The sequence below is a fragment of the Ricinus communis genome, chromosome 8 (genome assembly GCF_019578655.1).
Source record: "Ricinus communis isolate WT05 ecotype wild-type chromosome 8, ASM1957865v1, whole genome shotgun sequence".
In the NCBI taxonomy this organism is placed as follows: Eukaryota; Viridiplantae; Streptophyta; class Magnoliopsida; order Malpighiales; family Euphorbiaceae; genus Ricinus; species Ricinus communis.
The window spans coordinates 15,337,877-15,467,341 of NC_063263.1; the positions used below are offsets into that span (position 1 = coordinate 15,337,877).

The 129,465-nt window shown below is 30.8% G+C and overlaps 15 protein-coding genes and 2 non-coding genes across 26 annotated transcripts; 8 read left to right on the forward strand and 9 right to left on the reverse strand.

Annotated features, from left to right (window-relative positions):
* Positions 1 to 1,439: 1,439 nt before the first annotated feature.
* LOC8275242 (transcription factor FER-LIKE IRON DEFICIENCY-INDUCED TRANSCRIPTION FACTOR) lies at positions 1,440 to 3,062 on the reverse strand. The gene is made up of 4 exons (XM_048377683.1): positions 2,546 to 3,062; positions 2,239 to 2,436; positions 1,929 to 2,102; positions 1,440 to 1,822 (listed from the first exon to the last, which is right to left on the reverse strand). Exons 1-4 carry the CDS (start codon positions 3,029 to 3,031, stop codon positions 1,724 to 1,726), a joined length of 957 nt encoding a protein of 318 aa, XP_048233640.1. The 5' UTR covers positions 3,032 to 3,062; the 3' UTR covers positions 1,440 to 1,723.
* Positions 3,063 to 10,876: 7,814 nt separating this feature from the next.
* On the forward strand, positions 10,877 to 20,396 carry LOC8275239. 3 transcript variants are annotated; one of them, XM_015722118.3, is made up of 9 exons: positions 10,877 to 11,209; positions 11,602 to 11,915; positions 17,406 to 17,496; positions 17,574 to 17,836; positions 17,968 to 18,055; positions 18,172 to 18,545; positions 18,659 to 19,056; positions 19,139 to 19,348; positions 20,261 to 20,396. In XM_015722118.3, the coding sequence occupies exons 1-9, from the start codon at positions 11,104 to 11,106 to the stop codon at positions 20,262 to 20,264; spliced, it is 1,848 nt and encodes a 615-aa protein (XP_015577604.2). In that variant the 5' UTR covers positions 10,877 to 11,103; the 3' UTR covers positions 20,265 to 20,396. The 3 variants fall into 3 exon arrangements, with proteins under 3 accessions (XP_015577604.2, XP_048233925.1, XP_015577601.2); XM_048377968.1 differs by lacking the exon at positions 20,261 to 20,396 and adding an exon at positions 19,460 to 19,997 and having other exon boundaries at positions 10,878 to 11,209; positions 17,703 to 17,836; XM_015722115.3 differs by lacking the exon at positions 20,261 to 20,396 and adding an exon at positions 19,460 to 19,997 and having other exon boundaries at positions 10,879 to 11,209.
* Positions 20,039 to 21,966, forward strand: LOC8275238. Its single transcript, XM_015722119.3, has 3 exons — positions 20,039 to 20,473; positions 20,803 to 21,030; positions 21,185 to 21,966. Exons 1-3 carry the CDS (start codon positions 20,197 to 20,199, stop codon positions 21,646 to 21,648), a joined length of 969 nt encoding a protein of 322 aa, XP_015577605.2. The 5' UTR covers positions 20,039 to 20,196; the 3' UTR covers positions 21,649 to 21,966.
* Positions 21,967 to 28,414: 6,448 nt separating this feature from the next.
* On the forward strand, positions 28,415 to 31,415 carry LOC8275237 (E3 ubiquitin-protein ligase RZFP34). Its single transcript, XM_048377969.1, has 12 exons — positions 28,415 to 28,858; positions 28,950 to 29,037; positions 29,157 to 29,216; positions 29,614 to 29,646; positions 29,738 to 29,815; positions 29,920 to 29,963; positions 30,107 to 30,147; positions 30,258 to 30,340; positions 30,432 to 30,523; positions 30,616 to 30,685; positions 30,776 to 30,817; positions 30,905 to 31,415. Exons 1-12 carry the CDS (start codon positions 28,758 to 28,760, stop codon positions 31,058 to 31,060), a joined length of 888 nt encoding a protein of 295 aa, XP_048233926.1. The 5' UTR covers positions 28,415 to 28,757; the 3' UTR covers positions 31,061 to 31,415.
* Positions 31,416 to 35,571: 4,156 nt separating this feature from the next.
* Positions 35,572 to 40,375, reverse strand: LOC8275236 (protein SOSEKI 3). 3 transcript variants are annotated; one of them, XM_015722120.3, is made up of 8 exons: positions 40,070 to 40,375; positions 39,438 to 39,706; positions 39,276 to 39,345; positions 39,067 to 39,182; positions 38,092 to 38,977; positions 36,877 to 37,179; positions 36,678 to 36,768; positions 35,572 to 36,249 (listed from the first exon to the last, which is right to left on the reverse strand). In XM_015722120.3, exons 2-7 carry the CDS (start codon positions 39,634 to 39,636, stop codon positions 36,699 to 36,701), a joined length of 1,644 nt encoding a protein of 547 aa, XP_015577606.1. In that variant the 5' UTR covers positions 39,637 to 39,706; positions 40,070 to 40,375; the 3' UTR covers positions 35,572 to 36,249; positions 36,678 to 36,698. The 3 variants fall into 3 exon arrangements, with proteins under 3 accessions (XP_015577606.1, XP_002523717.2, XP_015577607.1); XM_002523671.4 differs by lacking the exon at positions 35,572 to 36,249 and having other exon boundaries at positions 36,575 to 36,768; XM_015722121.3 differs by lacking the exons at positions 35,572 to 36,249; positions 40,070 to 40,375 and adding an exon at positions 39,799 to 40,058 and having other exon boundaries at positions 36,575 to 36,768.
* A 5,745-nt stretch (positions 40,376 to 46,120) lies between these two features.
* LOC8275235 (DNA ligase 1) lies at positions 46,121 to 57,792 on the forward strand. Of its 2 annotated transcripts, none has more exons than XR_007216963.1 (17): positions 46,121 to 47,175; positions 47,421 to 47,537; positions 48,598 to 48,699; positions 48,816 to 48,932; positions 50,135 to 50,362; positions 50,478 to 50,572; positions 51,286 to 51,373; positions 52,336 to 52,467; positions 53,696 to 53,808; positions 54,520 to 54,621; positions 54,707 to 54,768; positions 54,958 to 55,029; positions 55,138 to 55,211; positions 55,292 to 55,348; positions 56,179 to 56,263; positions 57,017 to 57,094; positions 57,287 to 57,313. XR_007216963.1 is itself a non-coding variant. In XM_002523670.4 (17 exons), exons 1-17 carry the CDS (start codon positions 46,375 to 46,377, stop codon positions 57,359 to 57,361), a joined length of 2,391 nt encoding a protein of 796 aa, XP_002523716.2. In that variant the 5' UTR covers positions 46,124 to 46,374; the 3' UTR covers positions 57,362 to 57,792. The 2 variants fall into 2 exon arrangements, 1 of the variants encoding a protein (XP_002523716.2); XM_002523670.4 differs by having other exon boundaries at positions 46,124 to 47,175; positions 56,186 to 56,263; positions 57,287 to 57,792.
* A 1,877-nt stretch (positions 57,793 to 59,669) lies between these two features.
* LOC8275234 (protein enabled homolog) lies at positions 59,670 to 61,509 on the reverse strand. Its single transcript, XM_002523669.4, has 2 exons — positions 61,221 to 61,509; positions 59,670 to 61,056 (listed from the first exon to the last, which is right to left on the reverse strand). Exons 1-2 carry the CDS (start codon positions 61,272 to 61,274, stop codon positions 60,331 to 60,333), a joined length of 780 nt encoding a protein of 259 aa, XP_002523715.1. The 5' UTR covers positions 61,275 to 61,509; the 3' UTR covers positions 59,670 to 60,330.
* A 12,414-nt stretch (positions 61,510 to 73,923) lies between these two features.
* On the reverse strand, positions 73,924 to 76,576 carry LOC8275233 (SHUGOSHIN 1). The gene is made up of 9 exons (XM_002523668.4): positions 76,016 to 76,576; positions 75,847 to 75,884; positions 75,599 to 75,707; positions 75,473 to 75,496; positions 75,299 to 75,367; positions 75,036 to 75,074; positions 74,854 to 74,953; positions 74,709 to 74,772; positions 73,924 to 74,624 (listed from the first exon to the last, which is right to left on the reverse strand). The coding sequence occupies exons 1-9, from the start codon at positions 76,178 to 76,180 to the stop codon at positions 74,324 to 74,326; spliced, it is 909 nt and encodes a 302-aa protein (XP_002523714.2). The 5' UTR covers positions 76,181 to 76,576; the 3' UTR covers positions 73,924 to 74,323.
* Positions 76,577 to 77,531: 955 nt separating this feature from the next.
* Positions 77,532 to 83,043, reverse strand: LOC8275232. Of its 5 annotated transcripts, none has more exons than XM_015722112.3 (13): positions 82,883 to 83,043; positions 82,069 to 82,243; positions 81,905 to 81,967; positions 81,669 to 81,774; positions 81,296 to 81,400; positions 81,143 to 81,219; positions 80,899 to 81,016; positions 79,986 to 80,058; positions 79,647 to 79,838; positions 79,075 to 79,195; positions 78,535 to 78,759; positions 78,408 to 78,463; positions 77,532 to 77,847 (listed from the first exon to the last, which is right to left on the reverse strand). In XM_015722112.3, exons 1-12 carry the CDS (start codon positions 82,957 to 82,959, stop codon positions 78,416 to 78,418), a joined length of 1,380 nt encoding a protein of 459 aa, XP_015577598.2. In that variant the 5' UTR covers positions 82,960 to 83,043; the 3' UTR covers positions 77,532 to 77,847; positions 78,408 to 78,415. The 5 variants fall into 5 exon arrangements, with proteins under 5 accessions (XP_015577598.2, XP_015577597.2, XP_048234017.1 ...); XM_015722111.3 differs by having other exon boundaries at positions 77,532 to 77,852; XM_048378060.1 differs by having other exon boundaries at positions 77,532 to 78,235.
* On the reverse strand, positions 82,882 to 86,964 carry LOC8275231 (protein NUCLEAR FUSION DEFECTIVE 4). Its single transcript, XM_025158178.2, has one exon. It carries the CDS (start codon positions 85,954 to 85,956, stop codon positions 84,280 to 84,282), a length of 1,677 nt encoding a protein of 558 aa, XP_025013946.1. The 5' UTR covers positions 85,957 to 86,964; the 3' UTR covers positions 82,882 to 84,279.
* A 2,473-nt stretch (positions 86,965 to 89,437) lies between these two features.
* LOC112535559 lies at positions 89,438 to 89,540 on the forward strand. The gene has a single exon (XR_003079664.2). It is a non-coding gene; the product is annotated as a U6 spliceosomal RNA (small nuclear RNA).
* Positions 89,541 to 99,024: 9,484 nt separating this feature from the next.
* LOC8275278 (probable glucuronoxylan glucuronosyltransferase IRX7) lies at positions 99,025 to 101,461 on the forward strand. The gene is made up of 4 exons (XM_002523664.4): positions 99,025 to 99,727; positions 99,815 to 100,179; positions 100,284 to 100,534; positions 100,633 to 101,461. Exons 1-4 carry the CDS (start codon positions 99,424 to 99,426, stop codon positions 101,096 to 101,098), a joined length of 1,386 nt encoding a protein of 461 aa, XP_002523710.2. The 5' UTR covers positions 99,025 to 99,423; the 3' UTR covers positions 101,099 to 101,461.
* A 1,510-nt stretch (positions 101,462 to 102,971) lies between these two features.
* TRNAY-GUA lies at positions 102,972 to 103,061 on the reverse strand. Its single transcript is given in 2 exon segments — positions 102,972 to 103,007; positions 103,025 to 103,061. It is a non-coding gene; the product is annotated as a tRNA-Tyr (tRNA).
* Positions 103,062 to 105,882: 2,821 nt separating this feature from the next.
* On the reverse strand, positions 105,883 to 107,989 carry LOC8275228 (probable xyloglucan endotransglucosylase/hydrolase protein 32). The gene is made up of 4 exons (XM_002523663.4): positions 107,698 to 107,989; positions 107,419 to 107,519; positions 107,079 to 107,296; positions 105,883 to 106,570 (listed from the first exon to the last, which is right to left on the reverse strand). The coding sequence occupies exons 1-4, from the start codon at positions 107,900 to 107,902 to the stop codon at positions 106,213 to 106,215; spliced, it is 882 nt and encodes a 293-aa protein (XP_002523709.1). The 5' UTR covers positions 107,903 to 107,989; the 3' UTR covers positions 105,883 to 106,212.
* A 9,590-nt stretch (positions 107,990 to 117,579) lies between these two features.
* Positions 117,580 to 120,955, forward strand: LOC8275227 (vacuolar protein sorting-associated protein 24 homolog 1). Its single transcript, XM_048378663.1, has 6 exons — positions 117,580 to 117,872; positions 118,038 to 118,114; positions 118,939 to 119,041; positions 119,851 to 119,972; positions 120,325 to 120,519; positions 120,609 to 120,955. The coding sequence occupies exons 1-6, from the start codon at positions 117,761 to 117,763 to the stop codon at positions 120,687 to 120,689; spliced, it is 690 nt and encodes a 229-aa protein (XP_048234620.1). The 5' UTR covers positions 117,580 to 117,760; the 3' UTR covers positions 120,690 to 120,955.
* Positions 120,956 to 124,596: 3,641 nt separating this feature from the next.
* Positions 124,597 to 127,580, forward strand: LOC8275226 (serine carboxypeptidase-like). Its single transcript, XM_002523661.4, has 9 exons — positions 124,597 to 125,201; positions 125,310 to 125,478; positions 125,623 to 125,742; positions 125,858 to 126,001; positions 126,102 to 126,252; positions 126,394 to 126,482; positions 126,699 to 126,957; positions 127,044 to 127,177; positions 127,276 to 127,580. The coding sequence occupies exons 1-9, from the start codon at positions 124,867 to 124,869 to the stop codon at positions 127,393 to 127,395; spliced, it is 1,521 nt and encodes a 506-aa protein (XP_002523707.2). The 5' UTR covers positions 124,597 to 124,866; the 3' UTR covers positions 127,396 to 127,580.
* Positions 127,581 to 127,651: 71 nt separating this feature from the next.
* On the reverse strand, positions 127,652 to 128,907 carry LOC8275225. The gene is made up of 3 exons (XM_002523660.4): positions 128,505 to 128,907; positions 128,233 to 128,353; positions 127,652 to 128,039 (listed from the first exon to the last, which is right to left on the reverse strand). Exons 1-3 carry the CDS (start codon positions 128,682 to 128,684, stop codon positions 127,867 to 127,869), a joined length of 474 nt encoding a protein of 157 aa, XP_002523706.2. The 5' UTR covers positions 128,685 to 128,907; the 3' UTR covers positions 127,652 to 127,866.
* Positions 128,908 to 129,465: the final 558 nt, after the last annotated feature.

The window sequence follows — 129,465 nt, forward strand, 5'->3', positions numbered from 1 at the left end:
GATGTAGGCAGAAATCCTTTATGCCTTTTGATTGCAGATAAATCGGCCTTGTCTATTTCTTTCTCTTCTACTGTGTTCTGCTATGTTCCTAGATTAGCCAATAAGGTGGTCTATAAACTTGCTAGGGTTGCCTTCGAAACTACTATGAAGGATATAATCCTCATTGAGTACGTCCCTTATGCGGTAAGGAAGTCTGTTTCTCTTGATGTTTTATCTGCTTCTTAGTAACGCAAACTTTTCATTTTCTCAAGAAAAGAAAAAAAAAAAAGAATTACAGAAATGTGGTATATCATTTCATCACCTCTCTTTCTAAACATATAATCTTTATTAACTTATAATGTTCAATTTGGTAGGCTTACAAAGCCAGAAAAATAAGATCAATTGCCCTCTTAAACAAGTTAGCAATGTATATGGGTAAATAGCTCCGTTGGTACTAAAGTCACGATCTATGTTTTTAATTGGTATTAATATTTTAATATTTTTTTAGTACAAAAACTTTAATTTTCATTATAGACAATTGCACTCGTTAGGAGTCCGTTTAATTTTTTATGACATGGAGGGTCGAGCTCCACATCAATATTCTATTAACTGTCCACATCATACTTAACTTTGGATAAATTGCCTTGTTGGTACCGAATTTTTTTCCACTTGTATCCAAATAATACTAATTCTTCAATTTATTTCTTTTTAATATCACATACATTATTTATGTTTCATTTAATAGTACCTATGGGAATTTCAGTAATTTTTTATTGATGTGTTATTTAGCGTCATGCTTAAATAAACTTTTGGCTGCCACGTCAACAATAAATTATCAAAATTTTAATAGGTACTAGTGTCACCAAAAGTGTAAGGTAGTAACAATGTAATTCATTTACGGGTTTAGGGAATAGTGTCGGAGGGTTGTATTAGCATTAGTCTTTCATTAATATTTTAGATGAGTATTTATAAAAGAAGTATTAGTTATTTTCATGTTTGATCTGGTCCTAAAGATCAGAATGAACGTGGGTTCCAGTTATTCAGAAGTAGTGCTTTGTGGGTGTGTGGAATGATGGTTCGCCTATTGAGCATGTTAGTAGTTTAGGCAAACTGTCAAGTATTGACGAGTTCTTAACTCACATGGTGATTTGCCTTTAAGCGAGTCTCCATTAGCCATCGTAGAATGAAATAAAAATAATGAATATGATATTAAAAAAAAATTAAAGAATTGGTACTATTTAGATAGAAGTAGCAAAATTTGGGTACCAATATGACAATTTGACATGGACAATTAGTGAAATGCTTATATGGAGCTCGCTCTCCACACCATAAAAAATTGAACGAATTTTTAATAGTTATTGTGGTCTGTAATAGAAATTAAAGTTTCGGTACTAAAAGGAAAAAAATTAAAGCATTGGTATCAATTGAAAACATAGGCCAAAATTTTGGAATCAACAATGTGTATTCTAAGATTTGTTCATGATTTGCATTATGAAAAATCACTGATCGGACAAAGGAATTTAAGCTCCAAATTAAAGTTACAAATAAAGTTCTTGCACATATAATAGCAGTGCATCCATTCCATACATAGCAATTCATTAAAGAATTGCGTATGCAGGTAATTGTACGTGGAGCCATGAGCTCAACATTTAAACAATGACAGGAAAAGGGGAAAAAAAAAAGAAGGAAAGATGTTAAACACTCGCATACTTGTTTCCAAGACTACCATACTTTGTTAGCATAGCTAGGTAGATGTTAAGAATTCAAATCCTTGGTTCAACAGAGCCCCAGTAATCCACAGCTTCAAATTTGGCAAGTTCATGTCTTTCTCATTTTCTTTCACCTGATTTTTAACAATAATATATGATTAATTTAACAGTTAACTAAACAGCATGCATAAAGTAAATGCTGATTCATGAAAGGGTAGGAAAAAGAAAAAGAAATCTCACATTTATAGTGAATGTCAATATAAATCTCTCAGAAGCTGTTGTCAAGTTTGAGCTTTGAATGTTGAAGCTTGTAAGGGACTCAATAGTTCTGTAAAGGGAGACAGCAACACCTTCTGCTTTGTTGCACACCAACCTCACGTAAAACCCTCTTTCTTCTACTTGAAACACATCCATCTGTAAATCCACATGGATAATTTCAGTCAATCAACTGATTAATTAATGTCTCCAAATATATAGCATTTTAAAGTGAATGTTGTGTTGGCCTAAAAATGGAAGAGCAATATTTATCAAGAATCTTCATGAAATAAACCTGTACGATCTTCTTGCAGATTGGGTTATTGTCATATGCAATTCGAGTCTTTCTAGGATTTTTGTTCGATCCTTGATATCTTTCTGTTCTTACTAAGGATGCTTCGAGTCCAGCAATCTCAGTTTTCAGCTTCTTGGCCTGCATTTGCATCTCTTGGACATATAATACAGCGTCTCCGATAATAGAGGCCTTGTCCATCTATACAATGGAATAAAAGAAACATAAAAATTAATTAATGGGTTTCACTCGTTGCATTAGAGTCGTCGTCGTCTCCAGAACTGTGAAGTTCAACAAAAATTAGACCTACCTTAGTTATATTAGGAACCAACGATCGCAGTGCATAAAGCTTCTCCTTCATCCTGCCCCTCCTCTTTCGTTCCGAAATCAAAGTTCTTGACCGATCAGTCTTCGTCTTCCTCCTCGTGGCGGTAGGGGTAGTTGTGGTAGTTCCTGAAGAATGATCTTCTTCCTCGTCAAAATCTTCTTCTAGTTCCTTCATGTCCCCATCAAAACTTGGCAACGAGTAATTTTGATCTGGCACCATTGCACTAGTGTAGATAGGAGTAGTAGCCGTACTAAAATCAAACAATTCCTCCTGATGAGTGGGATTGCCAATTTGGTTATCTACCAACAAGCCATTGATAAGATCGCAATCGAAACGACTAATCTGATCCTCATTTTCTCCTCGGATTAAATCGATGAACTGATCAAAATTAGCTTCCGCAGTGAAATCGTATAGCTCAAAATTATTAGTGTGCACCATTTGGAGGTTTGCATCATTCACCATATCCATTGCTGGAATGACTTAGTGAAGTCTTTTTCGGGGTAACAATCAAGAGGGTAATCTAGATATAAATAATGGTGTGAACGGAATCAAATTGGAAGCTTCTGACGTTAGAATAATTATTTTATTATTGCTATATGTTGGTTGACAAAACTCAAAAATAATAACAATAAATAATGTCTTTGTGTCTCAAAGTGACTGTTGGTTATGTGTTTTCATGTATTTAACGTTTCTAAACATCTGGTGGGTTCTTTCTTGAGTTCCAACAACTTTGCCATCTTAGATTCTTTGAAAGAAAATAAATTACAAGAAAAAAAATTATATAAAAAGAAGTTAATTTTTAGATACAACATTTTGTTTTGATGCTAATTAAATACTAATTATGAAAATTAATGTGCTTATAACTTATTGAAATGCAATGTGGAAGGAATCAGATCCTAGAGTTTCTGACGCATGGACACTCGTCATTTGAAATACTATTGGCTTCTACTTATTAAGCAAATCCAGCTACAGAGGATTTGAGTTTTATATATATAATTGCAGTAATTAACTGGTGTAGCTGAAAGAAATGTAATTTGATAACAATGGCAACAGGGTGTTTTAGAATACCAAATTTGATCTGACTCTGTTAAAAATTAAGTACGTAGCTGTAAGATTTTAATATATCAGTTCAGGATGAGTAGCAGTGATAAACATAATGAGTGGCATTTTGATATATGTGATATGGGTACCACTAATATAATTAATCCATTTATAAAAGTAAATTTATATCAATGATTTTAAAGTAAATTTGTATATTCTAATTTATTTTAGTTATAATATTTGTTTGAAATAAATTGATTTTTGAGTTATTTGTATAATTTATTTAATGTGTTACGTATTTTTGTTAATATTTTCTTATGCTTTATCTTTCTTTTCCAAACAAAAGTATTCATTGATATAAATCAGCTTCTTACAGATAATTGAAGCTGGAACAAAGAGCTGCTTATATATATATTAAATTTTCTATTAATTATATTATTATTTAAAAAATAAATAACATTCTGAACCAAGCTATCAGGCTGTCTTAAATATATCTGGAAGGAGCCTATGCTAGCACAATGCCATGTAAAAATAAAGATACAGGGCTTGCTTTGCCAAATTATTAGCAGCCCAATTACACAACCTGGGAGGATAACTAAACTCCTAAACTCAAAGCTATTGCTTTTATGGTTTTACGGTAAATTCTAAAGTGCTGTAGTTTATAATGATTTAATTTTTTTAATGTGTTTATGTATTTATTTAATAAAAATTTATAAAATTTTAGTCAAGTTTCACATAAAAAGATTTAATATGTAACTTTTTACATACTAAAATTATTATTTTTTTGTATATAAATTGCATTTTGAAACTTTTTTATATAAATTTGATCTAAGTTTTTATTGAATAAATATATAAAAATATTAAAAAAAAAAAGTCGAAATGCCTTAATTAATTGGTTAGAATAATTAAGCTTCAAGGTTTCTAACCGTGTTGGGAAGTTTCAACTCAAAAACCAGGATTCAGAACTCAGCTTTACATTTTAAATTGCCTTCCAGAATCTTAAAGAAAGTCAAATGTTTGATGTCTATGCCACAAATAGTGAAAAGCCGAGGGCAAATAATATCATCATCAGAAACGGAAACTATTGAGTAGAACATCTAAGGCATCATCACATATCCATTTAGATTCTTCTTATACATAATCAATATCTCACTCATAATAAATAGAGTCTGGTTACTTTGAATGAGAGCAAATAATAAGGTTCCGGAATCAATTCCATCATCAAAAATGGAAACCATTGACTAAGGCACATTACATCTTCTAGATTCTTCTTAAATCATAGTTTAATAATTAATAACTTATTGAGAAAAAAAATTATAAGTTTTTATTAATTTTAATAAAAATTGTATACAATTTTTTATTATATAGAATATTAAATTAGCTTTCACTCTATTTAAAATATATAAATTTTAAATTTCGTAAATGAATTCTATAAACCAAATCATATGTAAGTGATTTAATGTAAAATTCTTTTTTTTTTTTTAGAACATTCCGAATTCTTAGAGAAAAATTATATTAAATATATATGAGAAAACTTACATGTTAAACAATATTATTTTATATTAATTAATTTCTTGATGATTCCGAAATATTGATCAAAATGGCTTCTTCAGCCACAATGACAACTTGCAAAAATAATTAAACAAATTGAATTTGACGGTAGACAATTTTCATCAGTAAATAGGAAATTCCATCACTAAAGCAATACATCAAGAAAAAATGTTAAAATATTCGTTGCTGAAAAATTAATTAAATTACCATTTTAAAAAATTTAAAAGTACATATATAAATTAAATAATTAACCAAGTCAGATAATATAAAGATACTTATTTTTTAAAATTTTCTATAATCAAATATTTCATTGTATTATATGCTTGACTTATACATATTCCCAACACACACACAAAAAAAGAATATATATAAAAAGGAAAGTAAAATATTGCAATAATTCATTCATACGTGGAGATTGGGAAGTCCAATGTGTAATTGAGTGAGACCAATCTAATTTTGGCTAAACTAATTTCTTAAATAATCACATACTCTAATAATAAAATGTTTAATCTAAACATTATAATAAATCTTAAATGAACGTGTGTCACACAAATTAAGTACGCCAAGCAGTCAATTAATGGACGCCCAGCACATGTCCTTATCCAATCAATTACCTCCATCTTGCTTAAACTATAATTAACAAATTGCCAAAGCCTTCTCAGCAAGGATTTGCCACGAGTCCACCATGTGTTCTAACCATTATCTCATGTCTCAACACTTTAGGCTCCTTTGAGAAAGAAAAAAATAAATTATTATGGTATTTTTAAATATTTGAGAAAGAAAAGGGCTAAAAATAATTTATAATTCTATTTTGTTCTGGTTTGAAAGTTAAGCCACATCAACATAGGAACTCTCCCCCAGGGTCCTAGCAGGTTTCATCTGACACTTCTTATTCCTGGGATAGACTTGCTTTCATGTGTCTAGATTGGAGGAAAATAGCCACAGGGCTCTCCCTGCTCTATTATTTTCAACTTAAAAAATTATTGTCAAATAACATTTTCTAATAGAATAAGTTATTTCCCACGAAACAAACAGAACCTTAATCTTGTCACCAGATTAATTTTAACAAAAACAATTAGTAGAAACTAACTGCTTCCCTTCTTGCTTCTCAAATGCTAGGGATGATGTACATTGCAGCCTGGAAAATGACTTATTTTACATATTTAATAAAGGAAAAAAGTCTTCTTATACAAACATATCTTAAATACTGTATCCCCTGAATTAATGACTAGGTTAGGTCATATATCCCCATGTTGTGATTTTCTTTTTTCCTCTCATTTTCTCCACATTTTCTATACAAATCCAAAACTTAGTCAATCTCTGAATTTAATTTAATCCTTTTCAAATATGTCTAAAGTATGGCATAATTGTCATAATTTATAAACTTCAACTCCTTCAAATAAGTTATTCTCATTGGCACTGTGGGCTTACTGTTAATCAAAAAAAAAAAAAAAAAAAGAAGCTAACTAAATGACACTATTCCTAGATATTGGTATCAGAATTTGATTTTTGATGCCTACTTTTAAAGTGGTATCATCAGACAAAAATATTAGATATTTAAATTTACATATTGAATAATATAAATTATATTTTCTAAGAGAAAAAGAAATAATATTGATTAAAAACTATGTTAAACAATATTAAGATTTATATATTCATTCCTCACACCCTTAAAATTTGTATTGGAAATTAAATTGGGTAGCAGTAACATTCCTCAGTTAACTAGTTGGGTTTCACATACATATTAATATGTTATTTTAATATATTTCGGTGCCTATTGCTTAATGAAAATAATAAATATATTATAATTTCGCTGTGATATTCGAATGTATCTATAGATTTTTCGGACTCTAATTTTTTTTAAATTTTTTTTTTTATCATCGAAAATAAAATTATTTTAACTTCCTGCCTATTTATCTAAGACATTTAATGCCCAAATTCTCTCTCTTTTTTTTTTTTTTTTTTTTGGTTTCAGATATTTATGTCTTACTTAATCTTAATAACATCGTCTGACTTGGATGAATTTTGATTGTGTGGATGCTCTTAATTTCCTTCAGTTTTGGCGGGTCATTCTCCGACTCTGTCTCTGCTGCTTTTTCCTGAACCGACTATCTTGACTTTCACAAGTAGCAATTGCTTCTCAAATGTCGGTAATATTCGAAAGATTCTTTAATTTTTTTAAAAAAATTCAATTATTTTTCGATTATTCTATTCAGAAATAATTAAAAATTAATTTAACAAATTATATTCTTAATATTTTAATAGAGTAAAAATAAAAAAAAATTATAAATTTGATAAAAATTTAAAAAGTGAGTAATTTGTTATTTTTCTAACTGAGGGAATATGGTCAAATAAGCCCAAAAGTTGAAATAAACATCAGCATCTGAACACAAGCTCTATTTTTAGGGCGTCACTTGAATTCTTTTCGGATTTTTTTTTTCTTTTTCTTCTCTATATATAATCTCTTAATTTTAAAATAAAGAAGATTATTTTATATAAAAATACAAACTAATATTTAATGATACATTAGCAAAATCGTCGCATATCAACATAATATATGTCAAAATTTAGCTCAACTTTTTCTTTTGTATTTATATTATATATAAATTGAGAGGGAGTAGGCAAATTTACTTGAGAATATTTCATTATGCTCTTACTAATTATTGATTTAAAATAGGGTAAACATTAATTTGATTAGAATTGAGAAATAGATAAAAAAAAGATTAAATGATTTAGTTATTTAATGCAGTCTTTTACTTTCTAATGGAAATAAAATATGCTATTTTATATAACAAAAATTATTTATTAAACGGAGAATAAGTTATTTACTTTATATTATAATAAACAGACAAAATCAAATTTATTTAAAAGGTACAATTCTTTTGAGGATAAGAATCATAATAATCTAACTATGAAATTAATAATTAAATTTAATATAAACTAATAAAAAAATTCTTAGTCGTTTAATTAAAAATATTTATAAGATTAGATTAAAATTATATAACATACATTTAATTAAATTTATAAATTTAAAATATAAATCACTTCCAAAGTACATATTTAAAAGAAAATGAAGTAATACATGTTGGGAGTGATGACCACCTCTCAATCTTTCAATATTTATCCAACAATTAGAAAGAAAGAGAGAATCTTTCAATATTTATCCAACAATTAGAAAGAAAGAGAGAAATATTACCGACATAGTGAAGTCAGAATTAGGGCTGAGCATAGATCTCGGTGATTCTCGCCCGAACCGAAAGATATCAGAATAGAAAAAACCGAAAATTTTTATAACCGAATTGAACCGATCCGAATTTGTTTACTATTACGGTATGGTACTGGTTCTTTAGTAAAACTGCATCAGAACTGCAGAACCGATCCGTCTTGTACTAATCCTGGACCAAATCAGAACCGAATTTTTTACATATATTTATAAATAATTATTTATATTATATAAAAAATACATATATTAAAAAAAATAATACATATACTCTATAAAAAATTATTTTATATTTATCATTCATATAATTCAAGCAAATGTTATCGGAAATATAAAAAATAATACATATTAAAAATAATTATAATATTATAATATATTTTATACTCTATAAAAAATATAAGTTATATATATTAATATGTCACATAGTATATTGATACTAGTAATCTAGTATACATATGATAATACTAGATTTAAAATTTATTTACTATCTAGAAATTTTTGACAAGTTAATTAAGAAATTACTTAATTTAATAAAAAGTTATATAAATTAGTAAAAATTATAAAAGATAATATTATATAAATATAATATTATTTACACTATATTTATTAATAAATTAATTTTAATTATATAATATTTTTATTTTAAATAATAATATTAATTATACTAAAAGTATTAATTTGTATAAATATTAAAATTAAGAAATAAATATTTTAAAAATAATTTTTATATTATTATACTAATAAAACTTAAAAAACTAAATATTTAGAAATAATTAATTTATTAACTTTTAAAATATTATAATTTAATATTAAAACATTTAAAAAAATATATTAAATTATATTTATAAATTTAATTTTTTTTTTAAAAAGGATCAAACAAAAATTGAGAAAAAATTATCAAAACATCTTTTAATAATATAGAAGTTCTTTACTTCCTACAACAACGGATGTCCTTATTTGTTGTCAAGATTGGCTTAGAAGTTCAAATAAACCTATCAAACTAGAAGAATCAATAGAGGATCTTGAAAGTATAGAGTCAGGTAAAATTTCTTTACTTCTTACATATGTTTGTTTATTGTTGATGCTGTTAAGTCTTATTGACGTAATTTTTTACTTTTATTGTAGGAATTATTCAAGATCCTGAAATTGATGAGTCACTTATGCCAAAATTAAATATGGAGTGCTAATTTTGAGGGGAGGTAATAACATTCCTTTACTAATTTTGGACATGTATTTTAGTGCTACATAAAGTTTGTAAATTTATTTATTTTAGTGATTGCCATCTGTAAAATATTTTTATGCTTGTAGTAATATATATTTTAATGGTTTATATTTGAATATTAAATAAATTATTGTATTTGCAAGTGACTGAATTGTGAAACAGGTTGTTCAAGAATGTGATTGCAATTTTAATTCAGATTTTCATGCTACTTTTTTTAGGTTAATAATCATATTTTGTCTAATTGTATTTGATTAAAGATGAGATTAAAGTTATATTTTTAAAATTTTTTAGAACCGAAAATAGCACCGAACCAAACTGTATTGAACCGTAAAATTGGTACAATACGGTATTGGATCTTTTTATGTTTGGTACGGTACTGGTACCTTCAATTTTAAAATAACCGAGGTTTGGTATGGTACTGGTGATTTATAAATAACCAAATTGGACCGATCTGTGCTCAGCCCTAGTCAGAATAATAAGAGTTTTTTTGTATGCAATCAAGTCCTTCTCCATATAAATTCAACAATACATATAGATTTATGAGATATTTACTATTTATTTCCTAAAAATTTAAATATTCTATTATTAATATCTTACTGACATTTTAAAAATATTTAAAAATCTTTAGCTATTTTACAATATTATAACTAAAATTTCCTTATCTTAATTTATGTCTATTACTTAAGTGTTATTTTAAAATAAAAATACAATCTTTTTACGTTGAAAACAATCATGTATTTTAATGATATTTTAGATAAAAAATATAATAATTAATTAAAAAATTTTAAATATTATTATACAATTGGTTTAGTCTACGAATAATATCATCGACAAAATACCTAATAATTTTTTGAGATCTTAATCTTTAGTAACAGTGGAGGCAGACGAATATTGGTTTTTATTAGAATTGTAAGGTAAAATATTTTTTCCCAATGAAAGTTGAAGAGGAAAAGAAATGGACCCATCCATTTATGTCGGTTGGATACGATTCAATTTGGACGGCCATTAGAATGCAGTTGCATTAATTAAAAAAAAAAAAAGCAAAAAGAAAAAAGGCAGTGATTCAATATGTACGTGTTCATGTGAAATTACACATTTCAACAATTAGATTGAAATTTCCAAAAATCTGACAATGGAAAATTTGTGTAAAAAGATTGCTTACAGTCATTTCCGTTGCTACAATGATTGCATCCTCTTCACAAGAGTATGCACATGCTTAATTAGAAAGCAAACAAAAGAACACAAAATAAATATTATAAGAAAATATTCAAATTATTATTATGTGCTTTGACTTGTGAAGTCAAGCAGTGGTATGCTATGCTACTTGCTCAAGAAGAACGAAATTGAAGTTTTGTTCTCATAAGATTGATGGACATACCAAATTATCAATCTTTCTTCTCGTTCAATAGAAAATAAAGAAAACCCAGTTCAAGTTTCTTTTAAACTCATTCTTGCTTGATCTGGATCAGTTTTAACATTCAATTTCTAGCATCTGAGATTGTGGTGATGGAGGAGGCAGCCAGGAATCCCATAATCACTGTCGTTTTAGAGGTTGGAATGCATTGTGAAGGCTGTGCTTCTGAAATTGTCCACTCTGCTCGCGGCCTCAAAGGTACTCTGTCCTGTCATCCACAGATGACATATGCGTAGCTTTCATGCATACTTTCTACTCTTCAGAAGTACTGATAGAGTACATTATGCGTGTATCTTTAACTTATTCTGTACATTAATGTTTTTATTCTTATAATGAACATGTTGCATCTTCTATTGGCAGATTATAGTGAGATAACGCAGTTTCATTCAATTTAGCTTTACTTCGTTCTTTTTTTCTCTTATCTGTTTTTAATTTGGTTTGGTGCTAGACTGCTATAGTAGACTAGATGTTACAAGGTTGAGGCAATGCAATTGAGCTAAATTATGATATAGAGAAAACAAGTGTATTATGCTGATCTTTTTTTTGTGTGATTTGTTTGTTAATTTATTTAATATGCTTATTCAAACCAGGTGTAGAAAGAGTGAAAGTAAACATAGATTCAAACGAGTTGATTGTAGTTGGTCAAGTGGATCCATTACAGATTCAAGAAGATCTTAGCCGCAAGATCAAGAAGAAGGTAGAGCTTGTCTCTCCTCAGCCCAAGAATGGTGAGACCATCACCACCCTAACTGATAAAAATGGCAAGCAGTCAAATGAAGAAAGGTTGTGTATTGACAAGGCATCTTCTCATCCCAAGAATGAAGATACAACCACTGGCAACAAAGATTACGATAAGAAATCTAATGATAAAAACCCAGATATTATTCATGACAAACCAAAAGAGGTACACTGTTAGATTTTAATGATTGAGAATCAAAATTGAGTGTTCCTTTTTGCTTATTTTAGTGGTCAGCTATATAGTAGAATTAGAGATTACTAACCAATGCATTTTGTTCTCTTTCCTTTGTTTAAGTGATAACTCAATATAGTGTCTCTTGCGTTGCAGTACATATGTATATATATAATTGCAAATAAATAGAAAAAATAGGTTGTATTGCTACTTAATTTACATGTATTACATTGTACATATATATAGGTACAAACATCACCTAAATAAAGAAAGAACATAATCACAGCAATTTACAGCTATATAAGAAATCTGCCTAATGATTTGTCTAATCTCCTTTAATGTAGCCTAGAATTCCTATATTTACAGCTAGTTCAATTTTTCCTATTCCAACACTCCCCCTCAAGCTGGCTGGAAAATATCTTCCATTGACAGCTTGCTTACTAGAAAACCAAATTGTCTTTTCAGTAGTCCTTTGGTAAAAATATCAGCTATTTGTTGAGATGTAGGAATATAAGGAATACAAATCAGTTCACTTTCAATCTTCCCTTTGATAAAGTGCTTGTCAACTTCAACATGCTTAGTCCGATCATGATGAACTGGAATATGTGCAATGGAACAAGCAGCTTTGTTGTCACAATAGACTTTCATGGTGAGGCCAATAGGTAGTTCCAAATCTTCTAGTAACCTTTTAATCCACATTGCTTCACAAATTCCATGTGCAAGAGATATAAATTCAGCTTCAGCACTACTACGTGCTACAACATTTTATTTTTTACTCCTCCAGGAAACAAGATTTCCTCCAATAAAAGTGCAGTACCTTGATGTTGACCTTCTATCTGCTGTGCTACCTGCCCAATCAGCATCGGTATAGACTTCCACTTGCAAATGACCAGATTTTTTAAATATCAGTCCTTTTCCAGGTGTTCCCTTTAGATATCTAAGTATCCTATAGGCAGCTTCAAAGTGTTCTTGGCCTGGTGAGTGTATAAATTGGCTAATCATGCTTACTGCAAATGCTATATCAGGACGAGTATGTGACAGATATATAAGTCTCCCCACTAAACGCTGAAACCTCTCCTTCTCAATTGTGTCCTCTGGTTTTGCAGGATTTAATTTGAGATTCACCTCCTTTGGAGTTTTAGCTGCTTTGCAACCTAGAAGACCTCTTTCATTTAGTAGATCAAGGATATATTTCCTTTGATTCACAAAATTTCCTTCTCGTGATCTTGCAAACTCCATGCCTAGAAAATACTTTAATGCCCCTAGGTCTTTGATCTCAAAATCCTGACTTAGCTTTTTCTTTAAACTAGCTAGTTCATCCTCATCATCACCAGTTAAAATCATATCATCAACATACACAACCAACACTGACGTTTTTACCTTCCTTAGAACGTTTATAAAATATGGTGTGGTTTGCTTGACTTTGATTGTATCCATATTTTTTCATTGTTTTCCCGAATCGTTCAAACCATGCTCTTGGGGATTGCTTGAGGCCATATAAAGATTTCTTAAGTTTGCAAACTTTATTTTTGCCAACAGATTTTTCAAATCCAGGAGGTGGACTCATGAACACTTCCTCTTCTAAATCACCATTGAGAAAAGCATTTTTCACATCTAGTTGGTGTAGTGGCCAACTGAAATTAACTGCAAGAGACAATAAAACATGTATAGAGTTAATTTTGGCTACTGGAGCAAAGGTTTCTTGGTAATCGATACCATAAGTTTGAGTAGACCCCTTAGCCACCAGCCTAGCCTTGTATCTCTCCATATTGCCATCTGCTTTACATTTTACAGTAAAAACCCATTTGCAACCAACAAATTTTTTATCTTTGGGGAGTTCTACCACCTCCCATGTCCCATTCCTTTTCAACGCACCCATTTCTTCCATTACTGCCATCCTCTAATTTGGATCATCAAGTGCTTCCTGAATATTTCTTGGAATAAACAGATTTGAGATTTTTGACATAAATGCCATATGACTCTTGGAGAGTTTATTATAAGATAAATAATTTGCAATTGGATGATTAGTACAAGACTCTCCTTTTCTAAGTGCAATAAGGACATCAAGATCACAATATTCATGTGATTTTTGAGGATTATCAAAAGAATCATTATTTTGAGGAGAATCTTGAGTACCTGAATTCAGAGTGGATTGACTAGGTGCTGAGGAGATGATGAGTTCTCTACCTTTTTTGTGATCCTTTCTCCTTATATAAACAAGAACCTCACGCTCATTATTTGGAAGTGTTTTTTTCTCTATTATAGATTCAATATTGCTTGACAAAATAGAAGTTTTATCTTCAAAAATATTTAGCGTAGAAGCCACAATTTTGGGTAAAACAATGCTATCCCATTTATTTTCTTCCTCTAATTGCTCCCCCTGAAGAAAATTCCTTTTGAAATAAGGCTGATTTTCAAGAAAGATAATATCCATAGAAATTATGACCTTTTTATTGTGGGGATTAAAAAACTTATACCCTTTCTTTTTAATGTATAACCAACAAAAATATATTTCTCAGCCCTTGGATCTAGTTTGGATTGATCCTTGTTTCTAGATAAATGGACATAGGCTGTGCAACCAAAAATTTTAAGAGGTAAATTGGATGAAAGACGATGTTGTGGGAAGTAACATTGAAAACATTCAAGGGGAGTAGTGAAATCAAGAACACGGGTAGGAATTCTATTAATCAAATATGATGCAGTTAAAATAGCTTCTCCCCATAAATATTTAGGTATATACATAGAGAACATAATAGCACGAGCCACTTCCAATAAGTGTCTATTTTTGCGTTCGGCTATACCATTTTATTGGGGCGCTATCAACACAAGTAGATTTATGTTGAATACCTTTATCTTTTAAAAACTTTCCAAGCATTTCATTGAAATATTTTGTACCATTATCAGTATGTAGGGTACTGATTTTAGTTTGAAATTGATTTTTAATCATATAGCGTAAAAATTTTGAAAGATCGTCTTAATATTAGACTTGTTAGTCATTAAAAAAACCCAACCCAATCGAGTATGATCATCGATAAATGTGAGGGACCCCACATTTATCTATGAATTAAATAAAAAGGCCTTAAGGGTTGATAAGGCTTTGAATGATAAATGTGCTTATGACTTTTTGATAAAATGCAATGTTTACAATAAAAACAAGAACAATCTATTCTTTTAAATAAAGTAGGAAACAACCTTTTAAGGTAGAAAAAACTAGGATGCCCTAATCTATAATGCCAAAGCATGATTTTATCTTTAACAGAAATAGAACTAGCACTACTTAGTCCATGAGGTTTTTTATCTTTGGAGGCTTCACTTTCAAAATGGTAGAGTCCATCTATCATCCTAGCACTGCCAATTCTCCTCCCCGAATTCTGGTCCTGAAGCACACAATAGGAGTCACAAAAAATGACGCGGCAATTGGAATCTTTAGACAGCTTATTGACAGATAATAGATTACATGCAAGTTTAGGTACATGGAGGACAGATTTAAGGATCAAGGTTTTTGACAAACTGATTGTACCTTTACCAGCAATTGGTGTGTAAGAACCATCTGCTATACGAATTTTTTCATGACCATAACAAGAAACATAAGTATGAAATAAACTTGAGACACTTGTCATATGGTTAGATGCTCCAGAATCTATGATCCATGGAGCAGTTAGACTCACACTGGATAAGGCATTTAAATTTCTACCTGTTTGTGCCAAGGAAGCATTAGGAGTACCAGATGATCCAGAATTAGATTTCAGCAGTTTTAGTATTTGATCAACTTGTTGTGGAGTGAAGGGGACAGCTTCAGCTTCATTCACAAAGGGAGTCCGATTGAACTTGCCTTCATGTTTTCCCTTCCAGTTAGCTGGTTTTCCATGAAGTCTCCAGCAGTTTTCACGTGTATGCTTTGGTTTGTTGCACGTGAAGGGGACAGCTTCAGCTTCATTCACAAAGGGAGTCCGATTGAACTTGCCTTCATGTTTTCCCTTCCAGTTAGCTGGTTTTCCATGAAGTCTCCAGCAGTTTTCACGTGTATGCTTTGGTTTGTTGCAGTGGTCACACCAAACACGGGGCTTTTCATCAAATTTCTTCACTTTTCTTGCATAGAATTCAGTTGCTGCTAATGTAGAATTTTCAATGCTGCTGTTTGAGCCTTTTTTCCCCAACATAACTAGCCTGCAACTTTCCTCACGTCGAACCTCAGTAAATACCTTGCCAATAGATGGAAGGGGCTGTCTCCCAATGATTCGCCCTTTCACTTCATCAAACTCCACATTAATTCCCATGAGGAATTTGAAAATGCGATCATCTTCTACCTTTTTTTGTAATGATTGCAATCATCGGTGGATTTCCATTCATAAAAGTTAAACAAGTCCAAGTCTTGCTATAGACGTTTCAGAGAATTAAAATATTTGATGACACTATCCTCACCTTGATGGATTTCCCTTAGTTTCAGCATGATTTCATATATCTGATACTGATTTCCCATATTTGAATATATTAAATTGACATTATCCAAAGTTCCTTTGCTGTATGATAACATATGTAATTGGAACTTATGTCTTCCTCCATGGAGTTCACTAGCCATGTCATAACCATGGAGTTTTCTGCATCCCAAGAAGAATAGGATGGGTCATCCATGTCTGGTTCCTTCTTCTCACCAGTTAAGTATCCACTCTTCCCTCTACCTCGAATATACATATACACAGACTGAGACCAGCGTAGAAAATTCTCTCCATTCAACTTAATAGTAGTTTTTGGACTGAATGAGAACTAGATGTGGCTAAGATTTTTTGTTGATTGGATGAAGTAGGTATTTCAGAAGTAGGAATAGTGACTAACCCATCAGATGGAGTTGCAGGCATGGTGGAATTGCAGTGGCTAGATTTTTCTTTGAGGAGGCTAGGGTTTTTTTTTTTTTTTTGATGGCTCTTATACTATGCAAATAAATAGAAAAGATAGGTTGTATTGCTCCTTAATTTACATGTATTACATTGTACATATATATAGGTATAAACATCACCTAAATAAAGAAAGAACATAATCACAGCAATTTACAGCTATATAAGAAATCTGCCTAATGATTTGCCTAATCTCCTTTCATGTAGCCTAGAATTCCTATATTTACAGCTAGGTCAATATTTTCTATTCCAACAATAATCATTCTGTTTGATAAGTTATATACATGTACCAAAAACATGAAGTAAGAAGAGGGAAAAGGGAGATAGTTGCAAGTAAATTTAGCTTCCATCATTAAAAATCAGCACCACTGTATATAGAACTTGCAGTGATATTTTTGCATTAGTGTCCAAGTATAAAATTACAAACAAGATTTCCTAGATTAGTCAGTCTCTTTATAAATTTATTGCTCATGAGGTTTCACAGGTCAAGTTGTTTCTGTTGTTTTTGATTTGACTAATGTGCAGTGTGGATGGTGTAGTTAGTAAACTGGTATTGCTTGTTAATCAGTGTGTTTCCTATTCTTAATGACAGGCTGTGGTGACAACAACATTAGTACTCAAGTTAGGACACTACTGCCAGGGATGTAGCTCGAAGATTCGTAAGACTGTCTTAAACACAAAAGGTAATAATCTTGCATCTCACCACATCCATTATGCAGATGGTCCATGGAAGTGTAACTCTTGATAGCATTCGAAATAGGCGTGCTAGATATGGCAGTGGATGAAGCGAATGAAATTGTTACAATCAAAGGAAGCATGGACGCAAAGTTGTTGGTGAATATAGTTTCACAGAGACTTAATATGCCTCTTAATATAGTTTCACTTACAGAAGAGGAATATAGTACTAGCAATGGTGAAGACAGTGAGAAAGTAAGCGACCATGAGAAGAAAGGTAGCGAGCAGGAGAATGGGAGCGATGATACTGAAATGAAAGGGAGCATAATGGAGTTGGAACCACAAACGGTACTCTCTTTTTTGGTGACCCTTTATCATATCCATTTTACCTGGAATACAGGTTGCTTCATTCCTATCAGGAAGGCATATTTTTCAATCAAATACGAATTCTGATTAATGTTCTCCATTACGTGGTATAGGCTTCGGCAACAATGGCAGTATTCAAGGTGCCACTTCATTGCGATGGATGCACCAAGAAAATTCGTAAAATTATCAGTAGAATCAGAGGTAACACTGTCATCTTTCAACATCTCTGCCTCAGTGGTGCAATGTCCATTTTGCAAATAGACTTTCAAATTTCTTTCTTTGACAATTGGCCTAGTGAACAATATGTCACATTGCAGGAGTACTTGAGGTGAGAATTAACAGGGAGGAGGAAACTGTAACAGTCATATCAACCATTGATGGGAAGGCATTGACCGAGACCATGAAGAAGAGATTGAAGAAACTTGTAGATGAGAAGAAGATAGAAATAAGAAAAGATGCAGAAGTGATAAAAGCTACAAGCCAATATACATTTGACAATAAAGCTCCCAAACAACAAAGCAGTCTACAGCCAGCTCTTCAACTTTCAGAGCAGCAATCAGAAATTATTGAAATTATTTCCGTTCATGATTTAAATGATGAAGACATGAAACGGCACGAAAGCCCGGTTAGCTCATCAGGAAGTGCTCTCACTAAACTTGATTTGGAAATTGGAGAGAGCTTATCTACAAGCGTAAGGACTGGATCAATAAATCAAATATGAACCATCTTTATAATTTATTAGGACTAAGATTCATGTTGTCATAATTGTTTTGCAGTATCTTGTTTGTATTGTCTTTTGTACAGGAAACAGCAGAATGGGCTTTTCTAATCATGAGCTTACTTTTAGAGGGTGTCTCAGCTGTTCTTGATCAACTAGGTCGTCTATTAGGAAGCATGCTGCTGGCATTTGCGGCTTTACTTCTCTCTACTGTTGAATTAATTTATATGGCTCGACGGGAAGGACAGATTGCATTTGATAGGAGGAGCGAATTGCCATGCTATTTCTGTCACTTAAAAGATAAAACTCCAACTAGTGAACTTTTCTCAGTTATTCATTGTTTTGCATTAACATGTGCTGTCTGGCAGTGCCTTTTCTCAACGGTTCAGTATATATATGCTCTCCGCCATTTAGATAATCCCATCAAAATGAGTCTTCTACCTTTCATCTTCCTCGTGTGTGTGCTTATTTCCAAATCAATCAGGTATATATTCATGACTCAATTAAATGAAAGGGGCAAATTGTCTATTTATTTTGATTTGTGTTTATCTGTTCTAATTGAGAAGGAAGATGGAGAAGATCAATTGTCAAAATCTGAATACAGCTAGGACTAAAGTCAAGCCCGAATCAGATGTTAGTCAATGTGGAGATGTACGTTTATCACCTGGACTCAAGAGGATGGAGCAGAATGGTCAAGCTTTGAAGATCGTGGAGACTAAAACTCAGGTTCCATCAAATGCTAGTGAACCTGTAGATATAGAAGTCCTTCATTTTGGGTATGTCTTATTCTCCTTCTGGAACTTGGATGTTAATTACATTGCTTTGTTGATATTATTTGACATTCGATTGAAACTGTGCCCTTGTCTTACTGATAAAATTGTTAATAGGGGTAGTGAGGGAGGTGAGACAGAAATTGAAGTGGAGGTAGCTGATGAAAATGAGAGTGATAGTGAAGAGAAAGATGGAGTATGAAGAAGAGAAAGATGACAAAACTGATGAAAATGACAACGATGAGGATTCTGATCCAGAATATGAAACTGAGATGATTATGGAAAGTAGAAAGAAAGTGAACCATGATGTGGATATGGAAATGACTTTACATGGACAAGTTTTTGATGGAATTAATTGCCGGAGGAACTAATATATGGACTTTTATGGTCAATTATGTTACTGAGGAGTAAATTGCCTGATTAGGGATTATTTTTTATGTAAATCAAGTTAAATAGATTTTTCTTTTTTATGTTGAAACGTAATATATTCTATACTTCCAAACCTGTTAAGCAATATGTATATGCTTAATGACTACTAGCTGACGTAGTCCTGTGGCCTTTATTATATGTCCTCTAGATCTGTGTATTTCATATATTTTTCTTGATCTTCTAAGAAAACAAAAAGACAATGAAGTTATGTGGAAATTTCTTTGCTTCCTCATTTCCCTTCTTTTTATGCAGCGTTTCCACAACTTTTCATTAGACTTAATCAGCGTTGTCGATACCATTTCAAGAAACCTCTCAAAATTTTGATCTTAATTTTCTTAAATCACCATTTCAAGAAACCATCCCTCATTTTATCTTTCTAAAGCAAAAATAAATATAAAAATAGAATAAGGTGTCAAAGTTTCTAAATGGATTTTAGGGAGGTGGGATCAGATAACACTAGCATTAGTATTGATTCTCTTGCTGGTTCAGATAAGCAGGATGGGTACATTTCTGGGTTTGTTAAGCAAGAAAGATCTGGTATCAGTGAAGAAATTGACCTGAGCAGCTTTAAACTGCCAAAATTGCTTCCACAAAGAGACACTTTACTCAAATCAGAAGATCTCACATCAGTGGTGGAGAGAAGCTCTCAGAATGCTTCATCGTCTGCCTTTCATCTCACTTCTGCTTACCACAGAAGTACAGGTACCATACTATTGTACTTGGCAATAAATAGGTTTTTTCTTTTTCTTTTATATGTTGGGAGTGTACATGGGATCATGGATAATAATGTTATCGGTAGATAGCATTGTTTTTGAAAGATAGGCATTATATGCTGTTATTGGCCATTGGGACTCTGTTCCCTGCTGGTAATCATTTAAGGGTTTATCTGCCGAACTTATGATTTTGGGTTATCTGCCAAAATTAGAATAATCATGTTGCAGATAAAGCTACGATTTTTGGGTTATCAGCTACACCCTTTTCCGTTATTTTTTTTCACTTTTTAGCTGACATCGTCTTGATTTATCTTTCAGGGCACAATTATGGAAACTTTAATAATACGAACAGGAATGGGGTTTTCGGAGAGACTAGAGGGCCATTTAGTTTAGCTCAATGGCAGGAGGTTGAACTCCAGGCGTTGATCTACAGGTACATTATTTCTGGTGTTCGAGTACCACCTGAATTGCTGCATCCCATAAGAAAAGGTCTTAATTCTGCTGGCTTCTCTAGCTTTTCACGTGGACTCCTGAAAACCAAAACAAGTGAGTTTTGTCTCCTTTGATAATATCTAAATGCTCCTGTGCTATATTTGCGATTTTAAAACTGCAATTGAGTAGGAATGCTTCTTGCTCATTAACTCGTGTTTATATTATAGAATGCTTGTTTGAAGAGCTTCTCACTCCTTACTTGTTTCAGGCAAAGCAATTGCCTGGGAATTTGACAACAATATTCAAGAGTGGCTTCTTATGTTCACCAGCTTAGTCCTAGAGGGTTTGTCCTCAATTTTTGAGCAGCTAGACTATCCCCTAATGGGTATGGTGATGGCCATTACCGGCTTCTTTGTTTGCATAGTTGAGATTGTCCTTAAAGCACGAACTGAACGAGTCACTGTGGAATGGAAAAGCTCTTTCCCATGGTTTTACAGTCATTATCCAAATTATAAGCTTTTCGGAAGCACAATTCTTTATTTTGGGTTGGTTGCTGCAATCTGGCAATGTTTTCACTCTTCTTTAGGGTATTATTATGCTTGTAAGAAAATGGAGAATCCCATTAGAATGACCATCACTATGTTCCTCTTCTGTATATGTCTGATTATTTCTAGGATTATGAAAAAGTACTCGAATGTGCCTCCTTCGTGGACAGAGGATTCCTGTACTTAATACTAGTAAGCATGGATTGGTTGCTGCAATCTGTAGAACTTTATACTGGTTGGTCTTGATTACCAAGTCAGTTAGATTGTGAATTGTATTAGACTATACATTATTTTACCAGTATAAAAATGAAGAAATAGGAGGAGCTGTTTGTTTGTCATGTCAAATTATCAGAACACTGCCAAGAATCAGTCAGGCATATGTAGAAAATGACACCAGTGTAACAGTGTTTCTCTCTTAGAATGATACATGCATTATGCTTTGTGCTACTACTAGAGTTAGAGTGGAAGTTGTTCCAACTTTCTGCAATCAAAGTATCTTTATTTATGACTCTGAGTTAGAAACCCTTATAAATCATAATATTTTCATTTCTGTTCTGCCATTGGAAACCACTGATAATCTTCTCTTTGTCATCTGAGAACGAGACGGAAACAAGTAATTAACTTCATACTCAAGTTCAATCAGTGCTGCTATTGATGTTCCCTCTCTAAGCAATTTACTATTTTCCAAACCCACCATTGTAAGAAACCTTTAATTGATAAATTCAGTCTTTCTCTGTGTAATACAAGATGATGCTAGGAAATGCTAGGAAACTATAATGTTTCAGGAAAATGATGAGTACAGGAATTACTGGGAAACTAGAAGGTTTCTGGAAAATGATGAGTTTGACAAGTAGCCCATTAAAGTAAGCATCACCATGCTCCTGTTTTGTGTATGTCTCCCTGTTTCTAAAGTCATCAAGAGGTACTCAACTGAGCAGCCTTCATGGGGACGGGACCTTTGATCTATTTATTTTAACATATTCCCATTGCTAATTTGCTATTAATGAACTTTGTGTGTTAGAGAAACGCAGCATTATCATAGACATTCAATTCATTGTTAAGTTAAAAAGTTTCACAGGTAAATATTTCATTTTGGATTCACTACATGATGCTAGAAACAAAAAGAAAAGAAAGATTGTGGAACTGTTGGATTCAGAAATTTATAAAGCCATTTATAAAAATGAAATACTCAGAACAAATCCGATGAACTTATGAGTATGATTGATTCAACTTTATAAATGACTGTCAAATATATATGGTAGTGTAATAATTGAAATTTTTTATCTCATAACATTTATACAAACATTAATGTTTAGTTGTAGAAAATCTTTTTCATTTTTATTTTCTAGCTTTTAAGAAAAATAAAAACGTTTCATTTTAATAAAAAAACTTATAAAATTTGTAAAATATGTTTATTTTATAAAAAAATATTTATTTAGATGATATTTTAAGTATAAATGGTAGACTTGGAATAAATGGAGTGAACATTCATTGTTTTCATTTGAAAATAAGTGATTTTTTACATAAAAAAAAATATAAAACATGTTAAACTTGCTTTTAAAAGTTTTTAAAAGTTTAGTTATAATTTTAAAAATGTAAAAAACTGTTTTCTATTTATATTTTAAAAATTAGCACAAATAAACATAAAGTTCTATTTTCTATTTTTATTTGTAAATATAGTTTTTTATACGTAAATAGACCCTAACACTTTCTGTTCAAAATGAACATATATCAATAATTTATAAAAGATGTTAGATAGATCTACCACGTCATTTATCTATTAGTTACTGTATTTGCAATGGTTGGTTTATTGATTACTATTGATCACTTATAATTTAAAACCATTAAATATAAATACAACAATTGATAAATATGCATGTTAACATTTAATTTAATTTATCTACAGATGGCATGGTAGACTGAATAAGATTATTAATTCCATTTTATTCTGCCTAAAACAGCTCGAATATATCTTTCCATTAAGAAAAATAGAAAAAACGCATATGATTTTATATCGGAAAAAATCTCAGGTATCTCGAGTTGAAATAGGTGAAATAGTGTCAAAATGGTCGTTTTGGCAGAAATGAACAAGACAAATTGAAATACGAAGGTCAATCTTGAAAAAAAAATTTAGTATCTTTTAATAAGACTTGTTACTCGACCTCATACTAGCCTCAAAAAAAACATCATTGTTAATATAATAAATTAATTTTTTTATTTGTAAATAGATAAAATTGAATTTTTCATTCCTAACCGTAATTATTTACAATAAAAAGCCTCTATAAATTAAGTCTTATTTCAAAAAACTTTATTATTAATGAATTAAAAATATACTTTTAAACTTAATATAATTTTTAAAATTATATTTCAAATTAGAAATTTATATTTAACAAAATTTCATTTATTAAAATAGTTTATAAATATCATAAGATTTTACATATTAAAATAGTTTATAACATAATCTTTTATATTTGAGATGGAATATCAAAATATTTCATATTAATATATTTTGTTCCAAAGCCCTAGAATGACCATCGAAATGGAATTAATAAGCTTGAGATTGAGTCAATGGTTGCACCTAAGGTTAAGCTATAATGAATCAAATGTCTCATGAGCTACTTATAGCTCGATTTAATAAAAATCTTATTTGGTAAGTTAATCGAGCTGAGCTCGAGCTTAATTTTGAGCTTGATAACTTTATGGGAGGTTTGCTTGTGAGCTTGAGCTCGAGTGCAGTTCGTTTAGGAAGCTTGCAGTCCGGCTTAACAATTGGCTCGTTTGTGAGCTCATATATAAGCTTGTTTAAAAACTCGAGCTCGAATTTGATTAATTTTATTTTTAAATTTAAAATAATATATATAATATATTATTTATATAATATACAATAATAATAATTAAAATATTTATTTGATAATTATAATAATAATTAATATAAAAAAAGACTTAATTAGCTCGAACCCGAGCTTTGTTTATTATATAATTATCTAACGAGTGAAACTCAAATTTAACTTGTTTAGTATAATAAATAAATAATTTATTAACCAAGCTCGAACTACTTATAAATTTAATAATTTTGAAATAAATTAAACTCAAACTTAATATAAGAATTTGAATAAAATTCGGGTCAGCTCAATTGATTTACAGCCTAAGTAAATCATTCAAAATGTGTTGAGCCTGCAAAAGACAATTATTTGTGGTCTCCCATTTCTCTTTTTTTCTTTTTTTTTTCTCCTTTTCCTTTTTATTATTAGAGAGTGAAGGGAAGAAGAGAAAAAAGAGGATAGATGGGTTCTCTTATCCATCCAGTTCAACCACTAAATAGAAATGAATAATAAAGATCGGAGCTGACTAGGCAAAGATTCCAACTTTAGCCTCACCACAATGATACTAATCCTATCCATTCAAAGACTGCCACCTTCCAAAGCTGCATATGCTCAATAGACCGTACACATAAAGTGGATGAAGTGTTGTGGGCCCCTGTATGAGTCAGCAATTACTCAGATCCTGATCCAAAAGTTCTTTTCAGAGAGGTTCTAAGATGACAGCCGCCGTCGCCCGTTGTTTATCAAAACCCAAATGTCACCGCTTCCAGCATGATGCACTTAATCACCACATGCCGTTCCCTGCATGTGATTCCTACGCTCCAAAAGTTTCCAAAGAATTTCAAATATGTTTTTTTTTTAATAAAATTTAGTTAATGAGATCATTTGTTAGAAAGTTTATAAATTTATTAACATACTTGTAAGCGAATATATTCATAACTTATATTTGAATATAAAATTTATATATTATTATTTATAATAATTATAAATATATATACTTTAATTTTATTTGGAATTACAAAATTAAAGAATTATAAATATATGTTATATTTTTATAATAAATATTTTATTTGTTTAGTGGATTGGTGATAGATTTAATTTTTAATTTATGACCATTCAATTTATTTTAATTCGATTAAGCTCATTTAACATTATTAGATATAAACAAATTAATAGACTTAACTTGAGTTTGAATCAAAATAAATGAGTAAAATTTAAATTAGTCAAAATTGAGCAAAATTCAAATTATCTAAAATTTGACTATAATTGAATGTTCAGTGTAGAATTGACAGGTAAAATTTAATTGAAGGGGTAATATATCAATTATTAGAAGATTTATTATGAAAGCGTAAATTTATTTGGATCAAAAAGGTAAAAATGTAAAATTTTTGATTCTTTATTAATTTATATGTAATAGTGTAATGTTTTCATTGGCCCTTAATGAATTTTAAATCTAGAGTTAGAATTTGAAATATATATATATATATATATATATATATATATATATATATATATATATATATATATATATGTTAATTCCTGAGATTTAAATTTTTTTTGATATGTGTGTTTAATTTTTGAGGCATAGAATTTTTATTCCATATCTGTACTTATTTATTTTAACATATGTACTTATTTTTGACATATGAGATTCCAATTTATATGTAATTTTATAATTTTTTTACTAATTTGTTGATTGACAAGTTATATTTCTAATTAAATAATAACTTTAATACTAAAAAATAACATATTAATTATATTTTAATATTATATTACTAATAAATTATTTTCTAATCAAATAATTATACTAATTCTATTCTAAAAAAATAGCATATCAATTGTATTTTAATATTATATTAATTATTTATTTATTTTTTAATTAGATAATAATTCTATTTTTAAAAATAACACCTTAAATTATATTTTTATATTATATTCAATAATTAATTAATTTTTTAACTATATAATAGATTTTTAATCATAAAAATAACAATATCAATTATATTCATAGTATATAATTAATTAATATTTTTAAATAATTTTATATTATTGTAATGATATTAAAAATAATATTTAAAAATAGTTAGTTTGCTATTATTGTTTAAAATATTATATTAATATAATAAAAATAATAATAATTATCGTGCAACGCAGTAAACGACTAGTATACATATATATATATATATAATAGACCAAGTTCTCCCATAAGGTTCCACTCAGCAACGTTTTATAAAGTCACATCATGTAGAGTTTCAATAAAAAAAATATAGATGGCTTTTATGTTGTTATATAATAATTTATTATGACTTAAATACTAATTAAATAAAATAATAATACTAAATGCATTCTAATATTAAATACTAATTAATAAAATGATATAATTAAGTGCTTATTAAAATAAAATGATAGCTAAATATAATAAAGATTAGTGATTATATAATACTACTAATTATTATATATTTTTTATTTTTTATAACCATTAAATTTTAAAGTTATTAAATTAAAATGATAATATTAAGTATTTATTAGAGTAAAATAATAGTTAAGTACAATTATCTTTTTATAATATAACATATTTATAATTGAAAAAAATTAATTAAAAATTTAAATTATAAAATTATAAATACTTGTATATTAGCACAAGTAAATCGCTAGTTCATTCAATAAATTAAATCTATCTCTTCTTTATATCTCTCTATTCTCTTTCTCTTTTACTCTCTTCCTCTCTTTCAATTTTTCTCTTTTTCTTGATGTTTCTCTCTTCTTTTTGCCTCTATTTATTTTAGGAGCATAGTATCAAAATCAACAAATAAAAACAAGTCAAAGAATATTTGTATTGTTTTTAGAGGTGTAGTAATTCATTAACTACATTAGCATTTTCATGGTTCAAAGAGTCATTTGAATCTTCAATGAAATCATTTTCTAATTCATCTTTTTCATAATCGGGAATATGTATATCTTTTCTTACATCGCTATTACTTTCATCTTTTTCTTCTTCATTGTTCATCACATCTGGATTACCGTGACTTCTATATCACTACCTTCCATCAAACTATCGGCTTTACTAAATCCAAATATCTCTTCCGATAATTAATTTTTGTGTCGGTTATTATACAGATCATCCATTAAAGAAGCAAGTGCAAGAGAGGGAGATATTAGAAAAGAAACTAAAATTCTTTTACAGATTTTAGTTTTATTTGGCATATCCAAAATCTTTCACCTTATATTAGTTTTACAGTAACTCATTCATTAAATTGGATTAATTATCTAGCTGTTAAAATTAAATTGCTCTAATTTTTTATGATCTTTTTATTAATTAAACCTAGATCAATATGAAAAGAAAGAGAGAGATTTTAGTATTGATAGTTGAATATTAGAGTGAAAAAAGAAAGGAAATTTTTGATAAAATTTTTGGCGACAATTTATGCATCTTTTATGGCGGTAATGCACTATCTTATAATGGAACCAAAAAGAATTAAAAATATTTTGGTGATTTAACCTCTCATTTTACTAACTGATCCGGATCAAACTAATGCATTTAGCAGCCCCCATTATGAAATAACATTTTTGGGTACATAAATGGAGTAATTAATTAATAATATAAAATTTTCTTCCCAATTTCAGAAAGATTAATCACTTATAAGGATCAAGGCCATGAATTTTGATTTGACTTGTTATGTGCTTCCTATTTCAAGGAAACTCAAAACTAAATCATAAGGTCTTTATTTAATTTTCCTTTTCAATTTTAAGTTTGAAAAAAAATATATAAGAAAGAAGATTGTACATATACACATCAATTAATAATTTGCATGTTTATTGTGCTATATATACTCCCAAAGACAAAAGACAATTAATATGTAAATACCAACCCCAAATAATATATATTAAGCAAGAAAGCTACCTAAGCCCAATTATAGAATGTTTATAAAAAATGTAAGCTAAAAAATTGGTTCTAATTTAGAGCATAATAAGACATAACTAGTTTAAGGAGCGCGTGACCTTCAATGATCCTGTATGTTATCCAAAACCTTATCTTTTTCAAAGTACCCTTTACAGTTAAAACAGTTGCATCCCAGATAAATATCTGTGTCCTACCATACTCTCTTTGGCCCGTTGTTTCCCGCCATTAGACTTTATTAGTAACAATAAACCAACTCAGTCTTACCCTCTCACTTGATCATTCACAGCTGTTCAAAAGATTTAATCTTTTCCACCTCCAAATACAAATTTTTACTCTTGTTATTTTTATTGATTCCAAGAATAAAGCTTTCCTTATCCGTATCCATTCAAAAGGGCACGTTCCTGATTAATTCTCGGGGAAAGACAACCCCTTTTTTAAACATTTATAAATACTTCTTTTCTTGTTCTCTTTTCTCGGGTATGTGCTTCAGTCTTTGATCGTCTCTCTCCTTTTTATAATTTGGTGAAGTTATATATAGTTTGAAAAGGAAATTGTTGTTGGAATTTGAAGATAATGGGGACTGAATTCGAGGAGGCACGATCAAATTTCATTGAATTTGAAGATGCTATTACTGATAAATCATCTCTGATGAAGGTTGAATCTGGGAATTACGGGTATGTCTTATTTTATTTGAGTTTTATCTATTTGGTTGTTGGTTCGCACAGATTGTTGAATATGACTTCTTGGTTTTTTGGTGGGTATTAGGTGTTCGCATTATAGGAGAAGATGCAGTATCAGAGCACCTTGCTGTAATGAGATCTTTGATTGTAGGCATTGCCATAATGAAGCAAAGGTACACCAATATCTAGTTATTACATTTTCTTCTATTTTTGGAGGTTGTTCTGTAACGAAAACGACATAGCCACTTAGCTAATACATGTGTTGTCTTGAATTGATTGTTTGCACTTTCAGAACTCATTGGAAACTAATCCTCTCGATCGACATGATATTCCACGCCATGAAGTTACAAAGGTGTGCCTTCTCTCTATCTATCTATCTATATATATATATGTATATATGATTATGCGAATGATTAGTCATTTTTCACTTTGCTGTAATTTATAATATTAGATACTTCCAAAAAATTTATCTAGTTGAATCTTCCACTTTCTGTGCTTTTTCCTCTCTACGAATCTTGAAAGGTACCGAGGGTCTCGAGAATCTCATATGTGTAAAGTGAAGAGGATAATGTTTGGACCAATTTGGAAAGAATGAGAATAAAAAAGCATCACATTTCCCTATTAGAAAGATGGCCACTGAATGGTGTTTGAGTTTTTAGAGACAATCTCTGATTTAATGGCCATATTGTTGCCTCTTTTGGACATATAATTTTGTTCTCTAATTGTATCCCATTTTATTTGATTTTCAGGTCATCTGCTCCCTCTGTAGCACAGAACAAGATGTAAGTATTTTCCTTACAAAAATTGATCAGTACAGGTCTAAGACATGCATTTGGATCAGGTTCTTAATGTTCTTGTGCTGTATTTTATCAGGTTCAGCAGAATTGTGTAAACTGTGGGGTTTGCATGGGGAAGTACTTCTGTGCAAAGTGCAAATTCTTCGACGATGATGTAATTTTCTTCTTTACTTCTCAATGGTTGTCTTCTTTTGCTTTTTAAGCTAAGTTTCTAATTTGAACATTTTTTCTGATAATCAATCTGATTGATGCCGTCAGGTTGCAAAAAACCAATACCACTGTGATGAATGTGGAATATGCAGGCAAGATACTCAAGACTTATGCTCTCTATTTCACTATTTCCCTCCATTTCTTCTGTCAAGCATTATGATTGTCCTTTTGTCCAGTTCTCTTATGTGAATTACTTCTCTGAACTTCTCCATTGTCTCTGTCTTTGCTATTACAGAACTGGTGGCAAGGAAAATTTCTTCCATTGTAAGAAATGCGGTAAGTGAAAGATAAGCCAATTAGCTGCTTTGAAAGTAAAGATTCCAATTCACTTGTTCGTCTCTCTTGATAATTCAAACCCATATTCAAGACTTGTGCACCTTTTCCAGGATGTTGCTATTCAAAATTAATGAAAGATGCCCACCGTTGTGTGGAAAGAGCAATGCACCATAATTGCCCCGTTTGCTTTGAGGTAAGCAAAAGGATCAACAAAATGCACTTTCAATGTCCTGAAGATTCTGTGAAGTTTGCATAATTCTTATGAGATCTTTTCCAATTTGCAGTTTCTGTTTGACACTATGAAAGATATAACTGTGCTACCTTGTGGGCATACGATACATTTGGAATGTGTGAGGGAGATGGAGCAACATTATCGGTGAGGACTATGATCATCTGCAATCATTCCCATACTCATTGTTGCTTGCACAAGTAATTTCAGGTTTATTGATTTTAATCACATCTTGGCAGGTATTCATGCCCAGTCTGCTCTAAGTCTATATGTGACATGTCCAAATTGTGGAGAAAGCTTGACCAAGAGGTATTTGTACATTTCTTGTTGCATTTCCTGACCTGCTATGCCTCCCCAAGGGAGCATGCTAACTTTCTGTTGTTCAAAACTCTATTGCAGATTGCTGCAACACCAATGCCAGAAATTTACCAAAACAAGATGGTAAGTGTTTAATATATGATCCCTTTAGTGATTAAAAGCTACACAAGGCATGGAAATTTCTGGCTGACTTTCGAGGGTAATAAACAGGTTTGGATTCTGTGCAATGATTGTGGTGCAAATTCCCATGTTCAATTCCATATTGTTGCACACAAATGCCTAAACTGCAAGTCCTACAATACTAGACAGACGCGAGGAGACTCGACTGCCTCATGCTCATCAGAGATGGCTGAAATGGTGAGGTGACTAGTGATATCACAAGAATGCCAGCTCAAATCCTGTTTCTTGGATTCAATCCTGATCAGCCCTTGACCAAGGGATTAACAGAAGCTATGGATTTGCAAGAGGCCAAAACTATGTGACCCTCCAACATGAAGCTCTCATTAATTGCCAGTATGAAACTACTGTCCAAGCATTTTTTGCTGGATGATATAAGCAGGAAATCTCCAATGTTGTAGATATGTTTTCTTCTGACTTATGGGCTTTGGCCTCATGTAATATGAAGAAAACAGAAGTATAAAAGAAAGAAACCTCAAAATTAACCAACCATGAGAAACTGTTCTTCAGTTTTAACATGATAATCAATTTTTATTGGATGCAATTCATCTGCTTTTGTAAAATTAATTAATTAAGCTTATTTCTTTTAAGGGATTTAAGGTGAAGGGTTTTGTAAATTTCATGGATTTACAGTAAAATTATAATTTGGTTTTAAAAACTGATATTGATTGTATTAATGTTACAAATTAATTTGCCTATTTAAATTAATTTGTTTATTTGTGGACATTATCTACAGTTTGAAGGAAAATGATATAGATATATAAATTTCTAATAATTGTCTGCCTATTTAAATTAATAAATTTGTTTATGAAAATTATCTACAAATTGAAAGAAAATGTATAAATAAATAAAAAAAGTCATGCAAAAACAATTTGAATGAAACAACATATATAAACATTCATGCAATTAACGTATCTCAACAACCACATATATTCATCACAATTTTCACTACATGCTATTTGGCAGTAATAAGTCCATATTACCGATAGTGTAAAAATGTAGAAAATAAATAGTATTAGAGAGTAAAAGAAATGATAATTAAATATTATGCATGAACTGATTATTAAAAAAAATCAAGTCCTTTTGCAAGTTTCAATCAGAAATATATAAACAATGTAATTAAGCGGTATAATCATATATACAAATTAATTTATAATATATATATATATATATTAATTTTTGAGACTTAAAATTTTTTAAGATGTATACTTACTTTTGACATATGGAATTCAAATTTATTTGTAATTTTGTGATTTTTTCTATTAATTTATTAATAAATAGGTACATTTTTAATTAAACGTTCATTCTAATTCTAAGAAATAACATAATAATAATAAATTAGTTTTCTAATTAGATAATAATTATTTTATAAAAATTATATTTTAATATTATATTTAAGTAATAAATTATTTTTCTAATTAAATAATTTTAATTATAAAAATAATATTTTTAAATATTACTTTCACTAAATAAATTAATTTTAATTATTATAATAATTTCTGATTTTTTAAAAAAATAATATCAATGATAGTTTTAATTTATATAATATTAGAATTAATAAATAGATATTTTAAAAATAATATATATATTATTGTACTAATAAAATTTAAAAAAATAAGAATATTTAAAAATAGTTTGTTTGCTATTATTTTTTAAAATATTATAAATTAATATTAAAAATTAAAAATTTTATTAAATTATATATATAAACTTGATTTTATAATTAAAATAATAATAACGGTTGTATAACGCACGAATAAACGATTAGTTAGTTAATAATTTTAAATAATAAATATAATAAATAAAGACTGGGAGTCTATCAATATAATTAATTTATAATAAAAAAGGGTTGGATAATTTTTCAAACAATACTAGATAATTTTGAGATATTTATGTAGTTGAATCTTCTACCTTTTTGTAAAAGTATTAATGGTCTCAAGAATCTCATTTTGAAAGTGCAGAGGATCATATGTTTGGACCAATTTGGAACGAGTGAGAAAAACTGGAGATGAAATAGGAATATTCTAATATAATGGATAAAAGTTCTTTTCTTTTTTATATATATGATATATTCCTGTCAGAAAAATATCTATTAAAGGTTCTACGAATATTAATGTTGGATTTGGTGGTCAATGGAACAAATCCTTAAAATGATTTTCAAAATTTAAAAAATAATATAAAACAAAATTAAGGTTTAAATGAAAAGCGTACAAAGTGTTATGTATAAATATTTTATTTATATAAGTAAATTAGTCGGAAACCAATTCAACTGTATTTGACTAGTCTACTCTATGGGGACGGTCCAATTCTATTCAATAAACTTGTATAAATTTTAATCCAATTCATAACTTACTAAATACACTGTTTTGATGAAACTCATTCTGAAACTACTCAACACTATGAAGAAGAAAAACAATCGTTAATTTTTTTTTTTCTTTTCATTTATATTTTATATTTTATATTTTATATTTTTTTAGAATGAACTAATTATGTTCGGATCAGAAAGCTATAATAATAATAATAATAATAATAATAATAATAATAAACTTTAAAATTATTCTCAAACATTGGCTTAGAGTGTTTAGATTTATTTTTAGTATTTTTGTGTGATAATTGATCTTTATAGTATATGTTCTACAGTTCCTTGTGAGATCTATCTCGTAGTTAACTTGCCCATACTAACATTCTGTTCGTACACTAGCAAGTACTAAGTTTAACACATTAATATAATATATAATTTATCAATTTACGGTAGATTTTAAATCTATATATTATAAGAAACACAGCCTTAAATTCAAAATAAATATAAAATAGATAATATTTAATTTTAAAATATTAGTGCAACTAGGACTAGAAAACTTTTTCGAGTAACAAAATAATTATATTTGCAATAATCAATAAGATAAATGGACTATATTAATCTAGTCAATGTATTTTTTATATTAATCAAAAACATGAAAAACACCTTACATCAATATACTAAAACACAGTTTAATTTTGAAAAGCTATTAAGATTTTAACATATAATAGATATGTCATAACACATGTAAAAGTGTAAAAGTAATTATATATATATATATATATATATATATATATATATATATATATATATATATATATATATATATATATATATATATATATATAAGAATTTATAAAACTTATGTTAATCCTCACTAATTGTTATTATAAAATAAAGTTATTTTTAATAATTATTAATTAATATATTTATTATATTTACAATACGATATTTTATATAATATGAATTATTCGAATTACATCAAAATCGGGCATAAACTCTGGTCAGTGAAACGTTAATTATTGATTATGGTATTAAAATTAATATTTTAGAATTTACTTAATTAATATAATGTCTGAATCAAATTATAGATTGTTTGCTAATTGGATTGATTGAATTCGGAATAGAAGTCATCGCTATATGATACAGCAATAAATTGAAATTTGGAAAATAGGAATCATTAATTGTAAACCATAATTGGCTCAGCATTTTCTATTCAATACGGATAAGTTCTCTTATTTGACTTGAGGCAGCCGAATTGCAGTTTCAATGTACTGAAAATGAAAAGTTGCTTGATTTGCTTTGTAATTGGGCCCAATGGCCCATTACCTGCAGCTGGTGTTTTTCTTTCTTTAGAAATTCTTTTTTCAAAAAATCCTAAAATCAATAAAAGATATTTTTCTTTTATTGTGTAAATTAAAAGTATTTTTCATTTTTTAATATTTTACACAGTAAAAATAAAAATAAAAATAAAAATTTACACCTTATTTTTATAAAAAATTAGAAGATATCATTATACAATTAATTATTCACTAATTAATAACTAATTCATTATTTTATCATTAGAAACATATTAATTACTAATTAATTCTATTAAAATAAATTAAATATAAAATTAATAAAAGTATTTTAGTCTATTCAAAAAATTTGTGCTTTAATATATATGATAGATTATTGGCTTTCTTTGTTTTCCTTAACAACGTATGTCAAGCAATTATGTACATATCTAAAGGCAAGATACAAGTTTCTAGGCACAAAAAAATCATAAACAATAACAATAGGACAAGAGAATAGACTGTTGTGACCAGAGTTCTGCATACCCATAAAACAAGTGTTATTAATGTGATCGACATACTATACAATTGATAATGTTCTCTATTCTAGAACCAATCCATTTTGGGATTATAATTTTTGAGATCATTCTTTATTTTTTCTATTAAATCTCTTTTTCCCATCTCAATTACTATTTATTTGTTTATTTTACTTTGCTATATATATATTAACAAATCAATTCTTATTTCATTAGTTTTACATTATTATTTACCTCTTCTTTCATTTTATATATATATAAATAAAAAATTTATATTGTTAGAACTTGCATAAATAAGTACAAAAGAATTCTTTTAATTTTAGCTTTTATATTAAATCTGGTCCGCATTATGGTTGTTATGTGTACTATAATTTGAAACCGATTATCTCTTTAAAGTGGGTTGGTTTTTTAATTTTGAGATTTTACGAACTGACAATATCGGGTTGGAGGTGAAAACACCTTCAACCTACTCAATCCAACCCGACCCAAGAAACACCCCTGCCCGATGTAATGTGATGAATTAAAAGGATAGACAAGAGATTTCATTATAAGATAACAAAATAATAAAAATAATGATAATTGACAGTGGCCTGCCTTTTGCATTGAAACTTACCCTAGTGGTCAATGTCTCAGAAAACAACATGACAATGGGGTTGCAGTTTGCTATTCAGAGATTGTCCTGTACTTCAGAACTGGCCAACGCATATTGATAAAAATAATCTTTTCTCCGTCACTTTCTTTCCGATTCACACATTTTCCAGTCTGATCTATACATAATTTCCAAACCATTATTACAGTATCTTTCCAAGCCAACATCAATCTAAAACCAAACCCGAAAATCTTTGACTCCATTGATTCAGACAAATTAACTATATATCCAAAGACCTGGCAACTTCTTCACCTCCCCAAAATGACTAAAAGGGAAAATGCCCCGTCCATGTCCTATTGACTTTCTAGCAGCTTAAAGAAGCCCAGGTAAAAAATAATAGCATCTTTTGAAAAAGTGGAGAACTTGAAAGTAAGTAGCAATTTACTTACTGCACCACTCTTATGTATAATCTAATGATTCTAGATTGACTTTGGAGCTTCCTTCAAGCTGTTGCTTTGATTTTCTAGACGACACTCACAAGTCAAACCCTTTTTGCGCTGACGAGTCAACCAATGAGGCTTTAATTGACCCACTTAAAGTAGTAATAATCTTCGACATTGTTGTCTCAGAAAATGATAGCATTGCCTAGGATGCTTGTCCGACATCCAAGAAACAAAACGCTGTATAGGCAAATACCTAACCATCAGCAAAGGTTTTTAAAAACAGGAAAATTTACTTTGGGTTCCTATGTCAGCTTAACTTTAACCATCATTACACTCGATCTAATATTCTACACTGTAATTGCAGACCGTAACATTAATGAAGAAAAAGAAACATTACTGAAAAAGGACTATACTGTGAACTGTAGCTACATGAAAAAGTATTATCCCATTCATGAAAGCTGACTCTCCAGTGGACCACTCCTGATCGTACCCTCTGTAAAAATGAGTAATTTTCCTCTTTTCTAAAACTTTTTAGATTTAAAGAATCATCACAAAGGACCCGCCAAGAAATCACCATCATTTGAAATTCAAATAAAGTTTTCATATCACTAGTTTTACATAATAAACATGGATTTTTCTTTATCTAAATAGAACAAATTTGTTACCATTGCCAGACAAAATGTGCTCTATGAGCTGCAAACAGCTGCCTCACAAGGCGCTTTGGATTGAATTATAACCCGAGCTCCTGAAGCAAGCCTGTTGGAAGAAAGTTGCAAAATTTGTCAATTGATTTTGCACAGAAGTATTCGTAATGACAGGGATAAATTGAATGCCTATTTTTGGAAATAAGGAGTCGACACTTAACTTTCTTCAATTTTTATCACCTTCTCTTTCTCTTCTCTGAAGGAATCAAGCTTCTTTGATTGCTTTTTACCTGAGAGAGGGTCCGTGATCCGTCTACTGCTGCCATTGGATGTGCTACTGTGTATGGTTTCTGAGCCATCAACCCCATCTGAAGAGTTTCTTGGTCTATCTGAAACAGGCGATCTCATAGACTCACTTCTTGGTTGCTTGCTTATTGAAGCTTTTATTGCTAGGGGAATGCATTTTGAATGTCCTGAGGCTGACTCATCATTGTTCTCCGCTGAATCCAGTTGCTTACAGCTCCTGAGATTCAATTTAGTTTCATAAATCAGCTGACAATCACAAAATATAGGCAGGAAAGACTTCAAGATCATCCTATTTGATTACCATAATTCATACCATAAGTATTCCTATTAAAAGAAGCCAATACATCTAATTTTATAAATTATAGCACATTTACTAAAAACAAATACAGTGTTTTGGAACTCTGAATACACAGTTTGCATTAAAGAGGTTGCACTTCATGGAAAAGCTCTAGCCTTCATAGCAACTGGAACATCAAGACCATTATTTCATGAGAAGTCACATTTTAGTCAAGTGCAAAGATAAATCAATTTTCAAAATAAGTTCCTAAGAAGGATTTCATAAAGTGACATCAATAGCAATATTACACCATCACCTGCATGATGATTCAAATTGTTGGATGATCCTTCAATCGTGCATAATAACTCTTTTCTAGAAGCCTTGTGTTTTTAAATACCAGGTGGACGCAATTGAAGGGATACCATGTAGTGCGACATGTTCCATGTGATCTAATAATTTGATTGCAAAGATACAGGATTCAATTTAAAGAGCAAAAGTAATAAGGACTTCATTACAGAAGGTGGTCAAAAGACGTTTAGCTCCTTTAAGCAACTAACATAATTTAGTTTTACATCTACATGTTCTCAAGCCTAATTGATAAAAAAAAAAAAAAAAAAGTTAACCTAACTGCAAATTTATCAACACAGCAACTCTACTTTGTAGAAACTAGTGTTTGCAAAATGTTCTAAAAATGTTGGTTTTAGGATATGAAACTAATAACTTGCAGCATCATAATCCTTACTATTGAAGAGGCCTAGTGCAACATTAAAAATATTGGACTAAGATCTTGACTGGTGTACGAAAAGAACAAAACAATCAACTTATTAATAAGGAATTGGAAACAAATTTAACCTGTCTGCATTGTAGGAAGAAGAACGTTTAAGAGTATTATGTCCACCTCCTTCTTGCTTGAGCATTTTTGTCTCGACCAAGCTCCCACTGAAATATTCCTTGTCTTCCAATCTCAGACCCATCAACCTCGGATTCTCTGATAGGCAATCAAGCTCCCCTAACATTAATGAAGTAGAAAACAATGGAGAAGCAAATTTTGAATGGGAAAATCTGGGCCTGTAGGTTGGAATGAGTCCAAAACTGTGATCTTTCACCGAAATTGACCCACAGGAGATCAATTGCATCAACATATTGCTTGCTTTGAGTCTTGCATTGCCTGGCATTCGAATTTCCTCCTCCTCAAGGATCCTAAAACTGTTGATTTTATTAACATCAGCTCTAATCAGGGACTCCAAAGTTTCAGTCTTTCCACCTGATGAAGAAGCACTCGAAGATGATGGAGGAGGGGAAACAGAATTCTCACTTATCTCAGAACTCTCCTTAACACGTGGAACACGGTTTTGATAATTATTATTGCATTCATGGTCTAGTGAACCATCATCAGTTGAAACACCCCTTGTACAAGTTTCTCGAGATTTAGGTCTTCTAACATTTTCCTCAGTCTGAGTCGAAGCATCAGCTAATCCATCACTCTTATAAACCTTGTACTCTGTCAAGCTCAAAGAACCATTCCAAGATGAATTTTTGCCATCTCTGGACTCTGGTGAAACACCAGATGATCCAGGACGTTGAAGCGGAGGGGAGAGCTCATCTTCCTGAGAATGCTTTGTTTCTTTCCCATTCATACTTGAAGATGACGAGGAATCATCTCGACATCTAGAAGATGCCGGTTCTGGCAATTGTTTCAGATTCTGCATTTTAATGGTTCCGACAGGACCAAAACGATCTGCAAAATGAGAATTCATCTTATTTAAGTAACTACTTTATAAAACCTCAATGATTATGCAATAAAATGGATTGAAATACACATTCTACCTGAATTTGATTCGTCAAAAAGTTCAGAACCTTTAAGAACATATTCATTTCCATGAGCTGGAAGGATTAAATCATCCTCGCTAAGATCATGCCAAACAAATCCATTCTTGTAGCTTCTGGAACAATTTACACTAGTAATTAAACATAAACAAAAACGATAGAAAAAAAAAAAAACATAAGTGAAAAAAAAATTAGGTAAGTGAATTGACCTTTTGCAAGACCAGGAGTACATAGAAGCCATTCCTCTGCCTCTCAGCACATTAAGCCTCTCGATAACATCTGCACATACAACACAATAAAAATCGGGAAAAAGAAATTTCAGAAAGAAAATAAAAGGATAAAGTCAAAGATGATTATAGAAATAGCGAAACCTTTTAAGTAAAGGCCGTCTTGTTGAGAAGAGAGAGGGACTTCAATGAAATGAGGATGTTCAAGCTGACGATTTCTACAGAGATAATAAACAACTGCCACTTTCCGATTTTTCTGTTGATATTTCGGCGATCTTTCGGTCCATACTTTCGCTCTCTCTGGACTCACTTGTTGCCTGTACTTTTTCATTCTCGCTTCCATTCTCACATCAAAAACCCTAACTATGGCACCCTTTTACTACCTTCAAGCCTATCTCACTCTCACGGGAACCCTAATTCACACAAGCAAGCACATTGTCAATCCAAAATCTTGGAATTTCCAAGAATTGTTAGCAAATTCAAACGTTTTTCTTTTTGTAATTACCAAATCTAACAATGCAGAAAACACTTAGAAAAAGAAACAGCCGGACACGAATCTAACCAATCTGATCAAATACATATTTTTAAGAAAACAAAAAAGAGTTCAGATCACAAAAGAGAGAGAAATGAACTCACAGCAAAAATAAAAAATAAAAAAACACAATGAAAGTGAAAAGAAGTTAAAGTGGATAGTGAAAGAAGCAAGGAAAGAGGAGCCCGCATTTACTGCTTGCGCCTTGCAGTAGAGTAGAGTAGAGAGACACACACACACTTACTTAAGCTAATAGCTTGAAAAAGATGAAGGAGATGGCTGAGTTTGAAGTGATAGTGATAGGAGAAGAAAGAAACTGCCGAAGATTTGTATATAATTGTATAAGAAAACGGGGGTCTTCCTTATTTTCTGATTTGCCTTGCTTTTTCTTTTGGCTGATTCGATGGGACAGAGAGAGAGAGTGAAGAAGGTGCCGTGGATTTGTTCTGGTGTGGATTTTGGCAATGGCTTTTGCTTGTTCTCTTTCTTTTTCTTTTTTTCCTTTGGCCTTTTTACTGCTTTGTGTGTTTTTGTTGGAATTTCGTAGTTTGTGTCCAATTTGCCCCTCGTGGAAGCAGCGAATCAGAGATGCTGATTTTTTTTTTTCAAAAAAGAAAAAAAAAAACATTTTGACTGTAAAGAAAGAAAGTGGAAGAAGTGGACCTGGCTGGCTACCCGCCGGGGTTAAACCAGAAACCGGTTAGGACTTGTCATTTGAATTCCCATCTCGTGTTTATTCTAAGGTTTCGCATAAAAATCACAAATTCTATATTTTAAAATTCGAACACACTTGTTAAATATATGATTTATAATGAATTATTTAATTTCTTTAAATATATTAATTAAAATAAATATTTACATGATATAATATGAGCTTGATTAAATAAAATATAATATATATAAGTAATAAAATGTGTTTAATTTTATACAACTAATATGTTTAAATTATAAATTATCTTATTTAAAATATTATATAAAAAATTAATTGTCATTGATAGAATTTCTTTTTTATAATGCAAAAATTCTATCACTAAAACTCTCCGAAGGAAAATTGTTATTGATGTATTTGAACGGATTGTATCTTATATATTAATATAAAATCTAACTAAATGAGTTATTGTCATAATATTTTACATAAGTTAACATGCTTATTTTAAATTTAATACTTTTATTATATATTAAATTTGAATTTATTTGTTATATTATATAAATAAAATTATATAAAAATATTATTAATTTTAAAATCAATTAAGATTAGATCAAATATAATTATTTATAAATTAATTTAAAATTGTAAAAGCAATAATGGACTAAGTAATCGTGAATTAGCTTGAGTTAATAAGTAATGGTTTGTGCCAGGTCAAACTAAAAAATATTAGTTATTTAATTTTGGTACTCATTTTATTTTATTTATTTATAAAAAATATATATATTGCACTTAATTGTTTAATTGAACGGACCTTAAAAAAAATAGAACCAAACATGGGAAAAAAAAAAAAGGACCAACCCAGAGATGACGTTTAATGATGAAACTTTGTTTGTTAAGCATATTAGAAAAGAATAATGATGTGATTAAGTGACTTCCATTGTTCACAGGAATTATTATGAAACTCTTAATTTGGATTATTATTATTCAACACGACATATTAAGACCTTACCACCCAATTGGTCAATTGATCGTGTGCTTACGTGTCCCGATTACATTGTCGTTGACTGTTTTACCCTCGGCAATATATAATGTTTAAATTAAACTTTAATTCATCCTAATTTAAATATTTGCAAATAGGAAAAGTGCTATTAGTCTACACCTATTCAAAGGTTGTTGATCATATAATACATTAAGAATTTATATTTATATTTAATTGGGTCTAATAATTTAATAATATAAAAAAGTTAGGTCCATTTGGGTCAGAAGTTACAAAAAAAAATATTCTTCTTTTTTATTTTAAGAAAACTCGAATTTCCAGTTTTGATATTTTAACAAGTTTAGGGGGTAAAATGACTATTTTATCCATAATTGAATCCTTATTAATGCAGAAGTACCATAGAGGAAAGGGCAGTACAACATGCCCCATTCCTTTTTTTCACTTCACTTCATATCATATTTAATTAATGAGCTCTTAAATGTAGGAATGAAAGCATGCAACTCTACAAGCATTCAACATGTCAATGTCGATTGGTCATTGTTTACATAAACAAGATCCATTTCTCTCGTGACCGCTAAATTCTTTTATGCTCGAAACTTTGCAACTTTTAATCTTTATATTTATATGGTGTTTGATTGAATTGGGTCATTTATAAATCTATAGTGTGAACACTATAAATAAAGTAAAATTAATTTTAAATTTTTATATAATTAATTTTATATGAAATTATTTATTATTAAATTATATTTTAATAAAATAAGTAAAATTTTTATATTAGTAAGTCAATATGTTCAATAAGAATAAAATGTCAAAGACTCCCTGAATTTATAGCTCATAGTCAAATAAGTATAATGTCAACTATTTTAATGAATAGATTCATAACTTCTATTTAAGAACCAAATCGATCCATATCTTAAAATAGTTGAAATTGAACTTATTTAGCTCTGAGCTATAATTTGGGGGAGTATTTAATTTTTTGTCTTGCTCAATAACATCAAAATATCTCTTTTAATTTTATCATTTTTTTTTCTATTTCTTTTATATATTTTAATAAATTTTAACTAAATATTATGTGAAATCATTTATAAATTAACACATATCGATGCAGTTTTCATCATTTATAAACTCTCGTTGATTATTCATATTCTGTTTATTTTTTACGATCAGCCTTAAATGATGGTTTATTTTTATATCTTTCTTAAAATAACTAACTAGATTTGAATCAAAATTCGGATTTGAGATTACATAATTTTACTGATGATTATAGTATCATGAAACCAAAGTTTATTGACAAACAAAATATTTTGGTTTATGAAATGTTGAGATTAATAAAATATAATTTAAATTTTTAATTTATCTGTTTTAATGGTTAATTAAATTTATGGTGAGTACTTTATAAAGAAATAATACTTTTCCAATTGTGTACTTTATTATTGCACGACTAAAGTTGGAATTCCGAAATCTCATTTTTATTAAGAATCAACACTCAATTGGAGCTGGTTTATCAGGCCAAAAAGGTATTTTCACAAAAATTAGCATGTAAATATTAAAAAGAAAAAAGGAAAAAATAAAGAATTTGGATACTTAAAGAAAGAGAGACATGAAGTTATTAAGCAAAAGAAGTATCATAAGTAATTTAACTAGATCGTCCTTATCTTTAGTCAGAAACAGTGGTCCTGTAACAAAAACATCCCAATGATATATTCCTGGTTTGTTTTCTCTATTAACAACAAGCAACCAAGAGTTGTTCAACAATGGGAAATTTCCTTATCCATATAAACAAAATTTCCTTATTACAGTTTCTTCGTTTCGAGAAATATCGAGTTTGAATTTTTTTATTTTTTACAGTGAATATAAATAAAGGATTATCGCATTGCGTAGTTAATCTATTATATTAATTTACAGTTGCATTCAGTTGAGGGAAGGGAATGAGAACTGAATTCTCTAGATCATTATTTTGGAAGGGGAGTGAATGATCTGGAATTCACATTTAAGACACCCGTATCTATTAGGTGAGGTTCTTTAAAATTGAAAGGCCCTCTTTCAGTCACCTTTCTCCCATGACCACTTGCTGATCAATGCTGGATGAGGCAATGGGTTAGCTGTATCAAGTTAATTACAGGCACATGCGATGCAAGTATCCAACATATGTTAAATTGTGACTCCAATATTTATCTAATTTAAATAATATACAATGGGATTAGCTATCATAATTTTTTTGAACCCTTTCGATAAAGCATGTTCCTATTAAGAAATGAACTCTTTTTAAAACTGTATGTACTTCTGTTTGGTCATTTATCGAGTAAATTAGAACACATATACATTAACTGATGTGTCATTCATATCGAATTTGACAAAGCTACTTGATGGTTCCGTTCAGAGTTGAGTCTATCATGTGTCTGTTGACAATGTCGATCACGAAAGGACAGGGTCAGGAGAGTCAATGAAGTACTGTGCAGTTGCTTCTTCAATGGTTAAGTTAGTAGACCAAGGGAATTTTACATAGTAATAGTTACCTAAAGACAGTAAAATTTGGTTTAAACCCACGATGATGGATGCTTATGTTTATTTATTAATTGTAGTATTTTTATAAAATATTATAATTAATAAATAAAATTACACGTCAATATATAATTAATTTAGTTTACAGATGACTTGACAGATAAAGTCTATATAATTTTTTTTTACTTATTTATCGGAGTAGCTTCTATATAATATTCATATTTTCTTTTAAATTGGATCAATTTATTTATCGAAAGTTATACAAATCTAATAGAGTACGGTCTGTGTGGCTAGTCTAAATTATACTGATATGAAAGTAGAATTTTATGTTATTTTATAGTTTTTTTGTAGACTTAAATGTCCGGTCTCCACTTAAAGATCGAGCCTTATGTTTTAATTGATAATGCATTTTTTAATAATTTGACTTATTTTTAGGTCAGCGGTCATAATTGATTTCTTTTATAATCCTTTCTTATTACTACAAAGTACTCAGGTTACTCAATATATAAAAATAACTTGGTTTTTTCACTGATTTACATTAGTAATTAAAAGTTGATTAAATCACAATTCTTGCTATTTTTAAATATGATATTAATTCTTAAACTTCTTTATACTAAAGCATTTAAATAATTTTAAACAGTAGTGTATTAAACACAATTGATTAAATAATTATTTTATGCATTATGCGAGTTTTATTTGTACGACATTTATATATATATATATAAAAGCAATAGTTTATAAGACAACTTTGATAAAGTTGTCGTAGAGATTAATGTGCAAAAGGTATATATATATATATATATATAAAAGCATGCATCTGACGACCCATTTGTTGTCAGAAACAGCAATATTTCCAAGTATCCATTCTTCAAGACAAGAATATATGCAATCCGCCCGCTACTATAGTTTTCTATATGAAACTTTATTGTAAAACTGCTAAAGGCGATTAGACAGGCTGGTTTCAGGTGTAGGGAACAAATCTAAAAATAAAAAGATACAATCTTATTTGTTCTTAATTTGGAGATTTGCCCTAATATTATATACTGTGGTGCCCTACATGTATCTCCTGTGACGGTGCCTCTGTGTTCATGTGTTCCATGCTAACGTGTAGGGTGAATAATGGATATTATGGTGGGCCATTTTGTTTTCATATATTCTTGATAATCTTGGATTCATTTACTAAGTTTCTTATTTGGTTTTCTCATAAAAATAATAAATGATAACACTACGTCTCACATATAATTAAAAGAATTAAAAGATTTCATAAAGTTCAATATTATTTCTGATTTTTAAAATTTTATTTTTTTGTAATGTGTAAATCTGCGAGTTCATAAATTGGAAAAATAAATAATACCTCAAAAGTGAATCACAGCCGAGTCCATTGTCAATAAATATTGGGTTAATTTGTAAAAAAGAAAAAAAGGAAGAACACAAATGGTTTGTGTTTTTTTCTTTTATAAATATATTTTGTTCAATTAGTGGGCCAGGATGGATCCAGCATGAATTAACATGGGTATACAGTCAAGCCTTGAAAATGCTCCCTGTGTTAGATTATTCAATTTGCATGCAGTTGGCCCAAACAAACAATGGGCCACACTGACTTGGGGTCTCACTAAAATTCCTAGTAACTCTAGTTTATCGTCATTTTCTTTAGTAATCCAAACATCTAGTTTTATTTTTCAAAAATATTGCAAGTATTTTTCAAAAAGAAATGTTCACATTATTAAAAAAGGCTGAAATCGACGGTCTTTTTTCTTTGCCGGGGATATTTTTTGGAAATTGAATATATATCCTTTGGTTAAATATTTGACACGTTTAGAATTTCGAATTGTTTTATATTAAATTAGTATTTATAAAAGTGGTGAAATTAGTAAAATTACTGTAAAAAATGCTATTAAATTTCTATTTAATTTTTGATAGTTATAACTGTATTTTAAATAAATAATTATATTATAATAATTCTTGCAAGTTTTTGCAATAAGAATTTAATATTTATTAAAGTATTTAATTGTCCGTGTTAAAGAAAAGAAAATATTAAACTATGGAGAGTATGTTTTTTTTCAAAAAAATATAATTAATAATGAATTTTACTATAAAAAAAAGATGATTTTGTTAGATTATTATAACTGAATATTTAAAAAAAATTTAAGCCAGTATTTTTTTTTAAAATACTGAAACTATCAAACCTTTTTAATTTTACATTTTACTAATGTGAGCTTTTCTATTAAAAAAGAAGTTATTATCCATATTTTACAAGTTTGATAATAAAAATTAAATAAATAAAATAAAAAACACACTCCCGCCATTTTCTTCTACTAGCGAGCATCGGCAGCAGCGCTGTGGCAGTTTTTCTCAGCACTCTTGAAAGAAAACCCAGACAATCCAAAGTCTTGTCAATTTGATGCTCACCCTTCGTTCGTGTAATTGTTTGCGCTTCATTTCCTTTCCTTATCATCATCATCATCGTCATCATCACCATTCCAAATCTCTGTCTTCCTCGTTTCTCATATTCTGCAATAAATCCTCCTATTTTCATTCTACACTTCCTCTCTTTATCAAATCCAGTTTCAAATCCACTATGTCTACTCCTCGCTCCGCATTCGACGTTCTCATGAAAAAATCCGCCGCAAATAAAAAATCCCAGTCTTCTTCTCCCAAGAAACGCAAATCCCCTGATTCCCAAATTGCCCCCAAAACCCTAATTAATTCCACGCAATCTTTACAACAACAGCCGCCCAATACAATTCAGCATAAGGAGACCCCCCAAAAGCCCCAGGACTCTAGCTTATCGCTCGGTGAAGAGAAAAAAGTTGATACTGCCAAGAAACAGCGTTTGGCAATTGCAGAAATGAAGGGAAAGATTAAATCTTTGATGAAAAATCCTAAAGATTTTGACCCAAATGAAGTGGTTTATTGGGAGAAAGGTGAAAATGTCCCTTTTATATTTGTTTGTTCAGCTTTTGAATATTTGGAAGATGAGAAAGAGAAGGGCAGGGGTAATATTACAAATGTTGCTTGTAACATGTTGAGGAGTGTTATGAGTACCACTCCTGATGATTTGTTGGCTCTAGTTTATCTTTTGGCCAATCGGGTTGCGCCCGCTCATGAGGGCGTTGAGTTGGGTATTGGTGAAGCTATGATTATTAAGGCACTTGCTGAGGCCTTTGGGAGGACCGAGAAACAAGTTAAGAAGGAATATGAGGTGAATCTACTTTTACATGTTGTTGACTTTTTGTGCTGGTTATATTTCTTTTATTGATTATTTCACTCCTGATTGTGCTATTGCTAAGTGTATGTGGAACAAACAATTACATGCTGCCTAATAATTGTAATAAGAGTTGCAGGTGATTAGTAAGATATAGTTCAGTTACTTTTTTTATTTAGTTTGTGGCCTTTATACAAACTTGTTTTGGTACTTTGCCTCTCATGTGTGTTATTAATTGACAGGGAACAGGAGATTTAGGACGGGTTGCTCAAGCAAGTCGCTCATCACAATCTATGATGCGAAGGCCTGAGCCTTTAACAGTTTCAAAAGTTTTCAACACATTTCAGCTGATTGCAAAGGTATTGTCAGTCCAGATTATTTATTGATATTGAGAAAATTCGATTTATGCTTCTTTTCTAGCATGGCGAATTTTTGGTGAATTGTATTAGAACTCAATTTTTCTTGTATAGGAGTTTCTATTGTTGTATAATTTAGGCAACTCCTGCTCAAACATATTTTTCTCATTTTCTTATCTATGGTTAAGGTTGTGCTTACAAAGGATCGTTTCAATGGTGATCAAATAACTATTAGAGCTGCTTTTCGGATTTCCCGAACCAGCTTTTCCACTCCTTATAATTGTGTGTTTCATACCTAAAGTTTTGTAAATACATAATAATTTGAAACAGGTAATTACGTGGTTATCTTTTTGTAGATGCCGTTGATGTATGAAGTGCCATGTAATGATTGTGATGTATCCATATATTCATAGATACTCAAGTCAGGTGACTGATACGGGCATTATTATTATGGCTATGAGGATGATATTTGTTTAAGATATCACTACTTCTGGTGGAGGTAATTGGAATATTACCACTAGCAATGTAAAATAGAGAAGAAAGTAGTTGATCTCTCAGTTATGTTTCTTTTTTCCATTTTTCCCCTTAATTATAGAACAACAAATGCTATATGTTCCCTCTCTAAACTGTTTGTGTGTGAAACATCATAAGGTTTTCTGTTAGGTTTGGCTTAATTTATGACCTACGTAGTCTCTTTTCGAATTTCTTCTCTATTATTTATAGGATGCTCAGGAAAGAAAAGAATGGCTTCCTACTTTTCTTTTCTTTTTTTTTTTTTTTGCTTTTTTTCCCTCTTCTCCTCTCTCTCTCTCCCCCTCCCTCCCTCTCTCTCTTTTTTGGTCCCATGAAATATGACATGAAAATACACGTTTTCTCTTATTGGTCATAAAGGAGTGCAATTTATCTTTCCACCAGATACTCATACATACAAAATGAGAAGTACAGTTGGAGATCCATTTGCAGAAAAATAGTAGATGAGGATTTTTCTTTGAACAGCGTAGATGAGGAAGTTGTTATTTAAGCTTAATACAATTTCTTAATTTTATTTTTGTTGAATTAATAGGATTCTGGGAAGGACAGTCAAGATAAGAAAAAGAATCGTATCAAGGCACTTCTGGTTGCAGCCACCGACTGTGAACCTCAATATCTCATTCGTCTACTTCAGGTTGTATTTTTAAACATTTTTTAGATACTATTTCTTTGTTTTGTTTTTTTCTCTTCTTCTTCTTCTTCTTCTTCTTCTTCTTCTTTCTCAGATTATTTTTCTTATACATTCAACAGGGAAAGTTGCGAATCAATTTGGCAGGACAGACACTTTTGGCTGCATTGGGACAAGCTGCTGTGTTTTCTGAAAACCATTGCACTGTGCCTTCAAATATTCAGTCTCCTTTAGATGAGGTGAGTAGATTTCCTGTATAGAAGTATGGAAGAAAATACTGCTGTATTTCCTGTTACAGAATAACCCATGGCCCATGGGTATGGCATGCACAATGACAGAATGGAAGTCAATTAATTGCATTTCTGTAATTGGTTCCTAATTACGTAATTTTGCTGGATTCATTAGGCAACATTTACTTAGTGGATACCTACCAATATCACAATAATCCTTAATATTAATTAATTGGATGGGAGCTTATTTTCTCAGGGGTGTTGGAGGCAACCATTTGACCTCTGTATAGAACCCTGGTTTAGGGGATTCAATTTCAAGTTTTTGAAGATGGTAAATTAAGAATATTTAGCACCCCTTTTTCTTCTTGACCTATTTACATAATCCAAATGTAGAAAAGCAATTATAGTGTTCATTTATTGGCAAGTAAAACACAAAGGACATTATCAATTCTATCCATATGGAGCTCCATGTTAATTTGGACATTCTAGAAAGTCAAATGGAGCAAAGCATGTAAATACTTGAACATGATGGAAAGAGTGGAGGCCTGATCTTTTATTGGAACTTATGATAGGTTGGCAATCCTTTGAGTTTGAGGAGGTTCCACTAAAATACTTGCTAGCATATTTTTGAATAATGTAAATAAGACCGCCATCTTTTGAAGGCTTAAAAGTTTCCACAATAACATCTTACATGTGCTATGCTTGAAGTCTGCTTAATGATTCATGGGGACAGTGAGGTTAGCATCACATGTTGCTAACAATTGCGGAGGATTTAGGAAAATTGAGCATTTTCTTAAAAAGTTTGGTAAAAGATTACATGCATATTAACAGTTTTTATTCTGAGCAATGAGTTATTGACTATTGCTATGTATCGAATCTCTTATTAGCATGTGGGAACTGGGCTTATAGACCTCATCTACTTTCTTTCTTTCTTTTCTTTTTCCTCTTAATTTTGCAAAGGATTGGATTTACAAGTCTGGCAGAGTGATGCGTGATCAAACGTATTGCAGCTTTGCATCTTTAGGCTTTTGAGCACATGAGATACAGAAGCTCTTACTCTTTTGTGTATAGGTAGTTATGACTGTGAAACAGCTTCCATGATTAAGTACTGTGATGTAACTTGAAAGGCCATCTGATCCATAGTTGAAAAGTCATCAGTCTTTATAAATTTCATTTTGATTGGTGTTGTATCATTCTTTTTCTTGCATCAGGCTGCAAAGATTGTTAAACAAGTGTACTCTGTACTCCCTGTCTATGATAGAATAGTCCCTGCTCTTCTAAATGATGGTGTATGGAATCTCCCCAAGACATGTAGCTTTACACCTGGTGTCCCAGTTGGACCCATGCTTGCAAAGCCAGCCAAAAGTGTTACTGAAATAGTAGAAAAGTTCCAGGGTAAATTCACCTGTGAATACAAGTATGATGGTGAACGTGCCCAGGTGATACTAACTAGTCACAGTTCTTTGGGTTGCTTATTTTGCTTCCAGTTATTTTCTTCTGTCAATATTGTTTTTATTCTTATCATTTTGGTTAAAATTCTTTTAAATGATGCAGATACATTTTCTGGAGAATGGTTCAGTTGAGATATACAGTCGAAATGCTGAGCGGAATACTGGAAAATATCCTGATGTTGTTGTTGCAATTTCAAGGTATACTTCACTTATATTTATTTATGAACTTGTGACGCATAAAAGCTAGTCTAAACTGTAAGTCCCAAAAGAATAGAAAATTAAAGACTGAATCTTGCAGCTTCATAACCCAAGGTAGAATCTATTAAAGAGAAGTGATCCACCACTATATGAATACCAAACTAGCTTCACTTATCTCCCACTCATATGCCCCTTTATTCTTTGCACCCATATTTACCGCATGATATCCTTGATTTTGGACTTTTTTGGATTCTTCTTACTTTACTTTTGGAGGTAAGCATTAATTATATTATTGAGTCGCAATCAGATCCATTTCTTGTTATCTTTTATATGAGTAAGTGTTTATTCCTCATCAAATCATGTATAAAAAATTGACGATGAAATGCTGGCCTTAAAATTGTTGTTGAGATATTTTACTTGCAAATACACAATAAAACTCAATAAAGCCTTAAATCTCAAAACATTTTATTCACTCTGATCCAGAATATTGAATGCAATCTGGTCTGGGGAATGTAACTCGAGGATGTAGTTTTATGTGTTTGATCATATAATCATTTCAAATATTCAAGAGCTGCTGTATATTTAAACTGCTGGTTTATTTTAAGTTGATTGCTATAAAGAGTTTTACTTGTAATATTTGGCTGGTTGGTATTCCATAGTTGCTAATAATTGCTTCTACTTTTTAGTTGCTAATTCTTATTTCCTGTGTGCAGATCAAAGAAATCCTCTGTGAAATCTTTCGTTTTGGATTGTGAAATAGTTGCCTATAATCGTGGGGAAAAGAAAATTCTGCCCTTTCAGGTAATTTAAACTGTATTTATGATAGTTGTTTTGCCATCTTTAGATCATAATTATTTTTTTATTGCTATCCAATTATAAGTTTTCAAATAGCAACTGATCAATTCTTTGACAATCTTCTTAAATTGTATGCCTGATGTAAGAGAAACAATAATATGCAAAATTAACTGTCCAATTTGCTTAATGTGGACAAGCATTTAGCATAATATAACGTGATGGACTTATAAAATCAGCCATGGGATAAGTAAAAATTCTAAAAAATTCTGTGATGAAGAAAAGATTTTAGAAATATAATAATGGAGAAAATCAAAAAGGTTTTGAAGATGAGATTTAACCTAAACAAGAATAAGGATAACTGTGATCAAAATCAAATTAATGAAAAGATATACTTAAAGTTCGGGCTGGTCTTATTATACAACCTAACATGATTATATTTGCAGTATGTAACACTGATTGCTGAGATTGCAAATCAAGTAGAGGCTAAGTTAAACTTAAGTTTGGTCTGTTTAGGATTGCTTCAGCAAAGTTTTATCTTCCTTAAGCTTGAACACAGCTCAGATCAATCTTCTAACGGGGCACATGGTTCGGTCTGCAACAAAATCACAACTTGTCTGAAATGAGCTCAAGTTTGTTAGCTTAGTCATATGACATAGAAATCAATCAAATTTACATCAAGATAGATGTTACTCCTTGCTCACTGGTTTGCATTTTCTTTCCATTTTTCAAGCATAGCTGTTAGCCTGTTTTAAGGTGGACTTCTAATGTGTCTTATTGTATAGTGTTAGCAACTTGTACTGTATGCTAGCAATAGGCCCACTCTCCCACCTATATTTGCTTTATTTTTGTCCTTTTGCTGTGCAATGTTGTAGAATATAATCTTGAAATTTTAATGGCCAATCATGCAGTTGGGACCCCAGCTCTCTTTACTTGAGATAATGTATTTTTTTCATGATACATTGTTGCAGATCCTTAGCACCCGGCCCCGGAAAAATGTGGTAATGAGTGACATCAAGGTCGATGTTTGCATATATGCCTTTGATATGTTGTACCTTAATGGCAAACCACTTATTGAAGAACAACTAGAAGATCGTAGAAAGGTATGCCCTTTTCATATTCACTTGCTTTATTCAAGCATTTACTGCAGCGTTCTGTCTTTTGTCAACAAATTTATTGAATGCTGGTGCTTTGAAAGTGGTTCTATGAAGTAATACTGATCGAAGTGTGAAAGGCCAATAATCTACTATGAAAATTCCTTATTAAATAAAATGTTGAATTGTCTATTGGGTCGGACTGCAAGGTCCACTTGAATGCCCATATGTTTCAAGGTTGTTGATGTTTTGAGTTTATTTTATGCTGTCAATGTTCTTAAATTGCAGTGGTTGCCTCTGAAATTCCTTCAATTTATCTCTTCAGTGCAAATCTTGGACTAAATTCTTTCTCTCTTAGTAAGGAGTTTTACTTATGAAATAGTGGTGCACCTTCTTAGTCTTACCTGCATGTTTACTGTGTAAAATTTGATGCTTTTACCCATTTTCTTACTGTACTTAATTATTGAAGCCTATTTCAAGAAGGCATCATTGCTGGCATGCTATTGTGGAAAAGGATGCTCAATGATTAGTCATAGAGTCTTATGCTTTTATTCCATTAGGGATATATTAGGGGTTTATTCTCTTTTCATCTCTTAATGCTATGCGTGGGACCAGTTTAAATCTACGTATTTGATTTACCTTGTGTTTTTCTGTTTAAAGTTATGATAAGACTTGGTATGAATATGCAGTAAGCCATATGCTTGTTTTATGCACATTGAGACTTGAATTCTGGTTCATGTGGACCGAACACCTTGTTTCATACTTTTGGCTTTAGACAAACATACTTTAAGACATGCAAACATGTGCATTTAATTGTTAAAAGCATTAACTAGACTTCGAAACTTATAATAATATCAACGCTACTGTGCCGTCAGCCCTTTAGGGAATTAGGAGCAGTATGGATACATGACTGGAGACTGGAGAAGGGAAAAGCATATCGAGTGGTTTTCAGGAGTCTAAAATATGCTGCCATTATTCATTGGATCATGATTTTTTATATGATCTTTTATATGGAGTAATCTAACTGAGAAAAGGGCAGCCTCTTGACTAGATTTATTAATTAATGCTGGTGATATTTTGTGATTACTGAAGCCTAGTAATATGAGCTGTACTTTGATATCTTTGAGAATTGCACATTATGCTGATAAATTTAATTAGCTTGAATGTAGCTGTTCTGCTTGTACCCGAAAATACTAATGAATTCATATCCTTGGATCTATATTTTTGTCCTGTGCAGCTGCTTTATGATTCATTTGAGGAAGACCCTGAACATTTTCAGTTTGCAACAGCAATAACATCAAATGATCTCGAGGAAATTCAAAAGTTCCTCGATGCTGCTGTTGATGCAAGGTTACTATCTCATGCATTTGGCATTTTTCAGTGGCGACTGGGCATAAGTCAGATGCATTTTAATATATACGAGTCATAGCATGTAGATGATTTGCATATACTAATTAGGTAGAAAGTTTTATATCACCTTTTCTATTATCGGGTACTCCACCTTCTATTTAAGTTTCTAGAAATGAAGGTCCATCACATTTAGATTCATTGACTGATTGAATATCTCTGTGGTTTATTTCGTATGTCTAATGTTATATAGTACTCTGTCTTTGCTTAATCATATTTTCTTCAGGTTACAACTGCTAGATGAACACAAAAACACATTATAAAATGTTCCTTATATGTTTGTCTTCGAAGGTGTCTTGATGTGACAACATAACATTGCTATGTCTTTCATTATTACAAGCTTGCTCTGTTTATTCGTTTTTACTTGTAATATGGAACTTCTATCATTTAAGGGTGCACAAATTGGCATATGGTGGGTTCTGAGTTAGAGAACATGCTCACTTCACTGTATAATAGAAACTGCAATTCTAGTATGCTTTTTAAATTTTAAGTGTTTTGACGAATTGTTCCAATTTTTATGTAATTTGGAAGAAGTATGCCTAATCTCCAAATAAATTTTGCAACTTGATTTATTCTTTTCATGTGAATAATCATATGACATATCTTTAAGTTATTATTGGTTTTATCTGGTCATTGATTCATCTGAGCTTGCAGTTGCGAGGGTTTAATCATCAAAACATTGGACAAGGATGCTACATACGAGCCTTCGAAGAGGTCGAATAACTGGGTAAAATTGAAGAAAGATTACATAGAAAGGCAAGTGGGATGAATATGGGCTTTATGCACATTGTTTTATAATAGGATATATGATTACTATTGCTAAAGATACTATTGTCTGCAGTATTGGCGACTCGCTGGATCTTGTACCTATTGCTGCTTACCATGGTCGTGGAAAGCGTACAGGTAGGTGCTGTTTTAGTTGAAGCAAACATGCAATTGTATATCATATGCATTACCAATTTCATACTGCAGTAAGTTTCATGTCAATTATGTTGATATCACGGATCAGATTTCTGGAGTTTATGGGGACAAGCATTCTACCCTCTGGTCAAAACCAATTTCTGCTCATGTTGTTCTGATACTTGTTCTTAGGTGTCTATGGTGCTTTTCTTCTTGCTTGTTACAACAGCAGTACTGAGGAGTTTGAGAGCATATGTAAAATAGGTGAGTGAAAATTTTGGTTTTGCAGCTGTTTCATGGCTATTGAGTTATTTCAAGTTGATGCCATATTCTATTTTACTATTTTTCTTTTTAACTCGCATCGATGGATAGGCACTGGGTTTTCTGAACAAGTGCTTGAAGAACGTTCCAATAGTCTGCGCGCTAAAGTAGTTCCTCAACCAAAGGTCTGTTTCTTATGTTTTTTTCATGGTAGCTTTGGAATTATTTTTTACTTTTCCAATGCTAACTTTCTAGTTGGTTCCAGTCGTACTACAGGTATGAAGAAAAAATTAAACCAGATGTGTGGTTTGAGCCCACTGAGGTAATCTTATCATCCGTAAGGAAATTCATCTGTATCCTATCCTTAATGGTTTTTCCAGCTTTTTTTAACAATCTAACCTTTGGTTCTAGTGTCTTGTTGCATATATTGTATCACTTTGTAATTTGTTTAGATTTCTAATTTTTGGGTTCATATCTCGTACTCTTTCTTGAATATATTTGCTCAAACTTCACCTAAACAAGCATACAAGTGTCAAAGCGCAAACAATTGACCTTATAACTTCATAACGGTTATTCTTAGTTGGTCATAGTTTGGAGTTTGGACTACATGTATATGGAAGGATCTCTTTCTCATACTGTCATACACAATAAAGTTACTTTTTGTTACATGTAAGCCTGTAGAGCAAAAATTTGTTGTATGCTCATGCAATTTTTTTTTTCCTTTATATTTTTCTTTACCATTTGTCTTCTATTTATGCGATAGCTTGAAAGAATTATCAGGCTCTTCTTTTATGGCAATTTCTCATTAAACTGAAAAGCATGAACTGTATACAAGCTCATGCAGACACGGTTTACAATTTAATCATAGAATAGTTTTACCTTTGAGGAAGCAAGATGCTTTACAAGCTGACTAAATGTCTTTGCCTAAACATCACCACTGTTGATACTCAATTTCAAATAATTTAGTTTTCTATGGACGTTCTCTAAAATCTAAGAAATTTAAAACATTGAAGAAGCTTAATTCGTTGCTTGCTGGTCATTTCAAAGGACATTTTTCAATAATTGCTATGCTTAATAGGTATCTTTTCTTATTTGTTAGTTATTTTCGTTGTTCTTATTTTTTATTGTTATGTCATCATTTATATTTACTAGAATGCAGGTATGGGAGGTGAAAGCTGCAGATTTAACTATTAGTCCTGTTCATCGTGCGGCAGTTGGTATAGTGAATTCTGATAAGGTTGAGTTCAGTTTCTCAGGCACTTAATGTTTTACTTGATAAAAAAATGCTATCCAAATGGACTGAAGCTGGTTACTTCAACCACCGATGTTGTGTACTTGCATTGAAACATTATTTGACAAATGACCTATCACACGTATTTTCTTTGACCTTTTTCTTATGGTAATTCAACAAACTATAGTCTTAATAGTGCATCTAGAGTGGAAACTGAACCCACTAACTACAGAGTTGACAGTCTGACTACTAGCATTGATAACAAACTATAGTCTTAATCGTGCATCTTGAGTGGAAATTGAACCCGCTAACTACAGAGTTGACAGTCTGACTACTAGCATTGATAGCATTGAAACTATGTAACATTGAAGGAATTTGAGATCTCGCATGCACTTGCACTCTGTAATGTGGTTGCTTATGGATAGAGATGTATCTTTTGATATTTTGCTTTCCAAATTTGGGGGTGGCAAATGCTGGAATTTACTGAATACCTCCAAATAATAAGGTTGGCAGATATCATTACATATTCTACTGATTCTGGGGTTCAGCTGTTGATGTTGACCTTGGTAATGCCCACAGTTTAAATTTATTTGTATTTATTCTGAGTTGCTCCTTGGAGTTGTATAACATTTTGGCTTTTCTAATGTTCTCATTAAATTGAAGTTGCTTTAAGATTGTGTTTTCTTCTGATTCTCCTTGCAGTTCTTTATTTCTTGAGCCAAATGATTAACTTCATGCTGCTTCCTATTCCTGCTTTAGGGAATTTCTCTGCGGTTTCCACGTCTAATGCGTGTCCGGGAGGACAAGTCTCCCGAAGAAGCCACATCATCTGACCAGGTAGTGTACAATCCTTGTTGCTTGACAATTTGAAATAAGACTAGCTATGTCAGCTGAGCATGTAATAAGCAGTCTTAGGACTCCTAATTGCTTGATAATTTAACCAGACCAACAAACAAAAGGAATATTTTCCCCCCTCTCCCCCCTCTACACATACATACAACACTCAATATCTTCTCCCGTGCATTTCAGGTTGCAGATATGTATAATGCTCAGAAACAAAATCAGCCTAAGGTTACTCAAGCTGACAGTGATGATGACCAGTAGTTGAAGACTTGATGATGGTGCAGTCAATTCCCAGATGATTTTCCCTGTAAAGATCAGCAGCTTTGTGGATACTTGCGAGTAGAAATCCCATTGAACACTGAAATCAGCCTTTGGACCTAATATTGAAAACAGGACTGCACGCGGCTTTGCCTGGTGAGGATGGCACCAGACTGAATTTTCTTCTTGATTCCAATTGTATTTGTTATGTAAAGGCTTTACACAGTCTGAAAAGTAAAGGGGCTTCAAAATTATTCTTTCATCTGTATTTGTTTCAGTGAGTTTTTCTAGATGGTAGGGGTTAAATCTCCTAACCTTTGGATCAGGCCTGGAAATCATGTTAAATCCCAAATTAATGTTGCTGTTACCATATTTAAACTTTGAACACAATTGGCAACTGAAGTTCTCTAATGGCTCAAGTCTTTGTATGTGTATTTTGTTCAACTGTCAATTGTACAAGGCTTGGACGACAGGATTCTTTCATCTGAAGTTCTCTAAAGAAACGAAACCAAAAATTGTAAGCTTTATAACTTTAAATTATTGGAAAACATTGATGGATTTATGAAATTTTTTTAGGTAAATCCTGTTATAATTATAGACTTTCCATAACAATGGTATAATATATATGACATATGTATGATGTGTTTTATTTACATTAGTAGGCTTGTGCTTTGAATGAATTAGTGATATGACTTTATCGGTGTTTTCAATCTATGAAATGGATAACAATTAAAAGATTTATACAGAAGAAAATTGAACAAATGAGAAAAAATATGTTCATCTCCACCCACTGGTAGCAGTGCTTACGACTTTTTTCTCCAGTTTTCCTTTTTTTTTGTTTTTTTTGTTTTAATTTATTTCATAATCAACACTTAATATATATCTATAAGACAAAAAATGAACGTTTAAACAGAGAATGTTCATTGAACCTTTCTGATGATGTTGATAAGGTTGTACTTGTGTTTGGGCGTAGCATTTTTGCGTATTGTATTTCTCCATCTACAGACCCCCTTTTTTTTTTTCCTTTTTGGTGATCAAGTTGGACATTTTCTATTGGGTTTATAACTTAATTGAATGAGCTATTATTATTATTATTATTATTATTATGATTATGAATATGATTTGTGACCTTTCCCTTATGAAGAGACGTTTGAATAAAATCAAGTCTTTTAGTCGAGTTTTCTTATTCCTAAGCTCCTGCCGTGTGGACCAGACAAACCCCCCAGCCAGCTCTTTTGCTTTCTGGCTTTTTATTTTTTGCAGCCTAACATTCCTAACCTTAGCCTTGGAGTTCATTGATTCAATATCAAGACCAGCTTGTCCAATTTTCTTTCTTTTTGTGCTCTCTTATGATGTAAAGTTTTGAACTTGCCCCTTCAATTGATTTGTGAGGCTTGCCTCTTTTTCCTTTCTCCTGTTAACATCAATCTCCCTTCAGTTTCTCCTGTGCTTTGGATCTGCATTTCATTTTCCTACCTTAGAGTCGTATATTGAGAGCAAAAGAAAGCTAATTCCAACTTAATAGGATTATCTACAGCCAATGAGGCTTTGATCTGGTAGTCAAAGCTGAGGCCCTGAGGCTAAACGGTTTCAGGTTTCATTCTCATTTGGGATGTATGTAATTGGCTATTTACTTGTAAGTTAGAATCTGATGATGTCTGAACACTATGTATTAGCAAAAGGAAGATTTAAGGTTCAACTACTATTAGGCTAGTAGGCCAGTGGCTTTAGTGCCTTGTCGGAGGTTAACTCTTGGTAATCTCATTTACTTTGTAAGAATTTTCCTATTCTCCAAACTAAAGATTAAGGGGTCAGTTGAGTTCTGTTATGTTTAGACTTTCAATTAGTTTACACTTGCCAGCTTACTTGCCTATAAAAACCCATAAGTGATCGTGACCAAAGAGTTAATAGTATTGTTCTAACAGAAGATTTAACCAGAAAAAACAAGTTGGTAGGAGAAAGCAATTTGCTTTTGCTCAGATGGTTGGTAGAAGGTTTAAAGATGGGCGGTAAATGGCATGAACATGCATAACACTAGAGGAAAAACATGATATCTCCTACTGATCTATGTTTTCATTTGTTTAGACTTCACTAGTAATTTAAATGCTAATCATTATTCAGCTGAAGACCAGTGTGTCCCCTCATATATATGTAATGATATGTTGCATGTGAAGAGCAACTCGAACATTATTGGGCTTACTTTTAAGGAGATGAATGGAAGTTTATGCTAAAACATGAAACATTGCTACAAGAGTAGTAAAAATTAGAGCAGAGGGAAAATGACTGAGAAAAAAAAAAAAAAGAAACACAGTAAGATTAAGACTTTAAATATAATCATATTCATCACCTCCAAAAAAAAGTAATATAATCATACATCACACCAGTAGCAGATCCTGATTCTGATTTGTGGGATCCACTAAACCCGACAAGCAGGTCTCTGAGACCTATTGGTTGTTGGCCTTACCCCATCTTCCAATCCTAACAACTTCACACCCATCATTTTGTTTTTCCTGATCTTGATCAACCTGTCTTTTTCTCTCAAGATTACACACTTAACTTACTATCAGTAAACTAGCTCAGCACCTAAAGTTACATTTTACATGCCAATGCAAGCAAGCAATTCTGGAGAAACCAATTCCCCTTTCACATCATGAAGAAGCCAAAAAGACTAACATGTGCAGAAGATGGAAAACCAAAAAAGAGACAAAAAATCTCCAGTCCAAGAAGACACTGGCACAAAAAAAGCCAAGGACAAGCCCAACATCTTCTACTACTCTTCTCTTCTCTCCACCTTTTAGTCAACTTGGAATAGTTTCTTCTCTAAAACAAAAATAAAAATACCAAACTTCCTGTACAAAATGCTAATCAGTCACATACCCAACATTTCAAATTCCATCCCTCACTAATCTTCAGTAGAATTAAAATGATATATAAAGATGTTTATATATAAATTATAGAAATTTTAGTAATGGTCAGTGGAGAAGTATTCTTTGATGTTTGGTCTCTGTAGGTGAGTCAGAGCCATCACAAAGTAGAACCCTTTTCCTATTGCAACCATTAATGTTAATTAAAGAGTCTTGGTGGAGGAGTTGTGGTTGCGGTGGCGGTGGCGGTGGCGCTGGCGGTGAAGGGATAGTAACAGGTGGGATTTCAAATGACTCAAGTGGTGGTGGTGGGTGTCTCCATTGAGGAAGTGGTCCAGCAAGAAGTAGTGTTTGTAAAAGAGGACCAGCTTTCATTACTGCTTGTAATAGCTTTCCCTTTTCAGGTAAAGGTTTCTGAGGTACCATTTCTAATGTTGTTCCTTGAGGAGCTACTACTGATGATGATGGAGCTGTTGGTGGCAATTGTGGTGGAATTTGATCAATAACTGGTGATGAAACAATGCTTTCTTCACAATCTGATGATGAAAAACCATTGTTTGAATCAATTGCTCTTCTGGGTTCATCTTCTATGCTTGAAATTCCTGATAAAGGAGCATTTTGTTGTTGCTGTTGCTGCTGAAGTAAGAGCTTTTCAAGGAGTAGTCTTTGGCATTTTTCAATTGCCTCATCCCTCTCTCTTATCATTTTGCTAAGAAGATCTTTAAGCTGGATCAACTGATCATCTCTTTTTCTCAACTCATCCTGAGCTGCTAATCTTGTTTGTTCAAGCTCCAAACTTGTGTACAAAAGTGAATGCCTTAGCTCTTCCATGCTCTGCATTTTTCATAACAAAGGCACAATGTACCCATCAATAAACTTGCACTCAAAATGCCAAAAAGAATACCTCATTATGTACCATTAACCCAAAAAGAAGAAAGAGAAAACAACTATAAAAGACCAGAACAAGAATCAGCACCAAAATTGAACTAATGTATTACCTTCACTTGGCGGTAGTAAGCCCAATTAAGATTAGAGTTTCTTTGGCTATCCATATATACTAAGCACTATACTAACACTTGACCAATGGACTATACCAAAGATCTTTCCAAGAAAGAAAGAAAAAGAAAAACCCAAAAAAGAAATCTAAAGAGGGAGATGGGGGGAGGTGTTTTGAGTGGTTTAGGTAGGTCTTTATAAGAACTAGTTTGCTTCTACTATTTTGATCCTGTTGCTTTTCTTTTCTTTCTCACTTGCTCTATAGACAAAAAACACATAAAGCCAAAAGCCTATACCCAATACCCCCAATTTTCTATACAATCCTATTTTTCTAATTTTGTATGATTATATGTGTATTAAGAGTCAGTATTTTGTAACTCAGTCTACATGTCTCTATCCATATAACTAGAAATAGAAATAGAGAGCAATACAAAGAAGAATCACAAATAAGCGGTAAAAGCGGGCAAATGACCATATTATTCTCCCCCTCCTTCCCTCCCTTATGGGTTATCATCATTAATTTTACAAGTCATACAAAGTCCACAAAAGCATTTCTTGCTTTCCATGTATAAGGGGTCTTTACTTTTCTATCCACTTGTTATAGCTGTTTGTGTTATAGGAATAATCAAGAAAGTGGTGAATGAATTTTGGTTACCTTAAACTATGCAAAAGCTCCCTCTCCCTCTCTCTACATTCATCTTTTTCTTGTAACAAATTAATTAGTTTGAAGAACAGAAAATAAAAGTGTGAGAGAGAGAGATTAATTTTAGGAAATAAAAGAAATTCATAAATTGATGATGATGGGTTTTATTTTTGTTTGGATTGTTAAGTAGAATTTAGAAAATTCTTCTCTTAAAGTACTTTTGCATGTGAAGTCACTATATATATCCATGTGGCGTTTCCCATGATTTTTCAAACTTCCATGAATTCATCTGTTTTATTTGTTAAACTCCAACATTTTGCTATAGTTTGTGGGGCATTTCTTCTTGCAAAATGCATTAATAAATTATACTCATTTCATTGCTCTATTTTCTGTTTCATAATGTAATTTTACTTTATTAAAAATTAACTACATTCAAGACTGAAGAACAAATCCTTTTTACTACTTTAATAACATGAAAAAAATAATAATAATTTAATTTTAAACTCCTCACTCTCAATGCTACAAATGAAATATGCAATTTGCTAACTTTCTAATAAATATTAATATATGCAAATTTTCATTTATTAGAAAGCTCAATGTTAAAGTAATTATCGTCTTACAAATATTGCTGAATATAGGGTCGAAATTCAGAATCATTTCAACCCTGTAAAAAGTCATCAATGAAGACATTTCTTAATTAAAGATATTAACACATTGTTTGGAATCTGTGAATTTTTCTTACTTATGGGAAAATAAACTTCAAAATTTAGGTCACAAAAAACCATACCTTAACATGGAAAACTCTATTTTAAATGAAAACAAAACAATCTTCTCGCACGTGGGCTGCCTCTACTGTCAATTACGAGTCTATGATTATCTTTGATTTTCCCTCACCATAGTCTAATTAAGTTTTCCTCCCAATTTGAATTTCTTTTGGGAGAGTTATTATTATTTTAATTTATTTATCACCCATTTAATCCTTTCCAAAAATCCCATTTGACATTAAATCTCCGCGATTAAGCCTGAGATGAGAATGCAATAGGATTTGTTGTGCTAGTTTAATTCCTATCAGAGTTTTTATAGTACAAATATAAAAAGAAATCTAACCACTTAGGCACTAATCATATTTAATTTAATTAGAACTAGTGAAAGTAAATTATGTCTGGATGGTTTTGTCTAAGAATCTCGAAGTTGACTGCTTTTGTAAATGTTAAACATCTATTAGGAAAATGTTAAAAAGATTAGATTAGGTAAGATTCTTTTAACTTTTTCACTTGGAAATTCGAGAGAATTTTTGTAATCGCAGGTTTTAAAGAATTAGTAACAAAGAAATGATTAATCTCTATATTTATATACACACACCTTTACGGGTATTACTCTTTTGGACTTCTCTTGTTTCGTATCTTTCTGCCGGTTTGTGGAATAATTCCTTGTACCCATCTCTACGCACACATTGTGTCCAACAATAATATTCACTGCCAGGGACACAAAATTCTGAAAAATCTAACTCGGCCAATTCTTATTCGGTTTAGGCTTCTTAAGAATCAAAATTATATTGGTCTTATATTAAGAAATTAATTAATTTAACCGAGATAATTAATTTTCTAATTATTTACTAAGACTTATTTTTATTTTTAATATAAAATTAAAATTTTAAAGTGATTTTAGGTTCGATTCGGTTTGGTTTATTTAATTTGGTTATTATGATTTACATTCTCATTCGTTCAGTTTGGTTCATAGTCATATACTATTTGGTTTGTTTAGAATCTGGTTTGGTTTATTTTCATAATTAGTTTGATTTGTTCGATAGAGCTAGTTCGGTTCGTTTTAAATCGAACTGACTGAGTGCTTACTCTTTATTCGCTAGAAATTAAATATAGCTTAATTTGTATTGAGTTTATTTTTAGAATTATTAAATTTTAAATTCGAATTTAACTAAAACTAATTAATAATAAAAAAGACAAAAAATTTATATCATTGTATATGAGAGTGAGAGGTTTTGTTTTGTTTTTTATTTTTTGAAAAGAGAAGGATAAAATCAATCAAATTGTTAACCCTTAGATGTAAAGCCATTAACCTATATATGGTGAAGTTTAAATAGATGGAAATTAGTAGAACATTATCAGTCCATGTAAATTATTTAAGGCCATTGCAGAAATAGATACCTTGTGTTTTTCTTATATAACTTCATAATCTAAACTAAAATTGGAGGACATGAATTTTCAGATTTAGTAAACATCAAATACCCTCTAAAGTCATCCTGTTATGCATTCAAAAATAGCATCTTGCATTAAAATTGGAGCACGTGAATTTTCAAATTTTGGTTAACATCAAATACCCTCTAAAGATCGTCATTTTATGCATTCAAAAATGGCATTTTCTTCTTTTCACGTTGATATATTGCTTAGTTGAATATGAAATGACTAATAAATAAACATATTATCTTACAATTTTATATTTATTTTCTTAGATTTACTATTTATATTATAAGACCTTTTGTACATACTTTAAACTAATGAAAAATTTATTCTGTAAAATGACATACAAATATTTAAGAAATTAAAACAAAAATTATATAACAAAACAAACTTCAAGAAAGTATTTGTAATTATTTCGCTTAAATTTCTAAATTAAAATAGTGGATACCTTGAAGCAAGAAATTCTACACTATATAATATTTATATATCTTTTTTTTTTCAAAGTTTTAGAAACTTTTTTTGTCATATTAAGAGAACAATATATGGGCATGTCATTTTTGACGAAAACACATAAAATATACTCAGGAGAAAATATAAAAAGAAAAAAAGAAAAAAAAGAAACTCATGTCTCTCATATTTTTGACTTGAGGACTACCATGCATGTGCCATTCTTGCTCACCATAAACTTAAATTCATTTAATTTCAATTTTCTAGATACCCTTTCTATAGAAAACTCTTATCCCAATCCCTATCCCTGTCACTCTTTTTTTTTTAATATCATGCTTATAAGTATATGTGGAAATTGAGAGTCAATGTGACATAGTTTGATTGGTCAGAAAAAGGAGCTGGTAGCCAAACTTTCCCACCAGTGTTTTGCACAAAGAAATTTAATGGACCCATTTTGAACAATAAAGTCATCCTTTGTAGGAAAGGAAGGAGGCTTCTCTTTGACTAATTCAAGACTCCCAAATTATGTTCTAATTAAAAACATTAACTGAATAACCAAATAAAATTAACCCTTTGAATGTGTCATCCATTCATTGATTGGTTTATTGTATTTCTATTAGACCATTCAAGGCCTAAATATAGATGCTTAATTTGGCATGGGTTTTTTTGGACAACTAAGAGTACTCAAGGGTTAGGGTTAGGGTTAGGGTTAGTAGTATTTATTGTTTTATTTCTTACTTTGGGTTTCTACAAAAGAAAGGTAAAATCCAAACTAATCGTCCAAATTTTTTTTCAAAAGGAATAAAATGGGCGCCGTGCCTTTATGTCCTATCCGAGGTTTGGTTATCTTTGGCATTATTATTCTCTCACTTTTCGTCAAATTTACCTGCATTTATATGCTTATCCTTTCTTCCATGAAATGAAACACCCACCATTCTCTTTCTTTCTAATAATAATAATAATAATAATAACCATTACACACCAACTTAACTAAAATTTCCCAACCTCTTCTTACTTTTCACTATCTAATACAGTTAAAATTTGTCTTTCTAATTGATGAAACCACCTTCTATATTGACCAGAAAACTTAAATTTTGTAAGAATCAATTACATTTTTACGTAAGGCCGTGAACCGAAAAAGCGTAAAAATCTATGGTTAGTCTATCATTATTAACGCTTCTATGAAAGGTTTGCATGGAACCCAAATTAAGAAGACGTGAATTTTACAGTTTTATTTTTTTATTAATTTTTTTTACAATTTAGAGTTTATAGCTTTGTCGCTATTTTAAAACTCAAATTTTAATTCCACTCTAGAATTAACTCGTCGTTGGCTAATAAAAAGTTAAAGACAGTATTAAAATCAACTTTCTGCTAAATTCTTTGCAATTTAGAGTTCATAATTTCATTGGTCAATTGGGTATTATGGTAGGATACTCTATTTAAAAACTAAAATTTAAATTCTATTCTAGAACTAATTCATTTCTGGGCACAAAACTATTATGAAAAAGTATGGATTTTTATAAATCACCTGTCTAAATCAGCTACACAGTCAAGATTTTCTATCTCTACATGGAGATATCAAGGCATATAAGAGTGTTGGTGGAGCGAATTAAATCTTGGTATCGACATATTAAGCATGGTGCTTAATTCTTTCTAATTACTTAAGTGGCTATATTTAGTGATGGCTAAACAATATTTTGGTCGGTCAAAAAATGGAGCTGAAAATGGAATTTTATGCTTTTGATGATTTTGGTAGCCTATCAGATGGAAAATAAATAATAATTCAGGGTAACCGTTCTTTCTGTCCAATAGAAATCACAATTAACATTGGCAGTGTGAGGCATGTTGAGATTGTATACTAACTAATCATGATAGTCATAATATATGATAGACATATGTAATGATACTAATTAATTATGATAATCATTATTTTAATTAAATTAATAATATAAAGACATTCTAAGCTTCACACTACACGAAACCCATCTAATTGCTCTTTTCTTTTTGTTGAGTGTACAAAATCTTTAACAAAGTCATCTTCACGTACAAAAAGAGGGGACAGGACATATAATTACAGGATCATCTTTACCAAACATGCCCATATCCACAATACAATAATACTTGACGGATTTCTTAGTTTTTTTATTTAAAAAAATCTCTAAATTGCAGAATTACGATTACAGAATTAATTAATTAGCATTTATTCTTTGGACCCACCTTCCAATTGTTTAATTATACAGAAATATTAAACACCCACTAAACGATTTTTAAAGGCTATGTATGATATGGTTGGCAACAAGGACAACAAAATTCTATGGCAAGCAATACTACTATAATTAATTTGGACCCAAAATAAGCCTACAAAGGCAACCGCCATGTTGCCTATTACATAAACCAACAAGATAAATTTCTATGATCTTCCATTAAGGTTGGAAAATTTCTTGCACTCTTTGCAAAATTTGGTCGGCCAAATTTAGGTTTAACATTATTGAGGGTTTTTTTTTTGCCTTTTTTTTTTTTTTTTAATAATCATATGGATAATTTCTTTATTTAAAAGAACTAGGACACATGATCCCTCAGACATAATTAAGAGAAACTAAAGCTTATTGGTTCACTAAATATATTGTATCAAGTGTATAACAGAAAAACTTTATGCTATGAGAAAAATAAGGTGATAAAGGCTTTACTCTATGCTTAGAATCTAGGGCACAATAAATTTAAGAAGTAAAAAAAGAAATTAATGGGAAGAGTCAATTAAATAAGTGTTGCATTCATTAAAGTGTCATTAAATGTTTAGAGGAATATATATTTGCATCCTTTGATCATGTCTAAAGTTATAACGAACTCAGTAAAGATACGATGGCAGTTAACCAATTTCTTTTTTGACAGTTAAAGCCTTAATGGGAATTGATTCTTTCAAAAAGCCTTGGGAGATTGCTAATCTACAAGTTCATTTATCCTTTGTGCTTGCACTTTTGGGTTCGTAGATGCTCGTAAGTTATTGTTCTTTGTATGATGGCCGAGGCCAAATACAAAATTTATCCTGTATTTGCATAATAATTACATATCATTTAGCCTCCTCAGAGATTTGAGTTCAACCTTATATAACCCATTAGCTCATCGAACCGTTAATTGTCTGGATGGCGATTAAATTTTTATTTTATTTCATTTCTAGTACTAAAATTTATTTTGTAGTATTTTGGTACCTAAATTATGATCTAGTATCACTAAATGCTAAATTTAAGTAATTTATTGATTATGCGGCAATTAAAAGACTTTATAGCAGCTGTTTAATATCCAACTTGGTTTAAATCATAAATCGCTTTAATTCTAGGCATTTGCACTCAAAATTTTACTTCTAATAACCTTAAAAATTATTAAAATTAAGATTAAATATAAAATTCTGAGTGAGAAATTATTAAAATTAGTAAAACTCAAAAATTAAAATGAATTGGATATTAAGCGGCTAAATGTAGGTTTTAGATTGCTACATAGGTAATAAATGTTCTGAATTTATCTCTTAGTAATATTATAGTCGAAGTGTATATATATATATATATCAAAATGATATAAATTAATATTTGACATTAAAAAATAAAATAAAATAGAATAATTCAGTCATCATCTAGACAATTAGCCCGCTGATGGAGAATTTCAGTAGGCATATCAGGCGTAATGCAAGAGCATGTGCCAAGCCAATATGATTAATCTCTGCGGGAATTTCTTTGAGGCAAAAGACATGGGCGTCTGAAAATGCAAAACTGAATGTTTATTTTTCTGTTTCCTTACTGTCTTGCCTTTCGTTATTAGACACATATAAATACTTATCTTTAGTTTCTTCTTTTTTCTCATTAATTTTATTATCAGTGTAGCCATTACTCAAATCCTAAATGCTTAGTTACTGTTATGAAGGGGCTTCGATTCAAGCAGGATCATCAAAGCAATCTCTCTTCTGTTCCGCCAATTTCTGGAGTATTTATATAACTTGAAAAAATTGTTTCCATGTTTTGAACTCTCTTCAGGTCTGAAAGTAAACTTCCTTGAAAAGGGTTTTTGATTGAATTAATACTGATTGACTCTCTCAGTATGAAACTACTGCTGGAGCTTTATCTAACAAATTAAATTCTTAAATTAAATGGTTGATTGTCCTTTTTAAAATTATAAATTATTAAATGTTTTAATTAAATTAATTATTGGTCTAGGACTAAAAATATATACGTTAGTGCGGTCTATATATCATAGTAAAATATAGGTTGCATATGAAAGAGAGTGTCCAAGAAAATATATAAAATTAGAAAATAATTAATGAACTGTTAATTAAGTTTAAATCATATTAATTATTCAATCATATTTAATTCTGGGTATTAAAATTGCTCCAAGAAAAGGCAAGAAGCAACAAGAACAAACAATTGGAAGTTAAATTAGGAAACTTGTGACAATTCTTTATTAGCATTGGTCTAGATTATAGATTTTCTTTCACATGTCACAATTATTTCAAGCGTGGAAGACAGGAACACATCAAAGACATAAGCAATACAAAACCCTAAATCCTAAATCATAAACAAAATATTTCATACTTCATCTCACTAACTAAATACAAAGCTATCAGTCTTTGCTGTAGGACATGTGAGTGATTGATTCTGTACTCACCAAAAACAAAGTTACATAACATAAAGATTTAGGAAATCTGACAACTAATTAGAAGGATTTAACACACTAACTATAAAACTAAATGCAAATCAAATCAACAGAGTTATATATATGTAGATACATGCATGCACAGATAATAAATTAGACTTTGGAATGAAATCACAATTAGCATATAATTGGAAGGTAAGGTTAACATCAAAAGGGTTATTAAGAATATACCTATAGATTTAGATTTAGATTTAGATTTAGATTAAGATTAAGATTAGATTAATTAGATGACACATATAAAGTCTTGATAATAATTGCAATTGCAAAATGCTTGAGAGGGTCTACACAAGGTGGGGTCCTAACGGCTAATACCTGTCGGATGCAAACCTAAAAAAAATAAATCAAAGATGCCAACTTTTGTTTAAGCGTGTGGGCTCCATTTTGATGAACAAAAAAGAAACAAGAAAAAAGAACATAAAAAAAAAATTAAAAAGAAATTGATGAGAGAATCAAAATATATTTTGAGGGCAAGGAAGGCTCTTTAGTCTTTAGGTGGGTCGTCAATTCTCAGTTAGAAAAAAAAAAAAAAAAAAAAAAAAGAAGTGGGTCGTCAATTCCATCTCAAATCATATCATGTTTTGAGATCTTTTGGAATCCCAAGTGCCAATTGGTTGCTCCATACATATATATGCATATTGAATTATGCTTTCTTTCTATTTAATAAAATTTAATACAACATGGACTATAAAATAAAATTTTATTATAAACATAATAAAACTCCTTTATTTTGAGTTTGAAAGTGATAAATTCTCACAAATATTTACAAACAATAGGCTGAATAATTGATAGAAAAAATCAATTTCAAAACCTTTATTGTTTTCATGAATTAAAATACCAATTAAATACTCTATAATTACAATTTTTTGTTTCAGATAAGATTAGAGGTAATTTTTATCTACACTAAATAAATATGGCGCAACGAGTTTGAAAGTAACACATATATATGATATACACATTTATTATTTAAAATTAATAATACGTGTCAATTAGAGTTAATTGTCTGAATAATGACTAAATTTTAATTTTATTTAATTTTCGGTACTAAATCTTAATTTGTATTATTTTAGTACCTAAACTTTTATTATTGTATATTGAGTCTTATATGGCAATTAATAAACTAAATAGTAGTCATTTAATATCTAACTTATTTTAAATCATAAATTTCACCGATTCTAGTCATTTTCACTCAATATTTGACTTCTAAAAATTACATTTCACTAATGCCACGTAGCTTTCACATTAGCGCATAAACAATAAATTGTTTGAATTCATCTATAATAATATTATAATCAAAATTTGAATACCAAAATAATATAAAGTTTAGCATTCAAAATGAAATAAAAATAAAAATTTGGTCACCATTAAAACAATTAACTCATGAATCATCTACTAGTTTAGTATATATATAATGACATACTCATAAATTAAATAAGAAATTTTTTCATTTAAAATATATTAATATTTTGCTCGTATAAATAGAAATTATATTCTAATTATATTCCAAGAAATGAACTAAAAAATAAATCAAAATTTACTCAAAACTAACCACCATTGTTTGAGTCTAATCCTTTTAAAATAGTATTAATTAGTGTGAAATTTGATGATAGTTAGCTATAATTATCTAATTAATAATCCCTTCTAAAAAGGATAACTCATGATGCCATTGCAACATGGTAGAATACTAATTGGATGTCCACTTACTAATTTATCTAAATTATCTTTAACATAATTTTGTTTTTTTTAAAACTACAAATTGCAACTAAATCCATCATCCACTCCACTCACCTCTATAGATTCCATTAAAAATGACATTTAATTCATAAAAGAAGAAAGAACACTAAAATTTTGGGCGTTATATAGTGATTGGCACGCCTACGAGACAAGTGTTATCATTTAGAGTTCTTTGCATTGAAAATCTTTGTATCCTTAAAAGAAGAGTTTAAGGGATTGAATTCCTAATGTATTATTATTCTTATATTATTTGCGCAAATATATTTTACCTATTTATATTCAACTATTGAGTCATCATTATAAAAAAAATTAAACACCTAAAATCCAATTTTTTATTGTATATAAATAGATTTTCTTGCATACTATTATTTTTTATATAATTTAATTGTAGCAGCTTTTGGAATTACGTTTCTTTCAAAAAAAAAATGAATTGAGTTTTGGAATCTATTTTTGAAAAGCATAGGTAAATTGTTATTTTTAAAAGAACATTTATAAAAAAAATTATAAAATTAAAAATAATTAATTAAATTTAAATTTCTAAAGTTATACTATTGAACACCCATCAATAATTTCAAGTTTAGGTTCATTTTTATGGTCCAAAACAAGAATAAATAAAATAAAATGACTATTTTCTTACAGAATTTTCTTTTTTTTTCTTTTTAATTTAAAAAAAATTAAGAGAATGTTAATCTTCAAAGTGAATAGATAATAATTTGTCATTCTTAAAAAAGATAATAGTCCGTGATTAGTGAACGCGGTTTCGGCCTTTAGGTATAGAAGTCCGGTTAAAACGACGGCCCATTTTGTCATTTTGTATTCCAAGCATGTGAGGTCTAGTTGATTAGTAGTTAACGTTAGTTGGCTTTTGCCACGTGGCCCAGTCTGATTTCACTTGTTCTTCATGAAAATGATTTTTTTTTTTTGGTTTTGGTTTTATTAGAATTTGTTTTATAGAGAGCATCTAAGGTAAAATCGCATGAAACTGACTAATTTCTTCCATATTTTTCTTTTTCTTTTCTATATCCAATAGTAAAATTCACCCAACAAAAAATGTTATGAGATATGCTCACTTTTAATTAAATAAACAATATATTTCTGTCATTTAAGTTTCTAAAAATAACAATCAAATAATAATCTAATGAATTTTTTATTTATAAACTTATAAAAATTTTAACTTTGAGTATTTTTATTATTATTTATTAATATTAATACTTTTATAGTGTGCAATTACGACTATTAAATTTTTACAAGAAAATAGTACTATTATGGAATTAGAGGTATATTTTAAAAATTTTACTCATCTTTTAAATGATATGAACTTAAATTCTTCAATTTTTTTTATAATAATTAATTTCTACTATTCGAATAGTTAAATCTAATTTTTTCTCAGAAAGAATACAAAATCTCTGCTCTTGTTCTTCTTTTTTTATAATAAAAAAGCCTAATGTCATAATTTATTTCAAAGTTTCTAATTTATTTATTTTTCATAATCAAGGTCGTTTTCTCACAAATGTTCATTAACCTTTCTACAAATTCTTAATAAATCATGTTAGGAATCTAGACTTTAACTAAAAGTGAAGTATAAGTTGGTGAATTCTTTAGCTGGAATCTTTGTCCACCCTATCATTATAGCTACAACACATTTATATTCTCTGAAAATTAGATTTTGGAGAACAGAAAAATTTCATATAATAATGTTAAATTCTCAAAAAATTCAAACTCTTCCTTTTCTTTTTTTTTTTTTTCAAATTATGTGATTAGCACTTTTTTTTTTTTTTTTAATTTGTTTGAATCACAAGTAACAATGGATGTTGTCTAGAACATTTCTAGATTTAACTACTTAAGGTGAAAAAAGAAGAAACATGTTGGCTATGTTGGTGGCAATAGCATTACATGTCAAACATAGAAAAAGACTAATATTATATAAAAGATAAAATTAAAAAATTAAATTAAAAGGACCCACACGGTTTTTTTTTTTTTTTTAAATATGAAGATGAAATTGATATTATAATGTGCATAATAATTTAAAGAATTTTGAGTGATCTGGAGACCATTTGAGACTTGGGTTATTGACTATTAGTAATAAGTTTGAGTGTAGCTTTACTTGTTTTAACAATTTTGGTCACTACCCACTAAATGATGAGACATTCATGGTGTTCTAGAACTTGGAACTACTGGAATTTGATGCATTCTTCTAATATTATCTACAAATATTCAGCAGTTAAGTGGATCTTTTCTTAAAATTTTCAAGAAAAATGTGCCAATTTGATTCCTGTCTATTATTGCTACTTTGAAGTTAAGTTAGAAGCATATAAACTAAAGAGGGAGGTTGAAAATGTGATTGCTAATTGTAGAACATGGGAGATGATAAACTGCCAGCTTATTATTAACCAAAACATGGGTTACATTTTTTGCCATTTATTCTATTAGTTAAGGTAGAGGAAACCATCAAATGAAATAAAATAATCTGATTCCTTGTTTCTTTTTCAGAATGAAGCAATGAAAAGAATAACAAGAGAATCAATTTGGCTTTACCATTTTCATATTACACCAATAGTAATTAATTATTGCTTGGGATTCTTTTATTTTGGTGACATTATCTTTTTATCCCTTTGTGGTTGCATCTACTACTTGACAACTAATAATAATTGATGCCTCAAACATTAGCTAAAACGCTGCTCCAATTATCAGGTTCAGGAGTTGAAAACGTGGGCAGGATTTGCATATTCTTATGTCCTCTAGTATAAGCAATTTTACAGTGAAAAAATCCGTATGAATAATGTTTGCCGTTGATTAGAGGAACATTTTCCTTATATCCATTGGATCATTCATCCGATATGAAGCACATGCGTTTTAGATTTTTTTAAAATCTTAATTTAGTTTTTTCATAAATTTTTTCTTATTTTATTACAGGACACGTCACATTCTTTTATCATATTTATTTAATAATTCAAAATCATAAATAAATATTAAAATATTAAGTTTAAATTAGGCATTTTAAATGTCCTTTAATATTTTCAATAAGAAAGGATCAACAATTAGTACTCAAAAGGAGATGAGGAACAAAAGCAATCTTCCTAAGGAGGGTTAACACTTCTGTCAATCACATAAGAAAGAAGGGCAGAGCTCCAGATTTGGGCTTTGATGTGCAAGCCCAAGCTCCCTATAAATGAAGCATTTACAAATGAAAGTGACTGGATCAAGCAATTGCTCATCCCAAGGCTTGTCAACAAGCAATAACAGTTGTTAAACTTACAACATAACAAGAACAAGAACAAAAACAACAACAGCAACAACCGGTAATGAACTTACAATGACAAGATGTAGGAACACATTGTAATGACAATTCTTCCAACTTAATGTTTATGAATAGAGTGTAGATTTATGTTCAATCCTTCCTGCGCAATTTGACATTGATAGGAGCTTCTTTGTATGATTGCACCTTCCCAGCGGCTCGACGTACTGGTCTTCCTAGTGAAGATCTTTGTGGTACTTGTGCTTCAGTTCTTGAGTCACATGTTTCTTCTTCCTTGATAACAGATGACTCTGGCAGAGTTTGAGCATCTTCTTCAACTGGATTATCAAGTTGCTGAGTGATTGATAATGTGACATCTTCAATCTCAAACAAGTTCTCACTAGGCTCTCTTTCCTGTGATTTGAACCTAGCAGACTGCCTTCTCAGACACCGTCTGCACACACATCATTTCACCAATAATTTCTTCTCATCATAATAATAACAGAAGCAGTCATTGTTGCTCAATCTTAACGCTTACCTTTTGTTTTCAAGCTTCTCTTTTTCTGCATCTTGTCTACTAGATGTAGTAGAAGGGCCCATAGCTGCAAGGGAAGTGAAAATACCTCAATTCAGTACCCAATACCAAGAAACAAACAATTATGAGTAGTTACAAGAAAAATTACATTGGCTTCTTGCTACACGCCTTCTGATGCGATGATTGCCAGGTTTGCTGCCATTACTAGCTTTATATAAGCATTCTCCTACAGCATTCTTCTCCGCTTCCTTGAAAAGATAATGAGACCAATTGGTAGAAAAGCACAAAACTGTGGAAGGGTTCTAATAAACTATGTAATTAGAGACTCACCTGCGAGCCATTGTTTTGACTGGTGATATCTGTTTTTCCCTGCATGGTAAGGATAATTGTTTATAGCACATCTACTATCATATTATCTAACTAATAACTCTCTTCTTTAACTTAAATTTTGGATTAATCTTCTAAACCACATAGTGCTTCCAGCTCTACTTATGGGATAATAAACATGTTTAGAAAAGCACCACACAAGGCTGAATGTCAAGTTTAGGTCTTAAATTGTAGTTATGAATGAGATAATCAGAAACTGAACCAACCTCTAATTCCAAATTCTTTGCTTTGAGCAAGGCATCTTTGCATATAAGTTCATGTTGTAGTGATTTCAACTGAAATGACAAACAATTTATTCAGTTAGACATGAAAATAATGAAGGGAACCAATTGTTAAGTACCCAAGCAAACAGTTTAAATTTTGGAATGAACTCCTTTTACCTTTTCTCTTCCTAAATTAATCTCCTGTAACAAAGAAACGTAATACAATCAATAACATTGAGAATCAAATAGTTGTCAAAATAATGAGATTATCTTTATAGTATCAATGCATAAGGAGAAACTGACTGCTAACATCTGGCTGTTTGATTGAGCAAGATTCCAGTTCTGCATCTGCAGCTTCTGATAATGCAACCGCAGACTCCTCATTTGATTATTACTCAATGCTATAATTTTACTGTGCAATCAAAATTAAGAAAATCCAAACCACCAAAAAATGCAGAAGATTTTTTTATTTTATGATCTTCTATTTGCTTCATTGATTTATTTAGTTCAACAAAAAGAAATGAACATGTATTAAGAAATGGAAAAGATACTCTTTCTCCTCAACAAGTTTCATTAATGTCGCCTTTTCCTGTTCCAACCAAAGAGTCCACAATTTGAAAATACATCAGACAAAAGAGGAAAAAAAAGGAGAAGTCTAACAAGATTAAGAAATCCAAAAAAACAAAGCAAAATCTAAGAAAACCCAAATAGATTTAACACCTTGAGCAGCTGATTAATCAAGCCTTCTGTAGGATCAGAAATTGGAGGCTGCTTTTCCTCAATGTTAACTAATTTTGTTTGTGACTGAGAATTAGTAATATCAGAAAGTCTTTTCCTTACAATGCTTCCAAATGATGATCTTTTTGCTACTCTTTCACCTTTCATGATTGTGGAAGATTTTGTTGAACAGAAAAAATTAATATACTACAGTTCAAGAATGAGTAGTTCTTGAAAGCTAAAGGCTACCCAGAGATCAAATTGTCAATTGCAACTAATAAAGATTGAATCTTTGGTCTCGAAAGATAGTACTTTTCTCTTAATTAATGGGTTTGCACAAACTCAAGAAATCAAAAGGTGTTTGTACAAGCAAGAAAATGGATCTATCTGACTGCTTATACTTTGAAACCAAGAAAGAGAGGAATTGATAAATGGAGAAATCTTTTGCCGAATTTGAATATGAAATGCAGATTTTGATTCAAAGAAAATGAAAGAGAGAGAGGGAAGTGAAGGAATCACAAAAAATGAAAAAGGAAAAGAGAGAAAGCAAAGGCAAAAGAGAGAATAACGATTTTTCGAGGTTTGGAATTCTTAACGGCTTTCCGAAGCTAAAGTGCCAATATGCTACCGAACCTCATTTTTGAATTCCCAAACCTAACTTCGAACCTCTTTTTATATTTCAATCTTTTTTTTAACTCTCTTTGGTCACTCCACTTTGCCAATATTAATTCCCATATTTGCTTTTAAATATCTTATATATAAAACATTTCTTTTTTCTTTCAGAGAGAAAATATTTTATATAGATAATGAAGTATCCTGAATTTAAAATTGACTGGACTGCCAATAAGCCAAAAATTATTAAGTAAAGAGATTTAAGTTCAGTACTGAATACTAATTAATTGTAATTAAAACCACATTAGCAATTAACAAACCAACCAAATGATAAATAAATGTTGTTTGATGTAAAATTTGCTTGTTTTGACTCTTTTGAACCACTTTCACTTGCCAAGTAGTAATTCTATTATTAGTGTTGGAATAGCTGAGAAAGATTTCAAACTCAAATCCCAAAATTAGTAAGAGACTGATTAGCAACTAATCATTGTTAGACACCTTCTCATACCTTACTAATAATATGAGTTAAATAGTTTCAGATTGTTAACTTTGTTCTAAGAATGCATCAAATTATTAAATTAAAATAAAATCATTAATTGTTAATTTGTTCCAAATTTTATTTGCCACATGGAAAATTCTAATAATTTAGAAAATAACTTTTAAATGTCAATAATTAATTAATTTTTTTATATTATTTTAACTTTTAAATTTGATAGTTATAGTTTATTTTTATTTGTGGCGCAATATTGTGTTCATAATTTAACATTAGTAAACTTTTAACAATCTAATCACTATGAATAGATTCTGAATATAAAAAATTTGCCACCCACAGGCTTGAAGCTCAGCTTCATGAATGGCTAAGAAGAAGCAATCGCAAGCTTCTCTTGTCCTTAATGGCAGACAAAACTTTGAGCACAAACATTTAGATTCCATATTCTCAATTCACATTTGTTAATCATGGGAGCATAGCTAGCACCTAACAGAATATCTATATCCCTTCCTATAAATTTGAAAAAGGCAGTCGATAGCTTAGCTTTTCATCCTGTCTATCACCATTAAAAATTAATAGGAGAAACAAAGACATTCTGAAAGCTTGTCTGTACAAGATTAGAATCACAATATTTACTATCTTGAGCACTTTCTTTCAACTTGGCAAATTTGAATGGCTGCATTCTGCATTTGGCATCTCCACCGTTTTGTAGCTTCAAATTAATAGATACCCGCTTCCCTTGCAAACAAAGAAAAAAAAAAAGCAATGCTTTAGACCCGAATTTAAAGTGCTGGTCCACCTCAACATTTATTTAGCAAAAAGCAGTTAAAATTGTGCAAGACCTAAAATAAGATCATAAATATCCGCTAGGTATCTAAGTTGCTACAGATGCCTCCTAGTATGGTATTTCTTACTTTGCATTGTTCTTCTTTAACGATGGATGGGGGCTTCTTCAACAGATCAAGACTGGTTACGAACAAAATATACTCAACTTTGTTGACACCAAGTCACTCTAGCATGTTCTCTCATGGTAATACTACAAAAAAAGCTTTTTCTTTTGAGGAATTTGAGGTGGTGGGTGGAGGGAAGGCACTATACTGATCCTCAATTGACTTGCCTAACTGGTGAATCCATAATTCACTCTAATCAGTAGCCATTCATTTCCGATACAGTTCAGAGTCCATTGGCCGTTATAAACTTGATATAGAAATGTGCATTGCATAGATATTAATGAAGAATCTAACATATCACATGTGAACGCACTATATTTGGTAGGTGCTTTAGTATACATACTCTAATAATTATCTCCTGGTGGAACTATGTAGAAGATATGAAGCCTTGGTCCGAACCTGAAATGTATAAAGAGCTTTGTTACTGAATCATCTCAATGGGAACAGAATAAGAGCATTTCCCTGCATACCTTCGACGCATAAGGCCTCAAATCTGTGCTGGTAATTTGGCTAGAACAGTTTCGTAGATATACACCCCACATTTCATAGATCACTGGCTTATATTCCAAAATTGGATTGGATAAGAGCCAATTCTCTGTTAAAACCAGGTAAATGTACATCTTGAAAAAGTCGCAGATTTTGTCTTTCACATTAATTGACATGAGCAAGTTCAGGATCCCTTCTTCATCAGCAGCCTGTGGAGAAAGACAAGTGAAACTGTAAGATTAACTTACAGCTGTTAAATGGATGATAATCAAACAATTGAAACACCAGAATTTCCAACCAATGGAACTATGCAGTGGTGGTGCTGATGACTATGCTAAAGAGTTAAACATAGTCAATGTTGTAATATATGATTATATAATAAGATTAAACTGAGGCTGGATATCCAAAGAAGAAAGAACTTGCAGACAAAGTACAAGTTGCTAAACAAAAAGAGAATAACAAGTATAAATGGTTCCTTGACCAGCTCTAAACTTGTCCACTAACAAAAAGGGATTGCAGACTACCTTATTATCAAAACAAACAAGCAGAATCTGATAAGCAACTGCACTTCTTAGATGATTACTACGAGTACCAACTCCTGAAATGCATTCCAGAGCTCGCAAGCAGTTCAAATCCCTGGGGACTCTGTATACAACCAATGGTACCAAGATAAAGGAAAGCAGTAAACAGTCAAAAGGAAATTTCTGAAACATTACCTTCCATTCACTTCTTAAGCATGCAAAAGTTATTAATCATGTCAGTATTTGTATTGATCAAAGGTCACCTCAAAAAGAAGGACAATCATTTAAATTCTATTGTTGGGTGAAATAAAAGAGAAGAAACAAACACAAATACAAGTGTGCATAGCACAATCATAAAAAGTGCAAGCAAAGAAAACCATTCTTCTGCTCACTATATAAGCACAGTTATTTACACGAGTAACCAAATTGAAGAAAAATGGCCAAATGTAATGATAAAAAATCAGTTTATCTTATTAACGAAAATGATGAGCGCCAAACCCAATAAAGGCACATTTAGAAGTAACATGTAGACAAGCAACCAATAAGTCCAATAACAAACACCAAATAGCAATTACCTGCAAGCAATAGCTCTTGCTATCTCTTCACAGCTGGTAGTCCATTCCTCGTCTGTGAAGTAATTAATAGCTGATTGCATGCATCCATACAACAGCACCAGCAAACCTTGAAGCTGGCGATCTAAAGATAGATAAATAATCACTTTAACTAACTCTTCAGCATCTGAAGCTGAAAAAATAGGCTGTTTACTCCTGCAAACAAGAATAAAATGGGGTTAACCTTAAAAATCAACCAACAATTCAGTCAATAAGTAGTAGCAGTTGCAGAGTTCAGCTTAGACGTGAACATTTTTATGCAGGCCAAAAAATTTGGATGTTGCATTTTCATCTGTCACATACCTGACAAGACAGCAAGCATCAGCAAACTTAATCCAGCCTCTAATATTTTCAGGTGGCCCTCTGCGACTAAAATCTGAAAGGTAAATATAACAATGTAATAACAAAATTGCTTTGGGATTATCTTTGCAACGCATACTGTAGACTATGTATTAAACACTTCAAAATTCGCACAGAATTACTAATATTGCTAGTTTAATACCATCCAAAGTGGAAAGCATTTCAAACAATAATTGACACATCATTGAAGTCTGTACCGTTTACCAACATATCAGTTTTCTATTAACCGGCACAAGCACTTTCACAAAGTTACACAACCATATACAGTCAATTCAAAGCATGTCCAACATTATACAACAGGAACTTCTCAAAGTGACTTGTTCACCTCACAATTAATAAGACTCTCAGACCCAGTCACAGCCATTAAAAACTGGAATGCAGAAGAAAACATGGTAAAGAAAGAAAGAAAGAAAGAAAGAAAGAAAGAATTTCAAAAAGGAAAGCATAAAATCAAAAAAGAAACAAGCAACAGAAAATGGTGGATTTTGGAGGATGAGGAATTTTTGGGATAAACTTATTAAGGAGAATATTGGAATAAAAAAGTATATAACAATCCATCATTCTTTTAAAATTGTGGATTTTGGAATTTCCCACTTCCTAGGTGGGAAATTAAAAATTAAAACCCTTAAAAATGAGGACTTGGAGGATGAAGGGTTTTTTTAAACCCATGGATTTAGACCACTTTTTTGCTTTCCAAACAATGGATTTAAGCTAAATACATAGATTTTATAAAATCTCTCATCTTAAATTCCACAATCCAAACGACCCCTAAATGTCTATTGCCAGCAACTGAAAGAAATTTTTTAGATCTTATCTGTATTATATAGGAAAACATGAAAGTAGTAAGAATACTTACCAGTATTGCCTGATTTTGTTTGTGATGAAAAGTCAAATAGAAATCCATATGTTTCTAGAGCTCTTTTAAGCTCAGAGTAGCTTGGAGACCACTCAACTCTAGTGGGCATCTTGTCAACCTGATCAAGCATAATTACAGTTAATCCATGATAGTTCGTGATATCCCGACCAAAAACATTAAAGGGAACCCTAAAATATGTGACACAGTTGAACTGTGTCCAATCACTATAAGTATAAAGATTCACCTTATTCCCAGGCAAAAGAATGGAGCACCAGAAGTCATGAGCAGACGTCCTTAACTCTTCTTTTGATGAATATAATACTGAAAAACTATAGGATAAGAACATCACAACATCAAATAACAACCACTGGACAAGCTAGGATGAACTGATACTCACTCAAATTAAAAGTCCATTTGGCTAACGATTCTTCTACATGACCGTGTCTAATAACCAACTTAGAAAGCCAGCCATTTACCAATAATCCAGCAAGGAAAGTTTCCCCTGCAAGAACATATCAAAGAGGTTGGTGGACAGAATAATTACTCTGAATGTTAATTATTGTCTGCATAAAATCATTGGTAGAGAATGGATAATTTATATCGCTATCGAAACAATGTGAGGACCCAGAAAACAGAATGTCTGCTAAGAAAAGCACTGAAGGGAATGACCATAAACAATCTTACTTCCAAAAACTCCATTTTAGTTGGACCATACCTACATATAACCCTAATGAGAAGGCAAGCAAAGCAAAGTAAAATATAAAAGCAACCTTTCTCCGTGGTGAGTTCTACCAAACTGTTGAGCTTATTGCTCATGAAAGAATGCAAAAATGAGCAACTCTGGAGCTCAGGAAAAACAAGAGGTGGTGGGGTTTTCTGCAATTTACAAGGGACAACCAGCAATAAATTAGATTCAGTTATCTCAGAAAAGAGTCCTATTGAAAATCCCCAACAAATATAGCAATCAGTACTATATATGAATTCAAATTTAGTTATCAGAAAAGACCTCATTTCCGAAAACCTGAACACCCCATGTGGAGATCTCTTCTTCAGCGCTCATTTTTCTCATCTAGACCAAATACAGTGCGAATTCCAAATCAAAAAAAGGTTATCCATAAAACGTGGAGAAAAGAACAATCAAAAGAACCAAAATAGGGAAGCATATAATACTTGATTTTGGCATTCGTTAATTTTTCTTGATAGTAAAGCTTCTTTGCCACAGTCATCTTCATCAGAATTGTAGTATTTCCGAGATTTTGCTCGTTTAGATTCTCGCTCAATCACTTTGCTTTTCTCCTTATAGTAATCAGTCAAAAGATCATCCAAGCCAATAACTTTCTTCCTACTTCAAATGGTAAACATATGTGTTATGACACCGGATTCATGAATAAGTGAGAAAAAGGTATATTAACTCGAAATAAAAAGTCAATTCAAGTCATTCAACCAAATTCACTACAAACTTCATCAATAAAGGGGAAAGAGGTTAGGTTCACTTAATCAATCCTTCATATACAAACAAAGTCAAAAACTTTCAATAGAAAAAAAGGTGACAAAGGCCATGTTTCATCATGGGTACTCCGTCAACTCTGAATGATGCTCAAAATTTTGAGGAAGTTGTTAAAAAGAAAAGAGAACAAAAGCAATACTACATGAGTAGAAAACAAGCAATTGCCCAAAAAGAAAAACTCTTTAACTACCCAGATGTGAATTTTGGGCAATAATCACTAACAAGTAATAATTTGATTTCTTGATTTAAGTTAGAAACTTCAAAGCAAATTCTACCAGAAAAAAAACAACAACAAAACAAAACAAAAATTTCACTTCAATGTAGCAAGTAACAAGAAGATTTAAGAAAAAAAAAATTAACCCATAAGAGAATTATGAATGATAATAAAGAAAATGTAAAACAAACATACAAATGTTCATACTAAAAAGAGAAAACTTTCTTTCTTTCTTTTTTGCAGTAGAAAGGAAATACAAAAACCTTTTCTGGGTAATAGCAGGAGTACTAGCAAGTGGGTCTTCAGATTCGAAATCAAGAGGATCGTCTATGTTCAGCATCTCTCTATATTTCTCCGCAATCCTTCTCTCTCTAAAAGCAATCTCTATGTTTATAGTTTGCGTGTTCTCTCTGTTCCCTAAAATTTGGAGAGGGAGAAGCGCGAAATTGATCGCGGTTTTTCAACATAATCAGGGAAACGGGGTACTGGGCCGAACCGGTTTATGACTTATACCAAACCGGCTTGGTAAGCTTAAACCGGATTTTCTTTTTCTTTTTTTATTTATTTATTTTGGACACAGATAAACTCAGATTATATTACTTTCCTCCTCTAAAGCCCTAGACAAGACAAACGGGAAAAAGTTTGATATCTTTCAATATATGTTATGACTTGTTAAAATTACCAGTTAAATATCCTTTTAATAAATTACTATTATTTAATTAAATGATTGGAAAAAAAAACTAATATTATGATTTCTCATAAATTCTAATTTATTAATTCTATTTTTATATTATTGCTTCTCTATTTTAATAAGAAAAGAAAAACATTTAAGCATTTAAGTTTTGTAAATTTTGTTTTATGTGGCTCATTGAACTCCAACGAATGTCAATATTATACATGATTATCCCTTAAATGAAAATGAAATTTTAATTTCTGGTCAATTATGAATGATTCAGTTGGTTTAAGGTGGAGGTCTTAAGCAAGCTAGCCTCCATGAAGTGGCTTGATGGGAAAGAGAAGTGAAGAAGGAGAACCTAAGGAAGGTCTCTCTCTACCCCACAAGCTCTTGGATTCCATGGCTAAGGCTTACTTTGGTGGATTTTGGGTGAGGGTAGAGGAGTAGAAAAGGACCCAAGTTCTAATTTCCATTGTCCTCCTTGTGATAAAAAAGAAAAAGTAAATAATTTTTTATGTGAAATTGAAGAACATTCTAATTTAAACCTTTTCATCAACTATGAATATTATAATGAAATATGTAAAGATATCAGCTATTCCTGTTATTTAGGTGACTAAAAATCATAGTCAAATCATCTGTTATAAATAAACTCTATTTTATTAAGCAGAAGCAAGAACTAGTCGGTGGATGATTCTGAATAACTTCTTATGAATTTTATTATGCAAGAGAAAACTTTACGAAAGGAGAACACTACTTCTATAACTCATTTATCTGCTCAAATTTCTATCATTCAGCTACCTGAATAATTTCGTTTCTTTTTCTTTTCTGTTTTTGCTTCATCATAATTTTTGTACTGTGCAATATGCTTTTTTCAACTGCATAACCAAATTATATACTACCATTCTAAATTCTTGAAAAAACTTTTTGATTCATGATGTCTTCAAGAAACTCGCCTGATTTTGTGCAACCAAATCTTGGTTACACTCAGCTTCTTTCTCTGAACTTCTTGTATATGTCACCACTGTAAAACTTTCTTGTCCTAATCACCAAAATCAGAGAAACAATAGCACCAAAGAAAGTAGCGCAAGACAAAATTATAAATGGCTTTCTATAACATTCAACTCCAAGGCACACCAATTCTTTCACTGATGATCTATTCAAGCCCTTCTTGTGTAGCTCTTTCAATGCTTCGTTGTCATATAACAACCCAGTAACCTTCACATTGAGTATGTATGATCCAATAGGACTAGCCAATTGTCCACAATTGAACAATGTAGAGTAGTACTTGAGGCCAAATAGCTCAGAGATTATGGCAAAAAGCAAAGGTAATTGTGCACCAAATGAAAACCCCATAATAACTGAAGCTAGATAGACTGAATTAGTGAAAGGGAAGGCGATGATAAGGTGACCTATGCAAGCTAGAAGGAGGACGAAGGTCATCATTAATGGTCTAGGAGTTTTGTACTTGACTAATAAGCCTTCTGATACAAATCCAGCAAATACTCTTCCAAAGTAATTCCATATGCTTACTAAAGAAACAAAAGTATTGATGGTTTTAGTTGGATATCCTAATGATTCACCAATTTGACCCAAGTTATCTACTGCTGTTAAACTTGCACCAAGCCCACATAATGTTGCAGCAAACAAGATTAGCATATCAATGCTTAAAAGTGCTTGTAAAATTGTGTAGTCCTCACCTCTTTCTGGCTTGTCAAATATGGTAAGAAAGCAAGATCTTTCAGCTTTTTCTTTTGATACTTCAGGCTTCACTACTTCATCTTGTTCTAATGCTGTAACTTCCTTTGGCTTCTGTATGGCTAATTCAGTAGGTGGCTTCATTGCTTCTTCTTTCTTGAGATTCCATTGGATCCATTCTTCTTTGACTGCGATTAAAAGAGGTACGAAAAGGAAAAGACAGGCAACAGTAGCACTTGCAGCATAGGCTTCTCTAGAGAAATTGATCTGTTTTTCAAGGATGCTAATGAGCAAAAGAAACAAAGCCAGCACAATTGACACATAAAGGAAATTGTAGAAGACTTTTAACTCATTAGGCTGCCTCTCAGGCTTCATTACTCTAATTGTGTATACAAAAACAACAGAAAGAGCTGCAGGTAGCCAAGCAATGAGAAGAATAAGAGACTTGGAATCAGTTCCATAGATGGCTAAGTAAAGTTGTGTAAAAATAGCACCACTTAGCCCAACAAAACCCTTCAAAAGACCCAACATCACACCTCTACTTTCTGGGAAATTTATGACACAAGTAACAAGAGCTCCTGTATTGGCAAAATTTTGAGAATTAGCTCCTATGCAAATATAGAGACACATTTGCCAAACTGCAGGCTTAGCTATCCTGCCAGTCACAGTTAGCCAAATCATGAAATACCCAGTAAAATTCATAGCAGAACCCATCAAAAGCACAAACCATGTTGGTGTTACTTCAGCTATAAGGCCAGAAAGAACACCGACATTAGCACCAAGATCCTTGAAAAAGCCCAAAAGATTAAGTGTTTGCTGATCATAACCAAGAGTCGCCTTTATATCTTTGGAGTAAGTACCAAAAAGATAAGTTGCTCCAGCCCCAGCCATAATTAAGAAAGATGCAAAAACCGAAAACCATCTCCCATTTATCACATGAACTGCAAATCTCCACTTCTCACCCATTTTCTTTTTCTCTTCTTCAATGGCAAGAAGGCTAAAAACAAACCAAAACTACAATTCTTGAATATGGCAACTTGTTCCTAGGAAAGCATCAAATTCTCAACAAGGTTGTAGTGATGCATTGATGGGCACTCAAATAAAAAAAAAAGATTAAATTTTTATGACATACCCGATATAAAAACCAAGACCCTTTTATCAAATTCTTTTCAACCATAAGTAAACTAATCCAATGAAATGAGGGAAAAAGAAAAAGAAAAAGGACAGAGAGAGAAATGGGTGTTGTAGGTGTAATTGAGTTTGAGTTTTTTTTTTTCTTTGATTTTCAACGCTTTGGTAAGGCTCTAATTTTACTAGGAAGGACTCAGTGGAACTATTTATAGTATTTATGAAGTGTCCTTTTTCTCTTATAAGGAAATTTTCCTAACAAAGTTACAAAGTAAAAAAAAAAAAAAACTATTTAGAGGCAATTTGGCCCTTATTATCGGTCCAAATACCACTTATCCAAAAAAACATCTGATTTTTTTATAAAGAAAAGAAAAAGGAATTTAATCTTTAATAAGCCTAAAATGGATAAAACAACTTATCCAATTAAGAGGGTGATCTTAAATAAGCCTAAAATGGATGTGGATTAGTTTGGGTATGAAACTCAGTACGTGGTGAGATGTGATTAAGATTCTGTTACTTGTGGATGAAAGGTGCGTTTGTTTTCTTGGAACTACTCAGTGGGTCTTTAGGGTTTCTCTGTTCTGACAGTTTTTGATAAAGGGTTGAACAAGGCACATCTTAATCTTTTGTTGGGTACCAATCCTCTTTGATTTATGTTCCTGTCAGGCGGTGACCAATTAGGCATGGCCGAGTTGGTACCGAAATTAACTGTAAAACTTGAGGATTTGTTTGGCATTCAAGTTATGGAGTTTTAAATTGTTTTTTTCTTTTTTAAGAAGTAATAATTTTTTTCCCAAAATCAGATTTAAGTAGGTAAACTGATTCTTTTTTCCTCAAAAATGGGTTTGAGATTAACAGTTTATCAAAAAAAGTTTTAAAAATAATTTATTAAATTTAATATTTATTTTTTTCAACCCCCAATAAAAATAATTTCAAATATCCAGAATTGCTGCAATAAAACAAGGGTAGCTTATTCTTGTTATGACTATTCTATGTTCAAGTTTTTGATTTTGATATTGCTCCAGTCCAAGGTCACATGGGAGTATCTTGAGTAGTCTTGATGAGGGAGGAAGAACTAGTGACTTTTAGACATTATTCAATTACAATCCACCAATTATTAAAAAATATATTATAAACTTCATAAATATATGGTAATTTATAATTTAATTAATAAAGCATCCATAAACTTATATTATTCAAATATATGAAAAAAAAATCTCAAGTTTGATTATCTTCCTTCATTAGCAACTTAATTCATATGAAATTTCAAAATTTTCATTCTTGTGAAATTTCTTTTTAAGTTTGATATAGATAAAGAAAAGATAGCCTCAATAATTAGCCAATATTTTCAAATATCAATACATAGAATTTTTCATTTTTTTTTAAATAAAGTTTGAAAGCAAGGATGATACTATTTGTCTCGTGGCAATTTGAGTGTATATATATAAATAAATAAATATGTATATATATATATATATATATGTAGGGGTCACGGACTAAAAAAAGAATTCACCAACTTGGAGATAATCCAAATATAATTTGGGAATGTGATTTATTTAAAAGGCAGTGCCTTAGTGTTCACATTCTTGTGGTGGGGATTGGTAGCATTTACTTCTCGTGACTGCACATTCTTTCTGATCAAACGCAGCCTTCATTGTCCATTCTTTTGTGCTAAATTGTCCCTATTCATAAATAAATGAAAACCCCAAATGCTCACATATTTTCTTTTTGGAGTACTCATTATGAATGATTTTATATGTTATTTGGTGTAGTATGAAATGAAAATTGAGTTTCATTTATTATTGACGCTGATAATAATATTTAATTATTATCAAAAAATTATATCTAATTTATTACAAGTACATAAAAATAATATAAATATGAAGGGAGAGTCATTATTCATTTGCTTGAGTATTTAAAATTGGGTGAGAGACAAAGGTGGTATTTTAAAAAGCAATAGAGACAAAAGTGCATAGTTAAGTAAAACTTAATAGAAATAATTGTAATTATCCAAAAAGATGTGCTTCTATTAGAAAGTAGCTGCAATAACTCTCCCCTCAAGTCGTTGGAAAACTGATCACCTACAGTGGCTATCTGGCCCAATATAGCGACAGCACATATTCATGGCCTGCCTGCAACCCACCATTACAATGATTGCTCCATTTATATAATATATATATATATATAGCAACCTCCACTAGAATTTACAGATTAGCTAGTTGCAACAATCATATGATTGTTTTCATATCAGAAATTGACACTTGCACATCACCTTCCACCTCCACAGCCTCCCATAAACCTAACCAAAAAATTTATATTCTCCTCTGTTTTCTTGGTCTCCTAATTCATCTCTACAAAGATGAAATCTCCCCACTTGAACCCTGAAACAGTTCTACTCTCAACCTGAACCATAAATTGCAGAAATGCCAAAGCAATCTACAGAATCATCAAATCATATAATCTAATTCAGATCTCATTTGGTAAATAAGTGAACTCTAAAATAATTTTGCAAGTCCATCCAACATAAGGAAAAAAAATGCAAGAAAGTCATATAGAGTTTTTTTCAATGCCTCCATTAATTAAAATAGTTGCTATGGAATTTGCTTCGAAAGTATCTTCAAGCGTTCTGCTTTCCACCCATCAAGTTGCTCGTTGACGACATATTTCAAGCCTGTCATCTTACCTTCAGTTTGTGTTGCAACTGGCGCACCTTTCTTATTGGATTTATTTGAACCTGAGAGTTTTCTCTGAAACTCCTAAAGTCAGCAACTGAACCCTGCCAGTACTAGTTGGCAGCCTTCAGATTTCAGTAATTTGGCTCAACCAAGAAACTAGGTTTCCTTGGAGAACCTTGAGAAGTTTTGATAAACAAGGTAGTTGCTCCCTCTGTAAGGATGAACGCATCTGTCTCAATATTGATTTCAAAAGCTCCATATCTGCCATTAGGCAGTATCCATGTTTCTTTTTGTCTATACACTGTCTCAGGTTTCATGATCTGAAACATTAAACGAATTGCAATTATCCAGTCCTGCTGACAATTATAATACATGGCAAATTATAGTTTTAAATTTTAACAAAATCATAAGACTTATGCTCTGTATGAATCAACATCCAAATATGCCCAAGGGCCAGCACCCAATTAACGTGCTTGAACTTGGGCTTATGATGATTTACAAAGGGCATCTTGGGCTTGGCCTTTACTAGTGTAACTAGATAGTGATGTGTCCTCCAGCAAAGATTACAATCGAACAAGAAACCCACATCGTCTAGTTATGCATAACTTTAGAGTTTATAAACGCCTACAAGCAAGCACCATACTGTCCCTTCGGGGACATCCGATAAAATTGGAACGATACAGAGAAGATTAGCATGGCCCCTGCGCAAGGATGACACGCACAAATCGAGAAATGGTCCAATTTTTTTTTATTCCCAGCATATTTCCATTTTTCCCTGAAACTTGCAGAAGTTGGAACCTTAACTTCAGTTCTCCCTTTGAATTCAATGCATATTTTCAATCACTCCTGCGGGACAGTGTAATGTGCTCCCAGTGATGGACTGGGAATCGCAGAAAGAACAGCTGAGCAAATACAGTTTTGAAAATTTTGGCAAGCAGAAATCAATCATAGATTACCTTCATTGCAAGATATTCAGGGCAGACTCTAGTTAAGGAGCTCGGTTGTATAATTGTGGTATCACCAGAGGAGGAGATTTTGTTGTGCTTCAATAAGACTTTCCAAGAACTAACAGTTGCACATTGCCATAACATGATATGAGAAGCTTGCATTGTCAGCTACAAAAATGCAACCAACTTTACGCCTCTTCTACTCATGGTGTGACAGGATGGAGTGTTTGCTTGCCCCACAGCAGCTATCTTCCGACAATACTTGCAAGCGTATAGAGAATGTAGAACTGTATTGTCTAAAGAATCTACAAATCCACTTTAGCTACTTATTAGTGATTCTGTCGTCATTGATGAAGAAAGCAATATCAGTGATTGCAACGGTTATTCCATTCCACTTTAGCTACTTAATCCAGTCTTCCAAACCTCAAATTACTTAGATTCTCCAAACTTTAGAGGTCCCAAAAATGAGACGCACCATGATTTTGACTAGGGTCGCACTTCAAGTTTAGCCTACAACTGATAAGAGTTGCCAATCCGAAGAGCATTTGCAGTGGGATCATAATTTGTGATTGCCCATCTCTTCAGAGAATCACATGACATTCTGAAGAGTGATGGGAATTAGTGGAGTAGCAGGAATCCAATAAATAACGCTAAGAATTTTCTTTTGAGGTATATAACAAGAAGAGCATGGCAAAGCTGCTTAATGATCTGAATAAGTTGAAATGTCAGTTTTCTTTCAATTTGACTCGATCAGTTTTTTTTTTTTTTTTTTTCCTTTTCTTGAATGTTCTTCATGCTACCTTTTTCACCCTTATATGTGAACATGTTAAAGGCTGAGTAAATGTAGTAGAAAAGCATGTAAATAGCGAGTTCTCACATTCCATGAATTAAAACTTGTTCACCATTTCTATTCCTGTCTGATCTCTTACATCTTGATTTATTTCTTCTTTTTATTTTTTTCCTTAAAGTTTCCTCTCAAAGTATATATATTCTGGATGTTCAGTTGTGGTAAGAAATTAATATGATGTATTATTTTGCCTACTTTACATATAGGACACATTTTTTATGCCATGAAAATGAAAATGGAGTGTCTCTCTCACCCAATATTCCCTTTAAACAATGTCACATGCAGCTTCATGTCAGCTCTCTCTCCAAATGGCATCCGCATTCAAAATGCTTACCCACATAGCATATGTTCATGCACTGTAACAGAAGTACTTTCTTACGCTGGATCAAAAGAATTATACAATTGGAATCTTGTCCAATCTCAGTACTCTTCTTCCATTTCCACAAAAGAAAATATTTTAAATCCTTCAATCATTCCCATCTGACGATCTCTCCATCTTTTAACTTGCAAAAGCTGCCTTACCTTTTTCAACCTTTCAAATTAAGCCATTGAGTAATGTTAGACCAATAATTAATTGATTAAGGACTTGCATGGACTTGCAAACTTTGTTCCCTCACAAATGCACATGGAGACATAGGCAATGTGCTGATCTTTGTTCCCCATTACACAAAAGCAACTTGCAGAATTCCTTTTACCAATAAATTCATCTCATTTTTTTTCTTCTTTCTTTCCCCACAAAACATGTGGACGGACAACTCACAACTCTAAGCAGTAGGGACAATATTTCTATCTCTCCCAAATTTTTATTGAGAACACTTCCTAACAAAATTCACATAAAAAATAGCATGATAAATTACTTGCATTCAAGTCCCTCTTAGAATTATGAGTCACATGTTACGAACATAGTAAGACTTATTTTATTATATGTCCTTCATTATCCTGTCTCGGTGGACCAAATACAGCGAAAATGTCTCAGCCATTTTCAGATTTAAGGTCCCTTTAAGGGACCCAACTCCATTATCCCTATTATTTTCAAAGCTTCCATAACTTCAAGGGTATATATATAATAATTGGAAAAACACAATTTTTTTATTATTTTAAAATAAGGATTTGACATGGTGTAGCTTGTTTTAGTGGTTATGTGCGAGGAGAATAATATCCAAATAAATACAGCAAGATGGACCTCCTCCATGTTCTTGCTTTCTTTCTCCTTTGGTCCCACTTATGTCCCAAGAAAAAGCCCTTAAATGATTGATTTCAAGGCAAGAAAAGCTTCTTTTACCCGTAATTTCAAAATGGGTTCCATCACTTGGTACAAGAAGAACTTTTAGTATGAGGCTGTTCATGTGCCTTGCACATTTCTCTTTTGCCTTTGCCTTTTTCCCCACATAGAATATTAATTAAATGAATCCATCCCTTTGTTCACAGTTCAGTAGTGGGCACTCTGAAGCTAAAACATTCAAGATGGGCATTGACTATATGATCTTCATGTCAAGGATGCGATTTGGAAGTGATGAAAGCTGAAGATATTATATATGGTTTTAACCTCAGTGATTTTTCTTAAGTTTTAGGGTACATGAAATTTGAGCAAAAAACAAATCAAAATTAATCTATAAATGCAATCGAGATTTTGATTATTGAACTGAATCTATAATAGGTTTCTCTTCATGCACTAAAAATGAGTGAATGTGTTTTAATCTAATAGTTACACATCTAATAGTTACACTGCCAATTAGAAGTAACATAATTAGTACTTCCACTAACGAAAATTAATAAAATCTTAGGTTTGAGGCTCTCCATCCACCATCCACTAATACTAGCAGGAATTTATCATTTTATAGTGAAAGATAAAAAATGACTATTTTTATTAAAAATAACTTTTTAGATCGACTAAGTTTATCATATTAATTGTAAATAAATTAAATTAAATATTGACATGTGACATTATTTTTTAAGTATTTTATTAGTTATCTGTAATTTAAAACTAACTAGTTGTTTATTTGTGCGTTGCACGACTGTTGTTATTATTTTGATTATAAAATTAAGTTGATAGATATAATTTAAAACAATAATAATATTTAATATTGATTTATAAAACTTTAAAAAATAATAACAAACTAACTATTTTAAATGTCTTTAGTTTTTTTAAAATTCTAAAATTTATTAATGCAATAATAACAAAATTATTTATTGATTAATTTTAATATTATATAAATTAATTTATCAATATAATTGATATTACTAATCTTTTAGGATTAAAAAATTAATTTATTATTAAATAAATATTATAATTTAAGATGTTATTTTTTAGAACTAAAATTATTGTCTAATTACAAAACTAATTATTAATCAATATAATATTAAAATATAATTAATATGCTATTTTTTAGGATAGAATTAGTATTATCTGATTAGAGAATTATTTTATTAGTTAATATAATATTAAAATATAATTAATATTTCTATTTTTTTAGGATTAGAATATGTGTTTAATTAGAAACATAACTTATGAATCAATAAATTAATAGAAAAAACTATAAAATTACACGTAAGTTTGAATCTCATGTGTTAAAAGTAAGTACACATGTCAAAATAAAAATTATATATATGAAAAATTAAGCATATATGTCAAAAAAATAATAGGTTTCAGAAATTAATATATACTAGTCGTTTTCCCATGCATTGCACTGTGTTATTATTATTTTGATTATAGAATCAAGTTGATAGATACAATTTAATGAAATTTTTAATATTTAATATTAATTTATAAAATTTTAAAAAATAATAATAAATTAACTATTTTTAAATGTCCTTAATTTTTTAAAAATTTTAAATTTTTATTCATGTAATAAATATAAAAATTATTTATTAATTAATTTTGATATTATATAAATTAACATATCAATATATAAGATATTACTATTTTTTAAGATTTAGAATTATTATATAATTAAAAATTATCTTATTATTAAATATAATAATAAAAATATAATTTAAAATGTTATTTTTTAGAATTAGAATTATTATCTACTAATTTATTAGTTAATGTAATATGAAAATATATTTAATATGCTACTTTTTTAGGACAAAATTATTGTTATTATCTTATTAGAAAACTATTTATTAGTTAATATAAAATTAGAATATAATGAATATGCTAGTTTTTAGGATTAGAGTCCGTACTTAATTAGGAATGTAAATTATGACTCAATAATTCAATAGAAAAAAGAATAAAATTACATATAAACTTGAATCTCATGTGTCAAAAGTAAATATACATGTCAAAGCAAAAATCTTATATGTCAAGAATTAAGTATATATATCAAAATAATATTAGATCTCAAAAATTAATATATATAGATATATATAAAAATTAATAAATAATATCACATATCATTAGATTTATTTACAGATAGCATAATGTAAGAGATTAAATTGGAAAAAGAAAAGTTAAGTGGGTATTATTTCCTTAGTTTATACTCATTTTGTCTTCTTTGATTAATCCTACCATGAGTAGCTGTGCATGATCTTGTTAAGATTTAATTTTTTTTTATTAATTATAGTGTATAAAACAATTGCATGTGAGAATTATTCTTTCATGTAATTAAAGCCAACTAAAACAAGGTTGGAAGAGGGTACAATTGCACCCAAGACAACCACCAATACTCATATCAAGACCACCAAAGAAAGACTAATAATTACACCTATGATAAGTTTACTATCCAACTGTGTTACCTTATCAAATTTAATTGGCTGAAAATGATGTTGTAATAATCGAAAAAATGAATTATAATTTTGACCCATTTTTAAGGTAATTTGATTGGTGGGGCCTCTAAAATGAATGATTCCTTCATAATGCCAACTCCAGTCCCAGTTTGAATTTGAAGTGAATGCATCCACTTTTTGGTACAAAGTTATGGCTCAAAGATGAGATACTGACTTGATAGCATATATAGCCTGTGAATCCCTAATAATTTTGTTTCACTTTCACCCTTTTCACTGATCTATATGTGCGATATGAGTGCATTTATCTATTTCTTCTTAAAACTATATTATTTATAAATTTCTATCTATTTTTATAATTTAATCAGTAATATTCAATAATAATATAAATTTATATAAATAATTATGGTTTAATATGAATATGTGATTGCTTCCGCACAAAGAGAAAAGAAAAAAAGAGAGTCTATTTACAGAGCTTCCTTCAACAAAACTTAATCGTCCATAATTATTATTGGGTCCCTCGCCAACGTATTATGAACACTGACAGTTATTCTGGTAATATATGGTTGGTTGCTATAAATAAGATTTTCTATGAAAATGTCTTAAGGGAAGCACTAAGCAAGCGCACAGACACACACACACAAAGAAAGATGATGATAACGTATGCCCAAAGCACTAGTTGAGGAAAAAGGCATTAATGTGGCTTGGCTACTCAAGCAAGCAACTTGGTTTGGTTTTATTGATAAATGCTTATGTCCAAATCTAATTGACAACTTCTCTAATCTCTCCACCAATAATTCCATTCTTTTCATCTTTAAAAATTCAAACAAAAAACAAAAGATTAAGGGCCACTACATATATTGGGGCTGCCTTGACCTCACCCTCTTAGCCAAATAATTTTGTATCTAATATTAGTATATATGTGTGTGATAAGTACTGAAATAATTGTTTTTATAATGGTTTGGAAATATGTGAAGATATTCTAATTTATGATATTATAATTCAAGAATTTGACGGAAAGACAGTAATCTATGTTTGTAATTCATGTTTATACATCATAATCAATAAGAGATTAATACATATATTTTATATTTTAAAATTAAATGATTGACACATACTATATTATTTAAAATTAAAAACTATATATTAATCATTTATCAATTTGGTATATAAATGGAACATACACAGTCTAGTAACAAAAAATTAAAAATTTATATTTATATATCACTCATTACTAAAAACAAGTCTCAACTTAAATGGCTTAACTATCGGAAATAAAAAAATCAATCGTATTAAAATATAGATGTAACATTATTTGGGTAGACTTGATTATTTCAAATTCAAAACCATTTATGCTGTTGATATGGAGTTCCATAGAAAGGAAATAGACACTCAAGATTATGCAGATAGTGCGTATAGAATTGAAATGACAAATGTTGATTGATGCTCCTCAGTTGGCTAATTGTTTTTTCAAAAACCCACTAAAAAAGAATAATCATGCCCCTTGCCGTGTGCGGGTGTAGTTTTATCAAAGATTAGGTCAGATGTTCTATCGTTTTCTGGCTCATTAACTCCTTCCTTCAAGCAAAACTCCACCATCTTCATTAATAACAGTAATTATTAGCCTAATTGACTACGGTTAAGCTTGTAGCATAGAGAAAATATGATCTTATTAGATAGATTATGTAGAGTTTTCCAATTATAATTGAGTAAGATACTTATGCATTATTAGAAATTCCGAGAGCCTTGTTGAAGCTATAGAGTAATTGGACTGTATCAATATTTTACTATAGTTTGATTGATAATGATTTTTATGTAAATTATGACAAATTATAAGTAAAAGGTAAAACTTAAAACGACACATAATTTCAAATCAAAAAGTTTTTTGACAGTAATAAAAGGAAAATCGTCTCTTTCTTCTTCATTTCCTTTTCTCTGTTCAACTTTTTTTACCTTTTTATATTCATATTTCTTCATTAGTTTTCTTTGGCAGCCATCAGTGAATACTGATAGTAGTCACCCTTCATGTTTATTTTTTATTTTTTTTTTCACTATTTGTTTTTGTGTATTAAAAGTAGATCTTTAAATATGTTTTGTTGTTGTTGAATATTTTTTTTATGAAATTGTTTATGTATATTTCTTTATATTAATTTTAGATAGAGATTTATAAGTCTTTTTCGTTTAAGTGTTTTTAGTCTCGTAGTAGAAGTTTCAAAAAAACAATTTTAGTCTTTTAATACGAAAGTTTAAAAAAAATTATTAGTACTTTTATACAATTCGGCTCATCAAAGGATAAAGAAATCAATCGGGTAGAGTGTGTACTCTATTTGCCGATCTTAATCTCAATCAATGGATTTTAAAAACTTAGCAAGTTCTTTTCTTTTGTATTTATAGTTTTATTTGCAATATATAACTTAATTTTTATGAATGACGATCTGTATTTCTTTATTTTTTTTAAGAAAAGACACATAGTTAATCAATCAAAATAGATAAATTTTTAAAATAATCTTATATTTTCAATATGAGTTCTTAATAATTTAAAATATGAAGGTCAAGTCACATAATTGTCTATTGCCATTGCTTATTGGGGTCAATTGAATTTAATTGTCTTGATTGAGGGGGAGAAGTATGGTGGCGGGGTGGTGGCTACATATCCTACACTGTGCTGTTCTATTACCTACATGAACATGAAATACTTTGTTATGTCCTAAAGGAAAATGAAAAGGCACATATTCTGCAAACTTTTTCATTAAGCTTCTTATTGTTTTTTAAATTTAAAGCTAATCCAAAGTCAAGGCAATCTTATTTTTCTCTGGCTGCTTTAACTATGTTCTTGGAATCAAAAGAGCCACTTCCATCTTTTGACTTCTCACTAGTCCAAGTTGGTTGATTTAGTAATTTTATTTTTATTGTTAGTGTAGAGTTACAAACAAATGGAATCAAGCCAACCTCCAATACATATTCTCCAAAAGTTAATAATATTAATAATTAAAATTGCTATTGAAATTTGAAAATTAGGCTCTCAATATGCTACTTTAATTCTTTATTTTTCTTTTTCGTAACTCTCTAATATATCTAAACAAAAAAAAATTAAAAAATTACCAATATAATATATAAGAAATCTCATCATGAGTAAAATTAGTGGAGTTATGTGACAATCTGGCCTAGATAAGCGGCCCGACGAGGGTGGAAAGTAGATGCCGGAGCAAAAGAAATGATGTTTGGACAATGAGCAGTTTTTGGCAGGTTTATAGGATGACAGCACTTTAAGATGCGGAGATATATGAATGAATCGAATTGTATATTAAAATGAGGCGGAAAATGATTAATAACATATATGTAAAGAGTTCAAATAAATCACACGAGACGTCTTTTGATTGTTTGGCTATGGAGTTATAAAAACTCTAAAATTAAGCATGCTTGGTTCGTAAAATTTTCAGGATGGGTGACCTCCTCGGAAGTTCTTGAATCCGCGAATCCATCAAGAGTACAAAATCGTGAGGCTAGTGGAGAGCCAAAATGGACAATATCTCATGTAATCTAATTCCGAATCGTTACAAGTTGTTTATTATACAAAAAATTAATTTAGTAATGGTTAAATATATAATTTAATTTTAATACATAACTATATTATGAGAAATAAAGTAATTGAATAAAATTATGTAAAAATTTAGATTTTCTTAATTGACATCGAGGGATATGATGATTATAATATTATTTAATTTGCTCATTCCAACTAACAACGAACTAACTAATTCAACGAAAGAACCAACAGTGTAACTAGGCTCTTTTGAGAATTGTACTTTCCATCTCTTTGTTTGTTTACAATGCAAAAGGTACAGTTGTAATAATTCCTACATTTAATAACCACACCCAATCAAGTAGACGCCTTTGACTCTTTCCGTCCAATCTCAACCCTTCTTCAAATAAGATCCACGACCCCTATCAAGTGGCATCATCTTAGACCCGCAAACCATAATTAAATGGGATAATTGCTAAAGTTTGGCCATTTTTACTATTACTTCGTCCGTCCATTTTCAAGACTATATTAAAACTTCCCTAATGGCATATTCTCGTAATGGAACATAAACTAGTGTGACGGGGCAAACATGAGCAGAAATAATAAATAACTGCTAGTTAAATTATGAATTACATAATGTAACGTAGCATTTCTTTTCTTTTTCATAATTTAAATAGATGATTAATCTATATTAATAGAGACAGTAGAGATAATAGCATACTATTTTAAAATTTTATATTAATAATATTGAGATCGAATGATATCTTTTTAAACAATTAAAAAAATATTCATTAAAAATGAATTCCGATAAAAGTAATAAAATCACAAGGGATGGTAGCAAGTTGGTAATATCTCAATTTTTATATTTTTTTCCTATAAATGTAGCTAATTTACATTAATGTCAGTAATTTTGAGATTCAAACTTAATATTTAATTCACATAATTATGACACTTGCGAAAGAATGCAAGAAGACCATAACAAGATCAACCAACTAGTTGTACTTCATTAAGACCACCCAACAGACTTTGTTACATTGATTAAACTTAGGTTTATTACAAGCAGTTATCGGATAACACTAAGAAATTTACCTAATACTACATCAATTAGTACACATTTCTAGAACTCAAAAAGGAGATATTAGTCATTTTGAGTTTTCAAACCGTGAACAGGCATACAAACCGATAACTTTGCCGAGTTTAGTTCTGCTCCATATCACCATGTGACTCTCTGCAGACCCCAACTCTCTCTCTCTTGCAAGTTTCTTCATTTTTGTTTTTATTCTTTCTTTATTCTTGGAAGAACAAGAAACTGAATCAAAATTTAGAAAAGAAAAAAAAAACAATTAAAAGAACTTCAACTAGAAACCAACAAGACTGAGTCTTTCATATTTCTATTAGGTGCAAAAACGAAACACCAACAAACCCACATATCTATCCATCTTCAATCACCATTTCTTAATCTCTACTTCATTTCTTGACCTAAAATCGAAAGACCCATTTCATCTGCAAGAGAAAAGAAAGAGACAATCTTCGCTCTCTCTCTTTATTTTTCTTTTTCTATCTTCTTCATGTTCAATAAATCTGGTGATAAAAATGGCAGAGTTGATAAAACCCACAAGGAAAAACAGAGGATTCTATGTAAAAATGAAACTTGTGCACAGAAATGGAAGGTTACAGCAACAACAGCTAGAGAAAAGCAATCTCTGTTTCAAATATTACAAATGGGTTCTCTGGATATCTCTTTCTCTTTATTTTATCACATCTTATTTTATTAGCCATAAGCCTATTCCTCTCTCTAAAGCTCAGTATTTCTCCAAATCAGCTGTAGTTTCTCGTGCCCTTTTTGAATCAACTAACTCTACATTCTTTCACCAACCCAAGAACAACACTAATCAAGGTACAATAATGCATTCCTGTTACTTTATAATTAGCTATAATTAGCGCTATAAGCTAATCTGTTTTCATATTGGTGATGTTTTTGTAGCATTATTGAAGGATTTGAAGATATATATCTACGAATTGCCATCAAAATACAACAGAGATTGGCTATCAAACAAAAGATGCAGCAACCATTTGTTTGCATCAGAAGTAGCTATCCATAAAGCAATATCAAACAGCGATGACATACGGACATTTGACCCGTATGAAGCTGATTTCTTCTTTGTTCCAGTTTATGTATCTTGCAATTTCAGCACTATTAATGGGTTCCCAGCAATCGGTCACGCAAGGTCTCTCCTTTCCTCTGCAGTCACCTTTATTTCCACTAACTATCCATTATGGAACCGCTCCCAGGGAGCTGACCACGTCTTCGTCGCTTCGCATGATTTCGGATCCTGTTTTCACACTCTGGTAACAATCTTCAAGCCGCTATCTTTTTTAATTTTTGCAAGTTGGTCATAAAGATGAAATCTTTTTAACTTTTGGGTCACTTTTTTTTTTTTTTTTTCCTAAAGGAAGAGAGGGCTATGCAAGATGGAGTACCGGAGTTTTTGAAGAAGTCAATTATATTACAGACCTTTGGCGTTAAATATGACCATCCATGTCAACAAGTAGAGAACGTGGTAATACCACCTTATATCTCTCCGGTGAGTGTGCGGTCAACTCTTAAAAAGGCGCCGTTAACCGGCCGGAGAGATATTTGGGTGTTCTTTAGAGGGAAAATGGAAGTTCATCCCAAGAATGTCAGTGGACGATTTTACAGCAAGTAATGATCATACTTAAAAAAAAAATTGGCTTAATGGGTATTTTTCTTGTTCTAATTTCTCATTTGGGTTTTCATTTTTGTTTTCTTTTGGAATTTAGGAAGGTGAGGACAGAGATATGGAGGAGGTTCAACGGTGACCGGAGGTTCTATTTGCAAAGGCATAGATTTGCCGGTTACCAGTCAGAAATAGCACGGTCAGTGTTCTGTTTATGTCCATTAGGGTGGGCCCCGTGGAGTCCAAGGCTGGTTGAATCAGTAGCATTGGGCTGTGTGCCGGTAATAATAGCCGATGGCATTCGGTTACCCTTCCCCTCCGCGGTGCCTTGGCCGGCCATATCACTCACCGTGGCCGAAAAGGACGTGGCAAAACTGGGAAGGATACTTGAAGACGTGGCGGCTACTAATTTGACGTTGATACAGAAAAACATATGGGACCCAACAGTTAGACGGGCCCTACTATTCAACGATCAAATCGAGGAAGGGGATGCCACGTGGCAAGTGCTTTACGCCTTGACAAAGAAGCTGGATAGGTCGCGTAGGACAGTAAGGGTTTCCAGCCAATGAAGGAAATACACGTAGAAGGATATGATTTGTGGACCATGTTTCTATTCTGCTAGCTAATATAGACGTGCTTTTCCCAACGTGGATGCTGCGGTTGCATGTAAATGAGCCAATGTGGAGTACAGCTGGAATTATTTCCCGACTGCATCTTATATAAACAGCGGGATGGGGAATTTTTAATAGCCTGCGGTGGGGTCCATTTATGCACAGAGTTAAGTTGGATTTTTGCTGAGTTGGCTGAGAATAATTGGTCCCATAAGCATAAATATTTAAAAAAGAAATCATTACAGTGGTGAGTACATGTGGAAATGAGAAATTTTGGCGAAAAATGGAGTAATAAAACAAGTAGGGTGCATGTTGTGTATATATATATAAATCTTATTTTTTTTAATGGCTCATAAATAGCTGTTTATAAGTTATGCTTAGTTGTTTTTGGGTTAATAATGTTAAATGGGATATGAAAAATGGACTCTCCAATGATGCATAAACAACAAAAAAAGATCAAATTCAATTTTGATGTTGAAACCTGCATGCAAATAATTGTTTCTTTTTTTCTTAAAAACATTTAAGGCTGCTGCATGCATGTTCCATGTGGTAAAAAGATGTGCACAGGAGCAAATTCAGCATTATTTCTTTCAAAAAGTGCTTTATTTATATATATTTTGATGAGAAAAAGTAAATTTCAAATGAACTTTTTTGTTTTAGTTTTCTGTTAGGAGAAAAAAGATATATTTTTGAAGATAGAAAAAAAGAAAAAGAGAAGATGGGAAGTGTCAGAACTTTTAATATACAAAGAAGGAGTGAATTTACTTATTGTTATTTAATGATGGGGCGGTAGTGGTGGGGGGGGTGTGTCAGTATGGTCACGGATGAATGGTTTTTTGCAGTAGCAGCCAAACCCCAACCTAACCTTGCGGACCAACACACCTCTTTTCTGTCTCAACACTGCGTTTTGGCTCTTTCCACATTAGATAAGCTAAAACTGTTGCCCACATTGTTAGCGACTCACCTCTTCTTTCCTAGTAAAAAAATTCTGGTATATGAGATGAGACTTGTGATATAAAATTTACTAATGAAACACAGTCATTTGTACTTCACCTCTAATATTTAAAGATTAAAGTTCTGCACAACTACAACAATTATGACACTTAAAGTTTGCATTCAATGCGTATCAACCCTAATAATAAATTAATTATTAGGGTTGGAAAATGCAAAGGAATGAAAAAGGGAATGGGATTAGTCTAAACCCAATTTCATAATAGCTCTTTCTTACCTAAACTAATTATCTACATTAAAATGAATATAAAAGTCATAAAATAAATAAGTGTTATATTTTAGTATTAAATAATTGATATATCATTAATTATTTAATATATACGAAAATATTTCATTAATAAAAAAGATTTTAAAAGGTCCTTTCAAAAAAAAAGATATTGAAAGAAGTTTACAGTGATACCTGTAATTTTGAGGGTTGATATTTGGACAGGCTGTAGCAATTCATTTTATTTAATGACAACCAATTTATATATTGAATTTTTTTTGTATTATGGTAAAATAGATTTTTAATGCAGTGAAGTCCTTTTTTTTTTTTTTTTCCAACTTTACATGTGACTAATTATGAGCTGTGCAGATCAGAAGATCAACACTAGAAGAATCACAAAGTTTGTTCAATTTTCAATCAACAGATGATCATATGTTTCTGATAAAGAATTGTAGCATGATTGATGATTTTCAAGTTATGAGTAATCTTTTAGTATTAGTGTGGCCTAAGTTTGTTGTTAAAGAAAGTCTCGAATTATTGAATTGATGCAAAACAATAATAAGGTTTGCAATAAACAACTGAAAAGAAATAAATAAAAAACAGAAAATCAAAAAATCCGACCTGCCGGATTCGAACCAGCGACCTAAGGATATACTGCTGATTTTCCACTACAGTCCTCCGCTCTACCAACTGAGCTAAGGTCGGTTTTGATGAATATGACCAAATAAATATTTTATATATAATCTACACAGGATATAAAAGCATATATCTAAATCAATAGGACACCGTCCATTAATTATAATCCATTATTGGTTAGTTAGAAGGATGAATTCGGTCGAATTTCCTCAAGTTCTTCATTAAAGATATTGTTTATAGTCTAGGCTACCAAGTCATGGTCCTGGCCTTATTACCTCCAAGAATGCTTCGCAACAGGCCCAAATTCATAAGAGACAACCCTAAATCATTTGTAAATAGAGCAAACCAAACATGTTTCTGCCCCTTTCAGACAGATCCTCAAAATATGTTTACCATTTGAAACTTTTTTCTCAGTTTTTAAAAGCTTGTCTGAAAAGGGTGCAAAGTTACCAAGTTTGAACCCTATGATTAGACTTTTACATGTACCTAAACCAAGCAAAAGAGTGAACAGGATCAGGTCCCCATTCCACATTAGTTAAGTTGCTTAAAGACAATCATTAGAGAATTTCTGAGTCTTAAAACTTTTTGAGTGACAAAAGTGTGCATATAATTGTTCAGATAAATCCGAGTTTGAATAGCTATTGATTGTTTAAAAGGGTGGATTTTAATCCTACTTTTCTTTTTCTAATTTAAAGGACTATTTTTGGACCCACGTCAACAATAATTTATAAAAGAAAACTATACCAAATTGGTAAAAAAAAAAAAGGGATATGCTTTTGCATGAACGGTCTATGATTTCCAAAAGACACATAAAGTCTTCGTCTCTAAATCAAATCAAATCTTCAATAGATATGGCCCTTAGCATCAAATCAAGCATTCCACTTAATTTTTTTTTCTTTTTGTTTAATGATAATAATGGGTAGGGAAGACTTGCCGTACATACTTTAATATAAGTTCAAGGAAGTAACCCTTAATTTGTTTTGGCCTAAATGGTTCTTCATTTAAATGATTCTTATCATTATCATAAAATGAATTTCCCCCCTATATCTTCTTTTTTATTTTTATTAACCTTTTTTTTTGTTTCATTTTCTTGAGGTGTCTATTTTTACTAAAAATGTATCTTTTTAACCGCCTTAAACCTTATAAGTCTAAAAAGCCTTATTAAAATAGAATTAATTGATAAAATATTTCTCTCATTTTGTAAATAGATGGATGCAAGTCATCTACTAATGCCAAAAAAGAATTAAAAAACCTCCATGACCAAGTTAATGAAGCTACTCCATTTTATATGCCTAAGCCAGATTAGCCCACAGAATTTAGCAAAACTTGTATACTGAAAAATACTGATCATTCACAAGTACTAAATCAGAATTCAACCTAAATAATGTAAGAAAGGAACTAGAAAAATTCGACTAAGGACTAGCTATAGTTTTAGCTTAATTTAATTAGCCACTTTCATGAATCTTATAGACGAAAAAGGTCTAAGTTTACAACACTCTTAAGCTTTTCAACACATTCATCTCTTAATTATTTGAAAATAATAGCTACTATTCAATGAAACCACATTTCTTTATCTATTTTTTAATTATTTATTTTTGTTACTATTTTATTTTTTCTTCTTCTATTAGACTTTTGAGCGAAACCTTTTGTCATTGAGCAAGTGAAATGCATATAGGATCTTGCATGAGAATAAGGGCACTACCCAAAAAAAAAAAAAAAAGAAAGTTAAATTGAAGTGTGGTCCAATTTGGATTGACAAGTTTAGGTACCAGAACAGAACAGTACACCAAAGGAGAGACAGCTAGTGGACCAAAAATTAAAGAAAAATAAAATAAAATTCAAAACTCACATGTGAGGTACGTACTAAAAACAATTTCAGGGAAGACAATGGAGATTCACAAGTGAAGCTATACTCCCTTGTGTTCTTCCAATTTGTGCAAGAACGAGTGCTTACAAAGCATTATTCACCAATCATTTTCTTTCCCACTTAGTATAGGCAAAGTTGATGCAAACAACCATTTTGTTGTATATATATATATTCTCACCCCAATCATTTTTTTTTTGTTAGTACATGCTCATGTAAATTCAAGCATCATTTTGCTGCATTGTCATAAATTGGGTTTTCAAAATCCATTAAAGCAATAGATACCATTCTTCTTTTTAACTACAAATCTATGATTTCATTGATTACAAGGATGATTATACTAAAATCTTATCAAAAGCATTTAGGAGCATCAGAAAATCAGGCTCACAACATGGACAATTACAAAAACAAGCCATTGTTTTATTCCAACCCACATGACATGTGACATATAATATTTTTACAAAATTACATTTTAATTTTAAAATATTAAAAAATAATTTAGTAAAAATATTATATAGTACACAGGTAGGCAAGAGTTTAGACAAAAATAAAAGGAATATTTAACATTTGTTTTGTTAAGGTTAACAATTCTAGCTAAGATATCTGCTATCATGTTGGCCCTCTTAGTCCTATTTACACAAGCTGCTTACAAAGGCTTCAAATATCATGTTATTGCTAAGTCTATATGCTCGACGACCGGGCTTTAATACAATGGCTAGACACTTAGTGCCGGAGAAGTTCAAAACTTTCTTTCTTCAAAATGTGATAGTTTATTTCCCTACTCATTTTTTTTTTTAACTTAACAACTAACATATCCACAAAATGGAGCAGTAAATTGGATTTCGGAGACAATTGCTATAGTTACTTATAAATCCATGCTAAATAAACAATTGTTCAAATATTTTATTCATATCAATTGAACTCATTTTTTAACAATTGCGAAATTTTAAGTCATACCTCTTATCAGAATCGATTAATTAGAAAAAAACTATCTACTCCGTAAGAAAAAAAGAAAAGAAAAGAAAAGGCACAATTTTTGTATTTTATTCCACAAATAATTCTTGCAGAAACAATAGTACAAACAAATACAATAAAAACCCTTTGAGATCTAGGAGGCTTGGATGATCTTGCACCTAAATGGGACCCATCTCAAGAACTCTCCAAAGTTGTCCCGACAAACTGCTCACAAGTGAAAACAACAAAAACAACAACTAGTACAAATATTAGAACCGTGTTTGTGTATACAATATTGAAACAAACTTGTTATTTTGTAGGGTATAACCCGAATTTGATAAGGCCTTGGCACATTTTTATGCAGAGCCCTAAAAGATTCGGTTAAATTTTTCTCACAATACTCTAGCATTCGGGTGTTTGTGTATGGTCTCTTTTTGGATCCCTACAATAGTCATATGCCAGATAGTTCCTCTGGACCCATTCCATGGTGGAGTACTGCTGTTGGCTGAGGCCGCTACCGAACGGTGAAGTGGAGGGCGGCCGGCAGGTGGGGGAACCATTTGTGGTGCACCCACTAATTTTGAAATTTTGATACCTACCAATGAAGGGTTGGTAGCTATAATCAGCTTTGTATTTTCCATCCTCAGTGGCCCATGATGATGCATCCCAAATTGAGCCATATATCCACATTGGCCTTAAAGGAAATGTAGAATCACTTTTTCTTGGATACCGTCTAATAGGAACATCATCTACGAAAAATCTGCAGTCCACATCAAGGAAAAAAAAAGCCAAAGTTCGCTAGCTGATAAATTAATAAATGCATGCATCCTCTAGAATTAGGGTTCACAAGACAATTATAAAAGGAGAATAATAACGAAATAAAAATACATGTTGGAATCTTTCTATCCAAAGTCTATTAATGAATGTTGATAAGACTTTAACACTTTATAATAACAAAAGAGATAATTATTTGTGTTGTATAATTCCGACCCAATAAATTTTATTAAAATTTGGATCAGAATTGAAGAAGAATGATATCTAGGTTAATTATGATATCTAAACAATAAAAATTTTATTAATTTTCTCTTCTAGCTACTTAAACGAATTCATGGGCATGCCTTATTTGGATAGGTAAATGAATAAATAAACACGCATACCAATAAAAGTATACATTAAAAGCTAACAGAAAATGCAAAAATAGGTAGTTTTTATTAAATGTAAAATAACAAGCAAGAAGTAAATAAAAAGAAAAGAAAAAGAATACTAACATGATCTCATTAGGGGTCCACATAATGGCATATTGATGAAAATCTTGAGTAGGATCAAACCAGAGATGAAATTTCATTTCTCTTCCGATAATTTTGCCATCACCACTTCCTTTGATATAGACATTGGTCTGCAAAGTATATGGTTTACCTGGAGTTGTTCCAAGAAACTCAATATCAATTTCGTCATGGTTTCCAGGATAGTCTTCATTGTTGGAAAGCTGCCATAGTTTTCCAAATTAATAAAAAGCACAGGGAAAAATCTTAAGAAATTAAGAAGAATAAAAAATTTAGTTAAATGTCACTGTAATGTAATAATTAAGCAATTGAGGATGTGTCTCACATAGAAAGATGTAATGACTCCTGCAGTATAACCAGGTTGAAGCTTGATGGATGCACCAAAGTAGCCTGACCTATATGGCTGAAGTGACTTGTACCCACTTCCTGTTTTCCATAAATATATATATATATATAGACACACACATGTATCAAATAATTAATTAAGAATAGGAATGTACTGATTGTATAGCTATTGAGAATATACATAGTAATAATACTGTATGTGACAGTCAAATAATTAGTATAAAAATGGAAGTAAAGTATAGAAGAATCGAGAAAGAACCTGAACTGGAATCCAGCCATATAGTTAATGTTCCTTGGTCTAGTCTTTGGTGCTGAGGACCCCAAAGATTTCTGTAACCTTGATCAAAGCCAATAGAACTGATTCTTGAACCAGGGTAGTAGCCAGGAGAAGGAGGAGTTTGAGCAATGCTTGAAGAAGATGTCATTAGAAGGATTAGTGGTAGGAAATGGAGAAGAGAAGCCATGGAAACAAAGAAACTGAAGGAAGGGCTATATTGCAGTGGTAATAGCAGTAGTGATTGTAAAGAACACACAACTCTGAAGAAAAATTGGGTATCTAGTGGGTATAAATAGGGAGATGTTAAGGCCCCACATTGCAAAGTAAGATGACAAGTTGGTTGATGAGGAGTTATACATGTAGACAAAAAAAATGATTAATTAGTGATAAATGAAGAAAGATTGTCCAACTTTTGTGTGTATGAGTTTATCCTTTTTCACTTTATTTTCTTTATAATCAGCACCATTTCCACTTATGAGAATACTTGTTTAATGTGGTTTCTCACTTGGGCAAGCAAACACCCATCATCATCATTTTACTTGCTGCAGATTAAACATGGCTTACATTTTCAGAAGAACATGATATGAAGAAAGGATAGACATATTTGGTATAAAAATGAAAATCATGCTTTTGCTTGCTTGTACATAGCTTATAGATAAAGAATATGATGGAAAACTAAGAAATGAATTGTGAAATAGGATTGAAATGGAATCTCTAACTTGTCTTATTTGAGTGTCTCATTGTTTATATTGTGATGGGAATGACCACCCACCACTCATTTAATCTACTTTTTTCTTCCTTCTTTTCCTTTTTGCATGACCAATCATCAGAATTAAGCATCTTGGCTATGGTCTATAGGGTCCTATCATATAATTTGTTAGTTAGGTTGATTTGGTTAATTACTATGCATTAATTAGACTATGAGTTAACTCAGTCATATGATAAAACTATCTAAAATATTAATTCTATCCAGCATTCATGTCGCCTTAATTTTAAAATTTTTCTAAAAGAGAAAGTATAAATCTAAATCATTCCAACAAAATTTAACTATATAAACCATTGAATTCACAAACCAAATTTGTGTTTATTTAATCTTACCATGTTCATTAATTTAATACAATGATGGAATTAGGCATAAAATCGCTCTCTTGCTGTACGTGTTATAATACAACTTTTGACTTCTTTCATTACATTATTAAGATATTCTTTTCAACTATTAGCATTTATATAATATGTGACCTCAATGTATTTAAACCAACTTCTATCCACCAATTCTTTTTTTAATTTTTTTTTTATTTTTATTGCCATCCTTCCTTCTCGTTTTAACCCATATTCGTTAGAATGTCAACTTAGACATGTTTTTTTAAAAAAATATATAAATTCCAACAGTTGTGAGACCTAATAATAATAATAATAATAATAACAACAACTATACTTTATTAGTGTACAATATCCGCATGATTATTCCTTAAGAAAAAAAACAACATAATCACAAGAAGTAGAGGGGGCCTCTCGGGTTTATCATTCTACGCTCGATATTTGCAGTAATTATTTATAAAATAATTTTTAAAGATATAAATTGAAATATATATCGATCGCCAGATTAAATCTATAAATTTCTTTTATCAGCTTGAAGGTACGTTTTTAGCAGGAGAAGCAGTTAGGGCATAATTTGGAGGCAAGTGATTATGAGAATCTAAATCTGTTCACCTGCCTGATCATATAACCTTGACTGTGTGTTTACTTGTCCTGATTATGTGGCAATCTTTTTTATATATTAAGGCCAAAGAAGAAGAGGCTACAATATAATGCTACTAAATTATACTTCTTTTTCTTTTTTGTTGAATGATTAAAAGCAACAAAAGTGGAACCTACCTACAACTTCTGTTCAAGTTTTGACAAAGATTAAAAAGAAAAAACATAAACATAATTGACTCACTTAATTATAAAGACCTGAAAATGCTTAAAATATTATTAGCAAGTTGCTTAAGGAGCTGGTCAGAGCATGCAATGCGGGTGGATTGTTGCCTGGTCGGGAGCCACGGATTGCTTAGAATCATGCACACAATATAATTCATGGAAAATGGAAGCCTTAGGTTTGGATTATCAAATGAAGATAAAATACCTTCATTATAAAAAAAACATATATATATATATATATATATATATATATTTTAAATATTGTTTTTAATTGGCTAGTGTTACACTAAATTAATTAATTTTCTTCAAGTGAGAGATAAAGGGTAGAAATCAGGCATTTTCCTGAAGAACAAAAAGGAGAAAAAGAGAAATATTACATATGCCTTTTTTTTTTCTTCTTTTTAATATAATGATAATTTTATTAATTGATCTTAATATAAAAAGAATACTAAATAATCATTATTACTATCCAAAAAAGAAATGCCTTCTGTTATCATAGTACTAACAAGTGCACATGTGATTGTCCACACACAGCAAGCAAAATATTCCAAATATTAACAAAGTTTATGTTAATATTTTAAATGAAGATATGATGCACATTTATGCAATGAATTTTTCGTTTTTTTAGGGTTTTTTCTTTTACTTGCCATTTCCACAAAATCAAAATTTTGATTTGTTCTTGTTGTGCAAATGGGATATATTTAATCTTGATACATAACTTCAAATGAATACGCATCCTTTCAAATAAAAATGCAACTTGAATCTCTTCCATGCATAATTTTCAGCAAGAAGCATGTCATAACTTTTCCCTGAATGTAAGAACATAAGAAAATTCAAAAAAGGAATAAGGGGATGAAGGATTCAATTGCACATAATAGTGTTAGTGTTAAGATATACCCTTAATTATGGAAGGACTAGACTGGACAAATCTGTCAACAAATAAAATATGAAGACCAACAAAATAATTTCGATGCCAAAATAAAAAGAAATTATATATGAGAAACGTCTTTCTTTGTCTGTTAATGATGGTTATAGAGAGGTATAGAAATTGACAATCATAGTCATCAATTCATAAATTAATTTGGTAAGCAATAACTTTCAGAGAAAATGTTATGATACATTTCTTGCATGAGAAATTAAGCCTCTATTGTAGACTATGATATGGAATAAAGAAATTGGACAAATTAACTAGAAGAAGAAGAAGAAGAAGAAGAAGAAGAAGAAGAAGAAGAAGAAGAAGAAGTCTATTATTTGTTCTCCTTGGCCGGCCATAGCCTACATCATGGGATTATCGATTTTATGTGGGGTCTGTTTGCCGACAGATGAAGAAGAAGAAGAAGAAGAGAGCACACACAATGGGACATTTTTATGTGCTACTGCTCATCACACAACTCTTCTAACACTCTGCCTCCATATATAGTCACCAAATATAAAAAGAAAGAGGGCCAAAATAAGTTAAGTGCATGGAACAAATGGTTTATTTCACAGCATAACATTTTCTTTTTCTTGGGCCAAGCACTTGCTAAGAAAAAAAACTTTTTCATTGCTTAGATAATTAGGAAATATTCATTTTAGATTCGAAAACCTGATTAAAATTCTCAAAATCTAAGAATGACTTTAGTATTATAGGTAATTAAATATATTTCTTTTTCAATTTCACTTTGTTATTAGTTTTTTGTTTTTTGTTTTTATCTTTACAAATATCAAAAAATCTATATCAGTTTTCTGTTTATTTGTACCATTTTTTTAAATATGTAAAAAAAAAAAACTTATATTTTTAAAATTATAATAAACTCCAAAAAATTTTAAAAGATAACATATTTTTTTTTATATTTTTATTTATATAAGGAGTCACATGTTTTTAAATAAAAATAAGGAGTTTTTACTTTATTTATTTCAAATTTACCTTTTAAAATTAAGATATTGCCCAATAGAAAATAACAGCAAATAAACATGTTTTAAAATTTTTTTATGAAAACAAGAAGATTTTTTTTCTTAAAAAATTAAAAATAAAAGTGAAAAAAGTTATCTACAAATAAAAAAGACCCTAAATATTTCGTAATTCATTTTCTTTTTTTTTTGGGTTTTAACCCAAGATCATGATCAATATATGCTCGAAGTTGTCTTAATAACTTCTTTACCCATTTTCATTTTATTTATGTTATTAATTTGAATTTAAACTTGTAACTATCACATAATTGTATGTTTAATTGTGGGTTAACTTTGTTGCTTCTCATAATAAATTCAAAAAAAAGTCCCACTTTGCTAATTTGGTGGTAGATATAGCATTGGCTACCTAAACACACTTTCCTTGAACCTTCACTATTTATGGCATCTGCAACTTAATATATTTGGGTAAGACGTATACATTGTTTAATATTATAATATCACCAAATTTCCACAATCATCCAGATTTCGAAAAGGCAATGACAACTTGAAAAGATATGAAACTCACTTGGCAAAGATAAACAAAATAATACGTTTTTAATGATAATTGATTAATTAATTAATTAATTAATTAGGATAGATAAGAAGAAGAAAAAAAAGGACAAATTTGCATTTAGATATCTCATCAAACAAATCCCAACTTGATCTTAACTTTTGTCCAAGTATTTCATGTCTTTATTCTATGGGAGCCAAATTAGAAGGCACTAATGATCAACTTTATGAAAAGCATAATCATGTCATATGTATTAGATGATAAGGGAGGTAACAGTTTAATTATCTGCTTACATATATTTATATACAAAAGATTTGATAATTAAAAATTGGGGATTTTTGTGAAGTCATAGTTAGAACTTTTTTGAAATATTTAAATCCAGTTTTGGCAAGTATATATCTCTTGTCGAGAAAATGGAAGTCCAAACTTTAGAATTCTTATCCACAAAGTATAATTAACTTCTTAATATGAAAATTAGGAGCCTTAATTATATTGGTTTTAACAAGGCAAAATAAATTAATATATAGCATGATTGAAAAGCTGTTCCAAGGAGTTAAGAATTGTGAAGTATCAAAATAAATATGAATTCTTATCCATGTTATTGCTTTGATCCAAAGTAGATGAATTCTTTTTCAACCGAAATAATTTTAAGTATTTTTACACTAATTAATCTAGATAATCATCATTATGAGGAGTTTTGCTTATACAAATGTAGAAAAGATCACTTTTAAGTTTTAACCATCAATCATATCATATTGTAGTGTTGCTTAGATTCTCTTATATATATATATATGGTTCATTTTGCTTGTCGTAGACATTGCTTTCATGGCATCTTTTGTCTAGATTTTAGTTATGATTACTATTCAACTAAATTGTCCAGTTGGTACTAGTTCTTTAGATCATATTTCAAATTGATATTAATACTTTAATTTGAATCTAATTAGTACCAAAACTATATGAAAGTATATCAATTTAGGGTAGCTTTACAATTTCCGAATTGATGCTAATTTGGCAATTTAAGAAAGTATATTCTGTTTGATTCTCCGCCTCAGCATGTGTCATGTCATAAAAATTAATCCAATCAGCCAGTGAGTCTCACTCTCTAACTTTCTCTAATGACATGACACATGCTGTGGCGGATAATCAAACGAAATACACCTTCTTTTATAACATGATTCAAATCTATTAGCATTTTTGTTCTTACAATTTATATATATGATGGTTAAGGCTATTCCTATCCTCCTTCTGTCTCCTTGCACTCTATTAGTATTATTATTTTTTATATAAAAAATACTTTAGAAACTAATATCACAAACAAACAATACAATTACAATCAACCGAACCGAAACTGCCGAATTCACAAATGACATTAATCCTTAACTCAAATTCGTTGAAAATCTAGATTAACTCCAAAACTAACTAAATTATGAGCAATTAAATTGTAAATTCGACTAATAAAATTAAAAATAAACAGCAGAGACAAATACTAAATGTAATTAGGGGTATTAAATGAAAATATGTGTATGATTAGGCCCACCCTTATCATATGATAGCTGCTTAATTGTTTCTGATCACATCATGCATAAGAACAGATTCGTTTGTTGCTTTGTCCTGCAATGCAATAATTCTATAAGTCAATTCTTGTTCTGTTTGTAACCCATCATCATGCCGGTTTAAACGGAAAAACTGCTACTCCGTACGAAACCATAATAAAAACCGAGACATAAAATTCGGTACGAAACACAAAAAAACTTTTTCCAAAAAATTAAATACGGAACAATTAAAATCATATTGTAATAAAATATATTAATAAGTTTATAGATATAAAATATAAAATAGATATTAATTTTACCAAATTTTATTAATATAATATAATGATAATGATTTCTGTTAGAATAAATGATATGCAAATAATTATTTATTATAAACTAAAAAAAATTTAAAAAGTTATTTTTATATCTATACAAGAATGTGAAATAAATAAAAAAATAAAAAAACACACACACATATATATATATACTTTGAATTTTTTAAGTATACAACTTTTAATTATAATCAAAGCTGGTTTTAATATTTTTAACAATTTATTTTTACTTTCTTAAAAGTTTCGCCTTTATTTCTTTAAATTTCTTTAAAATTTTAATTTTTTTAAAATTTTGAAGTTTCTGGCATGCTTTCAAGAGTTTTTGAAAAATTCTCAAAAAAATCTTAATTTTCAAAACGTATTTAATAGGGAAACGTGATGCTTTTACAACCTAGAGAAAATTGCATATATATTTATTTATTTATTTTTCCTTATAAGATAAAGAATGTAACTATGGACCCATGTGTGGAGATACTGTAATTATATACATGGATTCATACAGGAGACGAGACATTCAAAACTTGATAAGGGTCGTAGTTTCGGGGCGCATGAATTCGTTGAATACAAGAAATGGCTGCGAAAAATGTCTGGAAAAATGATAGGCACGCATGTGGTAATGTCAGACACATACGCACAAATGAACAGAACAATCGAAGACGAAGAGTTTCAGAGGTTGTTAGAAAAATGGTACCGCCCATATATCTGCACTTGTTTGTTCATAATATGATCATTTTCCATGGCAGGAAAAAGATAATTTAATTTTATGTTGCCTCTTCAAAGTCAAGGGCTTAATTAGATGCCCTACCGACACTTTGATGGTACCCTCAAAATTGGGAACTTGACCACGTACCCAATAATATTGCTTTGAAAGTGTTGAAATTGAATAATGTGGTTTTCCAAATTGTAGAATTTTGTGCACTTGCTCTAATTAAGTAATCAAATTGTGACATTTCTTTATAAATTTATGTTTGTGTAGCACATTAATAATGACGTTAATTTTGGTTTAATGTATTTGAAGGAATAAATAATGCTTCAATAAAACAAAAATGTGCCAAAATAAATTAAATGGTTTAGGTGTATTGATATGTATCTCAATGATTTTGGATATTAGTACACATTGTTTATAGATTCTTTCACATTTTATCATTGAAAATTAGATTGTGATCACAATTTGGTCAAGGCCTACATAATGTCCTTAGCTATAACAGTTAGTGTTAACAGTCATGCATATATAAGAGAATATATATCCCAGTTTTTAGTTTTATTATTATTACTACCATTACCTTTTTTTAATAAACTCTTAAAGAGCTTATAGTATAAGATAAATGCTGAAACGACTAAATTAAGGATTCAATAGCATGTTGATGAAAACATAAGAATTTGATAGGTATCTTCTCAAAGTCTGCTATTATTGTCAGCGATATTGCAACAATGAAATTATTGTTAAGTTCTCATCGAATAACTTAAATTTTAAAAGAAAATAATCTTTTAATATGACATTAAGATATTTCTCATCAAAAGATATAAAATTCAATGTTCAGTGACTTATTTTTATTAATTAAAAGTTTTAGTATAAAATAAGATAAATTATTTTGCGGAGTGAAATGGGTTCGTCTATTCCACAGTATTACCGTACACAATTCCTTCTGCTAATTCCAAAGATGCAAATTATGTAAAAAAGTGTTCCTAATTGACTAATGTGTCGAACCAAAGAGAGACTTCTTTATTTTCCAAAAAGGAATAAAATATAATATTCAGAAAATATTTTTCTTCATGATAATATGTATAAGTAAATTATGAAGAAACTATATGCTTGAATATTGGTAATTTTGAAAGGACATAATTAAAGGGTAGAATATCAATCATATATATCTTGTAATTTCATATGGAAGATTTCACTTCTGAAGAGTGACAGGTTGCAATTGAAATGATCCAAGCAACTTTCTTTCCATGCATGGCTTTACCTTTTCTTTTTCCAATGAGAGAGCTGAATGCAAAGCAATAGAATGATTAAATGTGTAAATGAAATGATATTTTCAAAGATGACGACAACTAATTCTTGAGATAATCAAGCAAAAGCATTAATAGATAAATGTTGGAAGCAAAAGAAATCTCTATCAAAGTTAAGATAAGACAAGATGTAGCATCAAAATGATGGATCAAATTTCCAACCAGTACTGATAATAATAGTAATAATAATAGGGCTATGAAGCTTGTAGGAAAACCCTAAATCAATTGTATCTTCTTGATGTAGATGGGGATGACATTTAAAATATGTACAGTCACAATTATAACGGATTCATCCATGTTTGGCTGGCTAGACCTCCAACATCTGAATTTGGTTATTTTGACTCTTTAATATTCAATTTAATTTGATAAGTATTTGAATTCTATTTTTATAATTTTTTTAAAAAATTTAATTTTTAATTTGATATATTATACACATTAATTTTATTTTTTTCATAACATTTAAATCCTTATAAGCAGTACACATAAATGTAAATGTATTGAATGATATCACATATCAAAATGTATTTAAATATTATAAAAAAATAAATAAATTAAAGCATCTATTAAATTATATCAAAAGGTAAGATACTCAAATGATCAATTAAACAGAATTCAAGTGTGAAAATAGACATTAATTAACCTTTCTCCTTTCTTGCTGTGGGGTATACATGCATGGCAAGATAGCAACCATGCATGGTTCCTTTCATACCTCTTTGGATTGTTAGAAATGGTTTTCCAAGAAAAAAGAGAAATTGTAAATTTGTCTCTTAAAGGGTAAGAGACAAGTAAGTTCAGGTAATAAACAACAATTCTCATAATTCAGTTCTGCACATATTTGGATTGGTGCAAAAGTGAAAAAGAATCGTTGATGTTCGATCAGTAAGTTCTTTTCAGCCCGGTGTATCAATTTTGGAACTTCTTTTTTTCAATTTTTCTTTTCATTTTTATTAAATTTTTTACTTTTTTTTCCAAATCAGTTATTGAATAAAATTATTTTTCATATTATAAAGTATATAATATTTTTGACAATTAAGCTAAAATAATAACATATAAGCTATATTCTTCAAAAGATGTGTTAAATGGGCTTTAATTGAAGAATTAATTACAGTAATACAACTATATATTAGCATGAATTTTAATCGGAATAAGGTTCGAATTGGTTCTTAAATGAAGTCCAAATTACACTTTTTTGATTTTTTTTGTTTTAGTCCGAAATTTGGTAAATATGGTTTGTTTTAACTTTTTTTTTTTGGAGATTAGGTTACATGCTTTATTTATTAAGAAAAATATTTGAAAAAAAAAATCGATATATTACCTCTCTCATATTTTTAGGAACGAGTTAAGATGGTAAGTTTTTCCTTAAAATAACCGAAAAGGGTCAAAAACAAATTCAGGCTCAAATCGAATCGTATTCCTTTCTGTGATATTAGACTTTCCCAACTCGAACAGATATATTAGCCTCAATCGGGCCAGAGAGCCCTTTTCTATTAAAAAGCTTCTATTAAGTTATTATAACAAGCTTTGAATAATTATCAAATCAAGCTTGGACTTTGGACTTGAATTTGCCCAAGTTTTAATTAATTAGAGCTAAAATGTAAGCTCAAGTTTAAGCCCATGTTATCCACTTTCAAGATACATTGGGTTTTGACGCGCAGTCATATTTGGTTCTGACCTTTCTGCCCTTTTGTTTCTCACGAATCCGAAAACTAAAGGCAAGCAAAGATTAAATCTTTGATCATCTTCAACTAAAGAATCAAGATCACGTTGTTGTTAAGCAAGCAAGAAGAAAATTTTAAAGAAAAAACAAGGAAATGGAGAAAGTGATGAACATCATAAAGCCAAAACCAAATCCACAGCAGCAACTAAGAGATTGGCAACGTAGGCTCCGTCAAGAGTGTCGCAATATAGAACGCCAAATCAGAGGCAATTTAATCCACTTTTAATTCTTTTATGGGCTATTATTTGCTGGGTTGTTTATGCTTAATCGATCTATGGCTTTTGATTTGTGGGTTTTTGTTATTTTGGCTCTAATGTTTTGTGGTTCTTTTGTTTATTTTGTTCTTTTTTTTTTGGTGTGTTTGATTGTAGATATACAGAGAGAAGAGAAAAGTGTACAAAAAGCAATTAGAGATGCTGCTAAAAGGAATGACATGGGTTCTGCTAAGGTATCATAATTTATTTCTTTATGTTGTGGATCAACTATTTGTAAACGTTTTAATTTCGTAGTTATATGTATTGTTTTGGGACTTTAATTCTTTGATTGGTCTGATTTTGTAGCTATAGATTGTTATAGTTTTGTTATTATTGTTATTATTATCAATTATGAAAGGATGTAAAGATCGTGTTTGCTAAATTATTTTCTTTTTTTCTCTTAATGTGTTGAAAGTTTACATCTTGTTGTCATCTGAGAATTGCTTAAACCAGCAAATGTTGATGATGGTGATGTTACTTTATTTTGTGGTTTTACATTTGTGCTTGTGAGTTGTGACTGAGCATGCTACTAATGAAGTTTCAAAGTTAGCTTTATTTCAGTATGGGCAATAGCATTTTCAATTTAAATAACCATTTATATGCCTCATAACATTTTCATATTTGGTTTTTTCTTCTTGAAGTATATTAATCTCCATTGTGAAGAAAGGAAGAGACTTCATGTTGGTTGACTGATTTAAATAATAATTGATACTCTTGACACTTCTAGGAATGTGAATTCTTTCCTCGTATCCTACAATGTCTTTGGTGTCTTTGTAATCTTGAAACGAAATTCTTTATGGTGATCTCTTATTTTAGTATCTTGAACAATATTGTACTTATTGAGGTATCGTGTCTTTTGTCAGGGACATGTGATTTTATGTTTAATTTCCCATTTCTTGTATTAATTTTAAGTGCACCTACCATTGGTTAGACTGAACATGTAACCTTCCTATGGGTTCCATTTATGGTGTAGATATTGACATTTTCACTGCTTTATTTTGGTTCAAAATTTATTCAGGCACTTGCTAAGGAAATTGTAAGATCTAGGAGGACAGTAAACCGCCTTTATGAAAATAAGGCACAAATGAATTCAATATCAATGCACCTTGGTGAAAGTGTAGGTATGTTGCATCTCATACTCTGTTTATGTCTACTTTTTCTTCTGTATGCCTCTAAAGATCCTAGCTATGTATTACTGGCCTTTTGTTTTATATCTGTACTAGGTAGGTTAATTTATCCCGTATAATTCCCTGTGTGTCTTTGCTATCATGTATCTTAATATCCAGTATCAAAAAAAAAAAAGAAAAAAGAAATCAGCTTCTTTTAGTATTATTGCTTAGAAGATGAAGGTGAACCTTGGGATAATGCAATGCAGCAATGGTAAAGTTGTTTCATCATTACCTGAAAATTATGTGTTTAAACCGTGGACTTTTCAGTGCAAGGAGAAGGCGAGGCTGCTATGCAGGAAGCCTCATGCACTTGGGCACTGTTATTAGTGGTTGTAAGAAGTATAATGAACCATGATGAAATGATTTATGATGTAAAAGGACTTAGATATGTTCGTTCTGCAACTATAATAAGATGGATAAAGTTCCAATTAGGGAAGTGGGGGAAGTCTTGGATCCAGATGATGGATGACAATGAGATTGTTCACTGAAATCCCATTGTGAAATAACCATGTGACATAGGGATATTAAATTTCTCTTTGAAAAATCCAAAGAAATTATTATTATAGATAATCTTAACGAAGATCCTTGAAACATAATATAAACTCATATCTACATAATGTAGCTCATTGGTGTGATTTTCTTGTGAAGTGTGTCATCAATCAATTTGAGGGCTTGTTCTGCATTTCATCTGGAACAGCACCTTGTACTGTTTGAAACTCCTATATTAATTTGGTTGTTTTACTTTTTGATTTATTTTGCAGCGATTGCCCGTACAGTGGGCCATTTATCCAAGAGTGCTGAAGTCATGAAGCTTGTGAATAATCTCATGAAGGCTCCAGAAGTGGCTGCTACGATGCAAGAGTTCAGCAAAGAAATGACCAAGGTATTTTTATTCGTCATTTTCCATACATTAATAAATGAATTTGCATGGAGGCTTTTAGTTTGTTTAGAAATTGGAACTCCCATGATGAGTTTTGTTTTATTGAATACCTGTATAGGGTAGTCATACTAAATCTTTCCTCTCATGGTCTCTTCCCTCGAGTCTTGGACACTTTATAGTGTAAGACAGTGTTCGAGTATGCTTAACCTTTCTGCCTGCTGGAAAAAAGTCCTTTATTAAGATTCTCATTGGTTATCATTTCATCCTTATACTATCCAAGAAACTTTTGGTAATTGTATCCATAATTTGGATGACCTTTTTCAATAATAGGTATTATTTTGTTTGTGATCTTCAGGCAGGGGTGATCGAGGAATTTGTGAATGATGCTGTTGACAATGCACTGGACTCAGAAGATATTGAAGAGGAAATTGAGGAAGAAGTTGACAAGGTCTTGACCGCTATAGCTGGTGAGACTGCTGCACAGCTACCAGAAGCAGTCAGGAAGGAGAGAGTGAAGCAGTCAGCTGGAACAGCAAGAAGAGCTGAGGAGGTATGTGTGAAATACTGAAATTGGATAACAAACCTAGTTTCAGCTTCTTCTTAGTAGAAAGTGTAATATATTTCTTTTTGACTCTTTAGGAAGAAGCCATTGCCGAGGGGGCAGATGATGAGGAAGAACTTGAAGAATTAAGGGCTCGGCTTGCCAAAGTTAGGTCATAAATTGAGCTTTAGTCCATTTTCTTGGCAGATTAACTCGCATGTAACCATTGATCACAATGCAATTGCTGCTGAGTGATTAACATTGACGGTGAGACAAAAGAAATGAGTGTATTATATTGAAAGCAGCTATATCCTATATTCTGAAGTTATTTAGCTGCTATTTGTATCATACCTAACTTCCAGTTGCAGGCATTGTGGCTAGTGCCAGTTGTATTCCTTATTTGTATAAAAAAAGAAGAAGGAAAAAGAATACCCTGTTGTCGCAATAAGTCATTTCAAGGACTGGCTTTTAGGTCAGAGCTCACCAGACTATGCTTGTTGCAGGTAACATTTAACCAAATTCAGTTTAGCAGTTAGAGCAATATCTTAAGTAGTTCTTGTCTAATTAACACCAAATTCAATGCATCCACAACGTACTTGGTTCATTTTACATTACTAAGATATAATTCGTAACTGAATTATTCGGTTTCACAAATGCGGGCCTGTGTGTGCAAAAAAACATGCATTGTTATTAGCAATTAAGCAGATTTTGTGAACAAACTTGGCATCTTGCCTCTCTTGGCCTTCCAAGTAAACGCGTGCAAGTGCAGGTGCAGTTGCTTTAGCTGCATGAAATCATTAACTAGCGTGATTCTCGTTTTTTTTTTTATATGCTTTTTGCTTGCATGAGCTTTAGCTAATTAAAGAACATAGTTAGTATATTGCGCATGATAATATTATACTTTTTGCCCCTTTGCCAATCATCTACTAATGATTCCAAAATTTAATTCATCACATATCATTTCATACTTATTTGAGACATTTCTTGGTCATTTAATTCCCATAAGATGAGGTCTCTTTTTCCTCCACTTTTCCCAGAATCCTGACCCTTCCATAAAACATTCCTGCATAATCTCTCAATTTCCTTATAACAGACTTGGGCAAGTATATATGAAGACTTTGAAGAACAGACTGAACCAACTGTCTTATTGCAGCATATGAGAAACGCTTTACCATCCAACCTTTTTGTAATTCTAGCAATTAGCTCTCTACAATGAGTTTTCTTTAGTCTGAAATAAGGAACACCCCCCAAGTATTTTACAGGCAGAACACCTTCCTCAAAATTCAGAACTCCAGTCAATCTGATGGGCTGATCTAACTCAGCAACACAGGTCATTATCCATGAGTTGGAATATTAAGTTGCAATAGCATTGTTTCAAGAAAGTTCCAATTAAGGGCCACCACATCTGGCAAGAGTCTAATTCTTAAGCTAAGAGAATATATTCTACAATTATCGCCATTGTTCATGGGACCAAACTCCATGACTTCATTACTCTTAATAATACTGAGGTCCATCAGAAAACCCTTGGGGTCTGAAGCGTAAGAAAGAAAACTCTTTATCCTCTCCGTGGAAAGCGTGATACACAAAAATAACCATTGTCACTCACGTATCCTTAATATTTTATATCATGACATTCATTTTATAATACATATACATTAAAGCCCATTTCACATATAACCATCTACTCTTGGTTTGAATGATGTGCTTTCTTTTTCTTTTAGCTTAGTCATGTTTGAACCCTGACACCTACTCTTAAAGCAATCTCACTTTATCACTACACTAAATCACCCGATTGATTTGAAAACTAACTATTTGATGAACTAATTCACATTATAGAATAATAGTCCTGTAATTATCCTATTACAAAGTAAATCAAATGAAATTCTAGATTTCAGATCTTCTCAAGTCTTTCATTCAAAATGCTTCCAAGACAAACAGTAGATTGCTTAACGAAACAACTTGGTTTGAAATCATCCCTTATTCTTAAGTCTTTGCAGTTATATATATATATATATAAGATAACACACACTCCATGGTCTAAGGGATGTCATGCCATTTGTTATTACTTGTTTTGTTTTTTCTTTTAGGGTTACAGATGGTTTAGACGTTGAGTGAAGTCAATGTTTTGTATTAAACATGTTAAGTATTTATATATGTGGAGTCCATGAGCCTTGTTTTAAGGTACTATTGTCTTGCACGCAAGATCATCATCCCTACAATCCTCTTCTTGTTCGCTTCTATAACAAACCCTCTCTATCTTTTTAGTAAAGTAACATAAAAAGAAATATTCCATAATTGATAAATATATTGAGAGCAGCTTAATATTCTCAACTAGGTCTCACATTTTTATGATTTTCTTTTCTGTTACTCTGAATTTCTTTCAGAAAGAAAATAAAATTGTCAGGATTTTCAATCCTGTACATATTTGACACTGCTAAACGAGAAAGCCTAAGCCAGTAAAGGAATATTCTATTACACTTGTTGGTACTAAGAAAAACCGAAAGAACTATGAGAAGGGACTCTTATCATTAATGCCAAAGATGTGACAGTCATGTTATTCCATGTGGGGGGATAAGCATAAGTTCAATTATTTGTAGTTAGCTGAGATTCTGTTTAAGAGACCTAAAAAGCAAATTCTATGAGAAATTTTTGGGTACACTCAGTCTACCATGTCATTTATAAGCTAAATCAATTGCATGATTACATGTGATTTTATTTATTGATTCTTACATTCTCATTAGTTGAATTTTCATCTGAGTTGTTAATGGTAATAAATCAACCACATATATCTATTGAAAATATTAAATGAAATCAACTAATTATGAAAAGCCTTTAGAAACAGAATATTGATTTAAAAAGATTTATACAACAAACTTGCTGAAAATAAGTGATAAGTTAACTTTCTAATATTCTCTCAACCAAATCATTCTTGAATTGTTTCATTTGAGGAAACATCAGGCACGTACATTAATATTTGGAAGGTAAAAGCTCTTACATTATAAATATAATCACTATGAGCAAAAATGTTAATTAGCATTTAGGAGATAAACAAAATGATAAAAAGAGATTTTGGTATAATTAGCATTTTCCATGAAAATCACAATGAGCAAAAATGTTAATTAAGTGGTAGGAATTCTCTCATATTTTCTATCACCCTCTCTCTTAGGAATCTGTTTTAATACAATTAGAAAGTGACTTTAGTGCAAGTTGTTTTTTTACCTTTTAGAATAATAGCCTTAATACCATATAGATTACTACCTTAAATGTTGAATCCTATTTATTGAATTATTCATAATTAAAGTAATTACAAATAAAGGGTTGAAATCCTTTTATATTTTAGATAAAATGATAGTTTATATCAGCACAAATTTAACTATTAAATTCAATTTAATAATTGAAATTTTATAATTTACAAAATAACCATTACTACATGAAATTTAAATTTTTATTTTCTAGTGAAATTTAAATTATAAAAGTAAAAATTATAAAACATGATAAGTTAACTATTTTTGGCCTTGTCACAATTGGGTAATTGCATCAAACTTGTATATTCTTTTTGAGTTACAAACTCATCATATTGTTAAAGAGAGGACCACACACCAACACCATTTAACACTTTGACTAATCTTGAGATTAAGCTTTAATCTACCTTTGAGTTAGCAGAAAATGCTAAAATAACCAACCACAACCTAGTGATTGGTTGGTAAATTTACCATAGTCATTTTCGGTTGTTATGCTGATTTGGAGGATCCTCATAACAGCATGATAAAGAGCCTCCTCTAAATATATCATTGTATTTTCTTGTAGTCCTAATTGTCTGCTGCTGTTTTGGACTTTATCTCCCTTTATTAACTAATCACAAAAAAAAAAAAAAAAAAAAGGAACTTGGAAGGTTAGTTCACTTTGAGTTGAATTTGAATGTAGAAAGTAATTCTTGCATGAACAAAATCAAGTATAAAACTAACAAAATAATATGCATAAATCAGACAGCATCTGCACTGAATTAGTCCCACTTATAGTTCAAAATCAACACACCCTGTGGGTTCTTTGTATGATGTTGTTATGAGGTCAGATTCAATGATGCTTCAAGCACAGAAAAGGGAAAGGTTAAAGAGAAAAATAAAGACAAAACAAAAAAAAAAATTAAAGAAAAGAGAAAAAGGGTTGGCTAAACCAATAAAAAACAACATTCCAAAGATGTAGATAAAGAACAAAAGTAATCATATAAGTTAACTCTCTTTTTCACACACAACAGCTTTACTCCACCAAGATAGCTGATCAGACCTATATAAACCCATCAAGATCCATACATTAAGATATCAATTCAAACCTCAAATATTCAATACCTTAATCAATATGGAAACATTATCAACTTTCTCTTACACATTCCTTTCTTTAATAATTCTTTTTATCTCCATTTCACCTTTCTCATCATATGCAGCCTCTTCTCACCATGACCAAACTGCCAATAACTCCCCTAAATTACAAGCAGAAAGGCTGATAAGAGGATTTAACTTGTCCCCTAAGCACTCCATCAACCTGCCAAAGATTGCTGATGATTCTTTAGAAAATAGCCCTGATCTTGTTGAGAAGCCATTGAACCTCAATCTTCTTGGTGATTCTGGTCCTTCTGTTCAGGATTTTGGTCATCATGCTGGGTACTTTAAGCTTCCTCATACTAAAGCTGCAAGGTAAATATATCATGAATCGTATGCAGAAAGTATGGATTATTATGTCTTATAGTTTTCTGTCTAACATTTCTGATGCTTCAATATTATCCACCTTATAATTATTTGTAGGATGTTCTATTTTTTCTTCGAATCACGAAACAACAAGAATGATCCTGTTGTTATATGGTTGACTGGAGGGCCAGGATGCAGCAGCGAATTAGCATTGTTTTATGAAAATGGTCCTTACCATCTTTCCAACAACATGTCTCTTGCATGGAATGACTATGGTTGGGATAAGGTATAACAGTGCTTCACTTACCATTTCTGATAATCTTCTCTTGGCTTATTAAATGCCACTGTAAATTCTCAAAAGCTTTTTGTGAAATGTGATTCTCGTTCCCTTCAATTGAAAGCAATCGCTATTTTATTGTTTCTTTCGCAGGCATCAAATCTCATATTTGTTGACCAGCCTACTGGAACAGGATTCAGTTATACAACAGATCAAAGTGACCTTCGACATGATGAAAATGGTGTTAGCAATGACTTGTATGATTTCTTGCAGGTGACTTTCCTCCTGAATTTGTAGTTTTCCTTCTCTCTTTTTTTATCAATGTTCTTGATTTTCTAGCACAGAAATTTAATCTTAATTTCGATCTGATTTATTTCTGCGATGATAGGCATTCTTCAAACAGCATCCTCAGTTGGTTAAAAACGATTTTTACATAACTGGAGAATCTTATGCTGGGCATTATATCCCTGCTTTCGCTTCTCGGGTTCATTCAGGAAACAAGAACAAAGAAGGGATTCATATAAATCTCAAGGTATGACATCCATTAAACAATGATTAATTTCAATTAGTTGCATCATCGTTTGTAAATGTCATGTGATGGGGGTTTGATCATGCAACAAATTGTTCAACAGGGATTTGCTATCGGTAATGGTCTAACTGATCCTGGTATCCAGTACAAAGCATACACTGATTATGCATTAGAGAATGATTTAATTGAAGAATCAGATTATGAAAGAATTAATGAGATGATGCCATCATGTGATCAGGCAATCAAAGCTTGTGGTAATTTCTATTGATTGATCTAATTTTTCTTCCATTCTTTCCTGTTTGTTTACGGTATTTATTAAGTAGAATTTGAATTATGATTACTTGCTCATTATTCTGCTCTTGGTTGTTTATTCTGAACTGCAAATTATTTAACAGGCACCAAAGGAGAATCTACCTGTGAATCTGCGTACAGTGTTTGTAATAACATATTCAATGAGATCATGGATGTTGTTGGCAACGTAAATGTAAGAAACATTTCAACTATTCTTTAAAAAAATAAGAAATATGAAAAATTCTTGCCTAGACCGCGTCTTCATGCATCCATACTCCGCATATTGTGGGTTCCACAATATAAACTGGGATGCATTTATGTTAGCGCAGTCTGTACCCAGTCTAGACAATAATTTTTCAAAAAATATTTTCAACTTTTTATGACATTTTATAGTCTCTTTGATCTGCAGTACTATGATATCAGAAAGAAATGCGAAGGGCAATTATGTTATGATTTTTCAGACATGGAGACATTCCTCAATGAAAAAGTTGTGAGGGATTCTCTAGGAGTGGGCAACAGAGAATTTGTTTCATGCAGCACGGAAGTTTATGATGCAATGATAAAGGACTGGATGAGGAATCTTGAAGCGGGAATTCCTGCGCTTCTTGAGGATGGTATCAAGGTACTTATATATGCCGGAGAGGAAGATCTCATATGCAACTGGCTAGGTAAGTCTCTATGTTTTCATTACAGACTAACTAACAATACATTCTTTATGTAGCCGCTATATTCTTGATGTTCTTGTGTTGTGCAGGAAATTCAAGGTGGGTTCATGCAATGCAATGGACCGGACAGAAAGATTTTGAAGCAGTTTCGAGTGTTCCATTTAAGGTTGAAGGTGCAGAAGCCGGACAGTTAAAAAGCCATGGCCCTCTCACTTTCCTCAAGGTCACTCTCTCTCTCTCTCTCTCTCTCTCTCTCTCTCCCTTGAATGTCTAGCAATATCTAATAACTTCAGCAACTTTGGTGTTTATAACAATAACCAGGTTAATGAGGCTGGTCATATGGTTCCAATGGATCAACCAAAAGCTGCATTACAGATGCTGACGAGTTGGATGCAAGGGAAGCTTGCTGATACTAACAGAGAAAAAGTTTCTCCAAAGTGATTGCCTCATTTAAATTTTCCTCCCTTCTCATATCATTATCCAGCATAGTTTCACTTCTATGGTTTTCAAAGTTCTGTATGTTGTGAAATGTTTGGATTGTACCAAATTCAATGATTCTGTTTTAAATTCTTCCACAAACTTAAAATAAAAATGAAAGAAACGAAAAAGATTTATCCTTTTTGTAATTATGCATCCGGGGATAAGCACTGTACATTTCTCATATCTCATTAGCATTCTTATTGAATTCTCAAGAATCAGAAACAAAATGCGGCACTTGAATAATTGATCAAACAAAACTATATCAACCACAGCTAGTAACAACAAAAGAACCCTCTTTTTGTTTTCCACTTCCATTGACAGAAGAAACAGAACAGAAACCACAAAATCATCTAGCCAGATTACTTGAAAACTATGCTTCGTAGCATAACAGATAGACCATGGCAAGTTACATGAAGGAATTGAAAAGAAGAATCAAGAACTTGCTCTTACCCCATACAACTCTTTCAATGTTTCAATTGCTGGCTGGAAACCAGTCCTCAAAGGCAAAATTGACACTGCTCGCAAATGTTGCGCATTACCATTCTTTGGCTTTGACAATGTCATTCTAAACATCTCTCCTTCAAGAGCTTTACCAGCATTGGCAGCTGCACAAATGCATCCCACCATTACGCATAGACTCAAAATTGGCTTAGCCCAATTGCCATGGCAATAACCAAAATCATCTAACAAAATCTTAAAATGGCAGTAATTACAAAACCCAAATCATAAAACATCCATAATTTAAAGATTTTTTTAAAAAAAAAGAAAAGAAAAGAAAAGAAAAGTTAGGATCTTTACAAGCAAAAGGGTGAATCTTGGCAAAGTCAAAAAACTCATCAGCAGAGCAACCAAACAAGATTCTAGCAGCTCTATCAAAGCAAATCACATTTAGCACCTTGGTATCAACAGCTATTGCAACCTGCTCAAAAAAAAAAAAAAAAAAAAAAACTACCCATGAACAAGAGAGAAAATGAAACTATCTTCAAGAATCAAACAAGACCGAATTACAGGCCATAAACAATAAAAAGACACTATGTTCAAGTATAAAAAAAGATTCAAAAAGTGCTTACAAGGAGACGAAAAAATCGCTTGGAGGAAGAATGATTGAAGTTGTTACAGAATCCACATTGAGAATTTGGAGTATCAGGAAGTGTTCTTTCGCATAAAGAACATGCTCTGTAGAAAAGATTAGAGTGATCAATGGCTAGCACTGTACACATTATGGTAGTTGGATTGTCGCTATTATCCATAAAGTTTCAGTTTGTGAAGAAAATTTTCTTTATTAAGTTTGCTCTCTTGTCGAGCGAGGCGTAAGCGAGAGATTGTAGCTTTACGAACTCCTAATTCAAAGATTGTGGCTTATAGAAAGAATTTTATTTTCCTATTTTTATTTTATTTTATTTTATTTTTTAATTTCATCTCTACAAGAAAAATTCATAAAAGTAATAAAGAAATTATATTGACTCTGTTTCATTATTATTATTCATAATTATATATTTTTGAGAATTTTTATAATTATATTGGCTTATTTATTTTTAGTTGAAAAGAAAGAGAAAATTTTATTAAAAAGAAAAAGAAAAAGAAAAATTTGTCTAATCAGTGAAAAGAAGAAACTTAGTTATTATAATACAATTTTATAATATTAAAGTAGAATTTTAAATTAATTACATTAAATAATTCAGCATAATTTGTTACCTTCATGCTTGCTACAGTTCAATAAAACTTTGAACTGATGATTAAATTTAGTGCAAGTTCTTTATATATATATATATATATATATATATAAGAATGTTACAGTTAGTTGCTTTTGAATTTAAGGGGATTCCATAATTTTTTTTTGTTGACATTTTAGGTTCGTAGCTTTATTTTTCTATAGTTTAATATTCTACCAACTAATATCGAAAATTATTTAAGTAATTTAGTATACAGTCAATTATTATAAATTTTAATATTTAATTAACTTATATTTTTCATTTATCATGAATGATAAAAAATAGTTTTTAAAATAAATTTTTAAATTATATCAATAAT

Excerpts from the sequence above, each read along its gene's own strand:
- LOC8275242 (XM_048377683.1), bottom strand. The coding sequence starts at position 3,031 with ATGGATATGGTGAATGATGCAAACCTCCAAATGGTGCACACTAATAAT. Across the intron at positions 2,437-2,545 it reads TGGTTCCTAATATAACTAAG|ATGGACAAGGCCTCTATTAT; the intron begins GTAGGTCTAATT and ends TCCATTGTATAG. Across the intron at positions 1,823-1,928 it reads TATTGACATTCACTATAAAT|GTGAAAGAAAATGAGAAAGA; the intron begins GTGAGATTTCTT and ends GTTAAAAATCAG.
- LOC8275239 (XM_015722115.3), top strand. The coding sequence starts at position 11,104 with ATGGAGGAGGCAGCCAGGAATCCCATAATCACTGTCGTTTTAGAGGTT. Across the intron at positions 17,497-17,573 it reads GACTGTCTTAAACACAAAAG|GCGTGCTAGATATGGCAGTG; the intron begins GTAATAATCTTG and ends CATTCGAAATAG. Across the intron at positions 19,349-19,459 it reads ATAGAAGTCCTTCATTTTGG|GGGTAGTGAGGGAGGTGAGA; the intron begins GTATGTCTTATT and ends AATTGTTAATAG.
- LOC8275238 (XM_015722119.3), top strand. The coding sequence starts at position 20,197 with ATGGATTTTAGGGAGGTGGGATCAGATAACACTAGCATTAGTATTGAT. Across the intron at positions 20,474-20,802 it reads TGCTTACCACAGAAGTACAG|GGCACAATTATGGAAACTTT; the intron begins GTACCATACTAT and ends TTTATCTTTCAG. Across the intron at positions 21,031-21,184 it reads ACTCCTGAAAACCAAAACAA|GCAAAGCAATTGCCTGGGAA; the intron begins GTGAGTTTTGTC and ends TACTTGTTTCAG.
- LOC8275237 (XM_048377969.1), top strand. The coding sequence starts at position 28,758 with ATGGGGACTGAATTCGAGGAGGCACGATCAAATTTCATTGAATTTGAA. Across the intron at positions 29,647-29,737 it reads TCTGTAGCACAGAACAAGAT|GTTCAGCAGAATTGTGTAAA; the intron begins GTAAGTATTTTC and ends GTATTTTATCAG. Across the intron at positions 30,818-30,904 it reads AAATTTACCAAAACAAGATG|GTTTGGATTCTGTGCAATGA; the intron begins GTAAGTGTTTAA and ends GGTAATAAACAG.
- LOC8275236 (XM_015722120.3), bottom strand. The coding sequence starts at position 39,636 with ATGGAAGCGAGAATGAAAAAGTACAGGCAACAAGTGAGTCCAGAGAGA. Across the intron at positions 37,180-38,091 it reads TCTTCCTACAATGCAGACAG|GAGCTGTAAGCAACTGGATT; the intron begins GTTAAATTTGTT and ends ATTGAATCTCAG. Across the intron at positions 36,769-36,876 it reads GTGATAAAAATTGAAGAAAG|GCTTGCTTCAGGAGCTCGGG; the intron begins TTAAGTGTCGAC and ends TTCTTCCAACAG.
- LOC8275235 (XM_002523670.4), top strand. The coding sequence starts at position 46,375 with ATGCTCACCCTTCGTTCGTGTAATTGTTTGCGCTTCATTTCCTTTCCT. Across the intron at positions 50,363-50,477 it reads ATGATGGTGAACGTGCCCAG|ATACATTTTCTGGAGAATGG; the intron begins GTGATACTAACT and ends TAAATGATGCAG. Across the intron at positions 52,468-53,695 it reads AACTAGAAGATCGTAGAAAG|CTGCTTTATGATTCATTTGA; the intron begins GTATGCCCTTTT and ends TGTCCTGTGCAG.
- LOC8275234 (XM_002523669.4), bottom strand. The coding sequence starts at position 61,274 with ATGGATAGCCAAAGAAACTCTAATCTTAATTGGGCTTACTACCGCCAA. Across the intron at positions 61,057-61,220 it reads CTTACTACCGCCAAGTGAAG|AGCATGGAAGAGCTAAGGCA; the intron begins GTAATACATTAG and ends TGAAAAATGCAG.
- LOC8275233 (XM_002523668.4), bottom strand. The coding sequence starts at position 76,180 with ATGAAAGGTGAAAGAGTAGCAAAAAGATCATCATTTGGAAGCATTGTA. Across the intron at positions 75,885-76,015 it reads TGATTAATCAGCTGCTCAAG|GAAAAGGCGACATTAATGAA; the intron begins GTGTTAAATCTA and ends TGGTTGGAACAG. Across the intron at positions 75,497-75,598 it reads CAAACAGCCAGATGTTAGCA|GAGATTAATTTAGGAAGAGA; the intron begins GTCAGTTTCTCC and ends TCTTTGTTACAG.
- LOC8275232 (XM_015722112.3), bottom strand. The coding sequence starts at position 82,959 with ATGCTGAACATAGACGATCCTCTTGATTTCGAATCTGAAGACCCACTT. Across the intron at positions 82,244-82,882 it reads CCTGCTATTACCCAGAAAAG|TAGGAAGAAAGTTATTGGCT; the intron begins GTTTTTGTATTT and ends TACCATTTGAAG. Across the intron at positions 78,760-79,074 it reads TTGTTTGTTTTGATAATAAG|GCTGCTGATGAAGAAGGGAT; the intron begins GTAGTCTGCAAT and ends CTTTCTCCACAG.
- LOC8275231 (XM_025158178.2), bottom strand. The coding sequence starts at position 85,956 with ATGGGTGAGAAGTGGAGATTTGCAGTTCATGTGATAAATGGGAGATGG.
- LOC8275278 (XM_002523664.4), top strand. The coding sequence starts at position 99,424 with ATGGCAGAGTTGATAAAACCCACAAGGAAAAACAGAGGATTCTATGTA. Across the intron at positions 99,728-99,814 it reads CAAGAACAACACTAATCAAG|CATTATTGAAGGATTTGAAG; the intron begins GTACAATAATGC and ends ATGTTTTTGTAG. Across the intron at positions 100,535-100,632 it reads AGTGGACGATTTTACAGCAA|GAAGGTGAGGACAGAGATAT; the intron begins GTAATGATCATA and ends TTTGGAATTTAG.
- LOC8275228 (XM_002523663.4), bottom strand. The coding sequence starts at position 107,902 with ATGGCTTCTCTTCTCCATTTCCTACCACTAATCCTTCTAATGACATCT. Across the intron at positions 107,520-107,697 it reads ATGGCTGGATTCCAGTTCAG|GAAGTGGGTACAAGTCACTT; the intron begins GTTCTTTCTCGA and ends TATGGAAAACAG. Across the intron at positions 107,297-107,418 it reads GAGTCATTACATCTTTCTAT|CTTTCCAACAATGAAGACTA; the intron begins GTGAGACACATC and ends AAACTATGGCAG.
- LOC8275227 (XM_048378663.1), top strand. The coding sequence starts at position 117,761 with ATGGAGAAAGTGATGAACATCATAAAGCCAAAACCAAATCCACAGCAG. Across the intron at positions 119,042-119,850 it reads GCACCTTGGTGAAAGTGTAG|CGATTGCCCGTACAGTGGGC; the intron begins GTATGTTGCATC and ends TTTATTTTGCAG. Across the intron at positions 119,973-120,324 it reads TCAGCAAAGAAATGACCAAG|GCAGGGGTGATCGAGGAATT; the intron begins GTATTTTTATTC and ends TGTGATCTTCAG.
- LOC8275226 (XM_002523661.4), top strand. The coding sequence starts at position 124,867 with ATGGAAACATTATCAACTTTCTCTTACACATTCCTTTCTTTAATAATT. Across the intron at positions 125,479-125,622 it reads ATGACTATGGTTGGGATAAG|GCATCAAATCTCATATTTGT; the intron begins GTATAACAGTGC and ends TTTCTTTCGCAG. Across the intron at positions 126,253-126,393 it reads TCAGGCAATCAAAGCTTGTG|GCACCAAAGGAGAATCTACC; the intron begins GTAATTTCTATT and ends ATTATTTAACAG.
- LOC8275225 (XM_002523660.4), bottom strand. The coding sequence starts at position 128,684 with ATGGATAATAGCGACAATCCAACTACCATAATGTGTACAGTGCTAGCC. Across the intron at positions 128,354-128,504 it reads AGCGATTTTTTCGTCTCCTT|GTTGCAATAGCTGTTGATAC; the intron begins GTAAGCACTTTT and ends TTTTTTGAGCAG. Across the intron at positions 128,040-128,232 it reads CAAGATTCACCCTTTTGCTT|CTGCCAATGCTGGTAAAGCT; the intron begins GTAAAGATCCTA and ends GCATTTGTGCAG.